This window comes from Erpetoichthys calabaricus, chromosome 1 (genome assembly GCF_900747795.2).
Source record: "Erpetoichthys calabaricus chromosome 1, fErpCal1.3, whole genome shotgun sequence".
In the NCBI taxonomy this organism is placed as follows: Eukaryota; Metazoa; Chordata; class Cladistia; order Polypteriformes; family Polypteridae; genus Erpetoichthys; species Erpetoichthys calabaricus.
In genome coordinates, this window is record NC_041394.2 from 96436406 (window position 1) to 96556960 (window position 120555).

The 120555-nt window shown below is 37.5% G+C and overlaps 3 protein-coding genes across 6 annotated transcripts in view; all 3 read left to right on the forward strand.

Annotated features, from left to right (window-relative positions):
• eml3 (EMAP like 3) overlaps window positions 1-16711 on the forward strand; it is a 242950-nt gene extending 226239 nt beyond the window's left edge. For all 3 annotated transcript variants that reach the window (XM_028803796.2, XM_028803805.2, XM_028803813.2), the window contains 4 exons: window positions 4971-5058; window positions 6354-6452; window positions 12714-12844; window positions 14013-16711. In XM_028803796.2, coding sequence (XP_028659629.1) covers window positions 4971-5058; window positions 6354-6452; window positions 12714-12844; window positions 14013-14210 — 516 coding nt within the window. In that variant the 3' untranslated portion in view covers window positions 14211-16711. The remainder of the gene's footprint in view (window positions 1-4970; window positions 5059-6353; window positions 6453-12713; window positions 12845-14012) is intronic.
• A 22683-nt stretch (window positions 16712-39394) lies between these two features.
• Window positions 39395-104457, forward strand: mta2 (metastasis associated 1 family, member 2). 2 transcript variants are annotated; one of them, XM_028803825.2, is made up of 18 exons: window positions 39396-39739; window positions 54200-54267; window positions 60189-60282; window positions 72451-72568; window positions 72654-72717; window positions 74541-74658; window positions 80191-80293; window positions 81171-81270; window positions 81619-81807; window positions 82736-82810; window positions 83562-83620; window positions 84528-84628; window positions 84766-84905; window positions 85027-85255; window positions 85378-85467; window positions 86402-86520; window positions 89815-89960; window positions 101808-104457. In XM_028803825.2, the coding sequence occupies exons 1-18, from the start codon at window positions 39712-39714 to the stop codon at window positions 101959-101961; spliced, it is 1995 nt and encodes a 664-aa protein (XP_028659658.1). In that variant the 5' UTR covers window positions 39396-39711; the 3' UTR covers window positions 101962-104457. The 2 variants fall into 2 exon arrangements, with proteins under 2 accessions (XP_028659666.1, XP_028659658.1); XM_028803833.2 differs by lacking the exon at window positions 89815-89960 and having other exon boundaries at window positions 39395-39739.
• Window positions 104458-109997: 5540 nt separating this feature from the next.
• On the forward strand, window positions 109998-116174 carry cth1 (cysteine three histidine 1). The gene is made up of 2 exons (XM_028803842.2): window positions 109998-110281; window positions 114105-116174. Exons 1-2 carry the CDS (start codon window positions 110264-110266, stop codon window positions 115068-115070), a joined length of 984 nt encoding a protein of 327 aa, XP_028659675.1. The 5' UTR covers window positions 109998-110263; the 3' UTR covers window positions 115071-116174.
• The last annotated feature ends 4381 nt before the right edge of the window (window positions 116175-120555 follow it).

The window sequence follows — 120555 nt, forward strand, 5'->3', positions numbered from 1 at the left end:
TTGAGTATTGTCTTTCCTATCCCATGCACATAAGACTGCTTCTGAAGTTAGAAAGCAGACAGCTCTGAAGCTGCCTTTGAGGCCTAGTGTTTTTAAAGGCTGCTCAGAACTCAGGGGTGCAGTTTCTACAATGTGTTCTAACTACAACTGTCAGGTGTGGTGTAGAGGGCCCAAAGTCCCATGACTGGGTTTAAATGGTGAACTCTGCCAATACTAAAAGAAGTCTGGAGTTAGGAGCTTAGGTGAATGGAAAATGATGGGTGGATCGGTTCAAGACAGATGGAAGGTGAGAAGGAAAAGTGTTTTATGGTAATTGAGAGGTAGGCAAGTCAAAACCATTCTAGTTTGACTGCCTGGAAACAACCTGCATAACAAGTCAAAGAGGGACAGTTAGGTTTTGTGTGTTTGTGTGTGTTTTTATTTTCTTTGTTATTTTTGTGTTTTCCATTTAATCCTTAGCCTTTTGTTTGTTAAAATGAATCTACCATTTTTGATTAGTCTGGACTCTTCTGTTCAAAATAATGTGACAAAGTTGATCTTTTCTAATTTGTAATTCTTTCACAGCCTGCTGCATTAGAGGTTTAGAAAGCATTTTCCAGCAGTCATGAAATATGGACCCTCTTAGGTTAAATGGCCAGAGCTTCTCAGCTCAGAGGTTGTTCTTAGGCAGTTACATAAACATAAGTCACCTGGTAACAGTAGTCATAGTGTGATCATGTGTACAGTAAAGTTCTTGTTTGCATGTCCAACCAGCATGCAAAACATCACCACTCTGCAGCACCATGTTAAACACGAATGTATTCAAATACATAATTTCATGATGGACTTGTTACCATTTAAGGGAACATGGGAGTATAGAATATGAATGGCTGGACATTTTAGATTGTTAATATACAGTGCATCCGGAAAGTATTCACAGCGCATCACTTTTTCCACATTTTGTTATGTTGCAGCCTTATTCCAAAATGGATTAAATTCATTTTTTTCCTCAGAATTCTACACACAACACCCCATAATGACAATGTGAATAAAGTTTACTTGAGGTTATTGCAAATTTATTAAAAATAAAAAAACTGAGAAATCACATGTACATAAGTATTCACAGCCTTTGCTCAATACTTTGTCGATGCACCTTTACAGCTTCAAGTCTTTTTGAATATGATGCCATAAGCTTGGCACACCTATCCTTGGCCAGTTTCGCCCATTCCTCTTTGCAGCACCTCTCAAGCTCCATCAGGTTGGATGGGAAGTGTCGGTGCACAGCCATTTTAAGATCTCTCCAGAGATGTTCAATCGGATTCAAGTCTGGGCTCTGGCTGGGCCACTCAAGGGCATTCACAGAGTTGTCCTGAAGCCACTCCTTTGATATCTTGGCTGTGTGCTTAGGGTCGTTGTCCTGCTGAAAGATGAACCGTCGCCCCAGTCTGAGGTCAAGAGCGCTCTGGAGCAGGTTTTCATCCAGGATGTCTCTGTACATTGCTGCAGTCATCTTTCTCTTTATCCTGACTAGTCTCCCAGTTCCTGCCGCTGAAAAACATCCCCACAGCATGATGCTGCCACCACCATGCTTCACTGTAGGGATGGTTCCAGGTTTTCCCTAAATGTGACGCCTGGCATTCACACCAAAGAGTTCCATCTTTGTCTCATCAGACCAGAAAATTTTCTTTCTCATGGTCTGAGAGTCCTTCAGGTGGGCTGCCATGTGCCTTTTACTAAGGAGTGGCTTCCGTCTGGCCACTCTACCATACAGGCCTGATTGGTGGATTGCTGCAGAGATGGTTGTCCTTCTGGAAGGTTCTCCTCTCTCCACAGAGGACCTCTGGAGCTCTGACAGAGTGACCATCGGGTTCTTGGTCACCTCCCTGACTAAGGCCCTTCTCCCCCGATCGCTCAGTTTAGATGGCCGGCCAGCTCTAGGAAGAGTCCTGGTGGTTTCGAACTTCTTCTACTTACGGATGATGGGGGCCACTGTGCTCATTGGGACCTTCAAAGCAGCAGAAATTTTTCTGTAACCTTCCCCAGATTTGTGCCTTGAGACAATCCTGTCTCGGAGGTCTACAGACAATTCCTTTGACTTCATGCTTAGTTTGTGCTCTGACATGAACTGTCAACTGTGGGACCTTATATAGATAGGTGTGTGCCTTTCCAAATCATGTCCAACCAACTGAATTTACCACCGGTGGACACCAATTAAGCTGCAGAAACATCTCAAGGATGATCAGGGGAAACAGGATGCACCTGAGCTCAATTTTGAGCTTCATGGCAAAGGCTGTGAATACTTATGTACATGTGCTTTCTCGATTTTTTTATTTTTAATAAATTTGCAAAAATCCCAAGTAAACTTTTTTCACATTGTCATTATGGGGTGTTGTGTGTAGAATTCTGAGGAAAAAAATGAATTTAGTCCATTTTGGAATAAGGCTGCAACATAACAAAATGTGGAAAAAGTGATGCGCTGTGAATACTTTCCGGATGTCTATAGATAGATAGATAGATAGAGTGAGAGGGAGAACTTTATTTGTCCCATTTGGGTATATGTAGCTTTTACAGAAGTTCTTTAAATAAATAAATATACACAGACACTATGGTCTAAACACACACCAGAATTACTAAAAAGGAACAAAATTAAAAAGAAAGATAAACTTCCGACTTGGAAGTCATAGTCACAGTAAGGCATTATGCAGGGATATTGCTGTAGGTATGAAGGGGCCCCAGTAGCGTTTCTTGACACGCTTCCACTGAATGATTTGTCTGCTGTAGGATAGTAGTTGAATGGTATACTGCACAGTATGTAATAAGTACAATTTCATGGTTCAGTTCGCATTCTTTGTGCTATAATTACTGATGTTACCTACTGCTCACTTGTGTGAATGTGAGTGTGAGCGGACATGTGTAGGTATTGGTCTGTTGTCTGATCCAGAACTGTATATCGCTTTGCACCCAACACTCCTAGGATAGGCTCCGGATTCCATGACCCTTTTTTGGTTTACATGGGTCGGGGTATGTTATAATTGTTGGTGGCTAAAAATTCTTGAATTACCCTAGGTTCTTGTCTATAAGCCGGACTCATGTATAAGCCGGAGACCAAAAATCATACGAATTTTTAAAATAAAATCTTATCATAGATAAGCCGGACTCATGGATAAGCCGAACGTACTATAACCTATAACTAATAGAAGGGAGGGAGGTCAGTGGTCTCACTCGCACCCATTTAATTTCTTTAAGGGGGGAGAGAGTGTGAGATATTGGCGTCTCTCTCACTCCCCGCATGGCGCGGTTGGAGCGGCCGGAGCGCGTTCTTTCTGCTCTGGGCATCGCCGAGTCAACACGCGCGCGTAGCGGTCATTTAAATTGTGATTTTATATGTAAGCATATTTAAATATATAGCGCGGATTTTTTGCTGGTTCGCGGATTTCTGCGGACAATGGGTCTTTTAATTTCTGGTACATGCTTCCTCAGTTGGTTTGCTCAGTTCATTTCATACAAGGGACGCTATTGGCAGATGGCTGAGAAGCTACCCAACTTACTTTTCTGTCTCTCTCTCTTGCGCTGACTTTCTCTGATCCTGACGTAGGGGGATTGAGCAGGGGGGCTGTTCGCACACCTAGACGATACGGACGCTCGTCTAAAAATGCTGAAAGATTATCTTCACGTTGCTATCTTTTGTAAAGCTGATTCCTAAAACGACATGCTGCACAGTGCTTCGCATACTTAAAAGCTCGAAGGGCACGTATTGATTTTTGACTGAAAAACAAACTCTCTCTCTCTCTCTCTCTCTCTCTCTCTCTGTCTGTCTCTCTCTCTCTCTCTCCCTGCTCCTGACGGAGGGGGTGTGAGCTGCCGCCTTCAACAGCTTTGTGCCGCGGTGCTTCGCATACCTAAAAGCCAAACAGCACCATTGATTTGTTTGCTAGAGATTGTTTTCTCTATCTATGTGACATTCTGTGCTCCTGACATGCACTCCTTTGAAAAGGAAGATATGTTTGCATTCTTTTAATTGTGAGACAGAACTGTCATCTCTGTCTTGTCATGGAGCACAGTTTAAACTTTTGAAAAAGAGACAAATGTTTGTTTGCAGTGTTTGAATAACGTTCCTGTCTATCTACAACCTCCTGTGTTTCTGTGCAAATCTGTGACCCAAGCATGACAATATAAAAATAACCATATAAACATATGGTTTCTACTTCGCGGATTTTCTTATTTCGCGGGTGGCTCTGGAACGCAACCCCCGCGATGGAGGAGGGATTACTGTATAAGCCGGACTTATATATAAGCCGATATTCTATTTTTTCATTTTCACAACTTTTTTCCTTAGATAAGCCGCGGCTTATAGACAAGAACTTAGGGTACTTTTTATTACAATAACAATTATTTACAATTACACACTTATTACACAATTACTTACACAATTATTAATTTCAGTTTTACAGCTTGGAATATAAATTATACTCTGAAGACTTGTTAAAATGAAACCTTGTATAGAATGAAAAATAATTTATTACATTACTTAGTACACCTCGTAAATCTTGTTTACACTCCTCTTTAGAGGGAAAGAAGTGACATTGCTTTTAAGGGTGTTTTCAGCCTTCTGTTTATGATAAATCTCAATAAATACACTTATTAATACAATAAATACACTTATTTGTTATTGTTTATTAATAATAGCAATACATGTTCCCCCTGTGGAGTTTTGTACATTCTACGTATGTGTGTTTAGGTATTTCAAATTTACCTTCTCAACCCTAGGACGTTCATGTTGGATAAAGTGGTGATTCTAAATTGGCCCCACATGATTATGGGCATGTACTTGAGTGGGGTTTGTGATACACTGGTGCCATGTCCAGTGTTGGCTTCTGCAGCCTTGGGCTGGATTAAGCAAATTTAGAATGTTATGTCAATTGTTTTATATACCCAAGAACCTAGAAAGTAAATCAATATGTTTAACCTCCGTGTACTTGCTTCTCTTGTAGGGTCACTCTAGTTTCATCACTCATCTGGACTGGTCCAAAGACAGCAAGTTCATCATGTCCAACTCTGGCGATTATGAGATCTTATATTGTAAGTTCAAACTAAACAGAACACTGCAACAGAGCTTAGTTTCTTTTTGAAACAATACTTTTTTTTTAAGTTTCCAAATTTTTCTAAATAAAAAATTATGTGCTAGGAGGTTATTCGATATCTTATTTGTTTAAAACTTGCTTGTATCAGCTAAAATTTCATAATTGCTGAATTAGTTGTATGCCAGTCTGTTTGTCAATTAAAACTAAATATGCAGCTTTCATAAGCAATCATGGGAATCATCTTAACATTAAGTGGAAGAAAGTGTTTGCAAGCTCTGTATAATATTTGGAAGATGTCTCAAGTTAGTTTGACAACACCTAAAGAGACCAAATTTCAGTTTTTTCCAATACCATTCAATAGATTTGAATTGTCTTCTTTATTTGTGAGATACATTATTAAACTTTATTACTTTTATAAGAAAAAGTTCTGTAATGTCCATCTATCAATTTCTTGATCCTACTTAATCCAATTCAAGGTTATAGGAAGATTAGAAACTGTCCTGACAACTCTTGGTGCAAGGCACAAGCCAACACAGAATAAGAATTTTGTCTACAGCAAGGAATGCATTCACACTTCCACACTCACTCATGTTAGGCCTACTAGTAGAGAATGATAAATTTAACTTGCACGTCTGCGATCTGCAAGGAAAAGTAAAGATTACAGAGCAAACCCAATGCAGAGTGTGCTGCTAATGTCCAGATCAGGATTCAAACCCTGGCCCTTGGAGCTGTGAGACAGTATCCTTTACCAGTGCACTAACATGCCATCCATGAATTGTAGCTGTACATGTTAAACATTTATATTATGTAAAAATTCAGAGTCACCAATTCACTTAAACTGCATGTCTTTGGAATGTGGGAGGAACCTGGAGCCCCTGAAGGAAGCCCATGCTGACAGAGGGAGAACATTCAAACTCAATGGAGGAGGACATGACACAACTGGCTTGAGTGGCACAGACAGATGGGCTTAATTGCATAACTCCTTCTTTTGTTTTTTTTTATATTTTGTGTTTATGTATGTAACTGATGTATGCTTCAGTAATTTACTGCCATTGCATTATAGTTGTAAAAATGAACCTGTATTTAATAATAAGTTCTATACAGGGAAAAAAAGTTCTATATTAGGGAAATTGTTTTGACGAGAATGTTTGTTGTTTATTCATTCTGAAATATTCTTAACATAATCTGTCTGCAGTTACTCCTGTTATAAAATGTACTGAACTGCATTGATATCGTTGATTTTGATACCTTTATATGATATATTTATCCTCACTCTTGGAAATTTATTTTTAGGGGATGTAGCAGGAGGATGTAAACTGATACGGAATCGCTTTGAAAGCAAGGACCGGGAATGGGCTTCTTACACTTGTGTGCTTGGCTTCCATGTCATAGGTGAGTACAGATCAGAGCTCTTACTCTTCATTACAGTTCAAAGTATTGGCCAGTAGATAGCTAACGCTTCCATTTCTACTGTATATTTAAGTTGTAGAACCTTCTTATACAAAATACAAGGAATACAGTGTGTTTTTCTTTACTTCAGCTGTTCTGCTCTTCCATCACATAACCAGAGGACATTAATCTACACCTATACTATGATTTTGTTGTATGCCTTTGTACATGTATTATATTTAGCAGAATACTTTTGACTCATTTTTATTTCTATGGTGATGGGGTCAAAAATTCACTGTTGAGTTCAGATTCTGATTCTATGATGTTCAAAACATCCAGAAAAGTTTATTTTAGCATTGGTGTCTGTACAAGTATGTGTGTCTGTGGAAATCCATGTACAATGATAAACTCTGAAAAAATGGATATTTTTTTCAAGCAACTTGCATTGTTTTCATCTTGTTACAGGCTCCAGTACTTATCTCCATATCCTTCAAAAATAGTTTGGCAATTTCCAACGATAACTGCCACAGAAATTGTTTAATTTAACCAAGATTTTTACAGTTGGCACAATTTAGTCAAAGGTCCAAGCTTTCTCAATTGCAATATCTTTGCACACTTTTTAGATGTGTAATTTGTATAAATCAGGGGTGTCCAACTCTGATTCTGGAGAACTTCAGTGGATACAGGTTTTTCTTCCTGACACTTTCTTAATCAGTGGCCATTTTCCAGTGTTAATTTAGTTTTTTCCCCTTTATTTTAAAAGCCTTGTTCTTTTAAGACTTGCCCCTTTGTATTGCTTCTTTTTCCTTAATTAGCAGGCAAAACAAAAGTGAGTTGTGAAGTGAGCCGACTGATGATCAGTTAATTTGGGTCTCAGACTAATTCCACTCCAACCAGTTTTTCAATTAGAAGCCGATTTCTGTTTTTATTTAAACACATTATTTAATTCCATGGCTTGTTGGTACTCTCATTCTGCCACAGCAGACATTTCCAAAACTGTTAATTGTCTTTTTTTCACCATCAAAATGCACCATCAAAATGTTTCTTGACCTGAGCAGATCAACATTACTGAGACCTTTACCTTTCTTTATTTTTAGATATTCTATGACATATAATGTATAATTTTTCTCAACATTTATTTATTTAAATATTATGAACACGAATAAATGCTATATAAGTTAACATACTTGATTGTACAGTGCATCCGGAAAGTATTCATAGCGCATCACTTTTTCCACATTTTATTATGTTACAGCCTTATTCCAAAATGGATTAAATTAATTTTTTTCATCAGAATTCTACACATAACACCCCATAATGACAACGTGAAAAAAGTTTACTTTAGGTTTTTGCAAATTTATTAAAAATAAAAAAATCGAGAAAGCACATGTACATAAGTATTCACAGCCTTTGCCATGAAGCTCAAAATTGAGCTCAGGTGCATTCTGTTTCCCCTGATCATCCTTGAGATGTTTCTGCAGCTTAATTGGAGTCCACCTGTTGTAAATTCAGTTGACTGGACATGATTTGGAAAGGCACACACCTGTCTATATAAGGTCCCACAGTTGACAGTTCATGTCGGAGCACAAACCAAGCATGAAGTCAAAGGAATTGTCTGTAGACCTCCGAGACAGGATTATCTCGAGGCACAAATCTGGGGAAGGTTACAGAAAAATTTCTGCTGCTTTGAAGGTCCCAATGAGCACAGTGGCCTCCATCATCCGTAAGTGGAAGAAGTTCGAAGCCACCAGGACTCTTCCTGGAGCTGGCCGGCCATCTAAACTGAGCGATTAGGGGAGAAGGGCCTTAGTCAGGGAGGTGACCAAGAACCCGATGGTCACTCTGTCAGAGCTCCAGAGGTCCTCTGGAGAGAGGAGAACCTTCCAGAAGGACAACCATCTCTGCAGCAATCCACCAATCAGGCCTGTATGGTAGAGTGGCCAGACAGAAGCCACTCCTTAGTAAAAGGTACATGGCACCCCGCCTGGAGTTTGCCAAAAGGCACCTTGAAGGACTCTCAGACCATGAGAAAGAAAATTCTCTGGTCTGATGAGACAAAGATTGAACTGTTTGGTGTGAATGCCAGGCGTCACGTTTGGAGGAAACCAGGCACCGCTCATCACCAGGCCAATACCATCCCTACAGTGAAGCATGGTGGTGGCAGCATCATGCTGTGGGGATGTTTTTCAGCGGCAGGGACTGGGAGACTAGTCAGGATAAAGGGAAAGATGACTGCAACAATGTACAGAGACATCCTGGATGAAAATCTGCTCCAGAGCGCTCTTGACCTCAGACTGGGACGACGATTCATCTTTCAGCAGGACAATGACCCTAAGCACACAGCCAAGATATCAAAGGAGTGGCTTCAGGACAACTCTGTGAATGTCCTTGAGTGGCCCAACCAGAGCCCAGACTTGAATCCGATTGAACATCTCTGGAGAGATCTTAAAATGGCTGTGCACCGACGCTTCCCATCCAACCTGATGGAGCTTGAGAGGTGCTGCAAAGAGGAATGGGCGAAACTGGCCAAGGATAGGTGTGCCAAGCTTGTGGCATCATATTCAAAAAGACTTGAGGCTGTAATTGCTGCCAAAGGTGCATCGACAAAGTATTGAGCAAAGGCTGTGAATACTTATGTACATGGGATTTCTCAGTTTTTTTATTTTAAATAAATTTGCAAAAAGCTCAAGTAAACTTTTTTCACGTTGTCATTATGGGGTGTCGTGTGTAGAATTCTGAGGAAAAAAATGAATTTAATCCATTTTGGAATAAGGCTGTAACATAACAAAATGTGGAAAAAATGATGCGCTGTGAATGCTTTCCGGATGCACTGTATATTATTGCACAGTATGATTGATTGATTGTATTGTATTATAAAATCTTCCATTGAGTGATATCCAGCAGTATCACTAAAGTGAGATGGAAGTACTGTATGGACCATTCCATACCGATTTTTTTATAATTTTATATTTATTACTTACTCTTCAGTGTTATTTTGAAGGAAATAGGTGAACAGGATGAATGGCTTGTACTCATCTCTGATATTCTGAAATCAAAGCTTTTTTTTCTTCAGTGGAGAGTTCCTCAACAATTTGTTAATCCTTTTTTCCTTCCAGTGTTCATCACACATGAAAAAAAGTACTTTGGTATTCAGTTAGGAAATTTCTACTTTGGAAATCAACCAAATGCCAACTGAAGGAATTTCAGTACTAATCCATGTCTCCATCAAACCCCTTAGCCCATTTCAAAGTCATAGTAAAGTGACTTGATCTGGGTAGCAAGGCAGGAACCAATCATGAACAGGGTATTTAATAATATTATAAAAAAATAACAAAATCTGGAAGATTTCAAGGTTATATATAGACTTAGTAGGTTATGAGCCACCCCATGTTTTCAGTACAGCTATTCTCAAAATATGGCTACATTGAGCCTGTAAGTAAGCTTTTCCTTAAATGTAATTTTTCAATAACCATTTCTTTATTCAAAAACATAATTACAAACTATGATTTTGTTATATTTTAATGTATGTTTGCTGAGATTGGGGTTATATAGTTTAGCTAGATGATCTATTTTATAAAATGCAACAGATCATAGGCACTGTATTAATTACATTATCACTATACAGTAGAAATCTTTTATCTTCGGATCAAGATGTATTGTTTTATTAGAGCATTTCAGAAATAAAGTTGTTCTACTTAAACAGAAAAAAAGTATTCTAATAAAAAGAAAAAAAAATTCTGCTGTCCATTAGAAGACCACTGTTTCAAATGCAATAGAAGGTCAAGAAGATTGGAATTTAGAAGCAGACATTGGCCACTGGTTGGTTAAATGCAAAACCTTCAGCAAATTTGGCCAACCAAGACAATGTCTTCTTATCTCTGCTCTATATGAATTGCTAAAACTTGTTTCTTTTTTCAGTAGACAAAAATCTATAAAATCCTGTCAATATTTCTTTCTACTTAACTTAGGATGTACACTCATTCGTTTAATAATTGTATGAATCATTTGCAATCTCACCCAGAATATGGCCTTTAAATGGTGACATTTACACAAAAAATGATCAACAAACAATAAACAATTACATTTTTGAGCTTTAGCAGTAATTATTTACATTGATCCAAGTCAACCTCAGTGTTAATCACTTTTTTTACATAAATTCTAATAATATTTAATCTAACAGTACCGTGCAAATTGCTAAAAAGACAATGCTCAGATTCCTGAAACTACAACAATAGATATATTTATAATGTTTATGATTAATATAGGATGGGGATTATCAAATAGGTTTCACTTGGGGCCAAATTCTCACAGACCAAATATTATTTGGGCCGGGTGAGAACAGGACAGGCAAACACACACACCTCACAAATTTTATATAGACATACTCGTTTATTCACTCCTGGACAACTCAGTCAGTTACTCACTCATATCACACACATGTTAAGTCAATTTAAACTTGTCAAATTTCTGTCTGTGCAAGATAAGGAATCATCAGGCATAGGTTTCACTGAATTCATTATGTTATTATTATATTCTAAACAAGCAAGCTTTAATCATTAGATTTTTTTTTTCTGTTGAAATCCATCATGATTCTACACAATCACTTAACATTTACCAGTTAACCAAGAAGAAACATTCAAAATTCACATTGAAAATTAGTTGTGTCAAAACCATTATTTCAGTAATAAAAGGAAAAGTATGCTTTTATAATGACAGTTTCAAATCAAGCCTTTTTGACCTGCAATGAAATGGTCACTATCATAAAATAGCCCATTGTGAGGCACCAAATCTTCAGAAGCATGGCACTTTCAGTTAGTCTTATCCACCAGTCTAATGGCAGGTGCAGAAAGATTGAAAGTAAGTGACAGTCACAGCTGGAAAATACCCATTCACTAACTCAACAAAATGAGTGACAAGTGTTTCCCTCCAAACTACATATATTCGGGATAACAAGACGAAATATGATTGTATCTTTGACTTTCTCCAACATTCACCATCCTTAACAGATTCAGTGCTTTGGAACAGCCTGGGTGTGGTGGAGGAAGGACTGACACACAGACACAAACAATAGTTACAGGGTGACAGGGTAAGAAGCTAAGCTCAACATGAGGATCTTGGAGTAGAGCTGCTGCTTCTTTGGATTGCAAGGACCCAGTTGAGATGGTTTGAATATTGGGGGTATATAGTTAAGATGCCCCTGTGGGCATCTCACTCAAGAATTGTACAAAGCACAACTCACTTTGAGAAGACTAAGAGGTAGATCCATAATACACTGGAGGGATTAAATCTTGACTGTTTTGGGACCATGTGAGTTATGGCCCAAAATGAACTAGAGAAATCTGTTGGAAACAGGAAGGCCTGGTCAGCCAAGTACAGCATGGTGGTACGGCAACCCTTACCAGAGAAAATGATGATGGTGAACTATTCAGTGAGTGTGTTTACATGCACACACAAAACTGGGACAAAGTGAATAACCTGGTTAAGGCAGAAACCTGGTCTCTTAAAAACTTCAATAAGAAACCTTTCTACTGGTTTAACTGGACTGGTCCACTTATGGAGTTCTGTTTTGGAAAAATTCTCCCATGTCATTAAAATGTGCACAAAAAAAAAGATTAAACATTATCAACAGCCACCATTTCAGTATATCAACTTACCTTTCACCCATTTCACCTGGGCTAATAATAAAGCAAGTATTTTTACTTCAGTAAGATAAGTACTGTATGAGGTTCTTCATTACTTTAAAAAGTAATTTGATTTTGCTTCTGAGCAACTGTCTGTTGAGCTCATCCAAATAAATTTAGCGATTTCTGAAATTCTGAGACGTTTTTTCAGCCAGGAGAAGGAATAAATCAATCACCTGAGCATTTGCCTCAGAAAAATTATCTTTGTGGCTGCTGGATTCATGTGTGAAGCAGAGACTGGTGGCCATGGACACAGGCAGAGTACAAACTACTTAACTGTAACCCGGTTAAAGGTTTACATGGCCAAGTATAGTTAGATTGTTTTTTGCAGAGAAATCTATGTGGAATAAAGGTTTGTATGGCATTTTAGAAACCAGATTTCTGTGAATAATCGGGTTGTTAAAAGTGTATGTTAGCACACTGAATGATGATGATCTATTTAGAATTATGTAAGTATATGTTAAGTACTGTACATAAAAACCTAAGTAAAAAGGAGTGTCTAAGTCATATTACGTTACTAGAATATAATAGGTGTGAATTTCACCCACTACTGTTGCTGATTGTCTGCTACATCATTTTTTAGGTGTATGGCTGGAGGGATCAGATGGAACTGACATCAATGCACTTTGTCGTTCACACAATGAGCGAGTTGTAGCTGTGGCAGATGACTTCTGTAAAGTTCATCTCTTTCAGTACCCTTGTCCTGTTCCCAAGGTAATTTTCCATTTTAATGCTTCTAAATACATTGTTTTTAGTGATTTATTTCTAAAACATATCTCATCACTAGAAATCAAAGCAAAAGAAGAAGCCAGCGGTTTATTTTTAACATAATCTGACAACAGATGGAAATGCAAAGTATTGCTTTATTTCTCCTGGTGTGTTTGTTCTTATTCAACACCATATCCATTAAATTCTTGCCCACTACTGTTCTGTTGACCCAAGCTCAGCAAGCCTCTGGTCATAAGGTGTCTTTAGGGCATTCCATTTACTTAAGGGGCACCAAACTATAAACAGCTTAGACGGGTCCTAGTGTCTATTTTTATATGTCCATTATCCTTAAAGGCTAAGAGTCTTGCAATATCCTGCAATGTTTGAGAGACAGTATAGCCTAATACTGTTCCTAATCTTATGGAACTATGCACAAATTCACGCTTCTAGTTTTTTCCTTGTGGTCAGACTCCCTTTCCTTGTGCAAGTCAGGCACTGCTGGGATGTACGTCCTCTAGTGTTCTGATAATATCTAGTGTCAGGGAGTCACTCTCACTCATAGTTGTTTGTCGTCCCTGAGGTGGCTCTAATGTGATGTGAGCTCAAGCCACTGGACTTACAACCAGTAAGTTCTAATGCTATGCTAATGGTGATCTCCATTCAGCCAGCAGCCTGTCTTGCTTCTTGTGCAACAGTGCGCTTTCCTTTTAGGCAATCCTGATCATGGCACTATTTGTGTTTGCTAAGGCAATGACTGGAAATATAAGGGGACAGGTACTCCAAAAAGTAAGAAGGAGAAAGATTATTCAATGCTTTATATACCATTAAGAGTATCGATTCTAAAGGACATAGGTTACTAATGTAATGATGCTAAGACTCTGCCCAATCACTGTCTATGTAGAGTTTGTGCCTTGTCTCTCTGCTGTGACAGTGACCCTATGGAACTGTAGAACATTTCCTCTCATGGAATAATGTGAAGAATCCCTGACCATTTTCTTAGTTTATCTAACTCTTATTTATTCCAAGTACTTGAACTTATTAGAATTAGATACTTTTCTGAATTAAGAAGTCTTCCTGAAATAGTAAGGTGATTGCCTCCTGCTAACATTCACAATTTTCAAAGTAATTCATAAAACTAAATTCCTGTGATATATCTACATTCATATTTTTGCAGGCACCAAGCCACAGATATGATGGACATGGCAGCCATGTGACAAATGTTCGCTTTACATACAGTGACAGCCACTTGATTTCCATGGGTGGCAAAGACATGAGCATCCTGCAGTGGCGCTTGGTGGGAGGAAGCCTGGACCGCAGTAGTTCCGTCTCCTGCACATCTATTGGATCTTCGGAGACAGGAGGCTGTGGCTGAATACCAAGCAACTACAAGTGTGACAGTGTCATTGTAAAATAATTTTCCTTATGTTGTTCAGCTTGTAGCTGGACTTCTTAAAGAAACAAGAAAGTCTGTGTGCATTTATTGTGACATGGTAAACTCAATAAAACACTGAGCAGCAATTCGGTCCACACACACACACTCTCAATACAGCTGTTTGAATAGACTGGTTCCAATGAGAATTGAGTAATAATTTGGTGATGGTCCTGTTTATGAATGGCTAAGTAGATGCTGAATGATGATGCACTACCCAATATATTTTTATAACCATGAGTGTGTCAAATTAATGCAGTTAATACAGTTTTCTTGTTTATAATAATCTTCAGTTACTTGATTTTCTGTTATTCTATTCTTGATTACAACTTCAGATTTATAAGATCTAATGACTCTTGGAGTTAATATTGTTAGAATTATTATTGTGACATTTCCTATGATGCAGAAATTGATCTATTAACAATTTTCCACCCAATCAGACCAAATGAAAAATTCATCTTACAAACTAGAAAGATCACTTGTACAATGAGTTATATTTTTGTGTAATACGTTTTACATATTTTTGGAATTCTTAAGTAAAATTGGTGATGAGCTCAGTCTTGTATGAGCCTCGGAGGAGAATGGTCCCTGTCTACTTGACCAGCCTTTGTTCTCATTTCTTTCATTTTTTCATTTTGCGTAATGTCTTATGCAACATATTTAGCATGTTCTTCATGAATTTAGTTTGCACAAAGTCTTATACTATAATTCTGCATGTCGTTACAGTTAACCACCATACATACATACAACATTATGGACCTTTCCCACCTGTACTGTGACATTCTTGAGCTATTAATGTTGAGACTTCATGTTTTTTTGCTCTGGTCCTGTGGGAAGAGAGGTCCTTTATTACCTGCTTTCATTACCACAGCGGTGATCTTATTCCAAATTCTATTTTTTGTAGTCTCAAACAAAGGCTGCTGCTCCCCTTCAGTCTCTTGACATAAATTTAGTTTGACATGTATCATTATCATAACTGTATCACTACCTTGCTTCAGTCTAGGTGTTCTATTTCTGAGAAAAAAAAACTTATTTTCCAATGCAATACAAATGTAACTTATTTTTTATATGCACTTTTGTAAAATGCCACTGCCATTTGTAAAGTGAATCTAATTAATTAACCTTTTTCAGTAACATGAAGCTGATGATTTCAGAAAATGTAATAATATTCTCATGTCAGAAATAATTAACAACCAAAGTAATTTGAATTTTACTTAAAATTAAATATAACCAGTTTTTCCTCATTTCACAGACCGAAATGGAACATTGGCACCTCTTAATTTTCCAGTGGCTTTTGTTATTGAGCTAGATGGGGTAGTAGCATTCTCTTCTCCCTCTGGAGTCTTTACTCAGGCTCATCCAAATTTAAATGTGTGTTAAATAGTTCATATTATTTATCCAACCAGATTCCTTTAAACTCTAAAGTCAATTCTTCTATGATATAATAATGAGCTCCTTGTCCTGTAGTTAAAGATGTTTCCGACCTGTCTGGATAGGGCTGTTCCTCTTTAATCGTAATATGTCTGCATGATGTTGGTCACGTGTGACAGCCTCACTGCCCTGTTTCTCTGTGGGTTAGGTTAAGGGTTAGGGTGCATTGTGTGTTGGTCTTGTGCGTGTACGAGTGAGATGGTGTGGGATGGTCCGGTCCTGTGCCTGTTGCCTCCAGGATGGATGTTGATCCCTGTGAGGCAAGTTTGATATTGGATAGATGGACAAATGTTGCAGGTGACTGACATTAATGATTGTGTTAAGGGTAGTCTCTGAGTGGCTAAGGCATTGTCTAAATTAATGATGGTGATTTTTCTGTTAAAACTTGTTTGTTTACTTTTTCAATCATTTTTTTATTTCTTATTTTGTTGTGTTTCAGCAGAGTAAGAGTGAATTGTATCTTTGTATTATAGAGTACCAGAGCTCAAACAGCATACATCGTATGGTCTGTTTATTTTTTAATGATTAATTTGTTGATTGATTATGCTAATGGTATGTAGTAGTGATTACATTTATTAGATGGTTTATTCAAATCAAACTTCAGGTCACTTCTGTATTCATTAACAAATACAAGTATAAAATTGTGATCATATATTTGTGTTGAATGATGGCGCAGCTTCTCTGTTATGACAATGAAGAGGTCTCTTTATTTTCTCTTACCTTGATTATTGGTAGCAGACAATTCCTGTTAGTGAGTAGAAACGACAAGAGTTGCTCTCTGCTCCTAAAGTGCATGTTGGCTTTATACCGCACACATTTATAAAGACAAAAACTGGTCCAAAGTTTGTCTTACAACAAGAAATCAAAAGTAGTACTTTATAAAGTGAATTTGTACTATTTAGAACCCAAATACAGAATCATTTCATTTCACATTCTGTCTATTTGTCCCTTTCATAGATTATTATCAATGGGCTGAGAGAGAAGGCATCTGCTGACTGAACACCAAAGAAATATAAAAGTAGACCAGTACAGTAATACAAAGTCATATCTCTAGGCCATCTGTTGTGTTTTGAACTCAGATTCTGATAGTAAAAATTCTTACAAGGATTTATTTTATATATAATATATAATAATTTATTACATAAAGGTGAAGAGTATTATAAAGTATTATAAATCTAGTTGATTGACTTACTGAAGCCAAATATACCCGAAGAAATAAAATGTTTTTGACAATAAAAAGGAAACATTTAGACTTTGCACTCGGTTAGCCCTTCCTTTGTAATGGTACAGAATATTTTAAGCCTCCTTAAGTGCGTGCGTCTCAGAAATGATTTTTGTGAATGTAATGTCTTTACAGAAATGTTCTTTTGACTTGTGAAGCAAAGGCCCACATTGTGGACTTTTAATACTGTAGTGTATTGTTACAATCTTAAAAAAAATATACAAATGTCAGAAACATTATTTTTATTCATTAACTAGAGTCTGTGTTTTTATTTTGTGTTTGTGCTTTTATTCTGTTTTCTTAGCATAAGTAATTGTGTACAAAAGTGAAAATACTAGAATTAATGACTGTGAAGATGCTAAATTCAGTACCAAGATCCATCAGATCTCACAATTTTCTATGAGATTTTGCTTTTATTATTTAGCATTATATATTTTATGTATACAAATTTGTATGAAAAGTTATAAATACATTGTTTAACAAAGAAAAGTCAGATGCAAATCGTTTTAATTATGTAACAAAGAGTTTAATTAATAATACAAAAATAAATTTTAAGTCATAGATTGTACACAATTTGTATCTCAAAGATTTTATAACTTCACATTTAATATTTACCTTAGGACAGTGTTTCCCATGCTTTTTTATGTGGACTAATGCTGTATTCTTATAATAAAGTCTTGATTAGTTATATATTTCTGTCTGTTTAATTTTGTAGCATTTTCTGATTTCTGGGTTTTATGATTTAAAAAGAAGAAGGGTCTATAGCACACTTATAATAAGGCCTCTTTCCTCAGTCCTTTCCAGATGAGTCCAGACATCCTCACTAAGGGACTCATCATTCAACTCAACAATACTTGCATTTAAATCCTACTTTACTTAAACAGAAACCCACTCTCCATTTCTTTTTTGTCTATCCTTCCTAAAAAAATGTGTACCCATCTATGTTATACTCCTCTCCATCTCCATGCTATAATATCATAATTATTGTCAGCTACATACAACTCACTTGTTTTATTTTTGATACTTCTAGCATTAAAGAAAGTCATTTATGTATTCTTTATATTTTTGTACAAATGACTTACAAACAGAGATGCAGTATACACGGCTAATTGGCAGCTCTAGTCAGGGAATGGTAGAATAAAGTAGTAAGTCTTCAGCCTGGATTTAAAAGCTGAGACTGAAGGTATACCTCATACAGTACATCCGGAAAGTATTCACAACGCATCATTTTTTCCACATTTTGTTATGTTACAGCCTTATTCCAAAATGGATTAAATTCATTTTTTTCCTCAGAATTCTACACACGACACCCCATAATGACAATGTGAAAAAAGTTTACTTGAGCTTTTTGCAAATTTATTTAAAATAAAAAAACTGAGAAATCACATGTACATAAGTATTCACAGCCTTCGCTCAATACTTTGTTGATGCACCTTTGGCAGCAATTACAGCCTCAAGTCTTTTTGAATATGATGCCACAAGCTTGGCACACTATCCTTGGCCAGTTTCGCCCATTCCTCTTTGCAGCACCTCTCAAGCTCCATCAGGTTGGATGGGAAGTGTCGGTGCACAGCCATTTTAAGATCTCTCCAGAGATGTTCAATCGGATTCAAGTCTGGGCTCTGGCTGGGCCACTCAAGGACATTCACAGAGTTGTCCTGAAGCCACTCCTTTGATATCTTGGCTGTGTACTTAGGGTCGTTGTTTTGCTGAAAGATGAACCGTCGCCCCAGTCTGAGGTCAAGAGCGCTCTGGAGCAGGTTTTCATCCAGGATGTCTCTGTACATTGCTGCAGTCATCTTTCCCTTTATCCTGACTAGTCTCCCAGTTCCTGCCACTGAAAAACATCCCCACAGCATGATGCTGCCACCACCATGCTTCACTGTAGGGATGGTGCCTGGTTTCCTCTAAACGTGGCGCCTGGCATTCACACCAAAGAGTTCAATCTTTGTCTCATCAGACCAGAGAATTTTCTTTCTCATGGTCTGAGAGTCCTTCAGGTGCCTTTTGGCAAACTCCAGGCGGGCTGCCATGTGCCTTTTTACTAAGGAGTGGCTTCCGTCTGGCCACTCTACCATACAGGCCTGATTGGTGGATTGCTGCAGAGGTGGTTGTCCTTCTGGAAGGTTCTCCTCTCTCCACAGAGGACCTCTGGAGCTCTGACAGAGTGACCATCGGGTTCTTGGTCACCTCCCTGACTAAGGCCCTTCTCCCCCGATCGCTCAGTTTAGATGGCCGGCCAGCTCTAGGAAGAGTCCTGGTGGTTTCGAACTTTTTCCACTTACGGATGATGGAGGCCACTGTGCTCATTGGGACCTTCAAAGCAGCAGAAATTTTTCTGTAACCTTCCCCAGATTTGTGCCTCGAGACAATCCTGTCTCGGAGGTCTACAGACAATTCCTTTGACTTCATGCTTGGTTTGTGCTCTGACATGAACTGTCAACAGTGGAACCTTATATAGACAGGTGTGTGCCTTTCCAAATCATGTCCAATCAACTGAATTTACCACAGGTGGACTCCAATTAAGCTGCAGAAACATCTCAAGGATGATCAGGGGAAACAGGATGCACCTGAGCTCAATTTCGAGCTTCATGGCAAAGACTGTGAATACTTATGTACATGTGCTTTCTGAAATTTTTTATTTTTAATAAATTTGCAAAAATCTCAAGTAAACATTTTTCACGTTGTCATTATGGGTTGTTGTGTGTAGAATTCTGAGGAAAAAAATGAATTTAATCCATTTTGGAATAAGGCTGTAACATTACAAAATGTGGAAAAAGTGATGCGCTGTGAATACTTTCCGGATGCACTGTATATTAGTAGGCAGATCATTCCATAGCTTCAGGGTCCTGTAACTATAAGCGTGACCTCCCACTGTTATTTTATTAATCTTTGGAATCTTTAGCTGGTTGGCATTTTGAGATCTCATTTAAGTCTTTATAAGTTAAAGGAGAATGTTTTAAATCAGCCATAAACTTAACTGGGAGCCAATGCAAAGACTTCTGTACTGGAGTTATGTGTTTGTACAATATTTTCTGGTTTGTGTAATAATTCTTACAGCATCCTTTTGAATTAACTGAAATCTGCATAGAGAACAGTCTAAACAGTCTTTGAATAATGTGTTTCAGTAGTCAATCCTATTAAATGCACTAATTAATTTCTCAGTGTCTTGTATATTTAGAAAACATCGTAATTTTCCAAAGTTTTTAAGATGGGCAAAAGCACATTTTGGATAGTTTTGTAATGCGTGTTTTAAATGTCATGCTAGAGTCAAAGATAACACCTAAATTGCATGCTGATTCAGTAGAACTAAAGGTGGTTCCAGCTGTTAAAGAGTTACAGAATGTTGTTACACTCAGCATCGTTTCCCCCAAAAATAACATTTCTGTTTTTCCTGTATTCAGAGACAAATAGTTCTTGTCCATCCACTCCTTTAACTAACTGACTAAATTATATTAAGGAGAAGTGTCTATTGTTCTAAAAGAAAGGTACAGCTGGGTATCATATGTATTCGGAAATTAGTGTTATGTTTTCTAATGATAATTCTCAATGAAGCATGTAAAGTGAGAACAGTAAATGTCCAAGTACTGAGCTCTGCAGGACACCATATTTAACTTCTGTGTATAATGATGGAGTACTGTCAGCTCATTTCTGTACTGGACTCTATTTGATAAATAAGAACTAAACCAGGCAAGGACAGTGCCTGAGAGTCCAATATAATTTTCCAGTCTTTGTAATAGTGTAGAATGGTCAATGGCATCAAACGCGGCACAGACACATTTGCAAAACGTGTTAGTGCTGTTTCTGTACTATGACCAGTGCGGAAGCCAAACTGGAATTTCTTAGATATGTTGTTGATGTGTAAGGTGAGGTGGTGACTGCTTTTTTAAGTACTTTAAAAATAAAAGGTATATATGAAATAAGAATGGGTGCTACCAGAATAGTGATTGAGCTTTTCACTAGATTTGTTGGGCCTGAGGCACAGGTAGTAGGTTTTATTTTAGAAATGAAAGTTCCGACTTCCCTTTCTTCTACTAAGTTAAAAGTACTTAAGTGCTGTGCATAATTCAAGAAAGGGATTGCCAATGTAGTATTTAGTTTATGCAGCAATGCTGAGTTCTGGGATCATAAATTGTCCAAATGAAAGTAAGTGTTCAGAGTTTATTGAATATTGTCCACAAGCCTTATTTGGACTACCTGTGCACCACAAACATAAGACTTGTAGGATCTAGTCCAAATCTAAATCAATAACACATAATAAACTATAACATTTGCATTGAATTTCATGTAGGCAACAAATTACTGAACATAATTCCTGTTAATTCCTGTTATATCCCAAGGAAGCTATTAAGAGAGCACCAATGAAAGCGTTGACAGTTCACTAAAAGATTTAACTCAATTCATGTCATTTTTTGAAACTCAATAATGGCTCCTAGTGCTACAGTACAATGAACATGATATCAGTTCTTTGAAATCTGTTCATCCACACCCCTCACGGTGTATTTTCTTCAGATATTTCAAACTGTGGACGATTGATCTCCACAGCAGGAAGGATCAAACCCATGTTCTACATTGAGAAACGAGATTGCAATCCTAACTGGATTACCAAGGAAGAATACACAATTGGTTGGGGATGAAACATTTCGAATAGGTTTCTAAAAATGAATGACTATAGAAGAATAAAGGTGGGAGCACAAAAAAATTCTGAAAGGCACAAAGTTAATTTCTCAGAAAAGGGAATTTGGGTCAAAGACATACAATGCACTGTTATTTTATATCAGCAATAATAGGGAACTGAAAATGACACGGCACTAGACTGTACCTATGACCATGTTTAGGATTACCAGGTTTTGGTCCACAAATCGGAATTGAGGCAGAAATCCAATATGAAGTCTGTGGGGTTCATATTAAACAGTCCAAATGTGGCCTGAAAGCTAACAAGCACATTCATCTTGACATGGGTCACAAAGGGCTGTTTCCCTGCCTCAAGTTTATTCTATACTCATGCAGTCTTTTGCTATTTTTAAACTATTACTGTGCATGTTATCAATTCTGTTTTTGTTCTGTCTGTGTTGTTTATAAATTATTTGCCATTTTTTGTATTATGTCAGTATTATAGCTGTTAGTTTTGTTTCTTTCTGCCCAGCCCCCTTTATGTAGATCCTAAAGGGGCAGGGCCACCAGGTGATATAGCTGGGGTCTGCCCCCAGCAGTGTAAATGGAGACACTACAGTATTGGCCTTGCATTGTTTTAATTTTGATTATTCAATTATTATTTAATTTCAATTATTTGATTACTTAAATGTGAATAATTGCAATTATTTTGATTTGTTTGTTTAATTTGTGCTTTTTTTTGCTCACCCTTGCCTTTTCTTTGCTCTTTTTTGAATTCTTTAATTACAAAGGAACGTTGCTAGTTTATTCTTAGACCAAAGGTTTAACAGTTTTCTGCCACTTCTGGACATTTGGAGATGTTGTTGTTTATAGGCCTTATCCCCCATTTTTAGGTCTGTGCAGGCCAGAAGCCTGCCTTTTGAGCTTTGAGGCCTACACAGTCGGTTCAAATCCGCTGAGAGGGCAGGTCTTGCTTTTGGTTATTTTGAAGCCTGCATCTCTTTTTTGAGATTTTAAAGTGGCAGGAATCACAGTGCAGTTTTTGCGGAATGCATACTCTACTCAAGGTTACAACGCAGGTAAGGTATTATTATTATTATTACTGTTATTATTATTATATATAAACAGGGTTCCTTGTGTGTTTTTCCTGCTTTCTGCTAATGCTCTTTAATTTTTTAAGCAAACTGACAGAACTTTAGTAGTTTTGGTAAGACGAAAAAAGGGGGAAAAATTGCACTGTCCAGATGTACAAAGCTGATAGTGGCCTGCAGACACGGATCCAAGGGTATCATAAGGTTCCAAAGGCGCATCGGCTAAATACTTATGCAATCAATTTAGTGTTTTATATTTGTAATTAATTCAGAGTACTTTGCAGAGATTTGTTTTCCCTTTGACATTAAAGAGTCTGTTTCTGTTGTTCGGTGACATCCACTGTGATTGAATGTTGCATAACAATAAAATGTGAAAACGTCAGTGAGGGTGAATACTCTTTACATAGCAGTGAAATTGCCTGAGCTGCCATTATTTTTTATGTAGAATTGTGTTGTTGATTAATCAGTTTTGCATACTGACATTGTCATCTTGATAGCATTATAAAGCCCCGTGTGATGGTGCCCGCTGTAAAAAGTACTTTATAAAGGCAGACTGAATGTTTGATGCAGTCTGCAGAATTATTTTCTGCCAGATAATCACCAGTCTCCATGTTAACATTAATTTCGCCTGCAGGTTTTGTAGGCTCAGGCCCTTGGGGCCTTGTGTTGGCTGAGGTGAGCATGAGAATGCAATGTTGTGTGATGTTAGTGTTGTAGCCTGAGGAGTACATAATGAGGCTGGCTGAATAACAGCGGCCATGCTGTTCATTCCATTTCTTTTCATCCTCTGTTTGCATTAAAATACCTTTTATTTCTCAGATGGCCATATTGCTTTGTTTCTCTTTTTCATAGCCTGTTTCTTCAAATTAATGGTGATTAAAATCTGCTTTCACGCCAATATTCTATCAAACTATAAATTTATTGTGAATTCATTATTCATGTGCCTGACAGTTTCCCCATAGCTAGTCAAGTAGTGACACCAAATAACAGGACTTTCTGTCACACGTTTAGACTTGGCTTTGGGTTCAAGCTGCATCTTTTGCTGTTCTCTCTGCTGGGCAATGGCAACTGAGCTGCAGTCACATGATGGGAGCAACAAACAACAGAAGAGGAGAACCTGACTAGAGCACTTCACGCTGCCATTGTGTCATTGTTAGGGATGTTGCAGTATTTCCATTTAAACCAACTCTTTAGAGCTGTTTTCAAAATACGTCCGTGAACCAATTTGTTAGATTTGTAATATTTGCTATTGTAAAACTTATACTTGAATAACTGGCAGGTTAAAATATATCACTAAAGAGTAATATTTAATGGATGAGTCAAATTAATTAAAATTTCAAACTCATTGTGTTTTAATCTTCCAAATCTATCTCTCATTTTTTTAACATTTGTCTTAAATTTTAAAGCTTCCTGTGTGAAATCAAACTTCTCAGCTTTACTTTAATCCTTTATTTGAGATCTTCAGTTAAACAGGCTTTGTTTTGACATTTTCAAGGTTTCTTATGTGACATTTTGTTATTGCTTATGCCTGTGTACAAATCCAGTATTTGAAAATTACTTGGGCTGTCATTAGCTGTACTCAATTAATTTATTACTGTTAGACAGCATTACATTCCTGGATGCCCCATTCAAATATATGAAGTGTTCTTTCACTTGTGGGATAAACTAATGTTTGCCTTCAAAAGGAAAAAGAATGACACGATTCAGGTTCATACTATACTAGCTGTACAGTGTGGCTTTGCCCACATAGTAATGAGACAGGACAAACTTTAAAAATCAATAGACATTGGCACTGTATCTGATCGTGTTCAGCTCTGACGGGAAAGCAGCTACCCTCTAAAACACATGGAGCTCTGATCTCTCTCTCAAAAATGTCAAACGTTACTCCTTAACAATCTCTAGATGATAATGTCTGTTGAACAAACAGGTATCGCTAGGTAAGCGGAGGTAAGGTGCACTCCAACACGTGGCGAGATGTAGACCAACTCGAACAGAGGCTGGCGAGGGAATGAGGAAGGCCCTGCCCCCCCTGCTCTTGGCCCACAGCCACTCTGTTGGATTTGCATAAATACATCGGTACCGCAAGCGAACTATGGTACTTACCGCAATGAGAGAAGTCGCAAAATCAACCGGAAAGTTCAAGCAAATTATAGAAAACAACCAGATCTAAACCCGTTAAGTAATTCTCTCGTGAAAGACGGACAGACATACAGACAGAACGTGCTTGGACCACAAACCTTTTAAAACCGTTTCTTAGCGAGCTCCTATGGGCCAAGGGTAACTACATTTCAAATTTCAAGTCCCAAGTCCTCATGGTTCGGGAGATTTTGTGATGAGTGAGTCAGTGGTATTTGGCTTTTATATATATATACTAGCCATGTGCGCCCAACTACGTTGCGCGTGTTAAAGTTGTCTGTGAAGGGCTCCCAGTTTAAACGCGGCTGCCAGTCGTGAACTGGGCCCTTATTCGCACAGCATTATGATTTTTCATAAGGGAAACAAAATTACAAAACAAAACCCTTGGACATTGATTTGATAGGAACGGCCTACTCGGAATCACTGTCCAAATAGTAATTATGTGGTGGTGGAGGAGCATTTCTGCTTCTCTCCGTTCACAGTCCGTCTCGTTTTCACGACACTGTCGTTTCCTCTCACGATCTCTTCTCAACCTTTCTCCAATCTCGCAGGTTGCTTTGTGGCAATCTAAAGAGTAAGGAAGAACCAATGCTTCTTTCTTGAACTCCAAACGCCAACTGATGGAAAATCACAGAAGTGTGTCCGACTTATATACTCTGACTGCCGACTCCAAGAAGCGGGTGAACATTCGATTTGGACGAAGTGCTGCCAACGACAGTGGATAGAAACAGAAAAAACCACAGTCTCGACAACGAAGCAGGTGTTGACGCCAGATCTAAACACAAAGCACGGTGTCGACGCCATATCTAAACACAAAGAGTGCTATCGACAGTGTTTGTAAAGAAAAGTAACAACCAAGGCATTGTCAGGGGAACATGAATTCGCGGACAAACAAAGATCAAGATCCAAATGAAGATTATATTATATATATATATAGATTTAGCAATGGAGTATGCTGTTTTGATTGCCCTGCTAACTGTGTGTTTCAGTGATTACACATGCAGTATCTCTGTTGACATAGTACATGTCATAAGCATAAGGACCTGTCCCTGGTGCTTCGAAGCATCCAAACACTAAATACATTTTATTTTAACAAAAGGAGCAACTCATGTCATTGCTGGTGTAGACAAGCCAAATAGCCGCATTATTACTTACTACAACTCTTGTAAGAGCTGCCAGTCCTCCCACATCCCACAGTTCTATATGCATAACACCGGATAGAACATGGACATCTGTAGAATTGTGAATTTCCCATTGGGATTAATAAAGTTATCTATCTATCTATCTATCTATCTATCTATCTATCTATCTATCTATCTATCTATCTATCTATCTATCTATCTATCTATCTATCTATCTATCTATCTAGAAGTGCTCACTACAATAAGAGGAAGAATGTCTCCCATTTTTCATGTTTCACCCAGGATTTCTCCCCTGGATGGGGAACAATGTTGTGTTTCTTGTCTGTTGTTGATTTTTGTGCCATTTATTTATATTAATGTTACTTTTGTTCATTATCTGCTTTTTTCCAATGCCTGTGTCATGTTCCTTGTATTTTAATCATAATAGTAATAATTATTTCTACTTATATAGCACCCTTCTCATGACTCAAAGCACTTTTTATAGTGAGTGAGGAGCCACTTCAACTACCACTAATGTATAACAGCCACTTGGAACATGTGACGGCAGCCATTTTTGCACCAGTACACTCACCACAGATTTGCTGTTAGTGGGTAAAGTGGTGAGAGAGAGAGACAATTAGAGACAGGGTATGATTAGGGGACCAGAATTACTAGGCCGTGGTGGGCAATTTAGCCAGGACATCGGGATCCATCCTGTTCTTTATAAAGGATGCCCAAGGATCTTTTATGACCTTAGAGAGTCAGGCTCTCGGTTTTATGTCTTATCTGAGGGACGGCCCTATTTTTACAGCACAGTGTCCCCATCACTGCACTGGAGCTTTGGGATCCACATTCAGACCACAGATCAATTGCCCCCTGCTGGCCTCGCCAACACCTCTTCCAGCAGCAACCCAAGTTTTTCCTAGATGGTGTCCTATTCAAGTACTGGCTGGGCCCAAACATGCTTAGCTTTATGTGGATGACCTGTTCTGAAATGAATGTGGTAAGGTAGTTTTGTGGATGGTTCTCCAAGTGATGGGACCACCTGCCAATCACCACCAGGAACTGCCCTCTGCCTTATAATTATGGCGGGTCTCCCATAGTTCCTGGCGGTTCATTTTGAATATGCTAGGGAGTGGAGTGTTTATTTGTGCTTTTTCTGTGCTTGGCACCTTTTTTGATTACTGGATTTTTGAACCTGTGCTTTGTTTTTGACTTGTTTTGTATTGGGTTCTCCATTGGGATTATGTTTACTGTGGATTGTCCTGTCTTCTCAGGTAATTCCTTTTTTGTGTTCCACTGAGCTTCTTGTGCTACAGACCATCCATCCATCCATTTTCCAACCCACTGAATCCGAACACAGGGTCACGGGGGTCTGCTGGAGCCAATCCCAGCCAACACAGGGCACAAGGCAGGGTGCCAACCCACCGCAGGACACACAAACACACCCACACACCAAGCACACACTAGGGCCAATTTAGAATCGCCAATCCACCTAACCAGCATGTCTTTGGACTGTGGGAGGAAACCGGAGCGCCCGGAGGAAACCCACACAGACACGGGGAGAACATGCAAACTCCACGCAGGGAGGACCCGGGAAGCGAACCCAAGTTGCTACAGACCATCAACAATTTATTTAATTAAGATTCTTTGAGGTCCTTCTTGTGTCTAGCTGGGCTTTTGTCTGTAAATCCACCCCCCAGTAGTGAGCAGTTTTTGGAAGTTTTTGTGGGACTTTTGTGCTTTTGGGACTCCCAGTTCATAACACTGTTTATTTAGTGGGGCTGTGTAGGACAATATTAAAAAGCAATGAATCTCAACATCTTTTCATCTCCTCAAGCTAAATGATTATACCTCATTTGATCAGAACTGCTGCTTCAGTCTCAACACAGATACAAATCTGTTTCTGAATTAATTCCATAATGGGATAAAGGTGGCAGTAACAAGCCCTGTGTGTGTGTGTGTTTTATAAATAACAAGTTCAATTTCTGCACTTGCATACCAAAATTCTGTTCCATGAACACAAAAGCATTTCTGGACCTGACCACTGCTGTTTTTCTCTTTCACATATTGTTGCGGTGCTGTATCACCAACACAGTGACTCACTTTCATATGAACTTTTTACTCCGTTTTGCTCATGCATTACTGTTACTAATTTGTAATTTGTTACCCATGAGTGCAGTAACTGTATAAATGAGTGCAACTTTCTCGGTACTACCGATCCTGTCAAAAAGCTGGTACTGTTATGATTTCAGAACTTTAGTACCAAATAGTACCGAAGTATGAGTTTTGGTAACTATCCTATTCGCTGTAAAAGCCTCCTACTGAGTTAAGTGAAGTTGCTGTTTTGTTTTGCCTGCCTTTAGGTTTGTCATTTGGATACTTCTGCCTGTGTTTTGTCCACCTTTTGTGCTTCTGACATCCCGTTCTGTAGATTACTCATCTGTGGGGCACGGCATTTTCTCACTGTTTTTACTTGCTGATGGCACTCATGTGCTGGGTGTGCACTCCCACATTGGCCAGGTGTTATATAGATTCATCTCTCTATATATGTAGTACTAGGGTGTTGTACCGTGTTAGCCATTATGAATGTAGAGAAAAGCCAAGCAAAATGACCTTTTATTGGCTAACTAAAAAGATTACAATATGCAAGCTTTCGAGGCAACTCAGGCCCCTTCTTCAGGCAACATGTATCTTGCCTGAAGAAGGGGCCTGAGTTACGTCGAAAGCTTGCATATTATAATCTTTATAGTTAGCCAATAAAAGGTGTCATTTTGCTTGGCTTTTCTCTCTATATATAAAATCCAACATCTGTCTGTCTGTCTGTCTCTCTGCTTTTAATGAGAGAACTACTTAAGAGAATTAGGGCAGATTTTTTCTGAAATTTGCTCGAACATTTCAGTTGATTTTGCGACTTCACTTATCGCGCTAAGTATCATAGTTTGCTTGCAGGAGCAGTATATTCGCACTAATCTGAGACAGAGGGGGAAGCGTGACATCAGGAGTGGGAGGCCAGACGGGGCCCTCCTCACTCATGCACCAGCCTCCATTTGAGTCGGTCTACCTCTCACGACGTGTTGGAGCGTACCTTGCCTCCGCTTAGCTAGTGATACCTGTTTGTTTATTGACAAGGGGTACAAACCAGATTGCAATTCACTGTGACCAGTGCTGCTGCACCCATCCACCGCCACACAAAGAGAGCCTGGCCACTAGCCTGCCGTGCATTCCTGGCGAGCTGGCAGTCACTGCATGCAGCAACAGAGGTTTTAGGTTACTTTTTGTGCTTTTCAGAACACTGTTTTTTGGAAAAAATGTCCAACCCTCAAAGAATTAATAGCATCAGAAGACTGTTGTAAGTCAATAAATAGTATTAAAAATCAGAAGAACTTAAAGATTGCACTTGAAATACAACTAATGAAATGTTGCAATACAGACATCAAAACAGCACATCAGAAGAGCCAGCAGGAAACGCAGTGGCACCAAGGTCATGAATGTTGAACATTGTAATGCCAAGAGAGGGGGCCGATCTTCGGCCAGACAGGATCATCCAGAGAGTTGGAACTTAAATATGAGTTTACTGAAGAGAACTGGAGGTACACCATGTCATGTGTAGTTAAGCCAATCCAACTCTGGACATCTTCTCATCATTTGCAGTAGCAACAGTTATCTTAAATTACACATAATTTTGAACAGGAGCAACATTAATGTAGCACTTGATAAAGAAAACTTTTGTTAAAGACAGCTTGTTTCAGAAGTAATTTATTATTACCATCAAAAATAAAGACTTCAATCTTTTCCAGTCATTAGTAAGTAAAGGTGAGCGCATAACTTTTTGCTAAAACATACAGATCTTGTCACTTAAGGAAAAGGGTTTTGGGAAAAGATGCGCAGAATGAATGGAACTGGCCGGAGTTTGAGCTTAAAGGAATATTCCACCCAGAAATGTGTTGTTTACCGCGTGTGTTTTGTGGTGATCTCAGAAGACAGGACTTTTGCCAACAAGTGGGAGGCTGTTTTTGTTCAGGCCGTCTCAAAACCAGTGAACTGGCACACCTTTAATTCATCTCTTTGTTTAATTAGCGTGTCTTTTTTCATCTTTCCTTATTCTGCATTTAGAAAAGGGCAGGAGTGTGAGATTTATAGCCATAAAAATATAAATATTTATACTGTTGCCATAGTTTTAAAATCTTAATTCTTTTATCACCTTATTATTAATTTACTGCTTTTTGCACCTTTAATTGTGTCCTAATAATGACAATTAACAATGAACGCTTCCGGGCAAACAACGATAATGGCTGAAGGCCCGCAGACCTGCTAGCACAGTCACTAACAAATAATGGCCTAAATATGCAAGACGAGCAGAATGAACATTGTAATGATGATGAAAATCATAAAAAACAGGATAAAAAGCACAACATATCTTAAGGTAACATTCCAGTAAATTTGAAAAAACTTAGTTTGGAGTTTCTGGTGTCAAGCCTTCCTCCATACTGCATCTATTGTCCTGCTGTCTACCCTGTTCACTGTTAATTATCATTATTAGGATACAAAGATACAGCAAACACCAAACTAAAAAAGGAAAACTCCACCAAGTGCGAAAGACTTGCAGATTAGGTAGGTTGGTGATGTCAGATCGGCTCATGTGTGTGTGTGTGTGTGTGTGTGGTCACCCTGTGATGGACTGGCTCCTGTCCATGGGTTGTTCCTGCCGTGCTCCCTATTGCTTGCTCTGTTAGGCTCCAGTTTCCCTGTGACTGACTATGCACAGGATGAAGCAGATTTAGAAAATGGGAGGATGGATGACAGGAGTGAGTTAGGAACTTAAAACTATGGGAAATAAATGAATACTACAAATGTAAATCTCACACTACCGCACTATTATGAATTTATAATAGGAGCAGAAATAAAGACCAGGTAATTAAGGAATGAGATCACTTAAAGGTAAAATGAGTTACTGCTTGTGAAACTGATTGGAACAAAAACCTGCAGTCACAGGACTGGAAGCCACTGCTCTAGACTCTGGGAGCTGTGTCTGGAGTCCACTTTGGACTTCACTTCCAGTCAAGCCCTGAAGTCACTTTAAGTGTCAGGGTGGCCGCTTTTGGTGTGCAAACACCAAGATAGAATCTTCATTACTGCTGTTTGGTCATTTCCTCATCTGTTTGTCCTACAAAGCCTTTACAGGCCTATTCTTTTGGGCATCTTCTGAACTGCATGGTCTCATTTTAATTTAAGACCATTTGCTGCCCCCTAATGGCTTAAAGGGATATTACTCCTCCTTTCTTGCTTTTTTCCCTTTAGTAGGGCAACTTGATCTTAGTCTTGCTGTTGCAGGACCATGTGCTACCACCAGCCTTGAGGTCTTCTGGCCCCTTACTAAATGTTATCTTTGTTTATACCATTGCGAAACACCTGTTTTATCACACCATGGCATGCAGAGTGACAGTACAGGTAATGTGCTACTACTCAAGAACTCCTGTTGGAACTTCTCCCTGTTTTTTACTAAATTATTGTCAGGTCTGTCTCTGGTATCTTCTTGCCAGCTTGGTAAACCTTCACTGCATATCAGCTTTCATCTTTACTGCTCAAATTGGCCATACGTTTCTTAAAAAGTCTGAAATCAACAAACAGTTTTAATAGACATGGCGATGTTTACTGCATACAGCACATCTATCTATCTATCTATCTATCTATCTATCTATCTATCTATCTATCTATCTATCTATCTATCTATCTATCTATCTATCTATCTATCTATCTATCTATCTATCTATGGTGTATGCAGTACAGTATATACCGTGTAATGGTTACTATCACATTACAATAAATAGAAATAACTATTGATACAATAAAAAGTAACTAAAATGTGTTGTGTTTCTCAAACAAGTAACTAATATATGTGGCCTCAGTTGTCCAGCAGGGACAAAGCACTAGGTTCAGTGTTGAAAGTATTCAGAGGTTTGGATGCTGGATGTTCTACGCACGTGGGAGTTCCTAAGGATTACTGTGAGAGTGAAACAGACTGGGAGTTGTTAAGTGAAGGATACAAAACATAGACAGAAGGGCAAGGGGTCAAAACCAGAATAGTACAAAAACTATGCGTCAAACTTAAACCAAAAGGAGAAGTCTTTTAATGATGCCAACATCAAAAACCTCACTACTTGTTTTGAAAAGCAAAGCTAATCGAGGGATAGCACAGTGTGCCATCAGTGCCATATTTACAGTATACTGTTACATCCAGTGACATTGTCAGAGGCAACAATTGCATTAATGAGACAATTGTTAACACCGGCCCTCCTGTTGTTCCAGGCCTTGTTGTGAAGCTCCTAGTCAAAGTTTCTTCAGATCTGTGCTGTTCACTCTCTTAATATGAGAGCTGCAGTGGTCCTAATGTTCAAATCATAACCATAGAGCCACTTTGTTTCTGTTCTTTTTAATCATTCGTCAAATATGTGACGCTTAATACTTTTATCCTTATCTTCATGGTTTACTGGCCAGCTGATTGTCATTTACAAGTAACCAAGTATACTTCCACTGATGAATTCATCATATAATGCTGTCACGCATGTGTGATGGGGGGACATCTTAATGGTTCGACTTAGGTAAGCGATACTACTCCGGGATGAGAGGTGGCGTTGTCACTAACGATATCTTCTCTTTCACCCTGACAAGACACCTAGTGGGGGCCCCCAACCCTGCCGTGACACCCAGAGCTGGCTCCGACCCTTCCAGTTGGGGGCACCATAAAACCGGACAGCCCTGGAAGGTGACATCTCATTCACAACCAGGAGTCAAGACTGAAGGAGTTGTCGTAGGAGATCTGAGAAAGAGAAAGACCAAGAAAGAGCTCTGTGTGGGCTGATTTTTTGGTCAGCCCTCTCTTCTGTTGTGCCGCTTTGCACCCTTTTGCTTCTTTTCCAGTTGGTACCCCAATGATTTCTGCTGCTTTGTTTTCCTCAGCTCTGTCCACCTGTCACAATGCATTGTTATATTCATCACACAGTAATAATGATATCTACAGTACATTATTAAGCAACCTTTGTTGTGCTTGCTATGAAAGTTACAATATAAAATAAAGATGGTTATAATCAATCGACTGCAGCTGTTTGTTTTGGATGTAGTATGACTCTCGGTCTTAAACACTATAAATTATCAGACTTTTTTAATGGTGCTAACTTTAAAACTGGATTTGATTAGTTCACCTTTCTGTTTTGTGACATGTTGTTTCTTTGCACTTTTTTCATTTTTACCGTTATTAGCGTGCTGAAACAGTTAGGTGCCACCTATTGGTCCATATGTAAAATATAAAAAAATAAAAATAAAAACAGAAGTAATAGTTTTATTAACCCAGCCACAGGGGATGCACAAACCAGTGTGTTTCTTCGTGCCGGTCCCAAGCCCGGATAAATGAGGAGAGTTACATCAGGAAGGGCATCCGGTGTAAACTTTTGCCAGATCAATATGCGGACAACAATACAAATCTCCATACCGGATTGGTCGAGCCCCGGGTTAACAATGACCGCCACCAGTACTGTTACCCAACAGGGTGCTGGCGGAAATTGGGCTACTGTTGGCCGAAGAAGGAGAAGAAGAGTTGGGGAGACGTTTCCGGAGGAAAGAGGAGAGGAGGAAGATAAAGAGAATGGATGTGGTGAGGGGGGACATGCAGGTGGTGGGTGTGACAGAGCAAGATGCAGAGGACAGAAAGATATGGAAGAAGATGATCCGCTGTGGCGACGCCTAATGGGAGCAGCTGAAAGAAGAAGAAGTAATGGTTTTATTAACCCACTGAGGAAACTGATACAAGATTTTCAAAAATCTGTCCTGGATTAAACTCCACCTGTAACAGATACTAGGAAATGTCTGCATCTCTTGGCCGGATATGTTTGTTCCTATAAGTTCTTGGCCATCTCTGCTTATTTACCAGACTCTTTAGAGTGCCTCGTCCTCCTTTGGTCTTTTTGGTGTAACAGAAGGGTCATTCTGAGTAAATCATTGTGATAACTTTTGTTACAAAAAGACTCATCTTAACAAACTAAAAGAACCTTAACCACCGCCACCCCCCAAACTATTTTACAATCAATGTAAAATAAGAAAAAAACATGAACTCTCTCAACTCCAAAACAACTCCAAAAAAAGTTCAGTGTTTGGCACAACCCTTTTTTAACACATTCATCAGCCAACACCCTATAATTAAGTGCAAATCATATGCAAAAGCTCTAAGCCCACCGGCCAGATTTCTGACCTTTGGGCCAACCTAAAATGTCAAACTCCCTTTGAGGGAGTGACAGAAAATTGAAACAGGACTAAGACGTTGCACCAAACTAAATGATGATCTTGATTTAACTAAGCTATAACACACTGTACTGTTTTTCCATCCATCCATTTTCCAACTCGCTGAATCCAAACACAGGGTCACGGGGGTCTGCTAGAGCCAATCCCAGCCAACACAGGGCACAAGGCAGGAACCAATCCCGGGCAGGGTGCCAACCCACCGCAGCACACACACAAACACACTCACACACCAAGCACACACTAGGGCCAATTTAGAATCGCCAATCCACCTAACCTGCATGTCTTTGGACTGTGGGAGGAAACCGGAGCGCCCGGAGGAAACCCACGGGGAGAACATGCAAACTCCACGCAGGGAGGACCCGGGAAGTAAACCCGGGTCTCCTAACTGCGAGGCAGTAGCACTACCACTGCAACACCATGCTGCCCACCTGTACTGTTTTTGTGATACTTAATGAAAACAAAAATAAATAATATAAAAGCCAAAGTAATTAAACCTAAAATATCTTGAAAAGAGGGGCCTATATATGGACCTAATTCATTTTGGCTATGTGTAAACATTTATTGGGTTCAATGTGCTTAACATCCTTCCTGACTGGAAGCCAGTGGCATTACAGTTGTCACCCTCTTGCCAGTTGAGCATAGTTGAAGGGCCTTCATTTGTTTATCAAATGGGCAAACACTCTGAATAACCCAAAAGACGTCATGTGTCCTAGAACTGGTCCCCTGCCCTCGCTCATTAGCTCAGCCCTATTTCCCTCACTACTTGCTTCTTCCATTGTTCATTTCCATTTAGCCATACCCAAATTAAAGGCACTTCCTTCTGTTTCTCTGTGTACCCTCTTCTTTTCTTCTGTTCTAACTCCAAGCAGACCTGACCCCCCCCCCCCCCCACACACACACACACACACACACATACCAAAAGTACCTGCCTACAAATCTCTAACAGCCAAATACAACCGGAAGATTCCAAGAGTTACAGCCTTTCTGTGAGCATTCATGATTGTTATTGTTCAAGCTTCTGCTTGTGGGCTTCCTTCATCCTCTCCTCCTGTGAGGTCATGAGTTCCATCAATAGTGATGGCTTATAAAACGTATCTCTGCTGGGAATTTCAGCTGCCTCTTTATGTCTACTTACTTCTACTTGGTGCATCATAAATCAACCCCCTTCTTATTTTTTCTTTTTAAGTGACACCTTCTGCCCTTATAAAAGGATCAAGTGGAATCTCTTCAGGGTTCATCATGAATGTTTGCACACCTGAAACTAATTGTGTCAAATATGATCATGCCCATATAAGTAACTGCTATTTAATGTTTTTGTCTGACAGATCACTGCATAGTGACACCCATACTGGAGGACACTGGTATAAATCAAAAGGAACACTTCTTAAGATGTAGGCTTGTGAGAATAAAACCAGTAAATCATGTAGTCAAAGTGAATACTCTTGTGGCTTCTACAAAACATGTTACATAAAATACTGGAACAACTTATAGCTGCTCACTAACTAAATCAGTCTCTATCTGTCTGGCAAACCGCAGTTTGTGAGACTCAAGGACTGTGTTTCTGATAAGGACGTGAGCAACACTGGAGCACCACAAGGATCTTCTCCTTCTTTCTCCCTCTAGAGCTCTGAGTTCACTTCTCGCCAGCCCAGTGTTTTCTTTTTTTCTTCCTTCTGCTTCACTAGTAGGTCTCCCTATGATACTTTTTGGAAGACAGGGACATTCCTATTCCCTCTAGCACTCCATGGTGTATCTGCACCTCTGAGCCTTTATCAAAAATACCTGTTTTATTTAACACAAATAAATAACAATGTGGGATAAACACAAGGATAACACAAAGCACTCAAAGAAACCGAAATGAAGCAAAACCTATCTGCCTATCTAAATGGGTTGTGATCCTCTGTCTAATGCATGGAATGCCTAGAGCACTTACCCATCAAAATGTCCCACACCAAAACACTTGCTGAACCTCCTGGCTTCTGTCTACGTCACACCAGTCAAATGTTTGTCTTTCCACCTTTCTTGTCTGCACACTTAGTAATGGTATGCCAGTATTTTTGTGCCTGCATTCTTTGTCCTGTACTTCATGGCTTATGTAATGTGCCCGACTGTTGGCGGTGGTCACAGATGTATCTTATCTTCAAGTCATGATGGTGTGCACCTCACGGAGGTTAGTGTGGCTGTGACACTGTGTGTTTTACAGTCTTTGACATGGTTATCAGCAGTTCCGCAGGCACATGCGATTCTGTTTTCTTGCTTGACATGTGGTGTGGTTGCTTGGCAGTCATTCTCATGTCAGCTAAGTCCCACATGCTGCCAAGAGAAGGAGTCACAGCCGAATCTCCTGGATAACCACAGGCCAATGCATGGGTCATGTTGCGTGTGTCAAGGCATTTAAGTGCCGATTAAGACCAAGATGAAGTTTCAGGGCCAGGGGTGTGCAAAGTCTTGCGTGACATATAGCTTAGATAGATAGGAGGTTTTAGTATAATAACATACTGGCATATGAGCATCATAAATATATAGGTATTTTTAAACATTATAGATTGATGGCTGACTTGAACTTCATTACAATAAGTTTACTGTAATTCAAAGCATAGCTGCACACAAGCCTACAATCAACTGTTTTTGTTAATGGTTTATACTAAAAGCAAATATGTTCTGATTTTGTCAGGTCCCTTTCTCATTTTCACTCTGATCTACTTCTTTGGCATGTTGACAGGAGTAGCAACCTCAAAAAGCAACGTGCTCTTCAGTATGTCAAAGACATTTCATTTCCTTTCAATTTAGACAGGGGGTCAATATAACTAAAAGTAAAATGCAAAATTGGAAAGTTGGTTATGTTATTAGGAATATTAACAATAAAGTATAATGATTTAATGACACTGTAAATACATTTAGATAGCTTTTCCAACAAACAACTCTTAGTTGTAGTTAGTTTATTCTTCATTCATATTCTTTATCTTGTTTTATTTTCCTAATGGGATGTGCTTGTGGAGGTAGAACAACAGGCTTCACAAATGGCGTACAGATACGTAATAGGAAATGCTCAGGCACAACATGCAGCTTTAGAGGCGATACATCACCTAAATGAACTTTAGACTGTACAAGGAAAGTGCAGCCTCCAGGGAAGACCCACTGATTTATAAATCGCACTCCAAGCACATCATACACTGTCACATTAAGCCAGGTTTATTGTAATGTGTTCATAGTACAATAACAATCTTACTCACGTGTCTTCTCAGAACAGTTGACAGTAATACAATACCAATAAACAAAACACACACACATAAAGCATGCAAGATATACTGTATATACACAATTATGTACAATACGAGTTTGTTTATATATGCACGTACGCTACATATATAATGTATATATTTCCAGACATGGGTGCTTACGGGTTGTTTTCAGGACTCCACAAATGTTAGTCCAGTGACTCCATAGCGACAGGTGACATGGTTGCTAACTCCTTCTCTTTCGACCTTAAGAGCTGAAGACTATCAGTCACAAGACGACTGACCTCACTCCCCCTTGGGCTCAGATGTCCCACCTCCACCAGTATTTAAGAACACTTAAGAATGGAAGTCGGCGCTCTCTCAGAAGAGACCTGCTTAACTGCTAAGCATTGTCTTTGGACAGCAACAATTCCCATGATTTATTTTGGTTAATTCTTCTGACCTTTATCTTCTTTTTATTAAATACGCTTTTACCGTGGAGGTACCCTAACTCTTCAACTTGTCTTGTTTGGTTATGTTACAAAAAATATACTGTGTATACATACACACACACACCCACATATGTGTATATGTATATGTGTTTGTACACACTGTTGCTCAGCAACCACATAACCAGTGGATAGAAACTCTCCCTGAGTGTCCTGGTGAGTACATGTCAGGGTCCTGAAGGAAGGAGTGAGATAAAGAGCTGTGCGGGATGGCTCAAGTCTTCAGTAATACTGTTAACCTTTCTAAAGCAGTGAGTGTTGCACATGGCCTGAACAGGAGGAGGCAGGATGCTGATAATATTCTGGGCTGCCTTCCACACCCTCTCACAGGAGATAAAGCCGGAATTCTAACACTGCAGCCTTAATACTACTTTCTGCATTACTTTTCACCAGATGCTTCAATTCCAAATAGCAGTGTTTTGATATTTTTACAACACAATAAGGGTTAAGTGGATTGGTGATGCTAAACTGGCTCTAATGTGTATGTGTGTGTCTGTGTGGTGTGTGTGTTTTTGTTCACCCTGTGATGGACTGGCATCCTGTCCAGAGATGGATCGTGCCTTGTGCCCTATGCTTATTGGAAAAGGCTACAAGTCCCCAGGGTCCCTGCTCAGGATAAAGCAGGATTAAAAAGGAATGAGTGAATGAAAAAATAGTTGACAGTGCAATTGGATGAATACACAGCAGCCTCCAAGCCTGACTCAAGAGTAACATGGTATCTGTGACACACTCAGATTATGCCTTATTGCAATATTTTGATCCATTTAGCTATTAATTGACTTTGAGTCACTATTGCTATCTGGAGTCAGTATTAATAGGCACAAGGTGCATACCACTACTGAAGTTCATCTTGAATACGCCCCACACATATACCAAAACCGCTCATTTTTGTCATTGAGACGAGGCTGAAGTAAATTATTTAAAAAAAGAATTCCAGAAAGTGCAAATTCGGGAAGCAAATCGAAGACCCTGGAACAGATTTATTTAACCACCTTTTGTTATTTTAGTCAGTGCCATTTTGCTCTTACATCTAATAGGATTTTTTCTTTTCCATATTTTATTTATCTTCAGTTCGTTATGTGTCGTAACCTACCTTTCTAGCCTTCCGGGGCTAAACTTTGCTGCTTTTCCTCTGACGAGAAGCAACACGAGCAAGTGACAGTTAACCTGAAGGCGGCGTTCACATTGTGACCGTGTTCGGCATTGCTCAGATGTAAGCCACGCCTCCACTGACGTTACCGGGATAGCCGATGGTGGTTCCCCCCGTCACTTGCAAAGGGACCCAGTGATGACGTCGAACAGCTACCTTGTTCGAACAACTTTTCCGGAAATGCCCGAACGTGACGTTGAGCATTTGAGCGGAGATGACCGAAGATGACGACTAGGCTGGCGGCTGGGGAGGGGAAAAGTGGAGACAGCGCGACGCACGTGAAGAAGAGGAGGATGAAGCTGGGAGCGGAGGATGAGAGGAAGAGCGGTGTAAGAGCGAGCGAGTGACTGAGAGAGAGAGAGAGAGAGAGAGAGAGAGAGAAGCAGGCGGGATGTGCTGTGTGTGTGTGTATGAGTGAGTGAGAGAGAGTTTGTAACGAACCCCGCGACAATAATAAAGGAAAACACATCTTAAGTGATAAAAAGCAGGAAACACTTTAACGGAAACTAACTTTTTTTCTCCGTCGCAACTTGATGTGCATGGTCTCCGCTCGTTTGTAAACGACGTGGCCGCAAAAAAAGGACGATTCGTCAGGCTTTGAATATAAAGGGGATTCCCTGGCCTGGAGAAAAGAAGAGTTAATACACGAAGCCGAGAATGGCGGCCAACATGTACAGGGTCGGGGGTAAGTCGATTCCGGCAGCCTATTGTCGTTTTTTCTTTTGATATATGATGGTTATGTCTTGATGGGAAGGCATAACGTAGTATTCATAATTTTTCAATTCTTCGTGAGGTTAAGTTCAGCTGGTTCAGTTTAATCAATGGGTCGAGGCGTGTCTTTTTTAATAGAATTTAGGCCAGATTTTTAGTCGCATGTGACTTTTATTCTGTCTGAGTGTCATATTGTAACTTGTATTTTATTTCTTTATAGAAATGATTAGTTTATTTTTTCAAAAACCGGAGAAAGATTTCAGCCACCGGCATTGGTACTGTTGGACTGTGTAGCCGAAAGCCGGCCGGTTTAATTCTTCAACCTTGCTTTTTTGTAAATGCACTTAATACCGCCATATATGAATAAAATAGCGTGCGAGCAAGTTGCACGGAAATAAAAGTTTTAAAGGATCATTTGGATTTAAAATAATTTTAAAACGTATACGATCGAGTTGCAATCGGACAGATGCAGCGTTTCAGAGGTGTTTGTGAACTGGATTGCTACTAAGACAGAAGCAAATGAGCGGTCGGACCGCGCCAGCTCGCCAGAATTCATCGTACGGCAGCTGAGCCTTCCTACTCATCACCCAGGTCTTTATTCTTAACTTTCACAACCAGATGGTGGTGGTTTCAACCCATCCACCGTCCGGCATTTAGGTCATCTTAGCGGAAGGGGCTGATTACAGAGTGGGAGATATGTCAGTGGTCTTTTTTTTGTGTGTGTATTGAGATCCATTACTCTGTACACCTATTGACGTGAATGATTATGGCGTTGATATGGTAGCGTTATGTTTGCACAAGGGTTATTCATTTCTTCGTCCAGCGACATTTGAATTTTGTTTTCCTTGTCATTTCAAATCGGAATATGCGAGTAGTCGTGGGGACCATCACGAATGCACCATACTGCATAATGCGTGCGGGGTTTGAGCCGATCTTGATTTTAATACCTGGTGTCATTTTAAGGCCCGATTAGCACATTCTTGTTTCGTCTTCCCCCAAACCGTCTCAGATTGATATTGTAAGGGCTTCGCAAAGCACCTCATATTGTGCCCCCAATTTTATACACACGTACAAATCGACTAACCTTGTCAATGTCGGAATTTCGCAATGATCGAGGAGTTTGGCTTTTTATGCATAAGTAGGATAAGTGATTTAGATTCCCCTTTGTTGACTAGACAGATTTGTGGTGGAATGTGCTCTGTAGAATTTTGTTACTGTACTTCCTGTTTCCTCCTCATGGTTGTCTTCCATAAAAGCCCGAGTGCATAGTCGGTGAGCTGCTACACAAGGACATCGTTCTCTCCTGCTCAGTAGCCTCACCAGAGGATGGTGGCACCGTCTTGATGTAAAGGCAGCCGTTATATTACTTGTTTGACACAATTTCACCAACTCCAATTCACAGAGCAACACCATCATCTGGTGCTTTAAAATGGTCATATTCAATTCAGAGCATTAAGGTAAATGTAATAAAAAATAGGTAAAGAGACGAAGCTTCAACTAAAACAAGTCAGTAGATAGGATCCTGCAGGGCTATGGTGGCTTCAGATTATTTTATTCCTGTTATTCTGCTGACAGCCAAAATGAACCCTTTTCCTAACTGGACTCCTTGCTTGATGTGATTTTGGTTGTGGTCTTCTTAGAGATAACCGATTAAACAAGTGCTTGGATGATGGCCTTGTATTTGAATCAGACTTTCTTCTTAAACTCAATAAAGTAGCAGAATCAGGCTATTTTATTTGGTAGATCACACCTTTACAAACTTCTATACAAAGCCCACAAAATAAACATCAAAGCGAAAAAAAAAATCTAAAGGCAGTAAATAATAAAGCTCACAAACAAAATGAAACGATAATACTTTACACTGCTAATCTCATATTTTCAGTACAGTAGTGTCAGAGATGAAAGTGAACACTTGCTGTCACAATTACACATCAGTTATGCAAGTGCTGACTTTAGGGGTATCCTCAGATTCTCCTAAGCACCTGCAATGCAATCCGCTGGTTCAGAGAATGTCCTAATAGGTGGGTATCCTACACAAAGAACCTACTTTTAACAATAAGTAGTTAAGGGAATCTGGCCTGGCAATGCAGGGTGCAAGACAGGAACTGGCTGTGGACAGGATGTGATTCTACAGTGGGGTAGGTACACTGACACATTCCAGTCCTGCAAGCAGATTCATTTGGTAATCAGTCTGATTGCATGTCTTTGGACTGGAATACCGGAAGAGTATTCTACCTGTGTTCACGTGATCAAGCACACCACACAAATAGGGCACCTAGTGGACTATAGGACCTTCAGGCAATAAACCTGACTACAATTTAACCCTTACTTTGTGATGTTCTTTAAAATGTAATAATTCTTCTCAACATGGTCAGAGTGCTGGTCAGGTTCGCCAAATAGTTTTTTTTTTTTTTTTATATTTCTGTCATTCATTTTTGTGTCAATGGCAAACACCGCATGAGAGAATAAGAAGCTGCTGCAGAAGTGAATAAAAAAAAAAAAAATCTACTTTGACTTTGTGAATAGTATCTTACTTTGGTAAAGCAAATATTTACACTGAACAAACATTTTAACCCACAAGGTTGTCCTTTCTGTGTCTGCCACTATCTGACTCTAATTAAAGTTCATCAGTGTTTGCTTTAGTGTTAAAAATAAGTGAATAAAACATTTGCTAAATTATGTATAAGCAGAAAGCCATATATGAAATTGCAAGCCAAATCTGTAGTGGACATTTGTATTCTATCAGTAAATGCGTCTGGCATGGTCTGGTGGCTAATTCTTTCAACTTACACTTTAGGCTACCAGTTTAATTCACACCTCTGACTTGTTTTGTCCTCCAATTCATAGAACAAAATCCCCAAGTCCGTATTCGTAAAGTGCTGAGATGATGGTTGGTATGGAAGGATAGAAAAAAATTTTAGAAAATAAAGGTTGCTTGCCTACCTGTGGTAAAACATTTTGTAATAAGTAGATGCTTAACAATGCAGGTTGTTTTGCAAAAAAAATAAATAAATAAAAGGAAAGATTATTGTAAAATAAACCGCGCATTTTTGTTATTGTGGAAATCTACAGGTGCAACAGAAGAATTACTAATTCTGACATGGATGCTAACCACACAGATGTACAGCTTGGAATTGGTGCTTAACATGAACTGAAGTATTAGCTCAGTTGCGCAAATAAACCTTGAGCTAAATTGATGTTTCTCTTTCCCAATATCAGTAATATCATGTACCGCATATACAAGTTAGTTTAAAAAGAGTGTTGTCAAAGCTGTAGTTTAGGTAATTATAAAATGGAAACTAGAGTACATCCAGAATCATGTTACAAATTTGCCTGCCTGTACTGCAAAAAGAAAAATGCTGAAAATTGAACCGTACTTTTTCACTTAAATTGTTGATACTGGTTAATCCAATTTAAGGTCACAGGAACCTGAAGTAGAGAACTCTTTATGCATGTTTGACTTTTAGCTTAAAACAAGTTACTCTATCTATCAGATTGCTTGTTTAATTACTTTTACTGACTTTGCCTTTTGAATTTTCTCACTCTCCCCCACTATATTAAGACTATAAAAGAGTGCTTCATTCAAACCTGTAGAAAAGTCTGAAAATGCGTCCACATTTAGTTTGGTAAAATTCTTTGTTGTTGTCATGTCAGAAAATATGTTGGATTGAGTCTCAGAGGTGATAGTTGAGTTTTACTGTAGCGTTTATAAGTTGAACGTGTGACATTCGTGCTGAATCGGTAAGTTGGTGATATATACACTTTAAATTTACAATGTCAAGGTCACCTGGACACATCATCTTAAGAGAGGAATATTGACCTTCTGCTTGATGGTGAATGCTAATGTGACTTGCAAGCACCTTGTAAAACACATCCCACCACCTTTTAGATGTAAAATATTCAAGTTCACATTTCTCGTGTGTGTGTGTATATATATATATATATATTTATATATAACAAGTGTCCAGCTTCACCCACTTAATCCTTCTGTCAGAGTGGCAATAAATACATATTACAGGAAGAACAAGCATTTATTTGATACTTCAGTTTATTGTCTATTGATAAATATCTGAGTATTTATTTCAGGCAATGTGTGTTCAGCTCATTCCTAGATCAAACAGAATTCTTGTAATTGGAACCCTAACTGCTTCATACGCTTCTGCATGTTTTTATCCTCTACATGTTTTGCTTACGTATGGTAGGTTTTAATAAATATGCACTTTAAATAGAAGTAGCACAGTCTTTTTTGCTAATTCTGTTCAGAAGGGGGAACCACAAAGTTGAATATTTTGATGTATTGCCCTAGGACAGTTACCTTTGTATTCAACGTCACTACAGACCACTACTTAGTGTTTTATAGAACATTTGCCCAGCCTTGATTAAATTTACCTTCTTGACTCAGATGTATTTATTATTTGTTTCCAAAGCACATCATAATGGAATGAAACTAAGTTTTTGTAGGTAGCGTTTGACAAGCTCTCTACTCCATTGGGCCCTTAACCTTTGTCCTGGGTATGACATTAAGCTGCATCCAGCCCTGCAAGCAGGACCTCCAACTTATCTGTTTAGATGTTTTCAAATGCACAGTATCATAGAATATATAATTTGAATTACAAAATAAATCTCTTTCTTAACCGTCAAACTGAATGGGTGGAAATATTTGCATGATAATTTGCAAAAATTGTTGCTTATTTTTTTGGTTCCACTATAATATAAGCTAATGTAGGTTTTAATGTAGGGTATGGGAGGTAACATACAATTAATCAAACAATAACAGCAACATGCCCTGTCTGTTTCATTCTGTTTCATCCGCTCTTCAACTGCTCAGACATGAGTAGCACCTGCTGTTTCAGGTCCGATATCTCTTGAGGACAGGGCTGACCCACTGACATTCTCTCTCACACTCAGATGTATATCTTGACACACTTGAATTAGCAGATATCACCAAAGTAATGTTTACAGTGCATGTGTTGTCTTGTTCTAGATGTTAAACTTAACTGTGCAACGTGATGCTTAGGTCTGGTTTATACTGTACTTCATGCTCAGAATGCTTATGCACATGCATCATGGCTGCCATGCATTCCCAGTGTTCTTTCAATACATCTTCTGAACAGGTCGTGAGAAATTGGCGTGACACGTTCATAAGTTGCAGTGCCAGCAAAAATATGGGGGTGTGTATGTGTTTTGGTATATGAAGTCCTCAACTTTGGTTACTATCAACTTGTGATCGCAAGCCGCAGTACCACTCCAACATCTGCATGCTTTAATGTTTGATGAATGGTTCAATGTGGTGAAGCAAATCCTCACACTTAAATGGTGACATACGAATGTGTTTTATGAATTTTTCATCCATTTCTTGCATAGGCAATACAAGCATTGCATATTTCCCATAATGACTTAATACTTTTAAAGGTCTTACATACCATCTTTTTTGCACCTTCGCAACAGCATCAGAATGCAAAGAATTTTTATCTTTAACATCTTTCTTCCCTCAACTCATAAGTCAGGAAACCGGACATTGATTTCTCACTTGGTGGAATCCTCCAATTACACACACAAGTCTAAACAACACACTGCTTGCATAGCAGCAACGTCCTTAAGTGCATGAATTGCGTAGTTTTCTGTATATCCCCGGCATTACAACCCCCCAGACCCCCTCCCCACAACCTTCACGTGCAAATGAAACACACCAAATTTGAAACTCATTCACTACGCATGTATAACTGTTTCAATTTTAACTGTGTGTGTATATATATATATGTGTATATGTATGTATATGTGTATGTGTGTGTGTGTGTATATATATATATATATATATATATATATATATATGTATGTATAATAATGAGAAGCATTTTGTTTTTTATGAAATATGTATTATGCATACATTTTCTGTACATATTTAGTTAAAGCATGTATGAAGGTAATTTTATTTATTTTAATATTTTTATGGTCACTGAACAATTAAGACTACAAATTTACATTTTGTCAATTTAAAAAAAAAAAAAAAAAAAGCAGCTAACTCCTGTGTTGTTTAGTTTAATTATAAAGGTACAAAAAGTTAACACTTTTATATAGATCATAAAGCTTCTACACATCTAGTTATGTGGGAGCATAGTGTAAAAAGTATTTTAAAAAGATAAAAAAAAGGAACCCTCTAGTTCAGTAACATGAAATAAGTGGGGGTTATATGTTCTATAAAAACCTGATCTGAGCATTTCTAGCAAAAAGATACCATGCAAATTTACATCAAATAAATGCAATGTTGGCTGAATTTTTACTAATGTCCATCCATCCATTTTCCAACCCGCTAAATCCAAACACAGGGTCACGGGGTCTGCCGGAGCCAATCCCAGCCAACACAGGGCACAAGGCAGGAACCAATCCTGGGCAGGGTGCCAACCCACCGCAGACGTTTACTAATGTGAATATAATAATTTATTAATAAATAGTATTGTCTGGGATCTTGCTTTTTTGATAGATACATGCAGATGCGGCAGCTTGAAATGAGTGAGCTCTAACCACAATACTCAAAACTTAGAAGTGTCTTTGTACCTGAAAAATGCATTGGATGAGCTCTCTGTAGCTAGTTGTAGAGCTAGCCCTTTTAAAGGCTTTGTGCTTACAATGCTGGAAATACATTTCAAAACCTTTATACAACATGTTGGCTACTGTAGCAAAAAATGCAGCCAACATTTACACAGTTCCTTTGGGTATCTTGTAAAGATCCTATAGAGTTGCTTGACGTGTTGTAGATAGTGTGGAAGTTGTCAAACTTTTTAAATACCCTTCTTCAGCATTCTAACCATGTTTTGTTAGTCCATGCTGAAATGCACAAGTCTGGATGTGCATCATCATACGTTGCTGTTCTGCTTCAGTAACAATTTGTAATAAAGAGACGGCAAAGTATGTTGGCCAGTGAGGGTATTTTGATGTCATTTTTGATGTCTTAAGGAGAGAAACTTTTTCATCACTGTTGTTCCTTGCCCAATTTAAATGTTCCACTGAATACTTAAAAGCCATGGTGAAGGAAACAGACCTCTTAACCTGTGTGCATCTTCACTAAATGTCAAACTTCTCCAAGTTTCTCTTACTTTAATTGCAACGAATTTGCAGAACAAAAGCATGGTCTGCTGTTGATATGGCTTTCCCAGTAGGATACAGGTTTTCTTAGTCTTTTTGGATTGCCGATTTTGTATGGCTACTACATGATGGTATTATTGTTGGTTTGAGACTTGGCTTTAAAAAAATAAAACCATTATTGTGGCTTTCCATCCATCCATTTTCCAACCCGCTGAATCCGAACACAGAGTCACGGGGGTCTGCTGGAGCCAGTCCCAGCCAACACAGGGCACAAAGCAGGAACCAATCCCGGGCAGGGTGCCAACCCACCGCAGGACACACACAAACACACGCACACACTGGGGCCAATTTAGAATTTCCAATCCACCTAACCTGCATGTCTTTGGAATGTGGGAGGAAACCCACGCAGACACGGGCAGAACATGCAAACTCCACGCAGGGAGGACCCAGGAATCAAACCCAGGTCTCCCAACTGTGAGGCAGCAGCATTACCCACTGTGCCACCATGTATTGTGGCTTTAGCTAAGCATAATGTAGTGATATCAAAATGCCAGTATGTTTGTTTTCGATACCAACCCCAGTGGAATTTTATAATGCTTGATACCTATTTGATACCAAAATACAAACAGTAAACTCTTTCACCGTCTTTTTAATGTAAAGTAATCCATTATTCAAGTGGGCAATATCATGGCTTCTCCTGTAACAGAATATAAAAGTACTGAGAGTAACAGAACATTTAAAATAGTGTTATATCAGACAAGTCATTGCCCAGGTATCAATTAAGTAAGCTAGCATTGACATTCATAAATAAATCAAATCAAATTACAATGCAAGACTTGAATTTAATGTGTGATAAACATGGGAATTCTCCTAGTGTAAAAACAAGAGATGGGGATGTTTTTAGCATAGGGGTTATAAAGAATATTATCATGGACTACCTGATTTATTTTACTGAGTGCACATTCTGACATTTTCTCATCTGTAACGGAAAAACAAGTGACAAAATAATGTTAAAAATAAAACATTACATTTGTACTGTTAAATTTGGGAATTTCAAAATTGTAGTACGTATTTATATTTGCATCATTAGCTGGTGAAAAAGATTTTCCTAGAGATTTCATTCACATCTCCTGGTACTTTAAACTGTCCCTTTTTTTATGTTTGTCCCAACGTCAAGGTTTCCTATGTAAAACCGTACTTGCCAGTTTTACATAAATTCATTATTCAAGAGGTCTTGTCAAAACATCATTATTTGTTCTGTTTTCAGACCATCTGATTTAAGTGATCAGACAATTTGGCTCATGTTCAAATCAATAATTAGAAAAAGTACTAGACTAGCATTACTTGTATTCAATGAATTGTAATTGAGACAGACTGCATTACACAATATACCATACACATATAGGATATTCTAGATGTCCTTTCAGTACTATCCTCATAGGACTTATACTAATGAACATTATTTTTCCTTCAAAACCCAAGGAAGTGATAGATTTCACCATCTACTATTAAACAATTACAACTCCCATCTAATCGATGACGTCACGTACTGTCAAAGCACCCACACACACATGTTTCTGACCACAAGTGCTCTCACTTTTTTTTTTATATAAATAAGCTTGATTCCGGCAAATCACACACTGAAATTAATTTCCAGACATGACTTCCGCTGTTTTTGTTTTTGAAATGTGTTGATGCAGTGCTGTAGCACCCTGAGCCATTTCACAATGTAGTTTTGTAGTAAGTCGTCATTGTGGTACTGTTACTTTAGCAGTAATACTGTTTAAAAAAAAAAAAAAAAAAAAAAAAAAGCTAGTACCATTAAGTTTTTGCCAATTTAGTACTGATTGGTCCCAAAAATCCGTTTGTGACATCCCTTTCAAATAATATGATACAGTTCTCATGAATTCGAGCACCCTTATTTAAAAGAAACAGACTCTCAGCAGCTACTGTAGCCTGTGAGCAGTCTCCTTTATATCTAGAGAAGGATACAGGGTGCAGTAGTTCACTCTTCTACACAGGACCTGGCCTAGCCACTGCCGTTGTGGAGTCTGCATATTCTTCCTGTGTCTTAGTGGGTTTTTTTCCTGGGTACAGTGCTAACTTAGTTTGTTATTCTAAGTGGACTTTGTGAGACTAAAAGTAGTCTCGTGTTTGTGCATCCTTTGCATTGGATTGACTCCACTTCCAGGGTTGGTTCTTGCTTTGTACATAAGCTTCTGGGATATGCTACAGCTCCTTGGGATTCTAACTTGGAATGAGTAGGTTTGAAAATGAGCAGATGAGTAATGATCTAGAATGTTTATGCTAATGATAGCTGGGTGTGGATATTCAAGACAACTTTATCACTCTCTCTATGTCAGAATGAATTATTTTTAAGACCTGTTTTGATATGCTGTGTTAAGTTATTTCATTGACCTTCACATTGACTTCATCCGTATAACGTAAATAAAGACTTAAAGGAATACTCCACCTAAAATTTATATAATTTTTTATGTTATTTACCCATTGCAGTTTGTAGTGATGCAAAAAATGCTAATCTCCTACTTTCATACCGAATGGAGAGAGAGAAGTTTATGACATAACAGAAGTCAATAGTGACCAGTGCTGTACCACGGCAAACGATACGAAAAACGTCTATGGGGAAAAAATCTTGCATTACATTATCCACATGACTGTTACAAGTCACTTGTGCAAAATGTATGTAATGTGTAAAACGAATGCTTCTTTTTGCTGAAATATTGGTCTAGGGTTCTGTCTTCAAACAGACACAAGAATTATTCAAAATGAGTAATGTGAGATTTTGTTTTGTTTTTATTTCATATTTTTCACATTGTATGCCTTTGTTTAGCAGTGGTTACTATCGACTTCTATATGCCATAAACTTCTTTCTCTTCATTCTGCATGAAAATATGAAGTTTTTTTCTCAACCACCACTATAAAGTACATAAAAATATATACATTTTGGATGGAGTATCCCTGTTAAGTATTTGACTTCATCTATATAACATAGTAAATAATGTGGTAAGTGAAATAACTGAAAAATTGCATTGGGCTATCAAAACAGAGGATTCCAAGCTGCACAGGAGTTGAATGTAATTTTTGAAAGTGGAATCAAAGCGTTGTGCACACATTTGGTTCTTGTCTCATATCTGATGAGAGCATTTTGTAAAAAATTGTACTATTACAGACGTCTAGCTGGAGTTGTTATTGTATTTGAAATTAATTTGCTTGGCTAGAAAAAATTTTCAGCATACAGTAGACCCCTGCGAAGTCGCGGTTCAGGGTTCGCAGACTCGGTTGTTCGCGGATATTTTCTTAGAACCTAACTATTAATTGTTAGCGGAAAGCGCAAATATCCTTCGCAATTTTTTATGGCTTTTTTTGTGGCAGTACTGTGCTGTAGAAAGAACAGGAAGCAACCGCTGAGGGAAACACAGTTTGGGATGGTGAAAGTAGCCAATATGAGAGTGTTATTCATTTCTCCTTTCTGATGATTCACTGCTGCTTTGTGACGTATCTCCAGGGGCCTCATGTATAACGCCGTGCATGGAACTCGCACTATAACATGGCGTAAGCACAAAAGCGGGAATGTGCGTACGCACAGAAAAATCCAGATGCAGGAATCTGTACGTACGCAAACTTTCACGTTCTTCCACTACATAAATCCCGATCAGCGTGAAAAGTAACGTGCGTGCACTCGCCTTCTGTCCCGCCCCAACTCCTCCCAGAATTATGCATCTTTGAATGTGCAAATCAATATAAATAGCCTTCTGTGAAAAGACAATGGGAAAAGCACGGGGGGAAATATAAGAATTTCAGCGAATACCAAGTGGAGGCAAAGGAAAAACGTACTATTTGTTGGTTTAAACAGTGGTATAATCAACAAAAGGAAGTTGATCGAGTGACAGGGTGTCGGAGAAACTCGAAGGCTCAAGTTCACAAAGTCGCACAGTGCCTGAAATAAAAAAGAAATCACATATCAAAGTCGTCCGACAGGACACACAATCCATTACATTCGTGATATTACACCTCTCTGAATAATTAAAATACTGAGATGTATACGTGATATCTTTTTCATGATGATAGGAATGAAAGCATGTTATTAAACATGGGAACACGGTGGCCCAGTGATTGTTCATGTCTCACGAAAGAGGCTTGCTGCGCCATGCGCGACCTTCGATGAAATAATTTATTACAGAAGTACTGTCTCTTTCAAACATACTAACCTCCAATTCCTGTCCTTACTTTTCTTTCTCCAAAAACCCAATCGCCACACAATCAGCTATATAGACGTGAAGCCATCTGTAAGCTTAAAACGCCGATTCTTCAAAACTTTTAAGGAACATTGAACTATCTTCGTAGTACATGTTTAATTATTATATCCGTCTATCCTTCCAGTGTCACGTCAGCACCAGCAAGAATACAACGCAATGCAGGAACAATCCCTGAACTAGCTAGCGCTGCGGCACCGTGTCCTCACATGTTTAATTATTAACAATAAAGATTATTTAAATGAAGTTAAAGTTTTATCTGTATAATATAATCAACATATTTTGCTGCATTTCATCTTAAAAATGATATCGTCATCATATGTAAATACGCGCTTCATAAAGTGGCGCAGGTTGTGCAATATTATAACTGTAGTGCAAGTTTACAGTGAGGTGATTGTACTTATAAGTAAACAGTTCTACAAGGAGCACTTGATGGACTGATTGAGTGCGTTTATAGTTCTTGGGATGAAACTTTTTCTAAACCGCGAAGTCAGTACAGGGAAGTCTCTGAAGCATTTTGCTTTGGCTCAGGCAGCGTCTGCTTCATGCTGTATACCAATAATAATCTTTCCGATCTGCTGCTGCTGTGATTCCCTACTCAGATACAGTGATATAAATACTCCGAGTGGTGCAGTGAGAGTAATATGGAAAAAGATGATCTGCTGTGGCAACCCTTAACGGGAGCAGCTGAAAGAAGAAGAAGAAGATGATGCAGGGAGAGTTACAGCGCTAAAGCAGTTATGGTATTTGGAATACTATGGCTATTCCCTGGACCATTATATTGCTGCAGGTTAATTACAATCAGATGCATTACACTAATAAACAATATGCAGTTAGTTTCAGTGTATTTATAAAGCCGCGTCAGGAATGTGGAGCTAAGAAAGAAAGGGTGACCTCACAGGAACAGTAGCACTGCTTTGACGCTGGGTGCCGCCAGTCTGCAAAACCGAGCGGAGAAATTGCGTACGCCAAGGTATGAGTTACCGTGGAAATGTGCGTGGCTTTACGCCATGTTTAGGTTTTATACATCGCGATTTGAGCGTGGAAACGTTTGTACGCAACATTTCTATGCGCATGCACCGTTTATACATGATGCCCCAGGTGAGTGGATTTACTACCACTGAGGGAAACGCAGTTTGGGATGGTGAAAGTAGCCAATCTGAGAGCGTTATTCATTTTTCCTTGCTGACAATTGACTGCTGCTTTGTGACGCGTCTCCAGGTGAGTGGGTTTACTACCACTGAGGGAAACGCGGTTTGGGATGGTGAAAGCAGCCAATCCGAGAGCGTTATTCATTTCTCCTTGCTGATGATTGACTGCTGCATTGTGACGCGTCTCCAGCTGAGTGTCCTCGTGTTTTCCATTTTGTTATTGTTTTGTTATTTTTAAACGAACACGATGTCGTCGAATCGCTCTGCACCTTCTAAGGCTTCTGGAACTGAGCCTAAGCGCCAGAAGAAGTTTTAAACACTCCAGGAGAAGGTTGAACTACTGGATTTTCTCCGGGAACTAAAGTTATGCTGCAGTAGCACGCCACTATGGCATTAATGAAAGCACCGTATGCTACATAAAGAAGAACGAAGCAGCGATCTGGAGTACCGTATATGTAAGTTTCTGTGATAGTGCCAAAAAGGTAACGGCCGTAAGGAATAAAAATATCGTCAGGTTGGAATCTGCCTTGGCACTGTGGATCACCAACTGCAGGAAGAACATCCCCTTGGACGGTAACATCATCTGTGAGAAAGCATGGAAATTGTACCAGCAGTTCGCTACAGGAGACAATGTAGCAACTTCCTATCACAATGTTCCTGAAACCTATAAAGAAAAGCCAGCACGAAACCCCACCAGAAGAAGACCCGTACAAAGATACGACGACTCCTGAAGCGCCTGAAGAAGAGGCGCCACCAGAGGAGTTTTAAATCCTGTGCATCGTACTGCACAGCTACTTCATCATCATCAATATCGTTCATCATTGGTGAGTACCCGTACATGTTACTGTATTTTAATTAAATTAATTATGTATTTACTCTACTCATAACAAAGAAAATGACAGCGCATACCAAAGAAAACGCGCTTGCATGAATTATAGTACGTATAGCGGTAACGTCGGTATTTTACATTCTAGCACTGCGGGAGACACAGCAGTACAGTACTGTACAGTAGACGGGTTTACCTTTACATTCTGTTTTTAGGTAATGTATTAAGGTAATTTTTTATGTAATGTATTAATGTATTAAGCTGAGTTTGCAATAAAATTAAAGTGCTTTGGGGGCATACTGTATTTAGGGTTGAAACTATAAAAATAGGCATTTAAAAGGCATTTTTTAACCACATATAAAAGTCGCGTTTTTTCACAATTCGCGGGTACTCTAGGAACGTAACCCCCGCGAATTTTGGGGGTGTACTGTACTTCAGACATAAGCAGCAACCTGGGGTGTAGTATTTCATTGCACTAGGCACATTCAAATACTAGGATAGAAGTGGGACATTCTACTTGTAAAACAAGGCCATAAGACTGTTTTAAATGTTGGAACAAATTTTCATGTTGTCTTTGTCTGTAGCCCTTAGAGCAAGCCAAGTTCAACAGTATTCCTAGAGTGAAATTCTGAATTTCATTGAAGGCTTTGGTAACATGGCTTCCATTTTACCTGATTTTTCCTTTTTTTTTTTTTTTTTCTTCTTCTCATTTTCCTTATTATGAAGTCGTCCATTGTTCCCATTGCTGTGCTGCCCAATCAAGATACACGCTTATTATTGGTTAGTGTTTGCATGCATTCGATATAGGAGGTTCTGACTGATCCCTTGCCTTCCCTCCAAATCTCAATTTATAGCCTCATAATGCAGAAGACATTCGTAACTTGTCCCTATTGCATTTGTGCTGCGAGAGTAGAGCTACAGAGTGAGTGAATGAATGAATAAACTAATACGTCCATGTGGATACATCCATTTTACAGAAGGCATGCTACCAATGTGCTATACAAACTGTCCTACTGTTTAATGAGCTTGTGTGTTCAAATATGAGAACTGCACTCGAGGAACAGTCTGCTCACGTGTCTCTGTCTTTTTTTGGTCTCTAGATTATGTATACTTTGAAAACTCATCTAGTAATCCCTACTTGATCCGCCGGATAGAAGAACTGAATAAAGTAAGTATTTTGTATTGCAGTGTTTGATTGTCCAAATGCACACACTTATAGATGTAGTACAGACAACTTTAATATATTTTCCTTTGATCATTTATGTTTAATATCATGACTTCTCATTCTGGTGGTTTGCATATCTTCTGGCTAGTATTCAGATTTATTTTACATTTAACTAAAGTTGATTTTGACATGTATGTGTATATTATCAAATGTATAATTGCTGCCATTAAAGTCACTTCATCCATACTTAAATGCACCGTGGGTCATGTATGTAGTTACAACTTTGAATGTGTTGTAAATCATAGTAAAGAAAGTATTAAAATCATAGGAAGATGTACTTAATCAGTGCCAACATATTTTTATTCTGTATTTCTAGCAGACGCCCGCTGTAGCATACGGCGGTGTAAGAATAGGAACGGAAAACGGTGAGAAAGGAATTCAGAAATCAAGAAGTAATAAATACTTCTTAAACGATGCAGTGTGCATTTAGAATTTCCGGCCAAGTCGGATTACATGTGAAAGTGATAAATAAAATAGGCTTTCCGAATTTACGTGCTATGGCCATGGCATCCTGATAGTTTTGTTGCATGTATCTTGGACTTCCTGGAAATGTGGACGGTAATATAATCATTTTGCCTACACGTACGTTATTTGTTGATGTAATCTGAGATAGTTGAGGCGCATTCATACAGATGCTGTTGGATTGGACTGAGCGATTTCATGCATGTGTTTGTATGATTTAGCGAAGGGGTTGATGGTTCTGAACATGGAATCTAGCTAGAGAAGTACATTTTCACTGCATGCAGAGTTTGATTTATTTTCTAAGCGTACTGCAGTAGCTTGCACCGTGTCAAAAACCTACAACTGTCCATATCCTGGAGAGGTAGAAGTGTTAGCGTATAGTGGAGAGATTTGGTGATAAATTTGCCCGTGTATTTTAAAACAGTATGGTCCGTGGCCAGGAGGTTGAGTTATCTGTGCACCCATGGAAGCAAACGCTAGAGAAGAGTTGTATTCTCTAAGGTGTTCACGATCATTTTTAGCTTCTGATGTTTACTGTGTAAGAAGCTGTTGTAAAGACACAGGTGGCTCCCGCAAAGGTGGTAAAGCTACTTTACCGTTGTGGCAGCACCACGAGTACTTGTTGGATGTATTATGCTCAGCAGGCCAGTATAGTGCATGACATGGAAGACGACGAATAGGAATCGAGAAATGCCATGTCGGCTGTGTGTGGGCGGGTCTGGTTTTGAAGTGGAAGCAGAACAAAGAAGAGAAATATATATGGGATATTGTAGTGTTCACCTAATAGCTGCAGTCCTCTCCGATAGTAAAGGTGTACAAAAGGATTGGTTATAATGAACCGTTTAATGTGTACTGTATGTGTGTACAGTTGAAGTCAGAAGTTTACATACATTTTTGGTTAATTTTTCAAAACTCGCTTTACAATCCCTCCGCAGATTTTATACTTAAACTATACGTTTGGTATAACGTTTAAGACATGTACTTTGTGCAGGGCAAAGGTAATTTTTTTAAACAGACAGATCACTTTTTATTGATTTATATCACATTTCTAGTGCATTCTAGTACATACACTATGTTAACAGTGCCTTTATATAGCTTGGAAAAATTCCAGAAAATTTTGTCAAGCCTTTAGGCTATTAGACAATTAGCTTCTGATAATCAATTAACCTAACTGAAGTTAACATGTAGATATATATGTTAAGGTCTGCCATCAAACTCACTGCCTCTTTGCTTGACATAATAGGGAAAATCAAAAGAAATCAGGCAAGAATTCAAAAAAAAAAAAAATTGTGGACCTCCATAAATCTGGTACATCCTTGGGAATAGTTTCCAAATGCCTTTGTATCATACTTGCACTTGAGATAAATGCAGAATTGTATGTTGACCTGAATAAGAGATCGGCTAAAAACCAGGGCTGTGGAGTCGGTAGATAAATCCTTCGACTCCGACTCCCCAACTCTGACTCCTCTATATTTAATATACTAATGTATTTCCCATGTTGATTAAAGGAAGGTAACATACACGTCATTTAACCACAGAACTACTGGCTAGGAAGCTGACTCTCTACCGTATTGGCCAGTTTAAACAAAAGGCAAGAACCCCATAACACACATCAGGCCACAGCACACACCTACATCATTATACTTGTTTACACTCAAATGAACTTGTTAATCGCATTATATCTGAAATAAAATGAAAACACTTTTTGTAATGTACCATAATCCAGATTACAATATGTGTATGTCAGGTTGTATAATGGCTCAGCTAAACTTCACACTAGTAGTAACACAACTATGCACTGGGCTTTATTCTTACATCAGGTAAGTACTTAATTTTGACTATTGTTTGTGAAATGGGACATTTGAAACTTGATGTATTTTTTTCATTACAATTAAAATTTATTAGGAGTCCCCCGACTCCAGGTACCCAAAATTGACTCTGACTCTGACTCCACAGCCCTGCTAAAAACAACACCTTAATGTTTTATAGGTATCAAAATTAAAAATGTTGAATATTATGCAGTCTAATTTACAAAAAAAAGAAACATTTTTGAAACGATCAGGGGGGTGAGGTTATTAAATTTTGATTTAGTTGTGGTGTGAGATAATGTAATCGGAAGCTGATACAGCCTTAAGCTTTTCTGAAATTATTTTAGTGCACTTGGCTGTTGGGGTATGTTGTTCTCAATACTTATTTCCGGGCTATATTTTGGTTGTAGTTTTTGGTCTTATTGTGCCTCAAACATACAGGTAATAACAGGTGTGTGCTATGTAACGTGCAAGTGTGTCAATTCTGTTTTTAACTGTGTAGTTATAAATGCACTTAGAACTCTATCATAAGGTTTGTCGTTTGTAACAGACATAGATAATGATTACATTTTGTTTTCCATGTGGGACATCTTCCTGGTATAGTTTATGAAATAAACTTAAAAATAATTTACTACGAGTAAGGAAAACAAAGGCAAGTATTTTAAGATTCCATATAAATGAACTTTTCTTCCCTGGTTACCATTTATACACTGATTAGTCACAACAATAGGGAAGTGAGTAACACTGAATTTCTCATTACAGTGGCACCTGTCAAGGAGTGGAATATATTAGGCAGAAAGTGAACAGTCAGTTCTTGAAGTTGATGTGCTGGGAGCAGGAAAAATGGACAAGCATAAGGATCAGAGCATCTTAGACAAGGGCCAAAGTGTAATTGGTAGATGACTGGGTCAGAGCATCTTCAAAGCAGCAAGTCTTGTGGAGTTTTTCCAACATGCAGTGGTTAGCACTTACCAAAAGTGGTCCAACAAATGACAATTGATGAACTGGCAACAGGGTCAGGGCACCCAGGGCTCATTGATGCAAATGTGGAGCAAAAGCTAGACCTTCTGATCTAATCCCACAGAAGAGCTACTGTGGGAAACATTGTTAGAACACACAGTGAATCGTAACTTGTTGTGTGGCTACATATCAGTCAGAGTGCCCATTCTGACCCCTGACCACCACTGAACGCGTCTACAATGAGCACATGAGCGTCAGAACTGGACCATCGAGCAATGGAAGAAGCTCGTCTGGTCTAATGAATCACATTTGCTTTTGGGTCATGTGGATGGCTGGGTGCATGTGCATCATTTATTAGGGGGAAGGGATAGCTGCAGGGTTAACAATGGGGAAAAATGTACCTTATACCTATAGATTGTTTCAGACCACCTATGCCCCTTTATGGCTATGGTAGTGGCCTTTCTCAGTAGGATAATTCAGGAATGGCTTGAGGAACATGACAAAGAGTTCAAGGTGCTGACCTCCAAAATCCCCAGATCCTGATCTAATCAAGCATCCTTGTTATGTGCCAAAAAAAACAGTCCGATTCATGGAGGGTCCCACCTTGCAGCTAAGAATCTACTACTAACATCTTGGTGCCAAATACTACAGGACACCTTGAGAGGTCTGTTGAGTCCATGCCTTGATGGTTCAGAGCTGTTTTGTCGGCATGAGGGGGACCTACACCATATTAGGCAGGTGGTTTTAATGTTGTGGTTGATCATTGTACAATCTTAGTTGGTAAATACAGTACTTTGAACTATCCATACTAATTGGCCCTTTTTTCTGCTGGGAAAGGCATCTAAGCAGCCCAAAGAGGTGTGTGTATGTATAGATAGATAGAGAGAGAGAGAGATATAAATATTATTTTGAAACTGCATGTGTTAGCAATAGATTGCCATAGATTTGTGTCCTAAACTTAGCTACATGTAAATAAATTTGAATAATTTATTATGAATTACTTCTCTAGGGTTGCTACTTAAAGAAAAAATCCTTAATTGCTAAAATTTCTTAAAATATGTAGCACTTTGGAACAATCTCTTCAGTTACATAAAATGTCTAAGTATCAAACTGTCTATTGAGTGAACATAAAATTAGCATGCATATCATCCTTAAAAAATGTTTCCTGTTATAGACATAAGGATTGGTTGTTTTCAATAACAATATAACAAAGGACACCGAAGAGATGGTATTGCTGGAGCTGCAGGAATTGATAGATAGATAGATAGAATTGTGTGGCCTAGAGGCAGTAGTAGTAGTTTGTAAATGAACATGCAGCAGCATCAATGAGCGGTGTTCCAGTAGCTCCTGCCATTCAGCTGAAATATACCTGGGAGATACCACAGTTTCTTGTTTAGACAAACCACTTAAGTACTGGTCGGTTCATAAAGGGCGGTTCCTCACTTTGTTGCAGATGTCAAGCAAATACCTTTCAGCCCCATGCAGTAGTGTAGACAATGAGTGATTTTATTTAGTACACGGACACCTATTGTTAATGAAACTAGAAACAAGCTTACGGCTGAACTTGCACAAATGCTTTTGTTCATCATAAGTGAATCTGCCACTTACTTTCTCAAAAGAGTCATAGTCCGATTGCACTGAGCTAGCTGTCTTAATAAATGGGATACCAGTAAGAGAGATGTTCTTGTTATGTTTAGCTAAATTCTTCTTAACACTGTCTTGTACTTGCATCCCATATTGAAAGACTTGAACCAGTGTTGGTTTGGTTTACATATATTAATTGTATGTGATTTTTGATTTTTATTTTTCTGTGAAATTGGGAGACATTTTAAAAATGGTGGTGTAATCTAATCTATGTATTGTACCCTACCTTGAGTTATTTGTTCAATTTTGAATTATTTTATTCCAAAGTATGAGTCTTATATTTGATGTTAACAGTGAAGTTGACAGTTGACAGACATAAAGAAATACTATCTTCCAGCTTAATTACGATGGTATTGGTATCAGCAAATACTAAAAACAAGTATTGGTAGTCGTTCTCGGTCTGAGAAAAACAGTATTGATGCATCCCTATATTTAATGTGTGTTTGCCTTTTAAAGGGCTTTGTTGAGCTCCCCAGCAACAATAATCTTTCAGAACTGTAAACATTTTTGACAATGTGTTATAATTACCTTGGTGCAATGCTGGTGTTTACTTTTGGTGAGATGTAGACAGTAATCACAAAATCATTGGAGAACTCTCTTGCAAGATAAAGCTGATGGCTTTTGATCATTAAATACTCCAGATCAGGTGAGCAGTTTTTAGATGAATTTTGCATCTTTGCATCACATATTAAAAAAAAAAAAAAAAAAGTCAAACTCCACCTCACCTACAGTTCTGTGACAATTCAGTCCCATCTATTTGGCATTGGTTGAAGAAATCTAAAACTTGGAATCCATTTAGTTTTTTCTTCTTTAAAAAAATTACTTCATAAAAATGTTGTAGGAGCTGTCTATGTATAGTTGAAATTTTTTGTGTGGAACCTTTCTAACATTGGTAGTATAATATATGGCATATTTGAAACAGTGTAACGTGATTCTTTTCCTTTATTTCACAAAATTTTCACTTTTTTCCCCTCTTCTGTGACTCTCCAGACAGCTAATGGTAACGTAGAAGCAAAAGTTGTTTGTCTGTTCAGAAGAAGAGATATTTCCAGCAACTTGAATGGCCTTGCGGACAGCAATGCACGTAAGTCAAGCATTCTAACTACAAATGGAGTGATGCTGTATGCAATGATTACATAAATTAAAACCTTAATATATTCAAAATGTTTTATGCAGTTAGATATACATTTTTATGTATGTATATAATATTATGAAATTGTATATAATATGTGTGTATATAATATTTTTATATGTACATGTAAAGCCAATTCCCACTATCCATGGGGAGAGGAGTTCCTTAAAAAAGTGCACATAAAGAAAATGTGGATACTGAACCATTGATTCTGTAGATCACCTTGGTTAAGCTCTGGCAGGGCACCGGCGTGGGGGTGAGACAGTGTTGGGCTGATGCTTGAGCCCTCTGCTTTTGCTCCCCCCCCAACGATGCTTGGTAATGGTCCTTCCATAAAGAAACCTTATGACTTTTATTTCCTCTATAATCAAGTGTAATTGCCTTCTAGGTGCTCCACCTCAGGCTGCAAGCGACTGCAGCAGGGATGATCTGAGGTCCCAACTAAACCATCCAGTTGGTTGTAGTAACATGCTGTGTACAAAGGGCAAGACTTAATCAACTTATGATCCACACTTACTGGGAATTCCTTGTTTGTGGAGAGCAATTGCCTGCCCTGGTCCCCGTAACAAATAGGGTTACACGTTGATCCTTTCAGTGTTTCACACATACTCCGACATCTAAGAACATCACATTTCACTCGTGTGCAAAAGTTCCCCCGCTGCTCGTGACTGCAAATATAACCCCCTAATCTAATGTTAGTCCATGGCCCACCCTGAGGTCCGCAGTGAGGACAAATGGGCTTAATTAGACTGTAGATGTCACAAAATGGATTAAACTTTTATAATAACAGATAAGCAAATCTGTGTTAATGTAATCTACAAATAGAGATGATTTATTGTGTGTGTGATGAATTTATAATTGTGGCTAGCAAGAGCAGAGAAACATTTAAACACAAGCAGCTATATCAGTATATGTTTCCAATCTGCAATAGTGGTAAAATGAGTTTCACTTTATTTCCAAAAGATGGTCAGAGACTGAAGTGGCTTTGAAGCAGAAACATGACATATTCTAGTCATATGGTACGATTATCTGATTTTTTTAGTTGTATCTCTGTCCCATTCAATACTACAGTATCTGTGTATGCATAAAGACTAAGTTCATCATTCTCAAACAGATAAAGGTGTGTCAGATGATATGTAAGCACATTTGTACTTCATAAATTTTGATAAGGTTCTTATTGATTGTAAAAGATTTTTCAAAAATAGCACAAAGAGCAGAGAAAATAAAATAATTTGGGAAATAATTGAACTGTGACAATTTCATAAGATGAAACATCTCATAGGTTGGACCTTTTGTTGAGTAGTTTGATTTTCATGAAGGCAGCTGAGAAAAGGAGGGAGCAATTTTGAACATGAAAGAATAAATGGATGGAGACGAACAACAAAGTCAGTGGTAAAAACAGTTTTTAGGAGTTGATGAAAGTGAAAATACAGATGTATAGATTTTAAGTTTGTTTGCATTGATTAAGCATTTTTCAGTTGCTGATTAGGGAAATGTCGATGAATAATTTAGTATGTGCATATTTTAAGATGATAGATGATTATCATGTGTTTTTAAATCTAAACTTCAACCAGTTCAGAATGTGTAAAATCTCTTATTTGTGTTACATTAGGTTTGAAAATCCCCACTTCTGTCAGAAACTGTTGGCACTCCAGCGTACTTTATATTCTTCAAAGAATAATGACAATAATAATCTTGCACTTTACTCTTCTTGATAAACAATTTGATATACTCAGTGCTGACCAAAATACATTGTATGTGTATAGTGAATGTTTATTAAAATTTACCTATTTTTATTTTCATGTACTATATTTCTTTAAATATGATACTACTGAAGTATTTATGCATGCACTTCTTAATTCTATGTAGTGTCAACACATTAAGAAATATCCAAAAAAGACATTATTATTATTTAATGGCATATGCCATTTTTTGTAAAGTGACGAAACATATGGAATTGTTTAGGGCACTGTGAATTCAGTCTTGTTATTCATTAATTTACTGGCCAGTTAGGTCATCTTCCCAGACTCCTTGTCACCCTGAGCAAATCACTTAACCTGCATGTGTTTCAGTTTTATGTTAAATAGGGAGGGAGAGGTTGGGAGTTGCCACACCCACCACACAATGGACCACCTGAATTGGGACCTGAGCACAGTGGGTGACACCTCAGCACCACACTGGAACAATGCGAGGTTTTTTTTTATGGTGGCTGGCGTGCCAATATTGCCACCAACCCCAAAGTTTTCACTGTAAGATGGAGAACTTGCTTGCAGGGCTGGATGCAGATTAATGTCATACCCAGGATGGATATCATCGAGAGGAGTCACAGCGCATGGCTCAATGGAGTACAGTCACTTCTGGCATTTACAGAATTTGAACCAGCAACCTTCCAATTACCAAGCAGAACCCTAGCTTATGTTTTGTTAAAGAAATAAAATGAACAATTGTACTGGGCCTTTGTGTTTGTAAAAGCATTTTGAGATAGTTTTCAGTTGTGGAAAGTAGTATGTAAAATAGTTTTCTTGCAGCTGTTGCTGACTCAAACCCCCTCATCCCCCAAGTATAGTTTAATTGTATCATGAATTTCAGATCCCAAGTTTAACTGGTATGCAGTATTTCTGAGATGAAAATCCACAATGTGGCCTCATTGTTTTTTTTAAAATATAATGTCTGTAATCAGATTTGTTTACCAGTTTTATCTTTTCAGTGTTCACAATGCAAAAATACATGTTGATTACTTTTATACTGCAATGACCTCTTCAGTTGACCTTTGGTTATCTGGGAGGATTGAATTTTGGGTTACATTTCAGGGTGTGTGATGTATTCAATAATATCTAATGTTACTGTAAAGTATAAATCATAACTTTTTTGTAGTCTGGTTTCTTAATTAGTAGCTCTCTTAGATGAATCCTCTGAATGTATTGTTTTTCAGCATTTCATATGCAAATACTACAGGCAAATGTAAGCCACTTAGATTTTTGGCTCAAATAGACTAATGTTGGCTGGTAATAGTTTTTATTGAACTTGACCTTGCCCTGCTAATAAATACTGTAAATCTTTAAATCGGGTAACTCTTCACTATAGCAACTGTGTGTGAAGAGGAACCGCTTGCCATTTTGTCCTTTCTGTTCAATGTTTAGAAGTAGGGCGCTATGGCTCAAAATTCATATCACAACATTTTTGGACCAAATGTCGATATGTGATATGCATCAATATTTTCCTATCCAATTTTACTCAAAGCCATGCAATTATATTGTTCTTATATTTAATTTGGGTCTAATTGCACAGTAATAACTTTGTATGATTTACTTTATGATAGCATACGTATAAACAAAATACACACCTTATCTTAAGGAATGCATGTAAACATAAAAGCAAGAAAACCAAGAAAAAAAAACTTATAAAAATGTTTCAGTATGCTGTTTTTGTTTTAAGCTATGTTGTGTTGATGATTCAAATCATGGCAAGAACAAGCATTCAAGCGACTTCACAAAGTTTGTGCAAGAAACACAAGTCTATCAACTGCTTCTGGCTTTAAAGATGCCCTGTCCCAGTTAACTACATTGCCCCCTGGTTCTGAGCGTGGTACTCCAGGCATTGGGAATATATCTCACTATACGAAACCAACTTATTCTGCACTGAAAAAAAAAATCAATAAGAACCAAAAATGAATTGGTAATTGTAACAATGGGACAGAAATGAGGTGCCCTTGCACGCCCTGTTTACTCAGAACTAACAAATCGAAACCATAATCCGTTAGAAAAGTCATAATCTAGGTCTGAAATTTTTAGAGAGCCATATTTAATTCAAACAAATCTAGTGAGAAATCTGCTGTTGCTTCTTTGCAAGGAATACTTGATAATTGTGGCGGCGGAGTTGCATTGACATCCATTCGGTTTCTCCATTTCATTTTTATCAGAGATAGGGTTTAAAAGTCTTCTCACACAAAGTAGCTAGTAGTGAATATGACTAACAATTGAATAGCGGTGGTGATAGTTCACTGTCAGGGGCTACAGTGAGACTGAGCTTTAAGTTTTGTTTTCTCTTTTGGTTTCTGTCGCACATTCCGTATCATCACATTTCTTTTAAACTTGAAGCACTCGTACTTGGCTTACTTTTGGTATCATTACTACTTTTCTTCTGACAGTCATTTTTACTTTTAAAGAAGGTTTTGTTGATTTTTTTCTTTCCATTTTATGTTTAACATTTTACATCACAATAACACAAGAAATAGCTTACTTTCCGAAATACCCCAACAAAGTAAACAGTATGCACATGTTGTTAACAGGTGAGCTGACACAATACTAGCAAAACAATGAACCCAAAAGAATGAACCTGCCCCTCCATAACACCTTGACAGACAGTATGTATCCCTATACACTGTCACCTACTGTATACTCCTCTTCCCAGGCAGTGCTGCCCCGCTTCACTCCAGTACATGATCCAGGCGTATAAGCAGCAATAGCTCTTTCACTGACTTCCACTAACTGCCCGCTGTTGCTGACATCACGGGTTCCTGTTGACAGATCAGCACAGCAAAATCGGCATGGCTTTGGTCCCAGGTATTTATTAGTCATTAATCTTTATCCAGGGCCAAATGAATATGTATGTAAGCTTAATTCTTAATAACATGAGTTTATGGGACATCTTACCTGAGCCAGCAAAACGGTGAATGCCAAACCGCTGCTTCATTGTAAGAGTCTCAATTTATTTCCTCAGCTGGAGGATCTCCTCTCTGAGAGCTGTTTTCATCCAACTGTTGGATCCGGAGCTGAAGCGTAGTCGTGGTCCTTGAGGATTTCATCATCTTCCTCACTCTGTGTGTCATTCTCCATCTATCCTTTTTCTTCTTCCCCAAACCCTCGGTCTTGAAAGTGGAACAGAGAAATTGTTCCACTCAAAACAAACAACGCAGGAACTGCTCCCCTCTTCAGCAGCTGCTGCTCTGTCTCAGACCCTGGCTGGCGAAAAAACTTTTTTTTTTATATATAATAAAAATGCTGGCTACAAACTCTGGTATGAGGTCTAACCATAAAGCTCTCTCTGCAGATAGCGACGATTCATTTAGATCTGGTTCCTGCATCGGAGGGAAACATGAAAACTAAGTATCTTGTTGCACTTACTGGAATCTCAAAATTAAGGTACACAACAATGTTCAGCTGTAGAGCTATCTGTACAATACACCACACACTAACTACAGTACATGGTCATTGTTTCGTTATTTTTGGACAGATATATAATCTGAGCAAATATTACAGGGGTTTGTAACAATGGCCGATATTTGTTCTCTACATTTGCATGAGTATCGGTCAAACTTGCATTGATGATATAATGCTGAACTTTCGTCCTTGGACATGGTACAGAACAAACAGCCTAGTGGGAGTACATGCTTATAGAGCACTTGTGAGAGTTCACAGATAAGCATTCACCACTATTCCCACATTTGCTTTCTTCTCAAAGTGACGTGCAGTGCCGGTCATTATTCAAACTTATTTTTAAAATGCCCCATCTGTTAGCTTTCGAAAGAGCAGAGATGTGGCTTTCTAAGGCATATAGACTTGTCCTCGTATTACAGTGATTGATAAGAAAATTTGTAAATAAAATTCATACAGATCTGCTGCATTTGTCCTCGACTCAGTAGCACATTTATAATCTGGCAATTCCTTCTAACAAAAATGTAACTTTTAAAGAGTCTGCACATTTCTCTGACTCTTGAGCTAATCACACTTCATATGCAAATAAGCTTCCCGAAATGCCTACTTAAACTTGTCAAAGGAATAGTTCATGTTATACATGGTTACAAAGAAGTTGTTACTGGTCCATTACAATGTGTTAAAGCCAGCAAGGAGCCATTGTGACTTTCCTGGCTGAATGCTACTACGTTTTCAATGCTGACCCATCTTGTTTTCAAGCCTACTTCTTAAGCTTATAGGAGTCTGGGAGATCTGCAAATTTAAATATTCCCGTACTCTATCAAACAGGTACTCTTTCTTTCAGCCATCAGAATATGTTTAAATAAAATTGGTGTGTGTTTAAAAGTGTTCAAAAGACAGTAAAACAATAAAAATAATAAAGCTGGATAATCGTATGGCAAGTGCAATTCTCGTTGTATAACAATAAAACAATATCACATGGTACATATTATATGCAGATAAATTTCATTTTAATTTCAATATTGCATGTTTCTCTCAGGATATATACATAGATAGATAGATAGATAGATACTTTATTAATCCCAATGGGAAATTCACATTCTTCAGCAGCAGCATAATGATAAAATAAATAATATTAAATTAAAGAATGATAATAATGCAGGTGAAAAACAGACAGTAACTTTGTATAATGTTAAATGTTAATGTTCACACTTCTGGGTGGATTTGAAGAGTCGCATAGTTTGGGGGAGGAACGATCTCCTCAATCTGTCTGTGGAGCAGGACAGTGACAGCAGTCTGTCACTGAAGCTGCTCTTCTGTCTGGAGATGATACTATTTAGTGGATGCAGTGGATTCTCAATAATTGATAGGAGCCTGCTGAGCGCCCTTCGCTCTGCCACAGATGTTAAACTGTCCAGCTCCATGCCAACAATAGAGCCTGCCTTCCTCACCAGTTTGTCCAGGCGTGAGGCGTCTTTCCTCTTAATGCTGCCTCCCCAGCACACCACCGCATAGAAGAGGGCGCTCGCCACAACTGTCTGATAGAACATCTGCAGCATCTTATTGCAGATGTTGAAGGACGCCAGCCTTCTAAGGAAGTATAGTCGGCTCTGTCCTTTCTTGCACAGCGCATCAGTATTGGCAGTCCAGTCTAATTTATCATCCAGCTGCACTCCCAGATATTTATAGGTCTGCACCATCTGCACACATGAGGACAGATTGATTTATTCATTAATCTCCTAACCTATACATCTTTCATAATGTAATCAGCACATGAGATTACATAATATGATATCTTTGTTGTCAATGAAATGTGTTGTTCTTATTTACATCAATGTGGACTATTATTTTTATAAACATTGACAGTTACTTGTGCTAACAACATCTGCAGTGTATACTTGAGAGAGTGACAAATGTCAGATGTCTCTGTGCTATTGGGTCATTAAACACTGTAATTTGATTAGTTTCAAAGGTACTTTCAAAGTTACGTTGAAACATGTTCGCAAGAAAACGTCATACGCTTAATGCATGCTTAAGATTTGTTTCTAGGAAAACCTGACACTTAAACTCATCAACAAGATCAGTACAGTATGTATTGGTTACTTCACATTTTTGCTACCCAGATATAAATGTTATTGGTCTAAAAAATCCTTATCAGTTGGGCCCTTCTTCTAACAGAGCCTCCAGTGAAGATGTAGTGATGCCGCATGGCTATTCCCTGCATAGAAATTAATTTCTGTAGTGTTTGTCAGGATTTTTGTTCTTGTGCATCAAGTAAAGACCCTTTTAAGATAAGGTGATTTTTTATGCACAGTCATAATTGGTCCCTCCTTGCAGTTTTTATTTTATTCCTTTTAATAAACAAAGCCCTCAAATGTTTTTGCCCTGTCCTCTCCAATAAAAAATTAAACCCCTGCATTTTTATTTTGGACAAAACAAAGCATGCAATACGTATAACTTTTCTAACAGTCATCAAGAATTGTGTCTGCAAACAGAATTTAGGGGTTTTACCACCAGTCAGCAGCTTCTGTCTGGTCTATGACATTTTGATACCTGCATTGTGTTCCAAGATTGGCTACAGTTAGACCTCCCTTTTTCCTTGTTCATGAGTCTACTAAAGTATGCATACTTCAGTGATGACAATCATAAATTTACAGTGGTCCTAGGATAGTGCAGCCTGGCCATTGTACTATTTAAGATTATGTGTGTGAGTATAAGCATGTAACATGAAATATTTCACATCAAAGCTAATATAAAATGGCAACGGCTTAATGCAGTTCAACAGGACAAGCTCCTTTTTTAGTTATTAAATTGTTTTGTGATATCTGTATTTATTAGGCATTTTATATATAGTTTATCAGATTATGTTTGGCTATTGTATATGTTTCTGTGTTGTTTTCTTCTCTTGTATTTATATGTCTAACATCAAGACCCTGTCGTTTTGAGGGTACATTTGTTTCTCGGGGCAATAGGATGCTAAGAGTAGGGGTTTTTGTTTTCGTGAAATAAAAAGTTCCATGCTGTTAGTAGCATTTAGGAACAAGTAGAGGTGATGCTAAGGCCATATAAACCAGTTGTACAGAGCTTGTTTAGAAAATAATACCTAATTCATATAAGCAAAATCTGAATATGTAGGAGTTTTCAAAGGGTGGTGGCCAATTATCATCGCTTCGATTCTAGTATTTGTAAAATTTCAATTTTACTTATCTTCTCTTGTGATTTAAGCTGATTTATATTTTTACAGTACATGTTTGTTTTTAAATACAACTTGATGCTGTCCCTGCTTTTTTCCCCATTTCCTTATTTTATTCTAGTAAAATCAGGTGTTCACAAAATGTACTATAACCAACAGTTGGCATATTTTTATGTTGCCAGTCTAAGTGTTGCATTCAAATAGACTGTCAAGTTTTACTGGTAAAGACTTCTGTTGTCCATTGCACTGAATTAGAAAAAGTTTATGCTAGACATACACATATCTAAGGTTTAAGGTCAAAGTTATTGATTGAAATTTGTTTAAGAATTGTGTTTTTAACACATCCAGATTACACAAAAGTAAAACCTATGCATCACAAAAGATCACAGATCTTAAGAGGAGTAAATATCATGAATATCTGAACAAAAAAAACAAGCCGATGTTTAAAGAGGTAAAAATTAATCAACAAAAAAAAGCTCAGTTACACATTGAGTACTTGGTACCCCGCCCACCCCATAACATAACTTCACCAAAAATAATTGGGACAAATTGTTTCTTTACAATCAACAAGAAAATAATCACAATTATCCAGTAAGAACCACTCCAAATCTGCAAAACGGTCATTTGTTGAACCGGTAAATGGTGAACTTCCAAAACATTTTCCAGGAAAAACAAGCCTCACTTGTTTGACAGCACCCTTCTTACTCAATCTGTCAGCTTCACCTGGATTAATATGCAGTCCCTTTTGGAAGTGCCATCAAGATAAACGGTTTAGCAAAGGGGGTGATCATATAGCATCCTTTGAATCTTTTCTTACCCTTCAGTCACTGACATTTTTCAAGCTGGTATTTTGAAACATGCCAGATCTCAAAAGTGTAAACAAATAAAATTTCTCAATAATCCAGTTTCTCCTTTTTAAAATTTACAGTTGAAAATGATGAAATCCCAAAGCATGCGGCTGTCCACAACTCAGGACTCCTACATAAATAACATGGCTTCTCCACTCTTTTAAAGAGTTAAATTATAATTTTCCTCCCTTTTAGCTGGAAATGTATTAAAGTGCACCAATAAGGCATAAGAGAAAGCATAATATGCCTCAGGCAATAATTATTTAGCAACTGCTACAGTGTCTTCTGTTAAAAGTGTGACGGTGTCTTCAAAAAATATTGTCATAGAGACCAACGTGTGTGTGTGTGTGTGTGTGTGTGTATCATCATTCATATATATATATATATATATATACACAGTGGTGTGAAAAACTATTTGCCCCCTTCCTGATTTCTTATTCTTTTGCATGTTTGTCACACAAAATGTTTCTGATCATCAAACACATTTAACCATTAGTCAAATATAACACAAGTAAACACAAAATGCAGTTTTTAAATGATGGTTTTTATTATTTAGGGAGAAAAAAAATCCAAACCTACATGGCCCTGTGTGAAAAAGTAATTGCCCCCTTGTTAAAAAATAACCTAACTGTGGTGTATCACACCTGAGTTCAATTTCCGTAGCCACCCCCAGGCCTGATTACTGCCACACCTGTTTCAATCAAGAAATCACTTAAATAGGAGCTGCCTGACACAGAGAAGTAGACCAAAAGCACCTCAAAAGCTAGACATCATGCCAGGATCCAAAGAAATTCAGGAACAAATAAGAACAGAAGTAATTGAGATCTATCAGTCTGGTAAAGGTTATAAAGCCATATCTAAAGCTTTGGGACTCCAGCGAACCACAGTGAGAGCCATTATCCACAAATGGCAAAAACATGGAACAGTGGTGAACCTTCCCAGGAGTGGCCGGCCGACCAAAATTACCCCAAGAGCGCAGAGACGACTCATCCGAGAGGTCACAAAAGACCCCAGGACAACGTCTAAAGAACTGCAGGCCTCACTTGCCTCAATTAAGGTCAGTGTTCACGACTCCACCATAAGAAAGAGACTGGGCAAAAACGGCCTGCATGGCAGATGTCCAAGACGCAAACCACTGTTAAGCAAAAAGAACATTAGGGCTCATCTCAATTTTGCTAAGAAACATCTCAATGATTGCCAAGACTTTTGGGAAAATACCTTGTGGACTGATGAGACAAAAGTTGAACTTTTTGGAAGGCAAATGTCCCGTTACATCTGGCGTAAAAGGAACACAGCATTTCAGAAAAAGAACATCATACCAACAGTAAAATATGGTGGTGGTAGTGTGATGGTCTGGGGTTGTTTTGCTGCTTCAGGACCTGGAAGGCTTGCTGTGATAGATGGAACCATGAATTCTACTGTCTACCAAAAAATCCTGAAGGAGAATGTCCGGCCATCTGTTCGTCAACTCAAGCTGAAGCGATCTTGGGTGCTGCAACAGGACAATGACCCAAAACACACCAGCAAATCCACCTCCGAATGGCTGAAGAAAAACAAAATGAAGACTTTGAAGTGGCCTAGTCAAAGTCCTGACCTGAATCCAATTGAGATGCTATGGCATGACCTTAAAAAGGCGGTTCATGCTAGAAAACCCTCAAATAAAGCTGAATTACAACAATTTTGCAAAGATGAGTGGGCCAAAATTCCTCCAGAGCGCTGTAAAAGACTCATTGCAAGTTATCGCAAACGCTTGATTGCAGTTATTGGTGCTAAGGGTGGCACAACCAGTTATTAGGTTCAGGGGGCAATTACTTTTTCACACAGGGCCATGTAGGTTTGGATTTTTTTTTCTCCCTAAATAATAAAAACCATCATTTACAAACTGCATTTTGTGTTTACTTGTGTTATATTTGACTAATGGTTAAATGTGTTTGATGATCAGAAACATTTTGTGTGACAAACATGCAAAAGAATAAGAAATCAGGAAGGGGGCAAATAGTTTTTCACACCACTGTATATATATTTGGTTTCACCTCTCACTACAACTGTTTAAGTGCCCTGTAATTTTGTGCTGTGTGAAAGGAATTGCGTAGACTTGATAAGGTATCAAGAAATACATCCCTGTTTCCATTTGGAAAACTGATAACATCTTAATTATACAACATAACATTACAGAGTGCCTTTAATATCTCCTTGCAGTAGATTGTTTTATAGAGTGAGCACTATAAAATGAAACAATAGCAATTGCAAGTAAAGCATATGTAGTAGTTACCCATATTAGCAGACGTTAGAATATGTTTACTAACGGAAGGCTAAATCAGATTAACTAAGCAGTTTTGTCTCCTTCAAATTATTATTTCTTGGTTATGTGCATGCACAACCCCAAGCATCTTTCAGAATTTAGTAGTAGCCGGATATTGTGTCCAAAAATGAATTATTCATTTTATTGAAACGTTTCAGACAATTTGTGGATATTAACAAAGTCATTGTTTAATAACATAGTCGAGCTTTTTACTGCAATATGATGTACTTTGCAATGAAAACCTTGGTTGATAATAAGGCTACAGCTATATTCATTAATGTACCAAATAATATTTATCAATTAAAATACTTATTATAATAAGTAACGAAGAGTGTGATATATAAAAATTAAATGGAATTATCAGTGTTTAAAAAAGCACTGTAATTTAGAATCAATGCTTGAAAAGCAGTTTGAGCGTTATCCTGAAAAAGTGTCATTATGTTAAACCTAATGTATACAGCAAAATAGCATTTAAAATGGTATTTGTGAAGAGTAGCAAATCAGTTAATAAACTTAAAACTAAATATTAATCCACAAACTGAAAATTAGCGAAATACAGTAAATGGAGACTGACTTTGTCTTTCAGCAGTTCAAAAATGTATTATTGTATGATTTAACTTTCAGGAGAATTTGAGGAAGAGTCAAAGCAGCCAACATTGTCAGAACAACAGAGACACCAGCTGAAACACCGTGAACTTTTTCTGTCCAGGCAATTTGAATCTCTACCTGCTACCCACATACGGTTTGTATTTGGCCATTAAAGCCTTTTTATTTAATATTAGCATTTACAAGTTGTTAACTTTTTTTTTTTTCCCCTTCTTCTTTAGAGGCAAATGTAATGTTACGCTGCTGAATGAAACCGACATTCTTGTGGGATATTTAGAAAAGGAGGTAAGTAATTTATACTGTCAATGTGTGGTCCATTTTTCTAGAATGAAATATATAATTAATAATTTGTAGTAAACACTTGCTAACAAATCTAGTTGAAAGATTTGGTCCCAGGCAATAAAAGACCATGTCACATTGCATGACTTTTCCAGTGATTTCCAGTTGCAGACTTCATTTACATAATATTAGTAAGTCAGAAGCAGTGGCCGGTAGTCATACAGTCTGATATATCCAGAGCTGAGCTTGCGATACTTTGGAATTGTGAAACTGTTCTGGAATGTTGATACATGGTCAAGTAATCTGACCCAAATTCCCAGTGATAACTATATAATCTGAGCTACTAACATGGAGAGATCAGCAACTGCATTTATCAAGATTACATACTTTGGGTAGAAATCATGTAATCTGATACTGAACATCAAGTCAAATGTTCTCAGTCATTTTACTTCAGAAGTAATTGCTTCTTGATCGCTCATATTGCAAGAGACTTGGCTGATACTTATTTGTCACCAACAGGAAATTCAAAATATTGATTATTTTTGTGACACGTTAATTTTTATGATTTGCTTTCATTATGCTGATGTTTTTTTGACAACACTAATGAAGTATTTGATACTGACAAATGCTAAATGTATATACTTTAACATATCCTCATTTCATCGTTAAAATAAATAACTAAGGTTTGTGCAACACTTTCCAATCAAACTCTAAATTGTTTTTAACTAATTTCACTTTCTTAGCTCGTTTAGTAGGGTCTGGCTTATAATAAATAACCCTGTATATTCTAGCCAGAATCAGGCTCAAGGCAGAAATCCATCCAGCATAGCTTTGAGAAACTTTGTACATTGTCAGTTAACAATTACAAGAGACAAAAATTAACAAAGCATTTGGGCTTGGACATGCTGCTCTGAGAAATTGGAGAATGAACTTCATGTCTGGTCCTTATCCACTCAGCTCTGATTATTACTTACATTAGCAACAGAGAGATTCGTGGAAAGATGATTTTGCATTGATAAAACACCTTTAAACCAGTGTTAGGTTTCACATTACAAGTTTTTAATTTTACCTGTGAATGATTCTTCTCTTTTAAAGATAATTCTTTGTTTAGTCTATAAAGATAATTTGTACCACCTAGCTACACCAAAATAAAATTCTCCTCAACGTTTTGAAATCCTCTGTAAAAGACTGAAAAAAAAAAAAAAAAATCAGGATGACGAAAAATAAAAGCTGTAACTGATTCTAGAAATGTTACATCCTAGATTACATTGATAGTATATGAGATATGTGTTAGAAAATGCTCACAAATATTGCATACTGAGTAAAACTTGTCAGCTAAAAATTCAGGGAGATTTGTAGGAGCTAGCCAACTTTGACTTGATTAAGCAAAGATTTCTAACTTCTTGATGCAAAAAATTTATACATTTATCAACTTTCATACTTTGTTCTAAATTATGCGTCTGTAAATGTATAAAAGTTTTTAAAGGTATGAGAAAACAAACGTATACAGTGTATCATCCGATTCTAATATTGCTCTTTTTCACAATGTAGATTTTTTTTATTTATCTGAACAGAGTTCCATAGAACAATGGTTACCTGCAAATGGATGTTTTTGTTTAAAATGGCTTATGGAAGCAACTAAAATTTCAAGGCATGTTCACATATAGCATATTAGCTTTTTCCATGCAAGTTATTTCTTCTTGAATATTTTGCCATGGTCAAAAAGTTGACTGAATTGCTTTGATTAGTGTGTCATTTTTGTTAGTTTAATCTGCCCATAGATGTTGCTTTGGCAAAATTGTATTTGTATTTCTTTTCCTTGCTTTTAGGACTGCTTTTTCTACTCCCTTGTGTTTGACCCAGTACAGAAGACTTTGCTTGCAGATCAGGGTGAAATTAGAGTTGGTTCAAAATACCAAGCTGATATTCCCGACAAGTTGGCCGATGGTAAGGAGAAATGTGGACTTTCTGCCTTTATTTGTATCTCTATATAGTAATCTGGTAGTCTGTATCATGTAATCAGTGGTAATAGAAATGACTGATAATATTGCTCTAGACTTCTTTAACCAAATAAGTGCATAGTAAAAACAATTGTGAAGAGTTATAGAGATGGGATGTTAAAGTAATAAAAAAAAATGCTAGGGAGCACAAATACTGATGCATGTCTTATTGAAATTGCAACCTGGATAAAGGATCACTGTCTGCATGTTAACTTGGCACTTGATGCATGGTATTAATTCTCAATCTAGACTCTTCATGTGTATCCCCTAGCTGGTAAATTGAGCTGCCCATTTCCATTCTGAATTCTGACTCCCTAAATGTGCTTCGTTTGAAGATTCTCTTATTTGGTGAATTTTTGTCTAATGGATATTGGATGTTATGTTTTACTGTGTAGGAATTACAACTAGCTTGTGTTTTTGATCAGAGCTTTTCTCCTGTGATGTTGAATTTTGTCACCTTGTCCTGTAACACTTGTCCCAAAACAGTTGCCCAGGCTGATATTATTTGATTATGTTGACCACTTTTGCAAGTTGCTTTGGATAAAAGTGTCTGTTTAGCAAATAAATGCAAATGTAAGGTATTTGCATGCATACTGAACTCCATAATTGCTACCATTCCAGTATGAGTTCTAATTCACATTTTTCAGCCAAATCCTTGTCCATTTTGGTGTTTCATTTTGCATAATTTGAGAACGTTTGGCTGTTTTTAAAGCAACAAGAAACCATAATGACTAAAATGAAAGCATTTATGCAAGAGAACATTTTAATAAATCATTTATAATTAACCTTTGGATATTCTATTAATTTATGTCAAAACATTTTTCAAATATGTTAAATCAAAGGGATAATAGTAACAAAAAGTAAACATAAATTGACATGATTTTGTATTTAGGCTTGACCCTTTTCTAACCTATTTGATCACATTCAGACTATGCAGATCTGCAGCATTAATTGGGCTGTAAAATGTTGATTTCCAGCCAGTCTGGAGCCCTGATATGAACTCATAGTTGCACTTGCCATTTGAAAGTGAAGAATTTGGGCTCTCAGACATTCTTCATGCATCTAGCTTCTTGACAGTGTTGGTAATGTGTTTTTTGGGGTCATTGGCCAGTACTGTATGCAGCAAATCAATCAGCCTGGAGATTTTCTTTTTCCTTTTTCTGTTTTTTATTTATACTTACAATGTCATTCTATAATCATTAGTTGCATCATAAATAAAGATAGTTCTGGAGTAGTCAATGCATAGTCAAGCACTATGTAATATATGATTGGATTAAGTTTGGTTCTATTTTTTTGATGCATTGAGCTTGATGGCTCCCTAATAAATGTTCTGCTTTAAGTCATCTCGTCCATAAGAACCTTTTTTTTTTTTTCCCCGATGGGTTATTTTTTCCTCATTTGTTTCCATCCATCCAATCATTGTCTGTAGTTTCAATGTTTAGGTCATGGAGAGCTGGAGCCTATCCCCAGCACCTAAGGCACCCCCACTATATGTGGGTAAGTGAGGTCTACTTACTTCAAAAGGCTAATTCAAAATTATTTCTAACATTTTTTAGTTTGCCTGTTTATACATCAAAATAACTAATGCATTTACTTTTAACTTGATTTTGAGATACATTCTTTGTTCTTACTTTTTAATTGAATTGTTTGAGAAATCTCTTCCGTTAACTATAATTGCATTTCGAAGTTCATACAGGTTACGTAACTAATTTTCCCATGTAACAAGAATTTAATGCATAATGTAGCATACATTGCAAAAAAACATTGTTTAGTAAATCAGACATTGTAGCACTTCTTAATTTTTTATCCTTGATGATATTATGTTTAAATAAAAATAAAATCATATGTGGGGAAAAAAAATCACTCCTCCTCTGGCACCTAAACTGATTTGCAGTGAAATTTGACTTGATTGAAGAAAAAACAGAGAGGAGAAAACATGTTGCTAAAATACAGAAAAGGTTACCATCTGCCTCACTACAATTCCAACCCCACTGGCACACTCATCTTATTGAATGGAAGCCTTTTCTTTCAGCAGAAAGTCATCCAGAAATATGCAAGTGCTACATTTTTTGGAGATATGGCTTCAGAAAATAATTAAGAGGAAAATGGGGTGTATGTCTAGATACTGTATATCTTCTTTAAAAATGTTCTTTCATTTTAAAGCTTACCACTTTTCATTTTTTGCTTGTGATGATCAATATAGCCTGTGTAAGTTTAAGTCAGTGAGACAGATGCACAACAAAAGTATTACCCTTAACTCCTGTTAGTATGGTACTTGGAAGTCTGTGACCATACAACAAGTGAAAAAGCCAGTGTCTTTCTAGCATATTCATAATAAGCAATGAAAAAACTAAAGGTCTGTATCTTATGTGTGGATAGATTACCTCATGACAAAAGGTTATTCTGTGTATTGCAGAGTAATCCTTTGAGACTTAAGTGGAAACTGTAATGTTGAGGCTTTGGTGTATTAATATGTCTTAATATGCAGTAATGAAGTTTTAGTGGTACTTGTGACTAATGTGTGTTGTACTTTTTTAAAAGAGAATTTAGTCTTTGTAACCTGTTTTTAACCCAGTCTAATGGAGTCAGATGAAAGGTTATGTGTCCTCCTTTGTATCGCTGCTTAATTCAAAGTGCATTCCATCACTTCCATGCAAAGCATTAACAGCACAGAAACAATTAACCTCCTTAACGTTAGACCTGAGTGTTACTCGGGCTGCGAAAACCGTGCTAAAAGCATTAGTCCATGTCCATAACCTGTGGACTACCTGTATTAAATAGGCCTGCACAATATTGAAAAAAACTGACATTGCAATATTTTTTCTGTAATATGTTTTGCAACATGGAAATGTAATGTATAATATATAATACTTTTCACCAGGTGACCTGAATAGTCCAAATGTTTTACATTTTTTTGTAATTAGTATTGCTATAGATTTGCCAGTATGCAGGAAAAAGTCATACTGCAGTGAAGAGTAAAAAGCCAAAGTGCTGGTACTGTGTACCAGTGAATACTGGCCGAATTCAAGCAATTAAGAAAATTGAATTACATGTGGTCATGTTAACATTTAGCCGTCCCCATCATGTTTTTTGAACTAATAACTTTACATTGATTTATTTAACTCATTTGTGCAAAATAAAGTATTGGACTTTATGCATGTGATTGTGGGTAAGCCAATAAAAACAAAAACAGCATAAAGAACCAAAACAAGTCTAAGTTTTGTGATCTCACAATTTTATTAATGTTTTTACATTTCTCCAAAGATGTGCAGGATAGCTTAACTGTTGGCCATGTTGACCGAGTGTGATAGTGGTCATGAGTGGGTCCTGTGATAGACTAGTGGGCTCTCCTGGACTATTTCCTGCCTCTTCTCCAGTGCAACACAACTGTAGCTCCCTGTGATCATTAGTCAGATTAAGTTGGTTTAATAATGTTTTTTTTTTTCCTTTTTTCATGTGAGACAAGAAAGAGTTCATTTTGACATTGAGAGTTTAAGAAATGTTTAGAAGCAATGCGTTTTGATATACAAGTTTAAAAAAAAAAAAATACTATAGTTGCTAAAGCCTCCTTATATTTTTAAATAATTGTTTTGGCTTTTGAAATGGACAGTTATATTAGATATTATAGGCACTGTATCCATCATAATACATAATTTTTCACTAATGAGATAACTAATGAAATTTTTACCTTTTTTGCAGAGATTTATCTTTTAATGTCCCATCAAATACATTTTATATTTTAAAAGGCTTAACAGTTTCTGCCGTTTTTCAAGTATTAGGTAGACTGTGCTTTTTTGCATAGTATACACTATATTTAATGTATGGTGTGTCACTACCGAGTTCCATGTGAGCATGAAAGTATATCTGTTTGCTTTGTATGCAAAATTTCCCTATATTTTAATACTTAGAAATGTTTAATAAGTTATTGAGAACTAATCAATAAAATAAAACGAGTAAACTGTGAACACACCTATCAAATGCAAAGCGTCCATTCTTCTCATTTAAAAAGTTTTTCAAAAAGAACAACATTATGATATATTACTCAAACAAGTACAGTGGACCCTTGACTTACGAACTCAATTCATTCGCGATGTCTGGTTGTAACCCACGGTGGTTGTAAGTCAAGACTTTTTTTCCCATAAGAAATAATGGAAATGCTCTTAATGTGTTCCGAACCTCCCACAGCAACACTTACTTAACTTTTTTTAATAAAAAAAGGGTTGTATAATGTGCATAATTTACCAAAAACACCAATAATTTTTGTAATGTACTAACCAAAAAGTTATAAAAAGTGCCTAGCCTACCAGAAACAACAATTTCATACTGTACTCACCATTTAAGTTGACATCTTTGGCTTGCAGGAAAGGAGGAGGAGGAGAATGAAATGGAAGGTGGTTATTGTTTGGAAGGGTTTCCTTATACAAATCTTTTCTTTGTAAAATTGTCGAGATGGTGGATTTTGACCTGCTGTACATATTAGTGAGATCGGTCACACGAACGCCACTCTCATATTTCCACACACTTTCATTCTTCCTTTCGATTGTGATAGCTTTCTTTACCTTCGTTACCTTCGCTTCCTTCCTTAGCAATTATCAAAATAAATTATATAAATCACTGCACTGACTGAAATTACGTCCACAAACACATGTATCTGGGCTCCGACTGACGCTTACAGATGCTCTCGGCTGTTTGTTTACAATCGCACAAGCGGATACACGTGACCGCATTCAGGTCGTAACGCAAGATGTTGGTCGTAATTCAAAACAAACATTTTAGTCGTAAAGCAAGTTGTTCGCATGTCAGGCCAGTCGTATATCAAGGGTCGACTGTAATATAACTGGTACAACTGCTTACTTCAAAAGCAAAGTAAAAATCAACTATTGATTTAACCTTCACCCAAAGAAAAAGATTCAGTTTCTTATTTTGCCAGCTACAGTGGTGCAAAGAAGAGATCTTAGGACAAAAAGGGGTTGCTGACTATTGGTGCATGCTTGGCAGAGAACAAAAACAATTTCTCGACATTCTAGCCTGATGACTAAAGTGACATTGTTAAGAAATTTTGAAAGATAAAAGTGCAAACTCTCCCACTATTGTGATCAAGCTTTGACTCCAAATGGAAGGTGAACTGACAAGAAACTTCCAATCAGTTGACTGAAGATATCTGTCTTCGGAAGGGCTTAAAATTTTCCTCAAGAGCATCTGATTTTATAGCGGAAAAGGCTATGATCAGGTTTAGATGTATAAACCACTTATACCATTTCTTACACCTTAAAGGTACTTTGTCCAATTCTAATATCAAAAGTGTGTTACTATGCTTGTTTGTTTGGGGAATGCCTCCATCCCTTTAAAGATAAAGCTGCTGTTCTGTTCCATATTTAAAGTCCGAGGTATGCTCAGTGATAAATGTTTTATTTAGAGGTTTTTAATTGGGAAATTGTGTACTTGAAAGCCTTAATGTGTTTCTTTTTTTCCTCACCAGTAAAACTGGATGAACGGAATCAGCAGAAACTGGAAACAAAAGTATGGGATCCAGACAACCCTCTCTCAGACCGGCAGATAGACCAATTTCTTGTGGTTGCAAGGTGAATGTAAATGAAGAATGACATTCGTAAATAATTAATCAAAAGTTTTTAACAAATCATACAATGCCTTAAAACATTTTCACTTAAAAACATTTTTATTCAAGGCTTCTGTTGCATTGAAATGGGTGCACTTACATAGAACTGTACATAATATTAATGTAAAAGAACAAAACTAAATAATTAAACTTAAATAGTATAAACAGAAAATAAAATTAATTTCCATTTATTTAATGTATTTATGTACTGTACAATATACAGTTTAATTGATGGAATGAACATAACTGTTTAGCAATCCAAAAATGTTTTAATGACTTTCAGCAAACACAATAATTTATTGAAAGTATTTGTTACAGACAGGACCTCCTGAAATGGAAAGAGGAAAATTACAAGTTGAGGGTCAAAAACAATATTTGCATGTGCAGAAATATGATATAAAGGAACAATAACATTTGGTCAGTGATATAAGTAGCCAGTAGTAATTCTTGAAAGGTATCCGACGTGTAAAGTTTTTATATTGTGTGTTATAATGCTTAAATAGAGAGGAATGGAAAATGTAAAAAAAAAACAGGCACCAGGATTTGAAAGATTGAGTAATGAGGAAGCTGTAAATAGAAGTGTTGTGCGAGTTTTGTTTTTTTTTTTGGGTGGGGGCTAAAGACAAATGGAAGTTTCTGTTTATACACATTACACAGCTGGACCCTTTGAAAGTTTTTTTTTTTAATTTTTTGTGGATTTGCATTTTTTACTTGGGGTTAACGGATGTTAAATTATTTGCTATTTAATGATACTTCCTCTCTCTTCAATAACTTGTATTGATTTGTTCAACCAAAACATAATGGAAAAGTCTGAATGATTTACTAATTTCTTTCCTTTACAGAGCAGTTGGTACTTTTGCTCGTGCTCTTGATTGCAGCAGTTCCATTCGACAACCCAGCCTACATATGAGTGCTGCCGCTGCCTCCCGTGATATCACATTGGTAACTAATTTTATCCCTTCAAATTACTAGAATATTGTGCATAAATCATTTTAAACCCAGATTGCATTTCACCTTATAATTAGAAAATGCTTAGCCATATAGAAGCAGAATTATCCCACCTAGCACTGTGGGTCAAGTTAAGTTAAAGACTATTAAAGATCTATAGAGAAGCATGCAGGGCTGATAATGCAACAACTGTTTTACTTGTGTATACATTTTTTACATTACCAAACTGTAAGTTGTTTTCAGATTAATCTGATTCAGTACAGATAGTGCTGTATGCAGTTATTGTCGGTTTGTTGTACTTATTTATTTATTTATTTATTTATTTATCTATTTATTTTAAAGTTCCATGCAATGGATACCCTTCAGAAAAATGGCTATGATCTAGCAAAAGCAATGACAACCTTAGTACCGCAAGGTGGACCTGTTCTGTGTCGAGATGAAATGGAAGAATGGTCTGCCTCAGAGGCCATGTTATTTGAAGAGGCTCTAGAAAAGTATGGCAAGGATTTCAATGATATCAGACAAGACTTTGTAAGTTTATCTGTAATTTGTAGGTTTTATAAATATATAATAGATGTTTTCTACCAAATACAAGAATATTATGAAGATTCAGGAGTATTTGAACAAAATCATTCTTCCCAAATTGGCCTGGCTTTGGTTTGTGTCTATCAGTTGATGACACTGAGGTGGTCTCCAGCACTTTGTGACCTTTTATACCTTGCTTCTTTCCATGCTTCTCACCTGATTAGTTGAAGGAACAGAATAGTTTTCTTTAACACTTTTAAAAAAAAAAAAAAAAAAAAAAACTTCCTCTTGTTAGAATGTAATTTATGTTGATAATGCACAAGTCACTTCTGAAGACTTTTGAAGGTTAAACTTACAGTGTTTTTAATTTACAAGGTATTTCAGTTTTATGACAAGTAAAACATTATTATCCTTAAATGCTTTTTACATCCTGAATGGTCAAATGTTATGTAAATGAAAATGTAAAATATTAATCAAAAGTGACTAATCATAGACAACTTTAGCTATCCATTCATAACGAGCATTTCACTGTGGGTGGCTCGATGTAGATGGCATCTTAGATAAAAGCAGATTCACTCGGCTGTGATGCATTGCTGTTATTTTTTCAGCCTGACAAATAAATCTTTGAAATGAGGGAGATGACACAGATATGACGCAAGAAAACCAAATAACCACAGCTCGAGCATAAAAATGCTACACAGAATGAACTGTAGCTAATATACCTAGATCTGAAGCACTTTGAATTAGGAATTCCACCTGCTACTTCTATGTGCCATCTTGCATCTTTGGCTTCCCACATTGGAGCTGATCCACAGTTGGCATTTGAAAAGGAATATTTGCTATTATAACCAAAAGTTCCTCTTGCTTTTCACTTGGATAAATTAAAATGTATCTGGTCAAATGTCTAATACCTGCACTAACTACTCTTCCGTAGCTTCCTTGGAAGTCTTTGGCCAGCATTGTACAGTTTTACTACATGTGGAAGACTACTGACCGCTACATTCAGCAGGTTTGTTATTGCTCTAAGACAATATTTATATGTTGTTTAATTTATCGTCACTAAGACAACTTCTGAAAAACTAAACATACAATTTTAGTTTTTTATCTATACAAGTTAAGGTGTTTGTGAGATATCCATCTGTAGGGGAGACCTTAGATGAGGTTTTACCAGTTCATTTTCGAAACAAATGTGCTTTTTTGACAAGTTTGGATTTTTCTGTTTTAACAAATGTATTGTGGTGGTTCAATTTGTTCTTAAAATAACTGCAATCTTCATTTTTCACTATGGCAATAGTTGAAAAAAATCCCAGAATTATGTATCTTCTAATGTTTGGAGAGTTTGACATAATGAAAGATTAATAATGTAAAATCCCTCATTGTAACGACAAAAAGCATGATTGGTTTAGTGAATTACTTAAATTAAAATCTAGTTTACTACAGTACTTGTATTATATTTGATGTACGTGCTGCATTATTTAATAAATTGACATATACATGTTTTCAGTTTTCTGTATGGAACCTTCGGGTATGACTGCCTCAGCCACTCTTAACTTTTATAGCTGTAAAATTTTACTAACCTTTGTATAATAGATATATTCCTAACAATGTTTTGAAGAGAAGCCTCATAGCATTACAAAGATGTATGCATTGATTTGTCTCTGTCAGAATTAATAATTTAATAGTACTGATACAGGTATACATACAACAGAGTGTGAAAATAACTATTGCACTAAAAGGTGAATAAAAATAATTTCTTTCAGAAACGACTAAAAGCAGCTGAAGCAGACAGCAAACTGAAGCAGGTCTACATTCCAACATAGTGAGTATTAACCTTCATTCTCGACCTTTTGTAATGAATGGTAGATATATTGTAGAAATGCAAGTTATGTTTGGTTTTTGAGAATTTCGGTTTTGGTTGAATTAATGAAAACATTAATGCTGTAATAATCTTGAAGTTATAAGTCTTCTCTGTACCTAAATATACTCACTATAACAAAAAACGAGATAACAGACTTGTGTCCAAAGTACTAAACTTGTGATATGTTTCTACGTCGTTCACATATGCTCAGTGTGTTGAGAAATATAATACACATTCTTTCAGAACCTGCTTTTCTTAATACAGCACTGTATGCACAGTTTTGGATAACCCTGGACTGATGTAATTTTGGGGCACTGTCACCCCTGTATACTCTCATAGTTAACTTTAGAGTTGCAATTCAATCCAATCCACATGACTTTAGAATGAAGGAAAAAATGGAGCGCTCGGAGAGAACTCGCACAACAATGGTGATAATATACAAATTTCACTTTGATGGTGCTGTGGCCAGTATTTGAATTAAAGCTTTTGAAGCCACAATGTAGCTGCACTAACCTTTACACCATTGTTCACCCTGTAAAAAGGCAAGATAGAAGTAAATAATTATCTTGGTCTGGGGTGTTGCATTTGTTTGACAAAGTCTGCTATTAAGATTGCACCTGCAATAAAATCCACTTTAATCTTGCTTTACTTTAATTTCTCATAAAACTGAAATACTGGTTTCTTAAGGGTTGATTTGCATAAATTGTCTTGTCACAATGCTGTAGTGTCTGAACTTTTTCAGCTGCTAATTCTTACCTAGAAGTATTTAATGAAAAACACGCATAAATTACTTCTTCTGAACAGGGTAAAATTTCAGCCTTTTCAGTTGTCATTGATTTTTTTTTGTTTGTCTTTTTGTTAATTCTAGCACAAAACCAAACCCAAATCAGATTGTGTCAATGGGATCTAAGCCTGGAGTAAATGGTGCAGCTGGTTTTCAGAAAGGGCTCAACTGTGAGAGCTGTCATAGTAAGTACATTCTCCAATTAGATCTTCAGTGTTTAATTTTATTACATTTTCCTAGTTTGTTTTGCCCAAATGTATTGAATTGACGTAGGTCACAAAAAGTACATACTTGGTTTTCTTGTTCTCTAAAATTTTTTTAGCATCACAGTCAGCTCAATGGTATGCTTGGGGACCTCCCAATATGCAGTGTAGACTTTGTGCTTCCTGCTGGATCTATTGGAAGAAGTATGGTGGCCTCAAGACACCTACACAACTTGAAGGTGCAACTCGAACAGGCAATGTATGTACTCCACTTGATTTAATGTTTTTGGAATATGGGGCAAATAACTAAGCCTAAGTTTGTAAATATGTATTTCAAAAGTAATTGTTCATCTTGAACTTTTCTTATACATCTCTTGTAGGAAGCTCCTCTGCGAGGTCACTTGACAAGGCAAGAAGTCCAGGGGCTTTCTCCCTTTGCCAGTAGTGCGGGACGCGCAAAGCTACTGGCCAAAAATAGACAAACGTTCATCTTACAAACCACAAAACTTACTCGTATTGCTAGAAGAGTTTGTAGAGATATACTACAGCCACGGCGTGCAGCACGAAGGCCCTACGCACCTATCAACGCAAATACAATCAAGGCTGAATGTATGTAGTTGTGTTAGTAAATGAAGAACAGTTGGTTTATCTTAATGTTGTGTATTTAAATTATTATGCTTATTTAAAATTTATAGACCGTTTTTTTTCTCTGTTTCCTAATTTTACCATAGGTGTGATAAGGCTTCCAAAAGCATCAAAAACACCACTTAAAATCCAGCCTACTGCAAGACCAACTCTATGCACCATTGTAACAGAGTTAGGTAAGGAATAATCTGTTGATGCCAAAAGGACGGCTAATGCTGCAGTGTAGAGTGCGGTATCTCTTAATTTGGGGTTAATTCTTAAGTGAAATTGTAAATCTGTATTAGTGTTATACTTTGTTTTCCTGGTTCTGAACTCTGCCTCTAAATTTAGAAAAATTGCAGGTATATATGGAAGGCTGTACTGTGTGGTGAGAAGTTTGTCTTCATGGGAATCATTAGTATTTTTCAATTTTTTTCTATTCAGTTTGTACATATCAGTCAGTTTAGCACTAAACATTGCTCCAGTAAGAGTTGTGGCAGTTCTACAACTCTTAATACAGAACTTTTTTCTTTCACTAAACCTTTCCTTTTTAGTAATACTTAAAATAGATAATATCAAGGAGCATAAAACAATTATCCATCAGTTTGTTGTCTTCTTAATAACTATGTTTGAGTTTAAGAGCGTTAGAGCCTATCTTGTGAAGAGTTGCAATTCAGACGACAACCCTGATTTTTGCCACTTGTTCCTGTGTAGTGTGATCACGTAACTAAATATGCACATATTTTGTTGGATATACCTGTAGAAAAGCACACACAAACACAGTGAGAACATACAGACGCCACTACGGTGCCCCAAGTGCTATTCTAGTCTTTCAGCATGCCACAAAAATGGACTCGTTTGAAGTTAAAATTCATGACTAATGATCAAGTTTACAAAATGTCATGTCAGAAATATCTTTAATTGTAAGCTTATCCAGAATCCTAAATCTAAAGTCAGAAACTGAAATTATTACCTACTCCTGATGGCTGCCAAAGTACTCTTGATTTATGTCAACCTTCAACTTAGATTAAAGTGATGCAGTGACTGTTCAGAAATGCTTAAATGAAATTTAACATCCACATTTTTTAGGTTAAATGTTAATGCAGTTGTGAATGTTATTTCTCTTTTAAGCTGTACAGGCACCTCTGAAGCTGAAAGCACCTAGGGGAACTCCAACGCCAATTAACCGTAACCAGCTAAACCAGAGTCGGGGCTCTGCCAATCTTTTAGGGAAACGGCCATTTGAAAATGTAAGTCTTAAGCTCCCATTTTCATCTAACTAAGTATTAGTTTCTTTTGTGGGGTGTTTAAATGGCTCATACAGCTTTTTTTTTTTTTTTTTTTTTTTTTGATGAATGGAAACCGGTAAAGTATAGACATCTTGCTGCTGAGGTAATAAATATCCTATGAGTTATGCAAAATATTTATGGAAATATAATACTTATAAGTTCCGTTTTAACAAATTTTATGCAAAATATTTATGGAAATATAATACTTATAAATTCCGTTTTAACAAATTGCAGAAAGGCTCTGTAATAAATACTTTTTTTCCTTGCAGAAGGCTTTGTACGATATTTTATAGCTATATCAGAATACTTTATAGTCTTTCATGGAAACCTAGTTGTATTCCAAATTCTACTTGTACTACTTGTCTCTGATGTGTGATTTTTATGTGTTATAAACTTTCAAGTTGAAATATTAAAAGTCTGCGATGATCATAAAACAGTTCCTGGAATTTGTCTCTGATAGGGAAAACACCCCGTACAGTATCCCCATCTTTTATTTATTACTGCATGTATTTATTGTATGATATATATAAAACATTTAGAATGCATTGTAATCTTTTATATGACTTTTTTGCTCAATCGTAGGGAATTTTCCCATTTTTTTGCATCTGCTTATGAGTATGCAGCATGGGAGCCTGCAATGGACTGGCACATTGTCCAGTGCAGTTTCCTGCTTTGCTGCATTTGCTCAGCTGGAAAAGGCTTCGGTCTCCCCACCACCCCTGAACTGGGTTAAACGCATTTAAAAATGTTATGTTATCAAAAGATTTTAAAGACACGAGGTCATCAGTGTGTTTTTGTTTTTATATATAAAATAGTTGAGTTTCAGTACCATGACCTCAGACCAAGTGTGGAGTGGGTAGACTGGAGGAATAAACTGAACATAGATTTTAGATGTATCAATGGTCCTGTTATAGAAATTTATGATCTGTTTAAAAGCTTTGTTTGAATGAGATACTGGTGTTTAATTTGTGATAGAATGATGCCACTGTCAATTTTAGCACTTAAACATTATAGATTACTGTGTATTATAATAATTTTATAAATTGTCTATGTAGGTATGTATATTGTAATTGCTTTAATGTAGTCCTGTTATAGCAATATGATGTGTCTGCGTTGAAAGCAATGTTAGATGAAGCTAAGTTCAATTTTCCTTAAATTGATTTCATATTGTAATTTTCTTTTTAATACATTATTTCTTACTTTTATGGCTTTATATGTGATATAAAAGTAATGCTAAATCTCTCAGGAAGTAATGTTATTGTGTTAAAATTTGTGGGGTCAGATAGAAATCTCAATCTTGAAATGTCACTGAGAAATAAAAACTTGCTTTAATATATTTTAAAATATGTACAAATATTACTTTCACAATTTTTCTTTAAGCAGGGTTAAAACCTTTCAGTGCATTTTGCCTCTGTAGGTTTTGGTAACTGTTATACTAAGGCAGTTGAGTAATTGCTCACTTGCAGTGCTAATTCCATTTAGAACATGCCTTAAAATAGTTAAAATGTGCCTACTGAGGCTTTTCCTTTCCTGGTAGATCCTCTTAGGTCATAGCTACCTTTCTCCTAGCATATCCTTTTTCCCCCTTTCTTCCATTCCTTGACTCCTGTTAAGGTTGTATGATGGGGTGCACATTCTGAAATTATGGCTTCAGTTACTTATATTCTGTACAATTCTGTTCACGTTTCTATTAGAAATATTCAATAAATAATTGATCACTTGAAATGGTTAGTACTGAGGGGTGCTTAGACAGGCTTGTTCCTGGATTGTGTGCCAGTGATGTACATAGTCAGCTCTTTGATCTCTGATGTTTTTGGGCTTTTATCAAGTGGGTTAGAACCCTTGAACATACAGTATTCATAATTCAAATAAGTGAATTGGGTTAATTCAGAGTTGTTCTTTTAGAGAAATAGAAGAGTTTATTAAAAATGTGTATTTGGCAAAACTAGCATTTGCAAGTACAACAAAAAGTTCTTTCAAATAAACACTAGATTGTTAAATTCAAGATTTTTTTTTTTTTTTTTCAGTATAATTAACTTTTTGTTTGGAAAATGACACAAGGTGTGTGGCAATACATTGTTGATGTTGCCTTTGCTTTTCCTTTGATTTAAGTTTATTTCCTTCACTTCCTCTAGCATCTTTTTCTTGTTTTTCAGTGGTATTAGATTAAAAACTTGAAAGAAATAATAAATGCAAAAAAAGTTACAAAAGGTGGAATAAATTACACACAAAAAAGTGTTAACACTTAATCATTGTCAAGAAAATGAAAGAAAGTTGATTTACTTGCTTCTGTTTGCAGTAATATTTAATATTGATGGCAAAATTTTCTCTCCGCTTATTTGCATTTTTAAGGCCAAATAGTTTTTTTCGTTTAAGAGGTCTTTTTATAAAAGCCTGATTTTTTTTTTTTTTAAATAATTCACTATCAAAAGAAATTGTAGCTGAGATCAATATGCATTGATGGCATCCCTAAGTAGGATTTAAAACCTTAATGCTTCACGAAGGCTATTAATGCTGTATATAGAAAAGTATATGATTTAATTGTCTGCTTAAATCATTCATGTGGCAATCCCTTCTTTCTGTTTGCATTGTTTCTGATTTGGACTGTACAATTATATTTAAAGGATTTTACTTTTGAAATTTTAATTCTTCAGCATTTGATTTAGTTTATAGGTATTTTTGGATAAGTAAGCTAAGCAACATATTTGCTTATTAATCACTCTTGGATATCCTCATTATACTTATGTAAGGATTAAATATTACAATTTGTATTGAAAGTGATATTTTGTGAATATAATTACTTAAATTGTAATTTTTAATACTAATTTTCCAATAATGAATCTTCAAGAAAAAAGCTACCCTAAAAATCCACATTTGGTCAGAGGTTCTGTATGGTGTATTATATTGGGGGGGGGGGGGTATTTGTGAAAGTAAATTTAATTTTGTCATTATAGAGTTTTCTCACAATAAATTTTAGGTATCTGATCAATTTTTGCCAAATTTTCTAGGCTTGATTGTATATTCATTCTTTCTTTGCATACTTTTAAGCACTTGTTTAGTTGGTCTGTGAGAGACCTCATATAACCATTCAGAACTGATTTTGTGCAGCTGCTTCCTACACACTTATATCCTCTATAATGTAGGTCTTTTGCTTTGAATATTCATTAAGCTCTGCATGTATGTAGGATACATAAACATAAAAGCAGATTAGAAATAACAAATGAGTCATTATGGCTATATTTTGGTTGGTTTCAGGTGGGAGGTGGGCTCCAATATTCAGCCAATGGCAGGCTGTTCACTTCTGGAATGAGGACTACATCACAATCTGTAATTAAAAGGCAAAAGGTGAACCCAAGTGACGCACCCAACCCCGTGGTCTTCGTTGCAACAAAAGATACCAGGTAAATATCTGAGTATCTTTCCTAGCCAGCTTTAGACAGGTGCTAGGTCTGTCTTCTTTCTAACAAATCAACTTTTTTGTTTTTTGCTGATGACATCAGTTTAGTATATTTTCACAAAAGATTTTTTGAGACTTTTATTCTATTTATGTATTGTTCCTTTTAGTTCAGCTGTACAAAATACATTGGGTGTAGTATTGTTCTCTCTGAAGATTTTTGTAAGATGAATTTTAAGACTACTGTGTGAGTGCATTTACATGTAATTACCTTTGGATAGCTGATGGACAGTTTAACAAAATTATAAAAGGTGTGAGGTGTTTGGTGTAAGATTATTCACTTTTGCAAGTTCTTGTAGAGACTCTTCTGGTAGACAGCAAGCAAATACCACTCTTCTATTAAAATAAATTAGTCAAAATAGTTTGGATGGTCCTCCTTTTAGGCTTTACCCTGATACTGCATTTAGCAAAAAGATTAGCACCTTCTGAAAGGCTCAGCTGACCTCATTATAGGTGTGTTTGCTGTATCAATACACTTCAATTCTTATTAAAAAATATGGAATCTGCTGATTCCAGTAACAAGTCATGTTAGTCTAGTGTATCACTGCAGAGAAATCTGTACAATCTGTTATTAGCCTTTTGTTAATGATCACCAGTTTTACTTTGGCTTTCTTGATTTTAGGTCAGCCTTGTGTATCAAGATATTTCCAATTAAATGTAATATTTGTCCCTTGGCCATATCAGAGATAGGGTTCCTCTATTATGCCTGTTTCACTATTAGGCTTGCAGAACATTTTTTACCAAAAAGATTCAAATTTCACATAAGTTGGACATTCTGAGCTTCTCAAAGATGTCCTACAACCACTACCTTTTGTTGGTAAGGCACTTTCATGCAGAGGCAACCTTTTTGTGTTGCTCAGTGTTTTCAGCAATTAAAATGCCCTTTTTTAATCTATTCAAGAGATGGAATGGAGAAAACTTTTTTTTTTAGCAGTCCAGATACAAGTAAGACATTTGGAAAATGACCCCAGGTAATACCAGAGTCTCTTAAGCCAGTTGGCTGTTGTTAATATGTCACCTCTATGTTTTGCAATTTATTGTTAGCAATTTCTTTGCATTTCATTACAAAGTCTGCTGCAAGAGAACTTTCACAATGTCAGGAGACATAGAAATGATTTTAAATCAAAGCATTCTTTTTGTCAGTGTTGTTTCCTTGACAGTGACTGTAGTCCATAATGCAGGTGATGTGTGTGCCATATATATTCGTGAGGTTAAGCCTAGATGTTTAGGTTCCAAATAGCCCCCAAAAATTTTGTTTGGCTTTCCGCAGGCCAAAGCTCAATTTATTATTTTAATGTTGTTAATTTTAAGCATATGAAATACCTAAATTTGTTAATTACTTAGCGGAAGAATTGTCATTTATTATGCACCCTGCTTTTATTATAGATAAATTAATCCAACAGTCAGAAAAGTGGTCGCATGTAAAAATTACCTTATGTACCTTATCAGAGACTAGACAGCAGTGCTGGCACATGGGGTGAAGTGAGAAGGCCATCAACTTAGACACTTTAGTCAGGGATGCATTTTCATTTAACTTTTTTTTTTTTTTTTTTTACATCACAAAATAAATATCTTAATTTTAAAAGTTTCAAATCTGGCATAATGTACTTCACTGCACCTCGGCACAATAAGGGTGCCCGAGAATCAAAATGGCGCATGTGCATTTCAAAGGCACAGCCCATGGTATTGTCACTGATTTTCCTGATATCTGTCCTGAATATGCTAAATTGTTTTTTTTGTTTTTTTTTTTTTTTTTTTTTTTTAATTAATCTTCAGAGAGATTCAACCTTAAACATGAAAACAGCTACATACTGACTTCAAATTCTTTACAGCCTGTGTGTAAATTGACCAGCAGGCGATGGCCAGTGCTTAAATATGCTTTCAATGGAGTAATAACTGCCAAATGTTTTTCTCAGAAAATTGCACATTTGAAGTATAACATTTCATAAAACACAACTTTTTTTGTAATTCACATTTCTGTAAAAAGTACTGAATTTGTGCAAGTAAAAACAAATTATATTAAACTGATGTAGTAATACACATAACTAATATCATTGAGCACTTCGTTATTTAACCTTCCAATATGCAAGGTGGCTTACAGTAAATGCTTATAGGACCATTAATTTTTTTTTTTTATTTGCAGACCCATAAACTGTAACCATGTAAATTATATTTAAACCCTTCAACTAAACTGTCTAGCCTAATATTCAATGAAATTGAAATCTGATTATTACTTGTATTAACAAATAACACAATGTTATTATCCAATGAATGCACAATGTCAGTTTTTCTGGCTATGGAGAACTTTTTTTTTTTTTTTTTTTAGCATGGCAGGACCAGAAGCAAATGTAAAGAGTACAATCATCAAAGCAATGGTGGTACTGAAAAAACAGAGTACAGGGTTTGCAGAGTTTTACTGTTAGTATATTGGAGTGATGCTTATACTTAGAATTAAATCCGTCTTTAGCAGTGCATATGAAGTCTACATATGCAGTCCTGTTGAATTTGACTTTGCCAATTCTGTGTCTTCTACACTATTTTGAGGGTAATTATATTGATTATTATTGCTGGATTTTTATCTACACTAGGGGACTCCGGCCACTGCTCACTTAGCTCACCCACCCCTGGGTTTGGTTAACCAGATACACAATTTAAAGAGATTGTTATTTTCATGGGAGTTGTTACATATGGATTATTTTCACTTTTACTTTAAAACATCAGTTAAAACAATATTTGGAATTAACTTTTTTTCAAGATCTCATTGAATTTTGATTCCATGTTTGGATTAACATTGTGACAACACAACATATAACTGCCCGAAAGTGAATATCGTTTATTTCTTTCTAAAAAATAAACTTACTTTTTGAAATGTTTGTCCCTGTAATTGGTTAATTACCATAGCAAAAGCTATTCTTACGGGAAACTGTAAACATTTTAATACGAATGGCATATCAAGATCTCCTTTGGTGTCTTATTCGCGGAATATGTACTACATTACCTTTCTTGTCGTCTGTTAAAATTTTACATGCGACCAATTTTTAATACAACTAATCTTGTTCCATTGCATAGTCCATCACTCATACATAAATTACGCAATAACATTACGATACATCCTTCTTTCAACAGTAATTTGGCTGGTGGAAGACCGGACGCTGTTAACGCTTGTAAATATTCTATGGAATATTGTAAGTTGATGTTTTCACCTTCCGCATGATCACCACCAACTGCTCCAGCATAGTCTATTGGTGCGCACTTAATCAATTTGCCATATAACCGATCGACAATTTTAGCGTTAATTTGTTTGACTTCGATTCTCGCTGCCATATTTAGATGAATGGGTGATTCTAAACTGGATCTTCGTAAGTGTATGTGTGTGTTCATAAGTAAGTCCTTTAATGGATTGGTGTCTGTCCAGGTTAAGTGCTGGAATGCACCTGATGACCGTGGTCTTGTTTGAAAATAGTTGTAAGTATGGTGTGACTTGAAAGAATCTCATGGTAAAAGTCTCTGTCTCGCGGGACTTCATTCCAAAAGGTCTCATCTCGTTCCAAGATTTTTTTATTATAATAGCAAGATGTTGTAGCTTATAATTTTTGACCTCCTCATCTCCAATGCATGATAGGTCAGTGCACATGCATGTTGCATTGTGTATATTCTGATTATACTATTTTGTAAAATTTTTAAATTCTTGAATCTGTTTAAGGTGTTAGTCACAACAGATGTCTGTTTAAAGTCTCATAAGTTTGCACCGCGTCTTTTAGCTTGGAGTACAGTTTGAAACAAACATAGGTGTTTAGACAAACGTGTGGGACGCGTTTCACATTAAACATTTGAATTGTTTTTAATGCCTATTTTGCATTTTATTTATTTAAAGCCAGTCATCTTCTATTTTATATTTTTTCCAAAAGTGTTTATTTTTTTTGTTCATTGTTCAGAGAATGCTCTGTATTGTGACCCTGTGTAGCAATATGTATTATGTGAATTAGGAGTGTCATCTTATGTCTAGTTAAGGATAAATCTCTGATGTAGGGGACTGGAGGTTAAAGTTGCAGCAAAAATGAATTACGCCTCAGGCAGCATTATTCCACTCGCTCAACAATATTCGTGAAGAATTTCCAGTCTTGGCATAGTCTTCATAGTAGAGTACGAGCTTTATACATATTGTGAAAGATCACAGAACCGGGGGACACTTGCCAAGATATCTCCACGACACTCCAAAGTAACATAGCATGAAAGAAGCTGCCGGCATCTTTCAATGAGCACTTTCCGAACAATGGGTCAAACAATTTCTTAAACAAACTTTGTGGCTTTTTACAGAAAAAGGGTTAGATGTGGACTGATTTGCACTGGTACGGGGTACTGGCTTTATTCCATTTTTTGCTGCGGTGTACCAGCATCTCCTGCTTTGTCCTCAAAGGGAATCTCCCTTTTCTGATCTAACATACATATATATTGATCAAAACTCTGAGGTGGACCCATGTACTTCATTAAGAAATCATGTAAAATTTGCAATGCCAGTTGTTTGTTTCCAGTGCTGAAGATTAATGGTTAAAAGTATGTTGATCGTATTTTTCTATTTCATTTAGGTGAATATATTTGATTCAGTATCGCGCCATACATCAGTCCAAATGTAAACATAAAATATGATTTCGATATTTTTAATGGCATATTAGTGCTTTTTTCATGTTGTAACAAGTCTGCTTGACGAATATATTTCATAACACTACCTACCAAACTAAGTCTTTTAAACTTGCTCACAAGGTAGTGTAAGTTAGTGCACAGCTTTGTCTCCCTTCTCTGTCTCCAGAAAGCACACTGCAACTGCACTTAGTCTTAGTTTTTGTCCACTGCAGCAGTGGGGCACATGGTAACAGCTCTAAGCCCAAAAGTTAGTCTTGTTAAATACCTTAAATACGTACTAACACCAGATCAGTATGGGATCCTCCAGATCTGACATCACACTGCAACAGACTGTGTTTTCTCTCATTCTGCATAAAAACATGACATTAATTTTTCTTGGCCATCACTACAAACTACAGTCACATATTAAAAAGATATTTTTGGGGGGTGTAGTAAACAAATAACAGAAACTGAAGAAAATCAGAAATGCTTATAAATATTACAAAAAAATGTTTACTGAACAACTGGAGCTAAGATGAAAGAGTGCAAGGATGTTTTAAATAAAGGTGAAACTGACAAAATTGATGCTTGAATTGATTAATGGTACTGCATTCGAACTCAAAATATTGTAAAGTATAACAAAGTATTGTAGTATCTTCTTTGAGGTTAAGGGCAAGGAAAATACATGAGCCAGAAAATGCAGTTAAATATTGTATTAAGTTCAAAATGATGGGAAAAAGCAAGGATGGTGCAGGATAGAACTGATTCTAAAGAATAGTTTATTAAACTATGTACAGTCTTAGTCACTTTTCTGGCCATGGGGAATGCCTTTTGCAAGCTATGCTGGTTGCTGTTAATTCAAATTAAAAGGACTATTATAAGACAATGGCTGAAACAGATTCTTGCTCAGTCTGCTCTCTCACAACATCACTTTCTGCCTTTTCTCTAATCCAGAAGACAGTTTATCCTTCTGTTTCTCTCTCTTACACACCAACTTTTGGTTGAAATGACAGTCAACCATGTTAGTGCGCTCCTGCTTCAAACTGACCAACGCCCCCCCCCCCCTTCTCTCCTCCTTCTTCAGTTAGTGTTGGCTGCTCATACTCTCCACCATTGCTCTTGCTAGTGGTCCTCTTCTCTATAGCCAGCATGCACTGTCACTTTCCTAGCCCATCCCAGCACTGCACCACTGCATGCACGACATAGTTCATAGCCAAATGAACAGTGGTGTTTGATAACATAGTTACATTACTCATTACTTACAAAAACTAATATGTTACTGAGTTAAATATTATAAAACATAATATGTTACTAACTGTGTGTTACTTTTTCTTTTTTGTATGGAAAATTGAACATTTAATTGGCCAGCATTTGTCATTGAATCTTAAGTCCATATAGGAACCTTCATGAACCTGACCCAGAAACACAGCCAGATCTGATCATTTGCATGTGTTTTATAACTACATTTAGTAATTTGTACACAGGCAATTAAATAACATTCATCCCCTTTTTCTATCCTCAAACGTGAGCCCCCAAAGATTTGTAGTATAAACACTAGCCACTACACTGACAGATCAGTTTCCAAATGGCCATAGTTTATCTGTAGCACTCTTCACTGGACAAAACGTTAAAAGGCACATTAAGTTAAATACACAAATACAGTTCAGAGCAACACGACAAATTCAGTGTTTTAGCCAACTGATGCTTTTAAATAATATAAGGAAATACTGTGAAAAATAAAGCATTGCAAAAAGAATTAAAAGGAGCACTTATTTAAAAGATGTTTTTTTTGAAAAAACATTAACCCTTCGCTACCTTTTCAAAATTGTTTTAAGTTTAAATCTGGGTAGAAGGAGTCATAATCTTCAGTTACAAAGTCTTTGGGCTACACAACTAATCATGTTAATATATGTTAGAAAGAGAGACTAAAAAAAATTGTTTCTCTGCTAGCACCTTTAAAACTGCCATAACTTTAAAATGCAAATCCATTATTTTCATAATGAATCTTTTTTTTAAATAGATAAAAAAACACAGTCACCAAGTTAACAATTCCATCATGTTTAACCTAGATTATCTTATTCATATGTGCCTTGGTAATTTTTAGGGATGACAGACCCACACACACATTTGCAGACATGGGGCAGAAATCATAAAGGATCCACCCATTTTTTTTTTTTTCTTTTAAAGAAAATATGTTGCCATGCAGCAGAAGTGGTGTGATACATTCATTATGTTTAATAAATCAAGTGTCTGACTCATAAAGTTGCAGTTGAGCATAAACATTAGTCTGTGCGGAAAATGAAAAAAGCGAGCCAATACAAAGTATCAGCAATCCAAAGGCATACACTACAGGTCTGCAGTCTCCTATAAAATTCCAAACTTCAAAAATTCTTAAAACAAATTTTTTGTCAAAGGATTATTTTGGTGCAAAACATGAAGCAACCCAATGATGCCAGATGTTTTGCAAACATGTTCAGCTGTGCCTTTTGAGCCTTTACATGTTACGGAGATGGTGTCAAAGGTACAGTGGCATGCAAAAGTTTGGGCCCCATTGCTTAAAATGTCTGTTACTGTGAATAGATAAGCAAGCAGTAGATGAAGTGCTCACCAAAAGGCATAAAGTTTAAAGATGACACATTTCTTTTATGCAAGATTAGTGTATTTTTTCTTTTGTACAATTATAGCATGGGGAGTAAAAAGGAACACCATACAAAGGTTTGGGCACCAAAAATTTGAGGTCTCATTTAACTTTTTACCAAAGTCTCAGACCTTAATTAGCTTGTCAGGGCTTTGGCTTGTTCACAGTCATTGTTAGGAAACCCCAGATGATACAAATTGCAAAACTGTATAAATTCTCGTACTCCTCAAACCTTGTCCCAACAATCAGCAACCATGGGCTCCTCTAAGCAGCTGCCTAGCACTCTGAAAACTAAAATAATTGATGTTCACAAATCAGGAGGAGGCTGTAAGAAGATAGCAAAGCATTTTCAGATAGCTGTTTCCTCAGTTCGTAATGTTAAGAAATTTCAATTAAATGGAGTGGTGGAGGTCAATTTGAGGTCTGGAAGACCAAGAAAACTTTCTGAAACAACTGCTTGTTGGTTTGCTAGGAAGACAAATGAAAACACCCATTTGACTACAAAAGACCTTTAGGGAAAATTTAGCACTGTTCTACTGTGCTGCAAAACCTGAACAAATATGACCTTCATGGTAGAGTCAGAAAAAGTAAACCTTTCCTGCATCCTGGCCTCAAAGTTCAGCACCTGACGTTTGTAAATGAACATCTAAAAACAAGAATGATGCATTTTGGAAACAAGGCCTGTGGACTGATGAATTCAAAATGGAACTTTTTGGCCACAATGTGCAACGGTATGTTTCGGGGGGGGGGGGGGGGATGATGCTGAGTTCCAGGAAAAGAACACCTCTCCAACTATTAAGCACGGGGGTAGATCGATCATGCTTTGGCCTTGTGGTGCAGCCAGCGGTACAGGAAACATGTCGTTGTTAGAGGGAAGAATGAATTCAAATAAATACCAGCAAATTCTGGAAGTTAATTTCACACCATCTGTTTTAAAAAAAATAAATAAATAAATAAAAAGTTGAAATTAAAAGATGATGGGTCGATCTTAATTACTAAGTACTGACCATGTCAGGTGCCTATTGCATCAGGCCCTTTTAATTTTTTTTTTGGTACTTTGTACTTGTGAATGATGGAAATCAAAATGTTTAAAATATTTAAGAAATGTGTCAACGTTATGCTTTTTAGTGATCAGTTCATCTTTTCCTCACTTAACTACTCACAGTAAACAAGATATTTTAAGCTAGGGTACCTAAATGTTTGCATGCCACTTTATATGCTCCTCACAGACAGTTATGGGAAGCGTAGGTGACAAAGAGATGCAGTCCTGAACTTGTATTTTGAAGGGCTGTTAGGATGATCATCTCATGGACAGATACAGTTGTCCTTCATTTATATTTCATTTTTCTTTGTTAGCTAACAATTATGCACAAAGTCTCTTGAGCTGTTAAACACTTTGATCAATTAATTTTCTGTTGCAGGTGAAGTGACAAATTTGATATCTGTTCTTATGGATACTACAAAAGAGAATGTGACCCACCTCAAACCACCTGTGTGTGTGTGTGTGTGCGCATGACGGAGAGTGCAAGAGTGCTTCCTCGTTTATTCTCTGTCTCTTACCAGCAACACAGCAGTGTCCACAAGTCTAAGTCAGAACTTTAGAACTATTGTGATGAGAACAGGCCATTTAGCCCAATGAGCTCATCGACCCTGTTAATCCATAAAATATCAAATCAGGGTCTGAAGGTTAGCATTCTAACGCTGGTGCAAAACCTACCCTTAACAAGTTTCCTTCATTGATTGTAAAAACTGTGATCATGTCACCTCTTTCTCTCTGTCTGCTGAAACTGAAAACTGTTCAGCTCTTTTGGTCTCACATAGCTCATACCTCTTCCCTAGAATCGGCCTAGTCACTCATGTCTGGAATTGGTCTCCATATTACAAAAAACATGTAGCAAAGCTAGACAAACGCTGTACACAATATTGCAGGTGAGGCCTTTCTAGGGTGTTATATAATTGAAGCTTAACTTGTCCAGAGGCCCCAGCACTTGATCCTAAGACATTCCACTTCTGACATCTGAAATAGTTTCTCCTACCATAACCCTTTGCTTCCTGTGTTAAACTAGTTTTGTAACAACTTACACACCATGCCTTGAATTCCCTGTTTTAGTTTCTCTCAGTGGTACCTTATCAAAATCCCTCTGAAAATCGAGATGAGTATCATATTCACCTTTGCTTTGCAGAATGAATCTATAATCTCAAAACTCTGGAGTATAAGGAAGGTGGTGCTTAAAGACTTATTATTTTATGGATACATATATCTCAGTTGATCCATGAAAATAAACTGTTATAATTGGAGAACTTCATACTTGGAAACTTTTAAATATATTCTGTATTTTTTTTTTAATCACTTCATCAGGCGCAGTCCTTGCCAAAACGTATTAAAAATGCTCAGTGAAGAATGTAATGAACATTTTTGAAGGTACACTTATACCAAGGATTGACTGATTCCATGAATGGATACATATCCATAATGAATATAATTCAAACATTCAGATGCGATTTTTCTGTGCATATTCCATAAATAATTTTGCCACAAAAATTATGGTTCATTATTAGTTCATAGAAGAACAATGATGTCCTTTCACTTTTTTAAAGCTATGAAAAGATGACAGTTGTGACCCAGGCAGTATTTTTACATGGACATTCTCCACTTCTGCTTTTGTGGTGTGTCTTAACCTGCTGAACAGAGCACCACTTTTGACGTCTATCAAGGCTATTTGGGGATCACTCTGATATCCTGCAGCCCAAACATGAATAGTTTTCTTTTTGTTGAGTATTCATTTTGTATCAGCAGTTACTATAAATCTGGAAGAGTTTGAGGATAGGCCTCAAGTCCAATTTTTATTTATTTATTTTTTTTATACAAATGCTTAGACAACTAAGATTTTTTGCAAGGAAATGTTGCTGAGGCTGCTTCGTAGTATTTTGTTTTTCCCCAGTGTAAGCTGTACTACAGTAAATGCCACAATACAATGTGGAAATACTGGGGAAATGAAATGCAAAATCTAGTTGAAATTGCACTCATTGATTTTTAATAAGAAGTTTTGTCTGTGCACCATTGTATTCAGAAAGCGTTAAGAGAACACACTGTAAACAGGAAAATTAATTTATATGGAAAATGAGGCATTAACAATCTATGCACCTTAGCAGTGTTATATAAAACCGATGTGACATTACATCTAATCAGAGTGTGTCGTTCTTGATTACTGCATTAGCTGATCTTGCCACCTGAGTGATTGAGTTTATACAAATGGAAATCCCAGGGAATGTCAATTGCGTGACTGCATGATGATTATTCAGTTTTACACTTTAAAGAATTACATGCTCACCCCTTTTCCTGATGGCCATTTACATGCTACCTGAAGGAGTCAGTGCAATAAAAAGGGTTTACAGGGCCGGCATGTTCTGCCACAATCTCGCCCTCTTTTTCTTTATTCCTTTCTGTCATCAGACAGAGGAGCCTCTCTCCAGTTTGCGAAGTCCATAACCACTGCATTCCTTATTTCTCGTTGCCACATTATATGCACACTCATTGGTTGTTGGCTCCATTGGAAAAAAGGGGGGGCTTGGATGAGAGCTGTGAGGTGTTAAGCAATATGTCATTGCCACTTGGCGTGCTGCAATGAAGGTTGCCTGCTTGATCCTTCCGGCTTTAAGCGTTTTGCCTTTGTGTAAATGGAAAAATTGTTTCCAGAACACAATGAAGGGTGAGTGCTGAAAATTCATCCACACATCGCTAACACAAATGGCAGCCTTCCATGACGGCATGGGTTCACTGCTGAATACTTCAACTTTTCTAGCAGTGGTTGCATTATTTTACATTTCCCAAACAGCCTTGCTGTATAGCAACAGATTGTAAAATCTGTTGAAGTTTGTCATCGGGGTGTTCTAGCTTAGGGTTCAGCAACACAACCAAATTTTGGTTTTCATTGCAGTTGGATACATCTTTGGTAGAAAGTAACTTTGTTGTGAAAAAGTTAGAGAAGTTAAAACCACTCGAAAAAAGTAAAAGCTTGAGTACTTGAATCGCTCTCGCTGTATGACCGAAATTGCAACATTCTGTGAAGCCAGCTATCGGTCATTGGATCCTTGGGGTCACTTAGAGGGGATGAAATGAAGTGGGCAGCCACTTTTTCTGATGTGTGCAGTATGTAATACCTTAAGATGTGAATCAGTACCTGCATTTTCAGCTTTGAATTATTTGCAGTTGGTAAGTTTAAGGGTTTAGTTTCACACGTCTCCTCAATCTGTGCTGGAATTGGCCTTCTAAAGCTGTGTTAATTCTATTTGTTTTGTTTGAAGTAACAGTTTCAAGTGGTTAGCAGTAAAAGTAGATTTTAAGCACTTAACTGATCAAGGTTTAGGTTACATTTCACTGCATCCAAACACAGGCAGGATCAAAATGTGTGTTAACTAAAAAGAATGGAGACCCTTTACATCACCTATAGCTGATGTACATAAGTTCTTGTTGTGTATTGGTGAAAGTCTTGATTGCTCATTTCTAGCATTCATTCTTGTTCATTTCTTTTTCAGAGCTCTTCGAAAAGCTCTTACCCAGGCAGAGATGAGACGAGCTGCTCGCAAACCCCATTTGCCTGTCCGAGTGAAGGTGCCCATTCCTGTGCGGCCTCTAGCAGTGCCAACTTTGTCGACCAGTACATTGGAGCCAATTGTCCTTGAAGACTGAGCAATGGCAGTAAAGTGTGAAATAGCCTGGCCTGTCTTTATACATGGAGAACACGTGGATGACTAAACTCTTGTGCATTCTGGCCAGGCATTTCCAGGGTGGAGTTAAAGTTTACTACCCCTCCCCCCAAACCCCCCCAACCCGACTGTTCACTTCCATTTTAAGCGTTGTAGTCTTATTTGTCTGACATCGACATCAATGGTCATGATTAAAGAGAAGAGAAAAATGTTGGAATGCACTTTACTAGTGGACTTCTGTAATAGGAATAGAAAGGGGGTTGATTCCCCATGTTTTTAAAATATTTGGTTGTACACACAAGTAAATAATTTTATAGATTGTCATCTTGAATTAAGATAACGAGAATTGATTACTGTCAACTTATAACTTTTTAATCACCTGTGTGGTTTTCAACATTATTTCTTCTGTCAAAGCACATGAACACGTGGCACACCTCTGAAGTACGATAGTGAGAAGTGATGCCACCGAATCAAGTCAGGTTTACTGTTGGGTTGCCATTGAGAGTTCATTGCCGCTAATAGAAATCTTTGCTGTTTTGCATTTGACCCGTTTAGTAATCCTGTTAGCTTTCTAGAATCCCCATAGCTATTAGTCAGAATGGCTGATTTGAAAACCTTTACTACATTTCTCTTAATTTGTAACCAAATTTGTCATAAACTGTATTCTGTATCTCCTTCTTACACAAGAGTGCCTTTAGTAATAGTCTTGGGGTTCCTCTTCATGACCTAAAACATGTTTATGCAGAAGTTATATCCTTATTTTAGGCAAATGCTCCATTTGTTTATATGCCCTGAATCTTGTGACTGACCATATTGTTTCTCCTCTGATGCCCAGAAATCTGCACAATTAAGAAGCCGTATACTACATGTAAATATGCTGAACATCAGTATGCTTACTCAAAAGAATCATTCTTCCAACATTCCAGTGTGGGTCATTATACTTTATCCCAATGAAAATTGACTGTAGCCATGTTACGTTGAGGATTTTCTGTTTTGTTTGCATCTTAGTTATAATTGCTTGAAACATGCACTTGCTCATTTGATTATAGTTTTGTTTCTTTCCCCCCCCCAGCATCTGCGGTGTATGTTAAGTACAAAGCAGTAAAGGCGCTGTCTGGCTGACCAAGCCGCATGCCAAATACTCGAGTCTTCCTGTCCTGATACGTCTTCAATAGGTAGCTGACAAAGTCTCCCCACCAATACACGCCATGACACGAACAGTTGTGTCCATTCCTGGGTTTCATTGTTGCCAGTACTGAAGAATGGCAATCTAAACTTACGTAGGTGAAAACCAGCTGAAGTTCTAAAGAAGCCAAGCACACTCAAAAAGATCGTACATTCATGATTCACATATTCTTATGATGCTGCTCCACTATACTGGAAAGCTGTTTTAGTTGCTAATTTTCAAATCAGTTTCTGTTCATTTTACTTGTCTTTTTATTATTAAAATGATGCTCTTCAAATTGGATTCCCATCCCCTCCCAAAATAAAACATTGCTGAATATGAAAGAAAAAAGCGTTTTCCTTTGGATTAATATTGAAAGAAATGAAACATGAACGTGTATCACTTTGGTAAAGCTTGTATGAAAAATTGACAATCAGTCTTTTTCTTTTCTTTTTCTTTTGTATACTAGGTTACATATTCTCCTTTGTTCAAGATACAAAGCCTTATCAACTATGCTGTTACTGTCACTGCATTTGGAGCACTCTAAAGGTCATAATAATTTCAAAATCACCTTCAAATACATAAAATGCGGTCTTTATTGAAATGTAATTTGAACACGTCTGAGCTATGTAAAGAACTTTCTCCGCCTTGGAAAGCAGCATTGCAAATCCTAGCCCCCCCAAAGCTGAAACACAATCAAAATGAACTACACAAGGACAAAGCCGTCTTTTAGGTACCACAATGCATTTTGAATGTGTACATTGAATATTTAATATTTATGTAAACTAAAGAAGTGTACCATTTGAAACTGAGGATGATAACTATTTAGCCATCTTGACCAGTTAGTCTGAAATAAAATGTGTCAAAGGTGGGGTTGTGTTTTAGGGAGGGCTGCGGTTATTAGCAAGTTCCTTAGGTGCTTCTGTCTACTCCATGCTGTGCACTGCTTTCTTAATCGTTTTGAGGTTGAAGTGCAGGAAACGCCCAAGAGGCCATGCAAATGTCTAGGGAAAAAATAAACAAGAATTACATTAGTGAAATTATGCAATATATTTCGCTAACTTGTATAGTTCCATTTTAATCCATCTTCTCATTAATTTTACAGAAACAAAACCAATATCTCAGGATGGGAATTTGATGTTCCTTTGCATTTGAAATTGCCATCTCAGCCTTCAAGATGGCGCAAAGAGTTTTGTAAATATGTTGTAATAGGAAGGACATTTGTGATCAGGGGCTTCATCAAAAGGGGCTGGGGCTGTTCTCGTGTGTGTGTGTGTGTTTGTTTTTGGTTTTTTTTTTTTTTTATTATTTAAACAAAGATCCATGTTTGAATATGAGTTGTATAGTATTTCTATACTGTTTTAAGTTTTTTTTTATTTTTTATTTTGGTTCTCAAATAGAGATCACATTTAATGTCATGTCTGAGATTAGTAATAATCTCTGTATTAAGAAATATAAAACCCCAGCAATACAACTTCTTTTTTTTAAACACTAGGTTTAAAAAGGGAGAAAATACTATTTTTTAAAGCAGAAGCTGTAATGGCCTCTTCCGAGTCAGGGAGCGGCATGACATACTGTAAATGTGTTTGTGCTTTGTTTTAGGGGAAGGGTGGTGAGGGAGGGCATTGGCATTTTGTATGTGGGGGAAAAAAATAGCATTTCTTGCTTTTTTATAAATCTGTCTGTAATATGTTAAATGTATCTTTGAAAGCAAGAATAAAAAATTTTCTTCATTTTCTGTGTATTTGGCTGTGTGAGTTTATATTTTTTAATGTCATAATGTATCAATCATGTAAAATGAAAAGATTTGACGGTGAACTTTGTTTCAAATGTCTGGGTGCCAACTGGGTACCTTATGATTTTGATAAATTTGCAAGTACATGAAAGTCTATTGTGTGTGTGTGTGTGTGTGTGTGTGTGTGTGTGTGTGTGTGTGTGCGTGCGTATAGGATACCCTTGCACATATGTTTTGAGGCTAGCATAAAGCAAAGCTCATATGTCGTAGGAAGGGATGGTTTGTGTTTCAACAATAGCAATAATGGAAATGAAAGCCAGTTTTTAGATATTGTAGCCTGTCCTGGTACTGTTGGAGATAAGGCAGGAGCCATTATAGTTCACATTTAACTCTCACCACTAGATAGATTTGCTTGAGAATACATTAAAAAAAATACAAGTACTTGGAGAGAGTGCTTAGTTGACACAAAATGTAACACTCATATAAATGACTAAAATTCACAACGACAGAGAAAATGTACCAACTTCACACAGGGAGTGGCCAGGGTGTGGTTTGACTCGAGGTCTGTTAAGTTGAGAAGCAGCGGCACTAACCATTGGGCTGGTCACTGATGTTATATGGCGTGATAGACAACTGGGGACCTTGTCCCACCGGGACACCTGGAGAAGGGAAGGACCGGACCAGGAGAGGGGCAGTATCTTCCCCGGGACGCAAGAGGGCAGCCCCCCTGGATTGCATGGGAGCCACCGAGCTTGGAAGCTTAACCCTGGGGGGGGGGGGGGGGGGGGGTGTTTGGCCACTGCTAAGGTCACCTGGATGGTTCCGGAGCCATGGACTGCAGCACTTCCAGCAAGGTCATCAGGGAGCACATGTGGGTGCATTATAAAAGGGGCCGCCTCACTCCATTCAGGGAGCCGGAGTCGGGTGGGAGAGGAGTTTTTGCTGTTTTGTGCACTGTGCTGTGTGCAGGAAGAACTGTAAAAGTAAACGTGTGTGTTTTGGGACATGCTGAATCCGTCTCTGTCCGTATTCCGGGCGTCTTCCACAATGGTAAAAGAAAAAGTGGTGGTGGTATTGGGGAGAGAGGTGGCTTTCGGGAGTGCCGGGTAACCTTAAAACTGCACAATTAAAAGGTGTAAAATGTGTTGCCCTGCCAAATTTGTACACAAGGTACAAGTGGTGAATGCAGTCGTGAAACCTGCTCAATTCAGGGAGGCAGAAATCTGCTCCTGGAGGAGTCCATCGCATGGCCAGTTAAGAGCAGCCAGTCAATCTAACCAGTACACGTTGGGGACTTGGGACAAATGAATCATGACAGCTCCACGCATACAACACCCACACGTAGCATTCAAGTGCAGGGCAGGTAGTATGTGAGGCAGCAGTGCTAACCACTGCACTGTCCTGCTTTAAATTAATTAAAGGGAACGTGTGTTTGACCTGTGGTTAAGTAAAAAAAAGTGTATCCCATCTGTCAATCGTGACTCTTTTATGTGTGAACATTTTCCAAATGTTATTTAAATACTGCTAAGAGACCTGATTAGGTTTTGATTAACTGTGTACTCGAGTCACCATTCAGGGCAACAGTGTTTGCTTGGCAAAATATTCATAAAGATAAAACCGAAAAAGGAGATGTCCTTCGCAGAGCCCATCGGCATGACTGCTTCATATCTATATAATACTGAACAATCCGATTGTGTCCTGCTCGATATCTGGGTGGAGTTGGCACCTTCTCCGCTTATTTATATTTAAAGCAGTGCAGGCTAGGTTAATAATAATACATTTTATTTATATAGTGCCCTTTTCACGCTCAAGGTTAATTGACACATGAACCAGCTCTAGACCCTTACCATGAACAGGTGATCTTTCCATGTTTGCTTCGAGCCTTGCACCCAGAATAGGAACTGGCATTGATGTGGATGGGCAGTTCTTAATACAGTGCTGTGATACTAGGGTGCTGTACCGTGTTAGCCATTATGGGTGTAATGAGAAGTCAAGCAAAATGACACCTTTTATTGGCTAACGAAAGAGATTACAATATGCAAGCTTTGAGGCAAGATTACATCTTTTTAGTTAGCCAATAAAAGGTGTCATTTTGCTTGACTTCTCAATACGGTTCTGTGACAAACATTTGTACCCTTCTTGATATTCTTGGTTTTTCTATATTTTTCACCAGGAATGGCTTCCAATCTTTAGAAATCAAGGGAACAAGAGTAAATATTATAAAACTAAAGTTATCCAACACCTGTTGTGACTAGGTACTTACCCATTTAGTTTCTCAAACAGCTGAATAAGGATAATTGATAAATCGACAGAATACAGCTAGCCCTGATAAATCGAAATCTCACCACACTTATGATAGTGAAGTAGTCACCACAAGCTTTCTAGATGAACAATAGGCCTCGATCAAAGGACATTTCAAGAGAGGTGAAGAAAAAAGTTGAAACTTGCTAATCATGAAAGGTTTGCAAAGCCATTTCTAAATCTCTGGGACTCCACCACACCAGTGACTGCCATTATCTCCCCAGTGGTGAATCTCCCCAGGAAAGGCTAGATGGCTAAATATACCCAAGGGCACAGCGACAACAAATTGAAGAAGTCACAAATGATCTCTCATCCAAAGAACTGCAGGCCTCTCTGACCTTGGTGCAGGTTGGTGTTTGTGATTCCATAATAAGAGATTCATGAGAGACTAGGAAGGCAGAAACCTCTGCTATCCAAGAGTAATGTCAGTGCTCCTCTCACATTTGCAAAGAAACACCTGGATGATCCCCAAAACTAATGAAGTAACGTCCCTGGGACAGAAGAGTCAAAAGAACAACTCGGTGGACAACACGGGTCCCATTTTGTCTGGTGTAAAGCAGATACTGTACAGTGTTTTGACAGTAAGAGCACCATACCTACAATAAAACATGACAGTGGTAGTGAGAAGACGACCTGGAAGACTTGCCATTATTGAAAGAGCCGTAATTGGTGCAGTTTACTACAATCTTCCTAAGAAGAATGTCCGGTCGCCTGTCTTTGACCCGAAGCGTCATTGGGTTATGCAGCAAGACAAAGACGCAAAAACATGTAAGGAAGTCTACAGCTGCATGGTTCAGAAGAAACAAAATTAAAGGTCTGGAGTGGCCTGGTTACAGTCCAAACCTGAAACAAGCAGTTCACACTTACAAACCTACCAATGTGCCTGAAGTACACGAAACGGGTCGTGCAAAGAAGAATGGGCTAAAATTGTGAAAGACTGATATCAAATTGTATAAAGCGTTGGGATTGTGTATGGGGGGGGGCAATTACTTTTTCACATGGGTGATAAGGTAACCTCGTTCCTGGAAGTTACTGTATTATTTAAAAACTCTAGTATTGCATTCTATCTGTAGGCCTGAAGCCATTCACTGTATGAAAAATACCAAAGGGTATTAGGAAGAGGGCAAATATTTTTTCACAGCACTGTAGATCCCTGTACATATTATCACATGGAAAGCAGAAGAGCAGCAAATGGCAAACGGGCCTTGTGCCACCCCGAGAAATACAAAACACTTTCACAGCAGCGTTAAGGTTACACTTGAGTGTCACTCTATAATCTCGCCTTCTGTGACGCCATGCCACATAAATAGGAGAGGCTTACCAGCCAGGATTTAAAGTCATATTCAAAACAACAAGGGCAATGCATTAAAAGCTGGCTTATGTGACTGACTGTAATTATAAACTAAAAATATATAAAAGATGGTGAGGCATAGTGCACAAGCAGACCTATCAAGAGTGGAAAAACCACAGAGCTGCGATCATTTCATAGTTTGACAGCTACTGTTCTTTTAAGGAAAGTCAAAAATAGCTTTTTAATATTCACTTTATACTCACTTTATTTTCTCAGGTTTATGCCACCAAATTAAAAGCATGTGTCACATAGAGATAAATATTAAATGAGCCCTTCATCCGATAAGTTCACACTAATATAAAATAACATTCTCAAACCCCATTAATTCAATCTATGGTCACAGGGAGCTATCCGGGCAGTGTGCAGCCCTACACGGTGCATCAGTCCACTGTAGGGCCACCACAAAGACACAGGGAGAACACAGAAGCTTCACACGCACAAGACAGCAGCCCAGCTCACTGTGTCACCTTGTATGAGATTAAGCCTAATTTACACTGAATCGTTTTCTACCATTTTATTACACTGGGTGGGCAAGTTGTTCGAGCCACTGGCACGGAGTTTCAGGGTCCCCGGATCAAATCCCACCCCAGTTCCTTTCGGTCTATGTCTGGCTGGGATTTTCTCCGGGGGATGTGCATTTACTGGCGGCGCCCAGTTATACAATAGGCTCTGCATCAATCCCAACTGTTAAGTGTGCCTTCATCAGACAGAGCGGGTCCTGAAGACAAATGACTTCGTAAGCATTACATACACATACCGTGCGCCATACTTGATGCATTTATCCCCCAAAAATATGCCCCTTAAAAATTAAAATTGAAAGGATTAATAAACACGTCTATCAATGTGTGCGACTTGAAAGTGCCCGATTTTTTAAAGTGAATTAATTAAAATAAAAATGCAATTTATTTCAAAGCATTTTAAGATATAAGTATCATCTTCAGTTATTCAAGTTGCAGAAACTACTCCGGTGCTACATTTCGACTGGGAACCAGCGGGATCGACAGACATGACAATATATTTCCTCTACGGCAGAACAAGGGTAACATATGTAACACGTTCACAGTTAGGAGGCTAGTTAAAAAAATAACTGATAAAGTAACCCAGGTCTTGGGGGAAAAAAATGTCTACTCAGGTGAGAGAAAACAATGCAATATACACCAGTTTGTATTCTTCCAGCTTCAAACTGCCAGACGGCTCGGTGGATGTTGATTTATTTAACGAGGTGCCAGAAAAGCAGCTGCTGTGCCATTGTGTGCTCATTTGTTCACGTGACTGACACGTCTCCGGTGCAAGCATCGAGGGCCACACCTCCGTATGTATGTAATCCACCTCTTCGAGTTACTCGATTGGCTATTACGTTCTCTCCTTTTAAACCCGCCTCTTTTCTTATCAGTGTCTCGTCCGATGATTGGTCAATTTGAATTTCAAGAATTGGGGCGTAACGTGTACAATGGCGGGTTTAATTAATATCAATGAAGCGTGTGGTGGTTTATCTACCCTATAATGTGAATGATTAGAAATTGGCGTCCTTGAATGTTTTCCTAGAAGCTTTTTAATGCACTGCTCTAACGTAAATAGCACAGTACTGTGTCTTCTTACCAGTAGCAACGGGAGGACGCCCTTTAATGCAATAAATTCTGTTTTTAAGTTGTAAGGGAAGCTTGAATACATTTAGTTTTTCAAATAACCGCGCCGAGATAGAAGACACGCAGGGACCGTTTGCAGTTGAGAAGATGCTGTGCGACGAGCAGGTGAGGGGGTAGATTTGTTTTGTCGTGCGTCAAAAGTAGTGTCCTTTGTTACAACGTGGTAATATGTGCAACTGTTGACTTTTGTGATCGATAGTTATTGGGCAGACTCTCGAATACTTGTATGCTTCCTCGGTAGTCCTGTTTTTGTTCCATTTGGACATTTTGTGTAACTTTTCTTATTCACTAGCCAAACGCCTCCATGTTGTGCTACATCGTGTCAGCTGCTACTTTGTACCTTGCCTCGATTTTCAAGAAGAGTTTGCCGCTAGTGTTTGTCGAATGGGGTGTGTTTGTTTAAATGGCGAATTGTTTAAAAAATCTTTTTAATATGGTAATTTCTTCATATTAAGAGCAGCATATTTTTCGAAATAACTTTGTTGAAGCCGTATGATCTGACTTAATTTTTTAATGTGTGGTTTATATATTATAACAAAAAATGAGCAATGTTCATCTTTGAGGCTGACGGTGGACCTGGACATCCTTGAGTTCACCTGCGTGTAATCGTCAGCTTTACGATTGTGCATGAACAAACACTCCGTTGGGCATTGACACAAATTTTATAATGCAGGTCCGCCTTGCGGTTATGCTAAATCAAGAAGAAAACCCACATATGTCATCAGTTTTAGGACTTGGTTGGACATCTTTCCATAATGTCTGTGGTGTACCCCTGGATTTAAATTACATAAGAACGCGAGGAATTTGATAAACTAGAGGAAACCGTTCAGTACAACAAGCCCCTTCGTTTAGCTAATCGCGAAACCGTCCACATACCTTATCCAGATATAAAGGTTTAAGGTTTCTGCATAAACTGCCTGTTTCAGTGGGTAAAGTTTGGGGTGGCTCCTGCCTTAGGAGTGTCATTGGGTGGGACAGTAAATCTTATGCTGTTGATATACTGTAAAATTAACGTCTGCTTGAAGCCTAGTGATGATCAGTGCCTTAGTCTTTTTTTTAATGAACTGTAGGTCTTGCATTGGGTGTTGGATGACAAGCAATTCTGTGAGACTTAAGTCTGAGATGCTTGTTCTTGGCAGCAAGGGGTCCGGAGATCCGGTTAAGAGTAACGTGGTTCCACTAGCCTGCAGATCATTTGAACAAGGTTGCTAAAAGTGAAAATGTATCCTTGTGTTTATCATAACTAAGGTGAGATCTTCACTAGCATTTGTGAATGTACAATGGCCAGTGCATAGTTTTGTTACTAGCAGAAATGATTGTGGTAGGCCAGTGAAAAGATTTACCAAAGGTCTGGAAATGATTTAAAAATACAGCTGCACAGTTGTTGGCAAGGTCAGGTAAGAATGCAGATCACTCCAGTTCTTCAAATTATTTGTTCCTGGAAGTCTTAAACTAATGAAATTGTAAGACCCTAATGTGTATTAGCTCCTGAGTATATTGGAAATCATATGCTAGAATTGGTCCAAAGGGAATTGCTTGTTTCAGTTAAGGTTTTTTTCCAGCTATCTCTGTTCATTTTGAACATGAGATGATGACCCTGTTTTCACCCATTTGTGTGCCCAGACCCTCCCTGGCACGCTTTGCTGCAGCAGTTTAAGATTAGTACTTGTTAGTACTATAAATAGGGATGGTTTTATTTAGCTCTTGATGTTAAACTGGTGTTTCTTTCAAATTTATATGCTGGTTTTGTTTTACAGTAGTTGTGACAGTTTGCACAATAATTCTATAGGGGTGTGTGTGTGGTGTGTTTTTTTTATTTATTTTTTTTTTTATTTGGTAGGCTAGTAGTTAATTTCAATGCAGAAACAGAACTTGAGGATCTGTGGTCAACCTTCAAGTTTAAAGGCTTAGAGCAGAAGTTGGAAATTCTTCTTCTGAGGACCCAATAAGAATTTGGTACCATGCTGAAACAGACTATTACTGCCATACACGGACAAGTAACAGCGGCCACTTAATACAAAACAGGAATCCTTTGTTTCCAGGATTTGTCATATAAATACTACCAAAAGAGGTTGGAAAATGAACTGTTGTGTGGGTGCCAGATAAGGAATAAAGCAGGCAAATGTTAATTCTGTAAAATTGCCTTGTGTTAAGTAACTTCAGATGAGGTCCACCATTAACGTACTTGTAACGACTTAGTAAATTGTTAATATCCAGCTTTTATTTAACAATTTTGAATTGAGTACAAAAGGTTGTCATGCAGCCGATTTATTCCTAAAAATGTATGGCTTATTTGGACTTTAAAATGTCTTAATTTTATCGCACCTATAAACTAGACCTTTTGCCAAATTCTTCTAGATTTGGATAGATACTTTATTAGTCCCAAGGGGAAATTCACATACTCCAGCAGCAGCAGCAGCATACTGATTTAAAATATATATATATAAATTTTTTAAAGAGTGATAAAAATGCAGGGATAACGGACAGTAACTTTGTATAATGTTGTACTATCAGCTGACATTGCGCTGGTTGTCATTGGTGCCACTCTACTGCTGATCTTACCTTTTATAGATTTTCTTTTGTTGTTGCAGTTCTTTATGCTATCAGTAGATTAAAAGTAGTTTGATAAATTTTCAAATAGTAGCAAGAGAGGAATTTGTCCTTGCTAAGGCATCCTAAACTTGATACAATGTGGCGACTTTTACCACAGTCCTGTAGTGACCCGTCACAACCCATAGTTTAAAAGACATTGGCTCAATTTCCTCTATTTGTTGAGGACTTGTTAAATTATTACACCAACATGTGAGCTTATTCCTGTTTTTGTGAAGGGCTTCTCTCCCCGCGTTCCACCTCCCCAATCTCGCTTGTCTACATGCGTTTAAGTAACGATGTATAAGTCGTTTGCGCTTTGCTTTATCAACACACCATGAAAATCTTAATTCTACAGGCTGTGCTTTTAATGTGCATTTGAATATAAAGTATTGTGAATATTGGAACCTTAATTTTGCAGCTATAGTGGTGAGGAATGAGGTGGTTCAGCTCTGCCTCTTATAGGATTGCTGAGACCAGACTGACCGCTGAGAAAGATTAAATGCTAATGTGCCCCCCCCCCCCCCCCCCCCAAGAGAAATTAGCTTCATGAAACAGTAAGTAGGCCAAAGAATCTGCAAAAGATGAGTCAATAAGGTCCGTTTGTGGTGGTTTAAATGATGCAGAAATCTTTCAGTTAGCATTATTTAATTGAATTCTGTTTCATGTCCATTAAACATCTGTTTTTTTTTTGTTTTTTTTTAACCTGTAAATATTGTACTATAATTTCAATGCTCTAATTTTGTAAATACTTTATGGAACAGACTTCTACAAAAGTTACTGAGTTTTTGCACAGTTGTCCTTAATAGATTGATACAAATAACTCACTTAAAGCTTAGTAAATGTTGGAGAGAAGTATTGAATAAATCTGTCGCTACTTCCCATTTCAAAGCTGATACATTGGGGAGAAGGTACCATGCCATCACTACTAGCAGTCTTTCTGCAGTGTACGTGTGGGTTTTATTTGTTTTGAAAATAATCCAAACATTTACCAAAGTGCAGTAGATGCTTTTTATCACTGTGATACCTCATGTCTTGAGCTGCTCTTTCAGTTAAAACCTTGACATCCCGATTCAAGAGACTTCTGTTTTAATACAGTTTGGAAGTTAGAATAAATGTATTTAAGTAAGATTACCTCCTAGCTTCTGAGATGTTATCAGTTATATTAATGGTTTTCAGAACATTACTCTTGGATCTTGGTTCAGCCATCTCCGGTTTTTAATAAGTAATTGGACTAAATTTTAAGAAGTATCCCTTGATGGTTGTAATGTGTGGGGAGTATAGCATTTAAATGCTACCCAAACTTTGATTTAAATGATTCTTTATTTGTCATTAACAGACCGAGGACCTTGTGCTGTATCCATACCCTGAAGAGGAGGATCACCTGTTTTCTAGCGATGATAATGCTTTCACTGAAGGTAGCTCCCTTTCAGAGGCATTGCTTACTTTAGTAGAGCCTTTGTCTGAGCATACCCAGCAGCCTTTAACTTCCTGGCCCTGCTTTTTGCGTTATAAGACGGAGCTATGCAGCCGCTATGCTGAAACTGGCAACTGTAAATATGCAAGGAAATGTCAGTTTGCTCATGGGCTACAAGAACTTCGTGTACCTTCACGCCACCCTAAGTACAAGACTGAGTTATGCCGGTCATTTCATACTGCAGGCTTCTGCCAGTATGGAGTTCGATGCCTGTTTATCCATAATCTAGAGGAAAGGAGAGATCCTGATGAGCAGAAGCAGCCCATTAGCAAATACAAGACAGAGCCATGCCGCACATTTCTCCTGTTTGGAATCTGTCCCTATGGAAGCCGCTGCAATTTCATTCATGTAGAAGACAATGGTGAGACAAGACCAGAATTGCCTGCAGAGTCTCCAACTGCCTCTTCTTTCACCCCAGGTAAAGGGCGTCCCACATATCAATCCTGGAAGAATCGTCCATCTGTAGCGTGTCGTAATTTTGCTGCTTTTGGGTTCTGTTTGTATGGAAACCGCTGTCGTTTTCAACACAATCTGGAGAAAAGACATTTGGAACTTATCCCAACTGCAGAGTCCTCTGACTACTACTTGAATTATCCTTGCTTGATTCAAACCCGTAGCCGAGCTGCATCTCCGGCTTCGGATGAGGCCTCATCCACTTCAGTCACGCCTGATTATCGTGATGATAGCCCATCTCCAGGTCCTGTTGACAAGCAAGCCAACAATGCATTCAGCTTTTCTGATTTGCTGTTGCCCCTGTCATGGAGACTACAGGACTTGGAGAATGGGCATCAAGGTTTAACCCCGGAGTCTGATGTCTTTAATCTTTAACACCAAAAATTGTCTTCCTGGCCGTGCTTGCTGCTATCTCTACATTTTAGGCATACTTGTTTAGGTTTGTAGCTGAAAGACCAAATGGTGTCGTCGTCAATTTCTACTTGGCTAAATTTTTATTTTCATTGAAACGTAATTTGTTGCATGTGGGTTTTTTTAATATTTATATTTAAGTTTTAGTTTCTTACTAAATATTAGGTTGCTGGTCATCCTGATCTGTTTGTTGATCACATTCATATTAATGTCATCTTAAAGAGGAGTTTAATATCCTTGATTACTGGATTATTTTTATATATATATATATATATTTTTTTGACCTTTTGAATTCAGAAACCAAATTTGCCAAATAACCTCTTCCACTTCTAGAGTGAACTGATTTCCACCTAATTTTTCATTCAAGCCTAATTAGCTGTGATCACTGAACAGCAGACTTGTGAATCCTGCCTAATCCCTGCCACCATGGAGATGGAGGGGTTCCTGAATGGCACAAAGGCTTAAATTTGTGTTAGGGGATGGATACTTAAACTTTCATTTTTAAATGTAGGATTTTAATTTTGTTCTAGAAGCATTTTATCAAACCTGACCTTGGCTATGGTTTGCTTAGAAATGTGAAGCTGTTAACTGTGAAATGCTTACATGCATCGGTGATAGCTGACAAACTGCAGTCCATAGTGTGTCCCACTTCCTTTTTATATGAAGTATAGCCTTGCTGCTCTCTTAACCTTTTTACTTTAAGATGTCTTCCATGCTTGCTTCCCTCTCTTGAGAGAATAAGTCAACCAGTGTGGAAATGTGGCACATTGTCAGATAGTGACTGGCTGCTAAGTGTGCAAGGACTGGACTGCAAGTCACATAGGATGAAGTAAACTGTGATTAACTCCACTGACTGTTTCAGATCCTGGGTACTGGAGTTTGCATGCACTCTGTATATACTGTAGATATAAAATTTGAATGGTTAATACTAAGTTAATTATTTATCTTGCAAAATATTGGGTGTTTAATTCAGCTTACCCGATTTAGAGTGCTCTTTTGTATGGGTAATTATTTATTTTTCACCTACTAATAAACACAGTAAATAAAGTGTGTTTTGCTTTTTGAAAACTTGAGTGTGAGTGAAGTTTTTATTATAAATTTGGAAAGTGGCAAACCTTAATACCTGTGAAGTCAGGTGAAATTTCTCAAGTCTCCAGGGTCCCCTCCAAAGGTCAGGATTGTTGGTTCATTTTTTTTTTTTTTTAATGGGCTTTAACCTTTTGTTTTTAAAGCGGACAAATTTATTGAATTTCAATTTATTTTAGGGTAACTGATTTAAGAGATGTTAGGTTTGTTATTCATTACAATACTTTTGCTGTTGTACTGGATGACTAATTTCTAGTTACATTTAATGCAGAAAGCCCACAACAAAGAACAATTTATTACATGTGCCTTGACCTTTTATTCAATTTTCATTCTTCAGCAGATATGTAAGGATTTCTTACAGCACATAGTACAAACCTAATTGTTTTAGATAATGCATGCGTTTATCTCACAAGCTGTTCAGATGCTTGTTCGCTGTTACTACATGGCTGTTTTACATTTTTAATACGGTTTTATGTAAAATAAAGCTATTGGAGTAATCCATATATTGACTAATTTGTAAGTACACACAGGGTCAGTGCAGTAGTGAAATTTTAAATGGCCTTTTTATATAATGGAGGGTTCTACACAAAAATGGAACAAGGAATAAAGATACTACCATCTGTGAAGATGGCTGGGTAAATAAGTCTGCCTACCTCTCCAAAATCCCTCCAGACTCTGAATGTCCTCAAGCAAGGAGGGAATTGTCAAAAAAAATAAACCTGAGGCAGTTCATCCAAAGAGTTTGTGGGTGATGAGACGGCAAGTTCACTATTTCAAACCAGGTAAATATGCATTTTGACTACTGAGAATTCTGGTTCGAGTTTCTCCCCACAACAAAGGTTTATTTTATTTTTGTATCACTTTTGAGTCGGTGTGCTTGTTTGTCTTTCAAAGGTTTTGTCACATTTCAGAACGGAGTGAAGGCCATGATTAAATGCTTGAAGTCTGGCAGCTCCAGCACAGAAATACCAGTAAACCTCTCCACCAATCAAAGTACCTGTTTATGGGAAAGGCTAACCACAAATGTTAATGTTTTGCTCTTGTTTTTCTACTTTTGTCAAGTAATTTTGTACAAGTTTGACTTGATTTTTATGCAATATTTTCTGCAAGTAAAATAAGTGTAGTAGCAGCTGCCTATTTCCTGCATTTGACATTCTCAAATGTCAATTATGGTTTGGTGTGATGAGACAAAGGTTCATCTGCTCTTAATAAAGGATTGAGTCACCACGTGTGTGTGGTTTAAAATTAAGACCAGGCAGTGTGGACAGAAATAACAATGGCAAGACTGGATAGTCATCAGTAAAGTCTTTAATTCATGAATTTGTATGACACACTGAAGAGGAAGATTATTGTCTCGAATACAACTTGTGAAATCATGCCAGTTTTGATTGTTAAAACGTGAAAGTATGAAACTGCTGTAAGAAATTACAATTACATTTGGAGATATCTAATGCAGGGCGGCACGGTGGCGCAGTGGGTAGCGCTGCTGCCTCGCAGTTGGGAGATCTGGGGACCCGGGTTCGCTTCCCGGGTCCTCCCTGCGTGGAGTTTGCATGTTCTCCCCGTGTCTGCGTGGGTTTCCTCCGGGCGCTCCGGTTTCCTCCCACAATCCAAAGACATGCAGGTTAGGTGGATTGGCGATTCTGAATTGGCCCTAGTGTGTGCTTGGTGTGTGGGTGTGTTTGTGTGTGTCCTGCGGTGGGTTGGCACCCTGCCCAGGATTGGTTCCCTGCCTTGTGCCCTGTGTTGGCTGGGATTGGCTCCAGCAGACCCCCGTGACCCTGTGTTCGGATTCAGCGGGTTGGAAAATGGATGGATGGATATCTAATGCAAGATTTAACTCGCTAAAGTGTCCTGTTATGAGCTTCTCTGTTTTTGAGTGAAAATGGAGAACTTTTGGCATTAACTGCTGCTGTCCTAAATTGCTGCAGCCGTGCTCGCCAAGATGAATTTATTCTCCTCAAATTTAATGTGACATCCCTCAAAACTGGATCGGTGGCAGCACAAGCCACAAATGGGGTTGTTTGAATTTACTTTCCAACTGCCTTAGTTTTCTTGTTTCAGCCTTGGTTGATCTTTAAAATTCAATTCCTGCAAGGTGGCTATTTTTGACTTTTGAGTCTTGAGATGTGATAATACTTTGAATTCATGATTAGCAACACAAATCATTATTTTGTAAGTTGACATGCTACTCTATTCGATTGACTTTTTGTGTATTACAATTCATATAATCTTTGAGAAAAGTGTGGCATGGCCCCCTTTTAAATTGTCTTAAAACAATGACATCCTTGATGCTGAACCCTTCAAACCAATTGAACTTAAGAGTAGTTAAATCTGAGTATTAAAACGAAAGCCTTGCTTTATCTCACTTCCCTCCCTGTTTAATTCAACACGAAATAAAGAAACTTTAAGGGCAAGCAAGGAAATTAAGCAACAAGTTAAATTAAAGTGAGGATTTTGTCTGCTGGAGCCAATCCCAGCCAACACAGGGCACAAGGCAGGAACCAATCCCGGCAGGGTGCCAACCCACCGCAAGAAATCTACCTACTATATTATGAAAAATAATGTAAGTTTGTAACTCTATATTTGTATTTCATATACACTGCCTGGCCAAAAAAAAAGTCGCCACCTGGATTTAACTAAGCAAATAGGTACGAGTCTCCTATTGGATAATTACTGCATGGGCGATTATCTTTCAGCTGGCAACAAGTTATTTAACCCCAACTGGTGCACTGAGTTGCTTCTCATTTCTTAAACAACCATGTCGAAAGACACATCTGTGGTCGTGGAAAAGATGTTAGTCTGTTTGAGAAGGGTCAAATCATTGGCATGCATCAAGCAGAGAAAACATCTAAGGAGATTGCAGAAACTACTAAAATTGGGTTAAGAACTGTCCAACGCATTAGTAAAAACTGGAAGGATAGTGGGGGCCCATCGTCTTCGAGGAAGAAATGTGGCCGGAAAAAAGTCCTGAATGATCGTGATCAGCGATCACATAAACGTTTGGTGAAATCAAATCGAAGAAAAACAACAGTAGAACTCAGGTCTATGTTTAATAGTGAAAGTAAGAGCATTTCCACACGCACAATGCGAAGGGAACTCAAGGGATTGGGACTGAACAGGTGTGTAGCCGTAAGAAAACCACTAATCAGTGAGGCAAACTGGAAATAAAGGCTTCAGTTTGCTAGGGAGCATAAAGATTGGACTCTGGAGCAATGGAAGAAGGTCATGTGGTCTGATGAGTCCAGATTTACCCTGTTCCAGAGTGATGGGCGCATCAGGGTAAGAAGAGAGGCGGTCAGACTCTACCATCATCAATGCAAGATCTTGGTGAAAAATTAATGCAACAATGGATAGAACTAAATCTTGTGACATTGCAGAAGCTTATCGAAACAATGCCACAGCGAATGTGTGCCGTAATCAAAGCTAAAGGCGGTCCAACGAAATATTAGTGTGTGACCTTTTTTTTGGTGGCAACTTATTTTTTGGCCAGGCAGTGTATATTAACTAATATACACCGTCAGAATTTTGCAAATATTTAATTTGACAGAGACTACCCGTATCACTTGAGAAACCTAAAAGTTACCTTCTATGTTGAATTAATGTTTTGTTTTTAGTAATGCTTGTGTATTTATATTTAATGAATGTCTGAAAGAATTAACCAATATTAATAGTGACTATGTAACTACATAACACTACCAGTAACGCTTGCATTAAGTCAAACATCAGGTATAATCACCAAATCGTCTGTATCGCACGACCACCGTCACTGCTGCGGACTCCTATCACGTGATGAAGTACTTGTCAGCTTCAAGGCGCTTACGTCCTAATGCACAGATTTGATTGGCTATTCCCATGCGCGCCGACGCAGGGGTCTCGGCTGTTAAGTGTTCTGGTTATTCGATTGACACTTCCTTTACTATTTCGTTCAAGGCAAATTTATTTTAAGTTTGAAATTCTCAGTTACATTTGTTCTTCAAAAATATTTGAAAAAATATTTATTTACGAAAATCACGAATGTCATCTTTGCCAAGCTCCTGTGTCACTCTTAAATGTTTGAAAATACTGATTTTATAAAAATATTGCTATTAATATAGGGATTTTGTTTGCGAAGAATTTTCAGATGTTAATACATGATCATAAAAGCTGTTCTTTTGATAGCTAAACTGTAATGTATATAAACGTAGAGTGAACAAAGCACTTCCCTTTTTCATTGAGATCTTGAATTAATTTTGTCTTGCGTTCATAATCACTTGACCTATGCTGAAGTTTGATGACTCGAGACGTCTGGTAATTTAGTTTTCTGTAATGTAACTAGGGTAGACTAAAACAAGGCTCTCTTTATTCCCATTTGACTTATAGT

What these genes read in the sequence shown, in the direction of transcription:
- mta2 (XM_028803825.2), top strand. Translation starts at nt 39,712, where the DNA reads ATGGCGGCCAACATGTACAGGGTCGGGG. An exon ending in CTGACCGCTACATTCAGCAG is followed by an intron (nt 82,811 to 83,561) that starts GTTTGTTATTGC and finishes AATTTCTTTCAG; the next exon opens with AAACGACTAAAAGCAGCTGA. An exon ending in GTTGCAACAAAAGATACCAG is followed by an intron (nt 89,961 to 101,807) that starts GTAAATATCTGA and finishes TTTCTTTTTCAG; the next exon opens with AGCTCTTCGAAAAGCTCTTA.